The sequence below is a fragment of the Acipenser ruthenus genome, chromosome 48 (genome assembly GCF_902713425.1).
Source record: "Acipenser ruthenus chromosome 48, fAciRut3.2 maternal haplotype, whole genome shotgun sequence".
NCBI lineage: Eukaryota > Metazoa > Chordata > Actinopteri > Acipenseriformes > Acipenseridae > Acipenser > Acipenser ruthenus.
Window position 1 is genome coordinate 2,131,026 of NC_081236.1, and position 126,906 is coordinate 2,257,931.

Below are 126,906 nucleotides of genomic sequence, written 5' to 3' on the forward strand. Positions count from 1 at the left end.
TAAATAACATATTAACATTGCACTTTGTTTTAATTTAATCACAAAAACAAACAATAGGGTACAGCAGTAATTAACACTACTTTTTTTTTTTATTTAACTCGAATAGACAGTCGACCTTTTTAAAATAAAAAATACATCGAATGAGGTGTTACTTTGATTTGATTTTAATTATTTAAACTTGAAAAGACTATTCAAAATAAATTAATCAAACATTACTTTGAACTGCGTAAAATATAATGCAAAATGCTTAACCAGGCAGGATATTTCGACCCATTTTAATATACTTAACAGGCACAGTTCTTTAATTACATGAAGGTATCTGTAAAATGAATCCTTTCTATTCATAGTAAACCACACTGGGTTTCCGATTTCCAATCACAGGCAAGGCTTCAAATACAGCATCAGTGCATTATTGGCAGGCCTGGGGCACTCTAGCCATTGTGCTGAAGCTCTGGGCATCTGTGACAGGGATGTTATCAGCAGGGAAAGAGACTCGCACGCAAAGCTGCAGTTTAAACACACATACACGAAACAAACCCTAAACAAAACACATTAACGAAAACACACAGCACAAGAGCTAAAACAAATGCCTACAAAACTCACGCACACAAACTGGACCGGACCGGACACCAACATAGATTCTAACTTTAACACCCATGATCATCCTTTTTATCTGAGGCTGTGTGGTCCAGAGGTTAAAGAAAAGGGCTTGTAACCAGGAGGTCCCCGGTTCAAATCCCACCTCAACCACTGACTCATTGTGTGACCCTGAGCAAGTCACTTAACCTCCTTGTGCTCCGTCTTTTGGGTGAGACGTAATTGTAAATGACTCTGCAGCTGATGCATAGTTCACACACCCTAGTCTCTGTAAGTCGCCTTGGATAAAGGCATCTGCTAAATAAACAAATGATAATAATAATATACACCTGTGTTTTGACAGGGAACAATTTAACCCCCTCCCTGCCAACCCAATATTCCCCCCACACATTTCCCACTGGCAGGGCTTTCACTCTCCACAGCATCATTAGGAAAATAATCAAATATAAGTTTACCTTTATTTGTGCTTCATTTATATATGAGACATGATAATAATTCATTATTTTGTTAGCTCTAAATGGTCACCTATCAGGCGGTAGGGTTTCTTTAAAACTCAGTACTTACCAGTGTTGTATAATTTGGCCTGTTTTTATGGCAGGTCCCTTAATTCTATCTGGTCTGCTTTTGCACAGGGGTCAAGTTTTGGTTAGATATGATGTTACAGGGCAGAGAATGTCCTGTGAGGGAATATGGGTACAAGAAGAAGTGAATGAGATAAGAGGCCAGGAGTGTCGATATAACCCAAATACACCCACTCACAGTCCTGCTTTGTCGGTAATATAGAAGTTAAAGTTTCATGACCAACCTTGTGATTTTCATTGAAAAGAGGGAACAGTCGATTGGGTTATCAGCATTTTGAATAGACTTTGCAGATGAATTCCAAGAGGTGGCTTAAGTACGTTTCATTTTTTTAAAGCAGGTGACCTGGCCAGCCGTTTCTATACTGAGAATAGTGCACAGTATAAACACAGTATGGTGGACTGGATGCCATGAATGGGGTTTATTTGTCATGTGTCAGGGTGGTGAAAGTTCATCAGCAGTCTAAAATGCAGTAATATAGAAGGGAATTCAAAAAAATAACCTTTACAAAAGCACACATGTTCCCTGGCCAGTGGATAAGCAGATCTGTGGAATATAACTATAACAAGAAACCTTGGAGGTTGAAACATTGGAAGACCCCAGTTCTATAGAGATTATATAAATATATATATATATGTATATATATATATATATATATATATAATTTTAAATTTGAGAGTACTTAATTATATAGGGTTATTGGGCAACCTCCAATCCCCAAGCCAATCTCCTCTTTACAGCTAGAGCTCCACAGCGCATGTGAGCAGCCTGCCCTTGGGAGACAAAAAGTCAGCCCTGGAGGGGTTTCAGCTCACCAGGCACCTGACCAGTAGGGTGCGCTGTAGCACGACGAGAAGAAAGTCCCTGCAGGTTTTGCCTCCCTAACCCTCGGGAACACCAGAGCCAATGAGACACTCTCTGGAATTCCTAGCGAAGACCAGCAACTTTGCACAGCCAGGACGCAAACCTGCACTCCCGACGGCATGACTTCCGCACGCCACACAGCCACGCCTGTACCAATAACCCCCCCGTTTTATAGTTTCTATTATAAAAATTCAGAATGCAGCTTTTTCAGATCAAAAAGGCATTTATTATAGACATTCCTTCAAATTGCATACATATATATCTATTTATTTTAGAGAAATATAAAGATCAATTAACAAAGCTTTGTACATTACAAAACATCCCATTCCAACCAACATGGCAATAAATGTTTTGATAAAAAGATAAGGACATGCAAGTATTCAACTGTAAAAATAAAGAGGAGATCACACTGTGCAAACCGTGGCTGAAGAACTGAAGTTTGGCTACTTTATGCACTGCTTGACAAATATAACAGCCCAAAAAGATGCATTGGAGCTTTTCCCTTTGTTTAAAAGATGCATTTCAAAATGAAGCAGTAGTTTTGTAGTTTGGCTTGGTGATGGCGATGCAGGCCACGGGGTTGCTAGGCAACAGGTGTCAGGTGAACACTCAAAGGGAAAAGGCCATTGTTGTTCAGGATGTCATCCAATTCTTCATCCTCAATCACAACTGAAATGAGAAAAGAAAGATTGCGAGTTACCTACCGTATGCTATTATATGCATTTCACTTTAGACCTTGTCCAAACAAAATAAATTAAAATTAATGGATGATATCCCTCCATCCATCCCATTGCCGACACCATGACAGCTACCAATTGTAATGTGATGCAATTTACATCAGATTAGACATTTCATGGCTATACTACATCAGTATCACTGTCCACTATATATTACAGAGATGTATTGTTCTCCATGTTCAATCCATGGGGAAATAGGATTAGTGTTTCAGAACACCTGGCAAAGCTTACAAGCAGCTCATTCCTTACCTGTGCTGGGTCCCGTGTCATCTAAAATCGCAGAGACTCTTGGGTCATAAATAACTGGGCAATACAGGACTCAACATTTACTCGGTAGCATTCACCAGGAGAAACAATTGACCCCTCCAAGGATCGCAGTGCACCCAGATCACACTCCCTCCTACAACACCGCTGGTCTCCTGTTCCCACAATACAACACAACACTCATTTCGAAATCACCAGCATTGCTGCAGGAGGGAGTGTGATCTGGAGGCACTGCGATATTTAGAAGAAAAAAAAAAATGCCTAAAATAGTTTACACTTCTGATTGAAATGTGCAGTACAAGAACACAGCAGTCTTACTCTCCTGTCCAGGCCCACTCAGTCATTATCCACACCAGGCAGAAATGAGCAATTTAACACAGAGGTCTGTACTGAAGGTGTGGGGGTGATCATCAGATCCTGAACTTTGCTCCCTTTTGCAGAGGTGGGGATGATCCACAGATAGAACCGTACCAGCTACTGTGGTACTCAACTTAGTGCAGTTCTGAGTGGCTAAATTCACTGCGACTGATCATATGCAAGTTTTGTTATCCTATGTAACTTTTTACTTTGGCGTTAAGGTACTTGATCAAGTTTGGGTGGATAACTCAGAACAGCTCCACGTTGGATCTGGTGGGCGGAACAGATTTTTTTTGTTCCTAAATACTACAATAAATCGCTAGCCGTCTTATTGAAGGTTCCAGGTTATTTACAACCTATATTCACTGCTTAAACGTAGATCTTCAACACAGCAGTAGACTAGCCCCATCCCATCCTAGCTGACGCGCTGCTGGCAGGGGAGAACTCTATACTGAACAGAGGGATAGATACAATACAGGCGTTTCTAACGTAGCTATCAATATTATTAACCCACCTTTCTTGGATCTCCCAATGTCTCCGAGTTTGGGGGCGCGCTTGCCGAGTCTGCGCTGCGGAGAGTCAAAGCTGAGTTGGCTCGGGTTATACAGTGCCGCTGCCTGACGCGGTTCATAGAGAGCCTGGCCGGGCCGGAACCCTCCGGCTTGAGGGCTCTCCGGAACCCCAGCTACCCCGTGCATCTCCTCCGCCCTGGGAAGGACGTCTCCTCGCTCTCTCGCTTTCTGCTCGATGTCTTGCTGCTGCCTCGGAGCCTCGCTCTTCACCAGTACGCACTTGTCGTTCAGGCTTTCTTTATGCCCTCCTTTACAGGCGCAGCAATAAATCATAAAGATATATCGGTCTTTAAAGAGAGCTAGAGGCGTCCTGTTCAAAGGAAGAGAAGAAAATGTTACACATTTTTAAATAATAATAATAATAATAATAATAATAATAATAATAATAATAACAATAATAAAGTAATTTACAATTACAGTCGGTACTATGTTAGGCCTTAAAGTTATTACAAACTAAGTTAGTCGATACTGTAATTGATAAAAAAAAATAAAAAATTAAAAAATAAATGATTGAAAGTGACGTTAAATATGAGCTCAAACAAATAATATACAAGAAAACACTGCTCTTTTTTTTTTGTAAACGTCGTATGTTCTTTTTAAACCAATACTGAAATAACTGTAAAGATTTCAACAGCAACTTTCGGACTGTATCTCTTACGTTGTTTTTTCCAGGCTGCTACTTCCTTGTTGTTGTAACGCGACTGCTGGTCTGTGTGCGTCCTCCCCGTGAGGTGAGCTAGCGCCTATATAATTACCGTCATTCTCTTCTGCCCTATCGGGTCTGTTTGAATCCGACTACATAATGACACGTCCTCCCACGCCTTAAAGTCAAACTACACCAAACCACACAGAAAGGGGATTTCCAGTGGCGCTTTAAATCCCCCGTTTGGTATTTTTGGTGTCGTCATAGTCGACAAAAGCCGCCCTAAAATGCAAATTCTAGGGGGGTGTGTGTGTGTGTGTGTGTGTGTGGTAGTGAAGTATGTGGTCTCCTTAAGAACCCCGATTATAACAAATGGGATCGAAGCCCAACAGAAAATGTCCATTCAGAATTCTGCAGAAACCTCCTGCAGGTTCACAGGACAGCAGCCAACAGAGCATGCAGGGCTGAACTGGGCCGGGTCCCTTTCCTCCACTCCATACAGAAACGAGCGCTGAATTACTGGACCATCTACAGCAGGCTGATCCGCAGTCCTACCACCACACAGCACTGCGAAGCTCCACACTGTCCCCAGAAGAGAATCCCCACAGCAAACTGGCCCTGATGCTTAGCCAATTGAGCCACATTAACACCAGAGAGCTTCCAGCAAAAAACTCCCAGCAGCAAAAATGAATTTAAACTTGGAAAGAAAATATAAATCCCATTGTAAAAAATGAAATTAAATCACTAGAATGCTATCTGGCCCTAAAACAAGAGTTCACCCTGACACAATATCTTGCCAGGGTCAAAGATACAAAACAAAGGCAGATCCTGACCAGGTACAGACTCAGTGACCACAGCCTGGCCATTGAAACTGGATGACATAAAAAAAATCCTGCTTAGGTGGAGGTGGGTGTATAGGGGGAGGTAGGGAGGAAAGGGGGGGTGAAAGGGAGGGCGAAAGGAAGGTGGGTGTACAAGGGGAAGGGAGGACAAAAGGAAGGGGGGAACAGGGTTGAGTCTGTTTGTATTGTGTCTCTATTGTTTGTTGTTTAAGTGCTTTGGCAAAACTGAATTTTATTTTGTCACACCAATAAAGCCTTTTTTAAATATGAGTTGTGATATGAGTCTCTGTATGTCCTTTTTTAGTTCCTCATAGAACTAAAGAACCACTTGTCTAATTGTGATGCAGTTTGAGAAGTACATCCTTTAGCTGTCTGTCTGTCATTTCTGAGTTTTGCATATACAGTATGTAGACAGCTGCTTGTCCAATTGTGATGAAATTTGGCACAAATTATTGAATATAATACAGAGGCTGTCTGTCTGTGAATCTCAATGTCTGCATGTCATACTTGCATTTGAAAATAAAGAACCGCTTGTCCAAATTTGATGAAACTTGCTAAGGACATTTCTATTGAAAACACAATTGACTAGGTGTTGCTGGTTTCAGGCTTCTGCAATGGGAACCAGCAAGAAACATCACTAACCACTGCAGAAACAAATATAAACACATAAGGAGGCTGTGTGGTCCAGTGGCTAAAGAAACAGGCTTGTAACCAGGAGGTTCCCGGTTCAAATCCCATCTCAACCACTGACTCATTGTGTGACCCTGAGCAAGGTGACTGCACCTGTGGGACTTAGTCCTAATTTGCATATTAAAAAGGGTCAGATGATCTATTTAAAAATAGCAAGATATTTATTCAACAAAGAGTCTGAGTGGGGTCCAGGACTTTTTGAACGTCAGCATTTTGTAAATAGCTTGTTTAAAATAACTATGCATAGCAATACTCGTTTAGAATAATGTATTTGGGTTGTCGTATGTCACAATGAAAAGATCCCGTCTCTAACATTTCATACCATAATATCTCATGTGGCAATGTAGCCACATGACTGGGAAAATGTACCTTTAATGAATACTCGCTTAGATCCAGTGCCCTTTTAAATCATTTCCATATATTCAAAGAGCGTTTTATACAGAGGGATGTATTCTTTGAAAAATGTCCCATCCTTCAAAAAGAGAACAAGGATGAGCCAGCCCATTTTCCAGGAAGCTGTAAGTACAACACTGGAGGTATTCAGAATAAAAGGTTGATATGTTATTAGATAAAGAATCACACACGTAATAAAACACCGACTAGCTCACCAAGACAATTCTTTAACGTTATTTACTTTCCGTTTACGTTGAATAGAGCAAGATCTTGGTAATATATAACCCTTGAAAAGAAAATGCTTTTTATTTGACCTTTTAAAGCTTCCAATGTTCCGCACTCCTGTCTGGCAGTGAGAGCCATTGGCATTTGTTAGGTTATAGTTCTGTTAACACAATAAACCAAATTAAATGCATTTTTAAATGGAATGAATTAAATTATTCATAAAATAATAAGAAACCATGGAATAGTTCAGATGGACACGGTGATCTGTTATAAAACACTTGTTGACCAATCAGTTTTTTTCACTTTTTTTCTTTTCTTTTGTGCATTTTCAATGTATCAGTTTTTTTTTTGGTTGCTTTTGGTCCCTTTTGTATATATACCCATAATTTCTTTAATTTTTATCCAATTTGTTCAATTTTATTTTTCCATGTTCCCTACATGTTGAAGTTTCATTGTGCACTGTCAGATTTGAGCTGGCCATGCGAAAAAATTTTTTTTTCCAAACAATAAATAATGTTTTTTTTCTTCTAAAAAGCATCTCTCTTTTTCTGTGGTTTTGTTATGTATTGAACATAACAAGAGTATATAGTGTGTGCACATTCATTTCATGTATGACATGTACCTGTAACCTTTATAGTTAAAGAGTTATAACCACAAATATAACAACAGTAAAAAACAGACGAAAATAGCCTAAAATTAAATATCGTACCAAATATAACTTGGATTGAGAGCACCCATACGTACAGGTAGTGGACAAAAAAATGGAAACACCAATGTAAAGTCACTTAATAGGGCGTTGGGCCACTATGGTATCCCGCTCTGTGGAGTTCTCAGCGGACCGTTTTTGATGAAACTGACTGTTCTCGCCCCAGGTTGAAATTTGCAGTCAATTGATCTGCAGTTGCTCGCCTGTTTTGCCTTGCACTTCGAATTAATGCACGCATATCACAATCCTGGAGTATGCGCTTCCGCCCACTGTTACCCTTTGCTGATGATGTCATTCCCTCGGAGTTCCATGCCGACATCACCTTAGACACCGTTGCTCGTGAAACATCAGCAAGTTGAGCTGTCTTGGTCACTGAAGCTCCTGCCAAACGCGCCCCAACAAATCACCCCTCTTTCAAAATCACTGAGGTCTCCTCTTGCAGCCATGCTAGCCATAATTATAGGCAACCAGGCCTGTCCAGCATTTTTATACATGACCCTAAGCATGCTGGGATGTTATTTGCTTCATTAACGCATGAGCCACACCTGTGTGGAAGCCCTTGCTTTCAATATACTTGGTGCCCCTCATTTACCCAGGTGTTTCCATTTTTTTGTCCACTACCTGTACATTATAATTCAGAACCCAGGTATCCAGATAATACAAGTTCATACACCATGTTTAGGGATCGTATTGTATAAGAGATCATGACTTTCAGTTTGGTGAGTTTTGAACATTGGAATTAGGGTTGGTGCTCACCGCTGACACATTGTTTTAGCAATTAAATTACCAGCCAGAAATAACCCCAAACCAGAGCTGCCACTGAAGACCTAAATACCGGATTCTGCTGACTCAACGCCCAGGGGGTGGAAAGCTGTCATTGACTCAGACAGAGGCGAAATTGCAGGCATTTTTAACATTTTTAACAGGGGGATCATTCAAACCAGGACGGCAGAATCCTTTATATATATATTACAAAACCATAAATAAGTGCTGAGTATTTATTTAAAATAAAATGATAACACAGTTAAGTAATGTTATAAACATGTGTATTGATTTATTTATCAATCTCATAATCGAAAGGAATTAAAAAAAAAAAATAATAATAATAATTTATTTCTTAGCAGACGCCCTTGTCCAGGGCGACTTACAAGATATCACATTATTTTTACATACAATTACCCATTTATACAGTTGGGTTTTTACTAGAGCAATCTAGGTAAAGTACCTTGCTCAAGGGTACAGCAGCAGTGTCCCCACCGGGGGATTGAACCCATGACCCTCCGGTCAAGAGTCCAGAGCCCTAACCACTACTCCACACTGCTGCCCAGTGCTGCATATTAAAAATAGCCAAAAACTAGCCAAACTGCAAAAGACCATATTTACCCACTAGATGCTTCCAAAACAAGCCACATTCGGCTGAAAAACCATCTGGCAGTGCTGGCTATATGCACAGGATGACATCTGTACACAGGATTATAAATCACATATCAGAAATCAGCCAATCACAGTGAAGTATTAAAACACCACACCTAAATCCAACGTTAAATTCAAACGAAACAAGAAACACAACACACCTGGTACTTTTTGTGAAATGGATCCTCCTATTTACTTCACTTTCTTTGAATGTTGATGACCTTGGCAATAGTTTCTCGGAAGAAAATATTGCAGAAATTGTAAATAGAAAAATGCTTTTGTTTTTAATAAAATGGTCTCACCCACAACACCACACCAGTAGGCCTTCATGTATTAAATATGGGGCAGTTCTGGACCGAACCATTTCATGACTTGGGAGTGGGGGTGGGAGTTATGTTTTACACAAATAAAAATATTTTAGTTTTAAAGCTATTCCTGAGTACAGCTTTCATTGTGTGATTTATAACAACTTGAATTTGTTGTCTGCAAGGTGTCTATTGTAAGAGATACTTGAACAACAAGAGTCTCCCTACACACAAAGTATGAACTTATATAACACGTAGGCCTGCTGGAATTTTGGCAAATGCTTCACTGTGATTGGTTCTGATATGTGATTTGTAATAGTAGTCTGTTGCTATAGAAGCGTTGTCATAACATTTTGTTGTTATGGTGATGAAATGCAGTGATATTATTGCATATTACGAGACCAAAGGATTAGAAAGTAGGTTTACCACATCAAGGATATGGTGCGTTGAAGTGGTTAATGTACTTTCTAATCACCCTGTATTTAACTGTATTTTTTTTTGTTATTGGGGCCAGAAATCATCAGTCTGTGGTACGCGTACCTGTTTAATGCCAGAAAATGGTACGCTGTCAATGCTGTGAAATCACTACTGCACACAAATCACTACAAACACAACAAACCGTAGTTCATCCACAACATTGTATATGTTTGCAATGTTAGATAACCCAATTTGTTGCTCATCAGTTAAAGTCACATACATTTGCTGAACTGTGAACAAAATTATATTAAAAACAACTTTAAGGGCCAAACTGAGTACATTGTACCCCTTTCAGACAAGCGTTTCCTCGTTTGCTGAGCTAAAATCATTCGCTCATGCCCTGGCAAGCGCAGTACACGGTGTACCACATTTTAACACCTACCACAAAATACCACCAGGAGACGGGAGATCAAGCTCTATATCGGGAGTCTCCCTACGGGAGCTTGGAAGGTATGAATTGGTCTTGCGCAGGACAGGGCTGGAGTTTTTAAATGTTGGAATGTTCGGTATTGATTGGTTAGAATTGCCTTATCCAGGAACCCCATTTGGGGTAGCGGGCTCAGGAGGAATATCCCAGGCCTCCCCACCCTCTCCCCGGGCCTGCGTGCGTGATGTGTGAGTCACGTTCTCACAACAACGCAGAAAGAATCTAGAGTTGCTAAACTGCATTGTCCCGTGATTTGAATGGAATGAAGACGTTCAGCACCTTGCAGTTAGGATTCTCCAGACAAACTTTTCGAAGGGCAGTTTGGCATAGTTGCGGGAAACATGCTCTGAACACACTGTCTGGAATGCTTTGGTTTTAGGAAGATCATCTGAGACCCAGGTCTCTATCAGACTCATATGAGAAACATTCCCAAGTCACCCTCTCAGGATTATGATATTTAAACCTCACTATTCCTTTCTAGTTTAGAGGAAGTTTCCCCGTTTGTAATTTGCACAGTGGGGTTTTTCTTTCTCTTTATTTGCATGACTGATCACACCAGTCAGTCTATCAGTGAGGTATTCTGCTTCCATTCTACAGGTGCGTCCTGTCCCTTGAGCTCCCCCCTTGTGGTTAAGTGACACCATTACATTTGTACTAAATGTGGCTTTCAGAAATCCAAGTTTAACAGTCTTCATTGAATCTAGATGAAACAGTTGATCGATTATTGATCGCCGTGGCTTTTATTTTGAGAGCCTCAATTAACAATGAATTATTAAGTCCCCACTGGAACCTATCAGCAGCAACTACACTTATAATTTTGCTGATCTGGCGTAGTGTAGATCTGGCACTCAGAATGTTAATGACAAAGCATTCTAAAAGTTTAAACTACAAAGGGTTCAATACAAACAGATTCATTACATCAATATCAGCTTAATGGCTACCTTTGATACAAGTTGAGAGTGTACTTTCTCTTGCACTCTTTGTACGACAGCCTTTATTTGTTTGACTGGTCTCAAGTGTCTTTGAAAGAAACACATGTTTTTGTAAAGATAAGAAATGGTCCTCTGTTTGCAAGCCTTACTTGCACTGCCTTGGTCACCTGCAGGAAACTCTGCCCCGCCCCTTCAAAGGTGTCTTTTCTGTCATTAACCAACCAGCTATTGACTGACAAGCTTTCAGCCAGTAACATCCATTGACCCGGAAGGCATTGCTGAGATTAAATGACCCAGGAAAAGAAGCAGTAACCAATTTCCTGAGAGACAGGTGGATACTGGGAAATGCCTGCTATGACGTGTGTTTCTTTCAAAACTGCACATTTGAGACCTGTGCAGCTATTGTACAGACAGGAGGTTTCAAGGTGTTTCAATAGAAGATCTTTCTGAGATCTGAGCAGATCTCAATCCAAGAAGGAAATGTCCTTCTGCTGCTTAGCTCTGTGAGATTGGATGAGTGTCTACGCTGTTCTGGCTGCTGTCCAGTGTGGCAGTAAACCCATGGGTATCATTCAGCAGCACCCGGCTCAAATAGACAGCATGTGCTGCCAGGAACCTTTTACAGCTCCAGACTTCCTCAGTATCCTAGCAACTACAGGCAGCGCTTCCAGCTAGTAATTCAGCCAGCCAGCTCTCCAGACCTGACTCCATTACTAGATCATGTTAGCTTCATTCCCTTTTCTTAGGAATGAGGCTATAAAGGTGGCTGTAGCTAAAAATCATAGAGTTCTCTTCACAGAGCTCTATATTTGTGCATGTGCAGTTTTGAAAAAAACACATGACATCACAGCTGAAAACATGACTAGGTTAAAGAAAGTTGGCTCAGTTTGTTTGCCTTCCCTAAAGCAGGGGTCTCCAACCCTGGTCCTGGAGATCCCCTATCCTGCAGGTTTTATAGGTGAATTACATCATCAGTGGCTAAAGACCTGGAACACATGTTAATCTGGACTGATTAAGCCAATGGTGCAATTCAGTAACAGACAGCTCGGTTGAAACGAAAACCAGCAGACCCAGTAGCTCTCCAGGACCGGGGGTGGAGATCCATGGCCTAAAGGGACAGCGTCCTCTGAAGGGGACAAGAAGTCCATCCACTTTAACATTGGGTCCTGGGTTGTAAAGCAGAGGTAACATGACTACCCATTTATCCCACACTTCCGATAGCAGCTCATTTGTCTCTTTCACGTCGGTTGGCTCTAGTAGCACGATTATCAAAGCGAATCACTCTAGCAATGATGTGAAATGTTTCCAGTGACAGAGTGGCTGGAAATACAGCCCTACTAGTTTCTGTATTCCACAAACTAGTTTGAATTAAATGCATGACTGTGTCCAACATAAATTACATAGTTGATTGAAATTAAAACATCTAATCAGTGTTTTGCATTGCACTGATTTTAATGGCAAGTGAAAAAAAACAGCTTTGTCTGATGTGTGTGGATTCTATATATATATGCAATGTATATATTCTATATATTCTTGCAATGTAAATGTTATGTACAGCAAACAATGTTTTATTTTTCTTTATATTGTGAGCCTGTTTTCTGTTTGTGGAACGTAATGGAGACCCACAAGTTTTTTCCACAGTTATTTTTTTTCCTGAGTTTTAAAAGGTTTAAATTTGACTGTTTTCATTTGCTTTTACAAAAAACCTCAATAATGCTGTTCCATTAGGAAAATGTGTATTTTGCCTACTCAGTCGCATAATTTGCTTTAGTTAGGCTATTCAGTGTGGTAAAGTAAACCCTTCAGAAATCTTTTCTTCTATAATATTTCCAATGCTGATGAAGGCACTAGAGCTGAAACATTTATCTTCTTGACTCAGTCTCTTCTAGTTTCAATAACACTGATGAAGGCACTGAGCCCAAACGCTGGTCTGCTTGACTCGGTCTCTTCTAGTTTCAATAACACTGATGAAGGCACTAGAGCCCAAACGCTGGTCTGCTTGACTCAGTCTCTTCTAGTTTCAATAACACTGATGAAGGCACTAGAGCCCAAACGCTGGTCTGCTTGACTCAGTCTCTTCTAGTTTCAGTAACACTAATGAAGGCACTAGAGCCCAAATGCTGGTCTGCTTGACTCAGTCTCTTCTAGTTTCAATAACACTGTTGAAGGCACTAGTGCCCAAACGCTGGTCTGCTTGACTCAGTCTCTTCTAGTTTCAAAAACACTGATGAAGGCACTAGAGCCCAAACGCTGGTCTGCTTGACTGAGTCTCTTCTAGTTTCAAATACACTGGTGAAGGCACTAGAGCCCAAACGCTGGTCTGCTTGACTCAGTCTCTTCTAGTTTCAGTAACCCTGATGAAGGCACTAGAGCCCAAACGCTGGTCTGCTTGACTACATTTCTTCTAGTTTCAATAACACTGTTCAGCAGTTAGCTGACGTGTAGTTCTGCTAGAAAGTTTCTGGTTGAGTGTTTCTGGGACATGCTGTACCTGCTAGGATGCAGGCAGGTTTTGATCGAGTGTTATGCAGGTTTGGTTTTCTGCACAGTGCATATTGTTCACAAGGTCAAACACATGGTTTGAAGTTCAGCTGCAACAACTGCAGCACTATAGAAATGAAGCACCCTTTGGAAACTCTGTATATTTCATGTACAATGAAAACACACTTAAAGGTTAATACGGTTCCAGGCTGACCTCAACAACACTGAAAATGTTACTAGCTGAAACACTTGTCAAGCCAAGGAGCTCCACAGGGGATGTGAGCTACAGGCCCCTGGGTGTACAGAGGCGCTTGGGGTTCAGAGGACACCCCTGACCTTCAGGTCTCCTCAGGTGCAGCGGAGAGGGAGTGTAAATTAACTAAATTGGAAGGAAGAATTGAAGTAAAATAATTGGGGACTGTTTCTTCTAGTGTCAATAACACTCATGAAGGCACTAGAGCCCAAACGCTGGTCTGCTTGACTCAGTTTCTTCTAGTGTCAATAACACTGATGAAGGCACTGGAGCCCAAACACTTGTCTGCTTGACTCAGTTTCTTCTAGTTTCAATAACACTGATGAAGGCACTAGAGCCCAAACGCTTGCCTGAGTGACTCAGTTTCCTCTAGTTTCAATAACACTGATGAAGGCACTAGAGCCCAAACGCTGGTCTGCTTGACTCAGTCTCTTCTAGTTTCAATAACACTGATGAAGGCACTAGAGCCCAAACACTTGTCTGCTTGACTCAGTTTCTTCTAGTTTCAATAACACTGATGAAGGCACTGAGCCCAAACACTTGTCTGCTTGACTCAGTTTCTTCTAGTTTCAATAACCCTGAATTAGATGTTTAAGAGCTCTCCTGAGGCCGCAGGGTCTGCTTCAAACTTTTTAAAAAGTCTCCAGGATGCGACGACTGAAACAGAAAACGCTACAAAGTGAATGTAATCGAGAAGAATCCTTTGTTAAATGAACTGTGGTGGTTGCAGAGCAGTGCCCGTTTCTGTGCTGTTTTGAAGTTACAGTGGAATTTGTTTTTGTTTATCCTTCTTGTCCTATCCTGTGTGGAAAATACCTGAGATGGTTTCTGGGATAATCCCATTCTGGAACAAAAGCTGCTTGTTACAGATAAGAGATCCCAGGTATCAGGCAGCCATCGATGTGCTGGAACAAGAGATAGGCACAAACAGTTTATCTTCATCTCCACCCCCTCGCCAAAACAATCTCACAAACACAGCCCAGAGCATTCTTTCACTTTAAAAAAATCACCCCCCCCCCCACCCAGCCCCCCAGCACTACACCCCCGGACATATATATATATATATATATATATATATATATATATATATATATATATATATATATATATATATATACACACATACATGAAAGTTATTCAGTTAAAAACTCAGAGTAATCCTAATATGTATTACCATCACTTCCTAGATCTCACACACATTATGTTAAACATGTATTTGATTTGTAATGGTATTTTTTCATAGTATTTGTAATTAATAAAACTGGTGAAGGTCTCTCACTCTCTTTTCCAGGCTACTCTTCCTGTTGAAGGAACGCAGCCGGAAAACGTGAGTGGCTTCCGGGAGTTTGAGTCCTTGTAGGAAAAACCATTCTGAATGTTTTAAGCTGCACACATATTTATCAGAAAGAAAGACTGGTGATGAACAAGCAGTAGCACAACTAATAACTGACAGCTAATTTGGAATTAACAAAATAACAGCACCGTACCAGAACATATTTCCCACTTAAGATCTCAAATCTACAATTCTCTTCTTCACCATCTAAAGAATTTTCCACAACTACTTATCTTGGCTGTGTGACCTCTGCAACCAGTACCATTCACACCTCTTCAAGGTTAACGTCTGATACAAATCCACCCCATTGCTCTTAATGAGACCATTAAGAGACCAGTCATTAAATATGTTTCTTTTACAATTTCTGGACTTAGTAGCAACAACACAGCAGCTAATAGCAGATATCAGGCTTAAAGAGCATGGAAAGCAAGAGAGAACAGGTGGGTCTTGAGAGTTGATTTAAAGAGAGTGATGGTGGGAGCATCACACACCAAAGCTGGGAGAGAGTTCCAAAGAGTCGGAGCCATGAAGCTAAACGAGCGTTCTCCAAGTGTGGTGCGCTTTTGCTTGGGGATAACAAGCAGGCCAGAGTCACGGCGGCATGATTCTAGATGATAAGACAAGAGGAATCTCTATGCCCTGATTTAGTATTGCTTATTAGAGCTGTGCCGATACTCAGACTTTCCAAGTAATTCCCTTTAAGATGTAAGATGTTAAGTATTAAATTAACCCAAACAAGCCTATTAATTAATGTGTTCATTTCACAACAATCTGCCTTTCCTTCCCTTTTATAACTGAGCTTACACGCTTACACAGTCCACTAGCATTCTGTTAGAAAGTCTCGTCACAGCAACTGAACAATCATTCAAATATTCTCCAAATGAACTAATGGATAACCTATTGACCTTGGTTCTTGGCAGCAAGATCATGAGAAGTTAAATCAATAGGTCAGTCTCATCTGGCTATGCATCTGTACGACTGGTCGATAACGTTTTCAGAATCACGCATTTATTGGTTTTGATGCACTGTGATCTGTACCCTCCCCTGATATTGACAACTAAGGACACTTTCACACTCAGTTTGTTTGACCCTTTGATGCGGATTGAACCACAGAATCACACCAGGATCCGCATCAAACCAAGTGAACCGAGATCACTTGAAATGGTCGTCTCGGTTCGTTTGGAAGGGGACTCGGTATGTTTGCCAGTTTGCTCCGTTATTTCACTGGTCGCTGGATTGATTGCGGGTCATCTAATGATGCATCTTCATCAGCACCAGCTTCATCCAGGGGGTTATCCTCAAAATGTTCCCCTGGCACCTCACAAGCTGCCACGATAGTGCTTTTAAATCAGCCAAGCCTTCGCTTTTCATTTACAAGAAGAACATACAAAACAAGATAGACTAATCTTTATTAAAGCTATAATGAAAAAGTAAGTATTTTGTGCTGGACACACTTTATTACAATCATTCTGTGTGGCTGTATTACATTAATAAAGAGGAGTCACTTCTGCTTGTAAATGACAAAGTAAGACTTACGATTTGAAGCCTATTTAGTTGTTTTTACTGAAAAACCCAGTAAATTAAATAGATTTTACTAGTAGAGTGTTTCTCAGTTGTGATTGCGATACACAAATTGCTTAACAGGTAGGGAGAGTAGAAATGTCATGGGAAAACAGAAAATCAGAAGCCCTTATTATATTATGGCTGACTGAAAATGCGAAATACAAGTATTTGCTGTGCTGACTGTATAATCTGTTTTAAAAAAAAAATCTTCTGAAAAGACTTCTTAAAGCAGATTGCCAGAAAGTGTAAGCTGTGATGAGAAATCAGTTGAAGAAGGTGTATGGTATGTGTAACACTGACATCATTCCATCCCATTTCCTCTTGTTCAGCTTTGAGAAGCCTTTTGATTAGCAAATGGTTTTTCTGGAACAGTTCAAGGTAATTAATCTAAACAGAAACATACGATTATATTACAGCAAAGCAGGAAAGGAAAGCACAGCCAGAGACAGAAACAGAAGGCTGCACTTTTAAGTGTGAATGCTCACTTTTATCAACAAACAGAACAGAACACAAATGAACGCAGACACAAGGGCCAAAATAAACAGTTCAAACAAACTCAACTCAACTCAACTCAACTCAACTCAACTCAACCTCTTCCCTCTTCCCTCTTCCCTCTTCCCTCTTCCTTCTTCCCTCTTCCCTCTTCCTTCTTCCCTCTTTCCTCTTTCCTCTTCCTTCTTCCCTCTTCCCTCTTCCCTCTTCCCTCTTCCTTCTTCCCTCTTCCCTCTTCCCTCTTCCTTCTTCCCTCTTCCCTCTTCCCTCTTCCCTCTTCCCTCTTTGCAAACCCATTGCTCAGGCTGGGCATTCACCTTCACTGCCATGAACAAAGGATTCAGCTCCCTTTTACAGCATGTGGCTGAGACTTGATTGATGATCAATTATTCAATAAAGACCCACCCACATTCCACACGTGTATTTGGCAGCCTATTTACACAGGCAGGGCTTTTTTTAAGTTTTAAAAAAAATGAAATAACAGGGGTATACCAATGATGTGAATTACTTCCCATTAAATTCAATAAGAAACCGTAACATCACCCCATTTTTAAGATATCTTGAAACAAACTCCTTCTCTGCAGCAGTCACTGCATCATGCAGGGGTCTCTAATCCTGGTCCTGGTGGGTCAGTGTCCCTCCTGGTTTTTATAGTGAATTGGTTATAGTTGATCAGTTATTAAAGGCATATTTTGAATTAAAAAATGTGTCATGTACTGATATCTATACTGTAGCAGGATAGCATCAGAAACGAAAGGCTGGAAACCTGCAGTGAAAGCGCTGGTTGCTCACGTTTATTAAACCCACAGGGGGACAAAAGAACAATAAACACACAAATAGGGCACGAGGGCCAAAATAAAGTTAAACAAAAAAAACAACACAAGGACTATAGATATAATGCAAACGTACCATTGCCAGGCTGGGCCAGGCCTTCACTTCACTGCATTCTAGTTGCATCTTAAATCCACCTCCAAACAAAGGATATTCCTTCCTTTATATACATGTGGCCATTCCCTAATTATAACTTACTTGTCTAAGCAGGGAATGGCCATAGTCCCATCAACCCCATTCCTGCCAACCATGCATCTAAAATAATCACAGATACAACATGAGTGGTTTAGTTAGTTTGATCACGACTGGATTCAATCACACTGCCAGATTGGTATTGATTGCTACTCAATAACTGTGTAGACGAGAGCAACCGAGGGAAATCTTTCTGTTGAGTAATTAATATGGCTTATTCTATTTAATGAATACCTAACAACTTAAAACTTCTTAAAGGGAATGAGAAAATACACCTGTCAGCACTCTGCTAATAGAGAGCATTTGGTTCCAGTGTGCAGTGTATTGCCTCAGACTCTTCTCCGTGCTAAATTAGCCCGTATGCTTGTAAAATGCTTGGAAACATTCCACCCCTGTGTTTGGTAGCATGCTATGGCTCTGACATAGCAAGGTCAGTGGATGATAAGATAGGGAGAGCATGATGAGATTGGGATGAAATGAACCGCTTTTCAGATTGCGATGAAACTTTGTAAATAGTGTATTTTTGTTTGGGTTATAAACACAGTTTGTTTCACTTGAAAGTCAAGTTTATGTTAAATATAGCAGGGCTGGGATTGTGCTAACTGGGGATGATCCGTGGTTAATAAGGAGGACGGTACTAAACAATTACGCAAATTAATACCAATTGCAACGAACTAAGCAGCTCAAGTTGTTGAAGCTGACACCCTGGGATCATTCAAGGAGCTGCTTGATGAGATTCTGGGATCAATAAGCTACTAACAACCAAACGAGCAAGATGGGCTGAATGGCCTCCTCTCGTTTGTAAACTTTCTTGTGTTCTTATGTAAGTCCCCAGCTGCGTATTAAAATGTGTCTCAATTGCAACGAACCCAAAGTATCTGCTGTTGCCCTGTAGAGCAGTGGTGTGCACACTTTTTATATGCCGTCCCCTTTTCTGTCTTTTCTTATTCTTGTGCGTCAGGAGTAAGTGCAGTTTTGAGAATGTCTATTCTGAGCTTACTGTCAGGGGCATCCGATAAGCAGAGAGAATTCCACAGAATCTCACAGAAACCCAGAACACGGCGAAAACTTATCGTGCAGGATGACAACAACTGGAGCCGTGCCGTCCCGTCTTCCATTCTCACGGTATATTATCTGCTTCTTATCTGCATATTATCGGCTTAGTAATGTAGAAATTAAACTACTTATTAACAGGGCTGGCCTTAGGCTGTCTGGGGCCCTAGGCAGTGATCATTAAGTGCAGGGTGAACGCTACAGTACTAGCTACCTTGTCTTAAATTCAGTATATAAGTGCATCGTGTAATCATGTGCACCTACATATACTAATGTTAAGATACAGTAAATAACATGAATGATATTAAAATGTTAATACACTACTAACGAAAACAATATGAATTCATTGCAATTCAGTGATTTGGTTTTAACATAAACCCGTGATTATATGCATCTGACAACATGTGTTTATAAACTAGCAAAGCTTAAATGTCTCTGTAAATAAAAGGCTTAAGAAGTCTACTTTTGCCGACATACCTTTTTGACTTGCTGAACAAAGATTGAATTGATAACTGTATAAAAGCGCGCTGTTTACTGTCGCTTTCCCACACGACAAGCAAGAAGCTTCTCTCCCGTGATGTGGATGAGTGCGGGCGGGTCATGTGACTAGTCCAGACCCAATGAGAAACTATCCGCCTCTATGGTTAATAAGGAATTAAAAAGAAAAACAGTTGAAAAAAATAAACAATATCTGCCCGGCGCCAGATTTGAATGTTGCTGACGCTATATGAGGTAAACCAAATGTGCACCCCTGAGCGTTTTACGCGTAACGAACACATTAAATTTCACGGCATTACGGTTGAGAGTGGGGTCCCCTAAACGGTGAAGGCCCTAGGCGGCTGCCTCGCTTGCCTTGCCCTAAGGCTGCTTATTAACAACCATATAATGCAATGCTCTAGTTAGACCCATCTAAACTGTGTACAGCTCTAGTCACCTCATGAAAAAAAAGGACATTCAAGATGGTACTAGGCTGATCCCAGGACTCAATGAGCTATGAGGACTAGTTAAAATACTTTTCAGTCTTGGTTGACGTTTCTGAAATCCTAGCTGCTAACCCAAGTCTAACCCTAATCACACAGATGAGTTTGAGAAGGCAGAAATGGAAGTTGAATAACAGCTTAGGACAGATGTTAGGAAGCCCTTTTATGCAGAGAGTTATAAATGCATGGAATAACCCACCAGGTACAGTAACTCAGACACTTTCAGAAAGATCCCATCCAGTGAAATCCCCGAGTCGGGTGAATGGGGAGCTGGGAACGGCTGAGCCTTGATGGGCCAAACTGCCTGTTCTGGTTCCCAAACTTTGTTTTTAAAACCTGGATATCACATTTATCTCAAAACGAAATGTGTGCCCCACAGCTTGTCCCAGCTTATCTCTGGCAGAGACAGGAATGTAAACGATGTGAAGCCAGCGTGGAGAGGAGAGGGGGATCTGACTCCAGACTCTCTCTGGATCAGGAGGCGGGTACGCTGTCATCGGGGGCGGGGATCCTGTGGGCAGCGGGTCTATTAAAGAGGACGGCAGGGTGTGAAGGGGCATCCTGCTGCTCCTTGGGTTCTGCATCATGTCGAGGCTGCTCTCTGTGTTGTTGCTGATTGTCGTTCTCGCAGCGGTTTGCTCTGATCATACAGGTAGGACAGAAGGAGACTGCACTAAATTGTACTTTTGTATAACTCACTATATTGTGCTGTATATTGTACTGTATTATCCTATGCTATATTAACTAATACTGCTAAGGGTGGCATGTTCTGTCTGTGAGTAACTGTTTAAAGACATCTGTAAGTTATCTATTAAGATGTTAAATGGACATCTCATATTATTATTATGATTACTATTATTATTATTGTTTTAGTTATTTGGCAGATGCCTTTATCTAAGGCGACTTACAGGTGTTACAGGGCAGTACAGGGCTACAATGCAAGATTAATATTTATAACAAGTTATTACAAGTTTATTTACAGTAAGTGCAAATTATACTACTAGAATACAATATGAACTAGGATGCAACAAGTTAGGATTACAACAAGTTATATCTGCAGTGACAGATTAGCAGTGCAATAGTGCAAGGATAGCGCATCAGCTGAGGATCCAGTAACGTGGTGCTGAGGTCAGGCGAGTCCAGTGCAGAGCAGGAGGGGCGGATCAGGAGATCTACAAGCGCAGTCTGAACAGGGGGGTCTTGAGAAGGCGGCGAGAGGCAGTGAGAGACGGAGCAGTCCTGAATTTCTCCGGCAACTGGTTCCACCCCAGGGGGGCTAGGGATGAGAAGGAGCGGGCTCGGAGAATGGAGAGTGGAAGGCATGACCAGTCAACCAGTAGAGGAGGAGCGGAGAGGGTGAGAGGGGGTGTAGGGAGAAAAGAGGGATTGGAGGTAGGTGGTGAAGAGAGTGATAGGCAAGAACAATTGTCTTGAATTGAATGAGGAGATAGGGAGCGAGTGGAGGGTGCGAAGCAGAGGGGTAGCATGAGAGTAGCGAGGTTGGGAGAAATCAAGACGAGCAGCAGAATTTTGAATGAGCTAAAGGGGGCGGATTACAGAAGCAGGGAGACCAGCAAGGGGACAGTTACAGTGGTACAATCTGGAGAGTACAAGAGCTTGGACCAGGAATTGGGTGGAGTAAGTAGTGAGGAAAGGACAGATTCCTTTGATGTTGCTAAGAAAGAAGCAGCAAGTGTGTGACAGGGAGGAGAAGTGTTGAGAGAAGGAAAGGGAGGGGTCAAGAGTAACACCCAGGCTTTTAGCAGAAGGAGATCGAGAGAGAGTGATAGAGGCAAGGGAGACTGAGATGGAGGGTCACAGGAGGGAGAGGAAGCAGAAGGAAAGTAGAGAAGGTCAGATTTAGAGAGGTTGAGTTTGAAAGGGTGAGAAGGGTCAAGAGAAGGTTTCTTAAGAATGGGGGTGATGTGAAGGCTGAGGGAAAGGAGCCAGAGAGATAGATGTGAAACATCATGTAGCACCCCCACTGGATCAATATGGGAATAAAAAATAAGTCCACAAACCAGAAAGATGTTTTAGCAAACGTATTCTCTCTCTCTCTCTCTCTCTCTCTCTCTCTCTCTCTCTCTCTCTCTCTCTCTCTCTCTCTCTCTCTAGTTGAGTGTGTGAAGCGAATCCGACCCCAGCAGTGGCCCCCCCGCAATAATGAGTGCAGCTGTGAGGGTGAGTGCCCACTCAGTCTCAAACTGGGTCCACATCAAAACTCCCTTCCCTGTAGGAGTGTGCTGCCAACAGCACCCACTCACACTTCTATAGAGCCTTTCATCACAACAAGTTCAATTGTTAAATTAAATACAGAATTTGATAAAAACAGAAATTAAAAAACAGATTAAAAATGTGGTTTTAATTGTAAGATTAGAACTAAGATAAAATACAAATAATATGGTTTAATTTAATGTTTTTTTTTAGTAAGATAAAAAGCCAGTTTGTAAACACAGAGCAATCAATACAACTGAAAAAAGGACAAAGCGAAAATGCAGTTTTGATTTTAAAATAGGAAAACTAAAAGTTGAAAAGCTATTGTATTGCTTTTTTTCAGTATAAAAAATGCTTCCTTATGAAAAAAAAATGTTAAATTGATTTTTTTGTTTGACCTCCTGTGACGAAGTGCCCGCCCCTGTGTGTATTTTCTGTTATATGTTACATGTTGTGTGTAAATGTTGGTGTATTGTAGTTGGTACACGGGATAAACGGGTCTGTGTTTCACATGTTATTTAAAATGTATAATTGTATTTAGGCACGGGGATTGCACATCACATCACGTGCAGATAAAATGTGTATAATGTGTGTCACGGGATTGCACTTAATTAATTCACGTGCAGTTGTACCGAGATTCCAATTGAATGATTGATTAGCAATCGAGTCTCGGTACAACTGCATAAAAACAGCATTCTTCACTCACTCGGGGTTGGGTGTTCGGTGAGTAGAGAACGGGAGAGAGAGAAGGAGAAAAGAGCTAAAGTTAAAGTAAAGTGATAAGTGTTCTTACACACCGTGTTTGTCTGTTCGTTTACTGTTTAGTCCGTTTTGTTTATATATTTATTTTGGCGTAAGTGCCGTGTCCTGTGTTTTTGTTTGTTACCAGCGTTTATGTTCTGTTCTGTTTATTTATTAAATGCTGATCGAAAGCATTTGCTCAGCTTCACCAAACTCCACATCTCTCTCTGTTTATTTTCCTGTTTCTGGTCTGACGTCGCCCACTCCGGCTGTCTTTGTGACACGTGGTGTCAGAAGCGGGACGCAGGTACCCCAGCACGCACTCGTCGGACTGTAGCCTGGTGAGCAAGTCCGGGGCGGACTTGAGGCTGGCAGGGGAGAGTGTAGCGTGCACGGGGGAAGGCAGCAGTAGGGCTGGTAGGTGACGTAATCACACACAGAGACATAAGCCCGATATACGCTCCTTGCAAAGGAGCCAGCTCTTTTTGTTCAGCGGTATCGGCGCTATGCTTCAGTGCGAGAGGTCCCGGGTTCACGCCCGCCGTCCACCTGTGTGTGGATTTACTCGCCCTGTGTGATGCGCCTGTCTGCGGGGAACCAGGAACGCGCTACATTGGTGTCAGAGTGGGATAACAGCACCTCCAAGCGTCAGACCAGGGATGCGGCGGGTGGAAAATTCATTTAAAAAAAAATGGGATGGGAAGAAAGGCAGCCATGGCGTAATCGCCAGGAGGAGTTGAAGGAAGGAGGGGCTCCATGGTGTGCCTCCTGCATGGAGTATGGGCACCTCCGGGAAGTTTGCCCCTATGAAGACCCTCTCTTTTTGAAGGCCCTCGATCAGGGAAAGGTGGAGGATGCGGAGGAGTGGCTTTGCCTAAAGGCCACGAGACCAGTCCACCCCCAGGAGCTGCCTCTGCCTCTAGTTTAAAAAACAAAAAAAACAAAAACACAGGACACGGCACTTACGCCAAAATAAATATATAAACAAAACGGACTAAACAGTAAACAGACAAACACGGTGTGTAAGAACACTTATCAATTTACTTTAACTTTATCTCTTTTCTCCTTCTCTCTCTCCCGTTCTCTACTCACCGAACACCCAACCCCGAGTGAGTGAAGAATGCTGTTTTTATGCAGTTGTACCGAGACTCGATTGCTAGTCAATCATTCAATTGGAATCTCGGTACAACTGCACGTGAATTAATTAAGTGCAATCCCGTGACACACATTATACACATTTTATCTGCACGTGATGTGATGTGCAATCCCGTGCCTAAATACAATTATACATTTTAAATAACATGTGACACACAGACCCGTTTATCCCGTGTACCAACTACAATATACCAACATTTACACACAACACGTAACATATAACAGAAAATACAGATAGGGGCGGGCACTTCGTCACACCTCCTACCAAATAGACACTTTTATGATATTTTAAAGTTATACATGTGTTGTGAAAATGATTCACATTTTGTACTTGTGATTGTAGCTAAGAATATAAATCCATATATCTTACCTGTTGTTTATTTCCATTAACTATAGCAGTCTCAAATGTGCAGTTTTGAAAGAAACACATGTTATAGGAAATTTTGTATCTTCATTTTCAAACATGATCTCTGGTACTACACTAGGTTAAATAAAGTTCTGTTTGCAAGCCTTGCTTTTAAACTGTCTTGCATTTCCTGGGTCATCTGGAAGGTGAAATTGTTCCCACGACTTCGCTGGTTTCTTTCCTGTCATTAACCAGCCAGCTGCTTCCCCCATTGACTGACGCGATTTCAGCCAATAACATGATCCAGAAAACACTGCTGGGGTGACCAAGGAAATAAAGCGGTAACATACTTCCTGAAGACAATGCAAGCAAACTGAGAACTTTCTTTAACTTATTAAAAGCACTTGCTTGGTAGAACACTTTCAAAACCATATTTGAGACCCATGTAGCAAACAGAAGCACAAAATGAATAAGATTCTCTCTCTCTCTCTCTCTCTCTCTCTCTCTCTCTCTCTCTCTCTCTCTTTCTCTCTCTCTCTCTCTCTCTCTTTCTCTCTCTCTCTCTCTCTCTCTCTCTCTCTCTCTCTCTCTCTCTCTCTCCAGTGTTGCCCAATAAGCAGCTTTCGTGTCGAAAGACGTTCCCACCGCGGTCCAATCAAGAGAAGCTGAAAATGATGGAATGTCTCTGTAAGAAACACAGGCATGGTGAGTGAGCAAAAGTGTCGCATCGTCCCATAGTAAAAGCAGAGCAAAGTGTAATCAAGCACAGTGAAAGCACAAAGAGGTATGGCAAAGCATCCTAAAACAACTAGTATAGCCATGGAAAAAACATGGTAAAACCTGCCATGCTCGTCAGCTTGTCTCTGATTCAATCTCTCCGTCGCACTGGCTACTGAGTCCAGCCTCTCTGGGATTTAATTTGTCTATGCCTGTTTCAGTCTGCAGGCTGTGTCACTAACTCTGGAGCTGGTCAGGATCTGCCTGTGCTTTAGGTTTTTATAACAGTGAGGTAACAGCCAGGGGGGATTTTGTGCTCAGGTAACAATCTAATGTATTTGTTCTTCCTGGTGTGATGTATACTTGTTCACCCAGGCAAATCCCAGTGTTTTGTTTACAAGCTTAAGAATATAATAGAATTCATGAATGAGCGGAGGCTATTCCACACATGTGACCTTATCCAGTTCTGAGCAGCTGATTGATCTCAAGACTTTGTCAAGTCGGGTCTTAAAGGATCCCAGTGATTCAGCCTCAACAGCATGACTAGGTATCCCATTCTTCCTCTCCCCACTCTCTGTGTGAAGAAGTGTCTCTTTCCCTCTGTCCTGAGTCTGTCTCCACTTAATCTCCAACTGTGTGCCCTCTGGTCCTGGTTTCTGTGCTGTGTTGGTTAGAGTTATCTTGGTTTCTGTGCTCTATTGGTTAATAATAATAATTTATTATTATTATTATTATTATTATTATTATTATTATTATTATTATTATTATTATTTATTTCTTAGCAGACACCCTTACCCAGGGCGACTTACAGTTGTATACAAAATAAAATACTTATCAAGAATTACAGTACAATTAAGAGCAAGACTTCAGTCCTAATAAGAGCAAATACAAAACACAGTACGATTTGATATCGGGGCAGCTCAAGAGCAGATAACAGTGTTGATAGTTGATAGACATCTGTAGGAAGGTCGTTCCACCACTGTGGGGCGAGGGTGGAGAAGGAGCGGGCTCTGGAGAAAGGGGAGCGTAGAGGAGGTACAGCCAGTCTTCTATGAGGTCGAGTGGGGGTGTAGGGAGAGATGAGGGTCTGGAGGTAGCTGGGTGCAGTCTGGTCAAGACTGTGCTGTATTGGTTAGTTATCTTGGTTTCTGTGCTGTGTTGGTTAGTTATCTTGGTTTCTGTGCTGTGTTGGTTAGGGTTATCTTGGTTTCTGTGCTGTGTTGGTTAGTTATCTTGGTTTTTGTGCTGTATTGGTTAGTTATCTTGGTTTCTGTGCTGTGTTGGTTAGGGTTATCTTTGTCAGCTACTATTAAGATTAAGACTATGTAACACTCTCTCTCTCTCTCTCTCTCTCTCTCTCTCTCTCTCTCTCTCTGTCTGCAGAGCTGCATAAGAAACTCCGTCAGGACCTACAAAACATGTGCAAAAGAATAATCAACACCAATCCACCAATCCCCATCCCACTAGCCCGGTGAAGGGGCGGGGCTTCCTCCTCTCTATATATATATATATATATATATATATATATATAGGAGGTATACTACAATGTTTGTGTGGCTTTGTAATAACTGTTTAAAGCTTCTTTTAAAATTAAACATGTTAAAACTTGTCTATATATATATATTTTTATTTAGTTCAATGCTTTTCCCCATATTGGTTTGCAGTTTCTGTAGAAATACTTTCTTAAAAAAACTTTCAATGCCAGCGTTTAGAGTAAATGTCTTTGGTTGAAGACATTGTGAAAGGCTGCTCATGAAAACGTTTGTCATTGAATTTATTAAGGGTCTTTAAGTTTCTGAATATGATTTTTTTCAAGGGCTTATAAAATACTGTAATAAATGACTCCCCTTTAAGAATAATGTATTTTGCAGCAGGTTCTTTATTGAAAGATCGTGAAATCTGTAAAGGTGTTGCAGGTTTGCTAATCCGTAGGATCCTTTTCAATGTGTTCTTATATGATGATGAATAAAATATCTAAATTATGTTCATATCGTTTTTTTGTTTTGTTATGTCTCAATCAGAAAATTCTAGCTGATGCAAAATTCTGGTCATATCTGTATATAGACAGCCTGGCCAATCTTAGGGTCTCTTACTATCGGGTACTCACTTTTTCTGTATTTATATTTCAATTCTTTGTGTTTAATATTTAACTGTTAATCATATATCTATGTTAATCTTTTCCTCACAAATGAATATTTTAATATGTACTTTTTTTTTCAATACAATTTTAAAATAAACCTGACTATTGTCTTTTTTTAAGTTGTGGTACCTCTCACTGCCAGTCTGTATTTCCACTGAAGATTTTTTGGGAAGGGTATAGTTAGCACACTGTGGTCCCATTCCACCAATGACAGCAGTGCGCTTCAAAACACACCCCCCAGCACCCCTAGCTGCTGCGCCCCTGGTGGAACTTATTGTAAAAAAAAAAAAAAAATTCAGCCTGTAATTCAAGACAGTATCGAGGATTAACTTGCAAAATATGAGACTTTTAAAAAGGAACAAAAGGTTGCAACACAGTTTCTCAAACTGATCAGGTCATGAAATCTCTGCGTATTTTAAAAGAGATCAAAGTGGTAACCAATACATTTAACTTTAATATTGGAAAACCATGCTGTATATGCTATACGTTTTACCTAAAAAAATATTAACAGAAGAATGAGGAGGAGGAGGAGGAGGAGAAGATGATGATCTGGAATCAGAAACACATAATTTAAAATATCTTCTTGTGGAAAAATAGACGTGTGTTTTACATATAGTTTTACCATGGTACTGCCCCCTGGTGGTGACAAAGCAATGTTACAGAATCTGTTTCTCTGTTTTTAGACTGGCGCCGGTTCTTACTAATATAAAGACACTTGGGTAGATCTATCCTAGATGACGTAGGTCCATGACAGGCAGCTAAAACTGACGAGCTGACATCATGGTCAAAGCAGCACAAACTTATCAAAAAACAGAACACTGCATTTGGATTATTATCACACTCTGGTTAATAGCGCATCAGTCATTCAACTAATTTCCACGCCTCTTAATATCACTTTGGAAAAAGTTCCCGTGTCAGTAAGTTGCTGTACATTATTGAAATATTTAGACATATAAAGAAGCCCAGTCGAGCCCACAGAACAACGTTTACCACGTTCTTATTAATATTACAATGTGTTGTACAGTATAGTAGACGGTAGATTGAAAATACATTTTGTAATCAGTGCAACAGGACTATGTTTCGAGTTACACAGCAAAACATGCTTGTTTGGTCTCTGTACAAAATCAGTTTCAGACTGAGATTACACGACCACACCGCCTGGTGGTCAAACCACCTCACTTCAGAAATTCGAGATTTAAAAGGATTTTGCAGAATTGCAATATGCACAAAGTGTAAGCACAAGACATCCATCAGCAGCAGATCCAGTTCAAATGGGACAGTCTGTGTCTGTCGAGCGTCCAATGAGAAGGACGAGAGGCGGGTTTTAAATCGACGTGTAGGCAGAGCGAGTGCTGTGAATATATTATACTGTCAGGGAAATATTGGAGGTGGTTGAATTCACTAATATATAACAAATATACAGACTTGTGATGCATTCAGGTTTGTGCGTAATGAATGCAGATTGGATTGTAGACTGCAGGGGCAACCGGCCCCAGTGTGATACTGGGAACGAGATGAGTTTTACACACTGGTTTCATGGGGCAGCTGGAAATGTGGCAGTATTGCAGTTGCTTCACCAGATTGCAACCATTAACCTGTCCCCGAGCAACACACTGCACTAGAAATACCATACAGATAAATGTAGTATTCCTTACATCCACTAGAGGGCAGAGTGTTGCAGGGGGGGACAAGTAAGACATGATTTTGAGAGCTCTGTTGAGACACCAAGGTAATAAGATCACGCTGTGTATGCTCTGTATGCTTCCTGAAATTATCTGCAGCCCGCAGAGTGGGGAGTGGGTACTAAAATGATGCTTTCATTTTTCACACTCCATAGCTGACAAACTAAGTTGGTTTTGGAGGTCATTGTGGAAAACCTTTGACTTTTGACCTCCAGGTCAAGGTCATAGAATGCCCAGCTGATACTCTGTTTTTGAGTTTTTCATGACAGAAGTAGAACTTATGATCGGTAGAACTTTTAATTTTAATATATATATATTAGAATTAAACAGCTAGGTAGGAACTTGGTTCTTATTACATTTGAAGTAAATCTGTTAATCATAAATAAGTCAAAATAGTCTCTGTTTCTGCCTCTCTCAAAGTACCATTGACCAAGAACCACAACCACAGACCCAACAATGATCTGCGAAGGATTCACATGTATTGGACAGGTGTTCATTGTGCAACACTTAGTATTATTATTTGGTAGATGTTGGGGTTTATATGTCACTTTTGCCAAAATACAATCACTTTTTTGAATATGGCTAATTACTGAAGATTTGTGAGACAACTTTACCAAAATGAAACTAAGATGAAAAAATTGCAAGAAAAAGCAATTGAAGAGCTTTTGTGGTAAATTGATGTTTATCAGATTTAACTTTTATGTACAAAATCCATTTAATATTTGTTTTTCATTGATTGCATACATGTGTTTATATAATATGCCTAATAATTCTAGGAGGGCTGTAACATTTTGATATCTGTATTATTATTATTATTATTATTATTATTATTATTATTATTATTATTATTGATACAGAGTGTTTTATGGTCAATTCTCAATCTTGGTGCACTGATAATATACAACGTAGTTGACTGTACAGTAAAATACATTGAAATAAGGATATATATATATATATATATATATATATATATATATATATATATATATATAATTATGATTTCCATTACACGAGAGTAGATGTTTAAACTTCATGCTGATTTGAACTCAGCTCTCGCCAAGATAAGCACCAGCTAAGACGTAGCTTTACAGTAAACTAATGTGATCCGTCTGTGTCTCCATCCATTTGCGTTTCCTTCCATCTGATGATGTAGATATCCTTCTGTCTGGTGTTGATGGCTGAAGTGTAATGCTGTAAATGTAGTGCTGGGACTAATATCAATTTCTCTTTTTTTACATGTATTCGAATGGAGAAAAAATGTCTGTCAGTCAGAAATTACATAGTTGACAAAAATGAGAAATACATATCACAACCTGTTTAGCCTTGCACCAATTTACCACTTTGTCAAACACTGGCAACAGTTTCTAAAAAATAGCACTGTGTGGGATTTAGATAGATAGATAGATAGATATTTATATAGATAGATAGATAGATAGATAGATAGATAGATAGATAGATAGATAGATAGATAGATAGATAGATAGATAGATATGATTTAAATGCAGAGCCTGCTTTGACCTTCCCCTCCACTTTCTCAGCTGTGATTGACACCGGCAGGTCTCAGGACCCTAGGAGGTGATCGTCCAGCTGTCCCCTCATCCTATTTATATCACCTGCTCTCCTCACACCAGCTAGGAGCAAGAGTCACAACTGTGAATCCCACAACGCCATGAGGTTATTACAACTGTGCAACACACCCTGTCAAAAAAAAAAAAAACACAGGGGAAGAAAAGAGGAAAGAAAGAAAGAAAGAAAGAAAGAAAGAAAGAAAGAAAGAAAGAAAGAAAGAAAGAAATGTAATGTTTAACCTTTTTATCAAAAATTTAAAAAGGGGACATTTTTCACTGCTGCACCTGACCTGCGTGGCTTACTTTTCAATCACAAATTAGATGAAAATAAAGCATAACCAATACGTAGGCAAATTCTTAGCGTAATATGAAGGTTAAAAGAAGTATGAATTATAAATAAAATAAATGAATGGACTAAAATGGCATTAACGACTCAAGTTTAGGCGGAGACAGCGCAGCAGAAGAAACGTGACTGACAGCAAAATAAACCAAAACATCCTTGCAGTTTTATGACTGTCACCATATGCATCCAATAGAAAAGCATACTAGGCGGGACTAAGAATAAAAATACGGCGGGACTGGCCAATAGTTACTACAGGGGTCCGGGGTTCTGGTTTAGGAGGCGTGTCTCAATCGAGATGACGGACACATCACAGGCGAGCCAATAGGCATTGCTAATTCTTTATTTGGGCGGGGTCGAAGTTATCATACAGGCCAGGTGGGCGTAAGCCTCCAAATTTCGATTCAGGTTGACAGCCAGCGCAGCCAGCCAATCGCGAAAAAGGTCTTGAATGAACGGCGGGGCGATTAGCCAATTGAAGACCGGCATTGCGGTGTTGGGCGGGTTTTTCTGGCGGGGATTCTCTCCTGCTGAAGGGGGGGGGGGGTCCCCGGGTCAGTTAGTGCGAGTCTCTAGCGTGCGGCTCAGCAGGGGCATTAACAGCTACAGGACCGGTGTTACAATTAAAAGAAACCGATTCCAAAAATTAAGGACAACCCGTTTATTATTTACTGCCGCAAACAGAGCTTTGGAGAAGGGTTTCCGGTCCTTTTTTATTTTATTACAGTTTATATAAAAAAAAAATACATGTCCTTTAATAACGACTGCTGGAGCATTAGTCCTAACAACGAGGTGGAAGCGCCGCTTTCCGGTGGTCGTGTAGCTGTGCGTTTCCTTTCATAATAAAGCGGCCGGGCGGAGAAGCGTTTTAAGCGGTGGCTACAGCGGCGCCTTCCCCAGCGACACTGGAAGTCCGCAAGCGACCCAACAGCGGCGGCGGGCCGGCTAAGCTGGGGGTGCCCCCCGACACAGACGGAGCCGGGGCGGTCAGGGAACTGCAGAGGAGCAGAGAGGCGGCGAACATGGACGGACTCACAGTGGAGGTCCGCGGGTCCAACGGGGCCTTTTATAAGGTGAGGAAAGCGGAGGGTCTGTATTTTTTTTTTGTCACTCTTTCCAATATTTGGTGTCCTGGACAAGCGAAAATAGCAATGGAAGGCCCATGCTGTGTTTTTTTATACAGTGCGGGATGGGACTCGTTGCATTTGTATTGCCCTGCAGAAACCTGGGCGTTATAAATAATGCTCCAGTTTGTTGTAAACAATGCGAAATGTGGCACTCGCTAACCGGGCCTCTGTTACTGACAGTTTCAGCGAAATTAAAATATGTCGTTTATGACCACACTGTGTGGTTGTCAGCAGTCTTGATTTTAGTGTGTTGTTTTTGAAACGCAATCGGTAACTCGGCGAAACCTGGAAATGCAGTCGATTTAAAATGAATTGTGATGGGTCAGGTGTCCACCATTTGAAATACGATGTTTTTTTTTTATCACAAAATGCGATACTTTCTGTTACTGCAATACAATAGAAATTACTGGGTCGCCTTTAGTTTATCCATCTTATCTGTTGTATTGCATTACAGTGAAATAACTCCGTGGAAGGTTTAGACAGACCTTTAACGACCACACAAGGACTGTACGGTATAGATGGCTTTATTTAGTGATTTTTAACACGGTAGTGTACTGATAGTAGACCGATCCTATAAATACTCAGTATATTTTTAGTGTAGTGTTTCGGCATGTTTTCCCCAGCCCACCAATAATATAATATTGTATGCTATTGTAAGCTACTGCTCCCCAGCAGTATTTTGATCTGCATCAAACACATTTAGAGAGGTTTCTTAGTAACCCTCCCAGTCCCTCTGCTCTGACCACTAGAGCCTCCCTCCCTCCCAGTCCCTGGGCTCAACACTAGAGCCACACTTCTTCCCTTCCTCCCAGTCCCTGGGCTCAACACTAGAGCCACACTGCTTCCCTCCCTCCCTCCCAGTCCCTGTGCTCAACACTAGAGCCACACTGCTTCCCTCCCTCCCAGTCCCTGGGCTCAACACTGCTTCCCTCCCTCCCTCCCAGTCCCTGAGCTCAACACTGCTTCCCTCCCTCCCTCCCAGTCCCTGAGCTCAACACTGCTTCCCTCCCTCCCTCCCAGTCCCTGAGCTCAACACTGCTTCCCTCCCTCCCTCCCAGTCCCTGAGCTCAACACTGCTTCCCTCCCTCCCAGTCCCTGAGCTCAACACTGCTTCCCTCCCTCCCAGTCCCTGAGCTCAACACTGCTTCCCTCCCTCCCAGTCCCTGAGCTCAACACTGCTTCCCTCGCTCCCTCCCAGTCCCTGGGCTCAACACTGCAGCCACACTGCTTCCCTCCCTCCCTTCCAGTCCCTGGGATCAACACTGCAGCCACACTGCTTCCCTCCCTCCCAGACCCTCACCTCTCAACACTAGAGCCACACTGCCTCCTTCTTCTCAGTCTCTCAGCTCTAACCACTAGAGCCACACTGCTTCCCTCTCTCCCAGTCCCTCCTCAGCTCCACTAGAGCCACACTGCTTCCCTCCCTCCCAGTCCCTCCTCAGCTCTAACCACTAGAGCCACACTGCTTCCCTCTCTCCCAGTCCCTCGGCTCAACACTAGAGCCACACTGCTTCCCTCCCTCCCAGTCCCTCCTCAGCTCTAACCACTAGAGCCACACTGCTTCCCTCCCTCCCAGTCCCTCGGCTCTAAGCACTAGAGCCACACTTACATTTGTACACACTGTTTACATCCAATTGAGCTTATCCAATTGTGAAAGAACTTGGTTAGGTCATTCTTTAGCACAAGAAATTGTGATCTTTGCAGGGTGTTCTGTAACACTTTTGGGCTGCAACTCGACATGAAAAGTATGCCATTAAGTAACACTTGTATTGAGGGGTTTGATCAATGTTTCCATCAGTTAGAAACCCACATTAGCCCTGCTGCTGCTGCATCCAGTCCTGGGGTTCAGAACTCCCTCAATGAAGTATATTAATGAAATGATCAGGAGGGTTTTTTTTTTTTATAAAAATACATTGTTCCTTCCTCATTGCTGTGTGAGCAGCTCCTATTAGTAACCCTGCAGGCTAAGGTGTGAGGTATTAATGCTGTGGAGGCTGATCTGCCATTTGAACAGCGCTGTGCAAGACTGGAGCTATCAGTAACTTTATGAAGTGATCACCATGACCTGCATCTGCTGCACACACATGTCGTTGAGATGATTCCACCACAGATGAGGATTTATAATCGACAGTGAATACGGAAGAGAGTAGTTTCACCACATCAGATTAACAGTGGATGGTTTTGTGGCAAACTTTGCCTTTTATGGTCTTGTTCAACATGAATGCAGCGTTCTCAAAGTGTGCAGTTCAAGTAAAGAATACAAGAATGGGGTGGAGAATGAAACTAATTACTTAAACTTCTAAATTTACTTATTTCCAAATTATATATATATATATATATATATATATATATATATATATATATATATATATATATATATATATATATTAAAAGTGTTTGTTTAAATGCATTGCAGCTAATGGATCATTCCAGGTCAAGTGAACCAAATTGGGAAGTGCGTTGAAGGAAGTAGTGGCGAGAGAGGTGTTGCGTGCATGAAAAAGAACTAAATCCTGCAGCCCCACAAGGGAGGGGGACCTTTTGAGGGAACTAGATCAATCATTTTAATTGGCTTTCCAACATTAAGGTAATTCGTTGAGGCTATGGGTGTTGCTAGTTTAGAGTTGAAGTGTTAAACTCTTAAACGTGCAGGTCCGCTTGTTTGCCTTAATGTTTCCGTGGTAGTAAGTGTTCAGTGTAGGCCAATTTTATTTCAGATTTAATATTCAGTCTCTTGTGGTGCTGCACACAAACTTACACACACATAGTGACTTATGGCTTTGATTGGTTAGAAACATCAACAGTGTGTTCAAGTTTAAATATGTTGTTAATCGTTCAGAAAAGCCCTAGGTGACGTAGGAATGCAACCCCTTTTACTCTCTTCTCTAGAGCTAAACCATTTTCCCTTGAGCTAGTGACTTTTGAGGACTGACTTGGGAGGTTCTGAATGAATGAACAGCCCCATCTGTCTCTCTCTGTGTGCTACCCCTGCCCCTCTCTCTTAGCCCCAAATAAGGAGCTGCCACACTGCCCTGAGGCTTGTGGTATTCACACCCCTTGATAACTAGTCCTGCCTCTGCTCTGTACAGTGATTGACAAGGAACAGATTGAGATAGGGAGAGAGGGGGGGTGAAATCATGTTCTCTATGTCAAACATGCCAGTCATTTTCCATTGCCAATCGCAAGTAAATCAAATTGCACAGTATTCCCTATATATGTTATAGAATAATTTGTATGGGAAATCACATGGCTGTTGCATCATGTCTGATGTCTGGTTGTGGTTTTTCTCAGAAATGTGGGGCTGCATAGTTTTTTGAGGTTATTCCTGTTTAATAATTAAATGACTAGAATACGAAGCCTACACGTTTTCTTCAAAGCCGCAGTCTCTGTTGTATAAATCCAGGTTTCAAAATTCAAACCCACTGTGTTCAAGATCATGTGTTTTACATGTTAAAGGTCTGAGAAAAAGCCCCAGATGAAATGAATTGCATATTCCCATAAGGATTAGTCACCAGCACAGTGACATTACAACTACCTGGAGAACGGAAGGAGAAATCACTCAGAATAAGCCTACACTGAATTTGATACACATGGAGGGGGGCAGGATAATTTGCGTAGTGTTAATAAACCTCCAGTGGTAGTTTCTATTAAAGGTGAAACAATACGACGTGTGTATTTTTTTTTTAGAGTGATTTTTGCTGTTTAGTTTTGTGATGCCTGCAGTTTAAATGACACGCTCTTTCAGCTCTGTGTCCAGCCCATCTAAGGCAGATGACATAAAAAGCAAAGCAACAGCTAAAACACACTGGCCGGTTACAAAACCAAGTATTAGATCAGCATTTGGAAGAACAGCACCTACAGTATTTGCACTTTTAATATTGAGAACTGGAGGAGTCTGTTCCTCCCTTCCAAACGCACCGTCCATTTCTCACACCCTGTCCAGAACCTTCTCTGCTCCATTTGTAGGCTTACGGATCAATTTACCATTCTGGGGACTAGTAAGTCTGATCTGATATCAGTTTATTGATAATTAAACCTGGCAATTGAACATACATATAATGTTGATACTTAAAATAAGTAAAAGCAGTGTGGAGTAGTGGTTAGGGCTCTGGACTCCTGACCGGAGGGTCGTGGGTTCAATCCCAGGTGGGGGACACTGCTGCTGTACCCTTGAGCAAGGTACTTTACCTAGATTGCTCCAGTAAAAACCCAACTGTATAAATGGGGAATTGTATGTAAAAATAATTTGTAAAAAATAATGTAATTGTATGTAAAAATAATGTGGTATCTTGTAACAATTGCAAGTCGCCCTGGATAAGGGCGTCTGCTAAGAAATAAATAATAAAAATAATTATTTTTTTCATTTAAAGCCAAGATTTTCAATCAGACTGTAATAGTAAACACCTGAAGACACTTCAGACGTAATGTTTGTAAGCATCACTTGGCTCACTGCTGGCATTAAAATAAGCAGGAAAACTTATCTTACAACAGTTCAGAAAACAAAATCCAACACTGTTGTGTGGGAATCATTGACAGCCTTCCAGTGACGCTGTAGTTCAGCCCACAAACGAAGGTTATTTTAAAAAGACCTGTTCAGCTTATTGCTGGCATTACAATAACAATATTAAACAGTTTAGTGACAGTCCAGCAGTGTCATGTGAGAGTAATCCTATTTACAGGACTCCACCAATGAAGTTTAGGGTTTTACTGGCATTACAGTAACCAGGATAAAATATGAAACACTTTGATAAAAAAAAAAAGGCATGTTGACGGACTCGTTGCTCTAAACCGGTTCACTGGTGCGTGTCACCGGATTGTAATTTAAATAGCACCCCTTAATTAATCCTCCCAATTGTTTCTTTGCCAAGTCTGCCTTATTTGCAGAGATGTCTCCAGACAGAATGTCTTTATGAAACGGTGTGTAGTGTAGTGACTACATCCTTTACACAGTAAAGCCATCAATTACCTTTAAGGTAGAGCTAGAAAAATAGCTTTGAGCTTGTTTCTTCATCGTCAGATAATATAATTAAAATCAGAAACTGTCATGGTTTAGCACTGATAATTATAGCTTTAAATGCAGGTAGAGTGAAAAGAAACAAACTTGACAATAATTAAATATGCAGTTTAATTTAGCTTACTCTGGGAAAGCCCCTCCTCCTTGGAGCTGAGTTTTTCAGCTTTGAAGAATGTAGTGCTTTTGCATTTTGCTATCTTTTTGCTTTCTTGTTCTCTACGTCAGGGTTTCCCAATCGTGGTCCTGGGGGACCCCCTGTGTCTTCTGATTTTCATTCCAACCGAGTTCTCAATTACTTAATTGAACCCTTAATGGACTATTTAGATCTTTTTAATTGTTTTCAGCTTTTAAGCAGTTGGAGATTAAGTTGACTATACAATTTTATAAGCAACTTGAAATCGGCAACTTTGGAAGAGCTGAGAACAATTAAAAAGGTCTAATTAAGCACATTATTACATTAGTCGTTCAGTTAAGGGTCTAGTTCAGTAATTAAGAGATCAGTTGGAATGAAAACCAGCAGACACAGGGGGGTCCCCAGGACCAGGGTTGGGAAACCCTGCTCTATGTGTTTGACTGGCAATGTGATCTTTATGGTATTGACTCGTTCATGATCAATCGAATGACAGCAACATTTGCAGAATTGCATCCTATCATCCTCCTATTGATTATCAGAAAATGTTTTAGCTCTGTCTTTTGCTGAAACAACCTGGCTGCAGCCGCCAGGTTGAGTTTCAGCAGAGACGCGTGAGAAGTCACATGATGAATTAACTCAACATGGCGGGGTTGTAGTGCAAAAAAAACACCAGAAAACTGGAGTTGCGAGGTGAAAAAGGCAACACTACAAAATTCCATTTCCAAAATGCTTAATTCCGTTCCCAATGCCTAATTCCGCGATTCCAAGATCTCGGAAAATCAGTAGCCCTACATTTCCATTAAACTCCTACTCAATAGTGCTGAATTTAGAAATGCTAAAAGAAACTTACATTTTTTAACTAGAAACGTTTGCCGTTGAATTTAAGTTTCTTCCATTTAGTATTGCAAAGTTGTCATTATACTCCAGAGGTGTAGCTGCTACAAGCCCACACTCTCTGCAATGGGGATGCAAGTCCGTTATGATCGGTTTCGTTGTTTATCAATTCTTTGTGTTTTTGACGTCAAATTGGTTTTCAGTAAAAAAAAAAGATATGAAAGTTTAAAACCGAACTGCCTTTGTGCAGCCAAGGGAATGGAACATGCCATTCTTAAACAAAACAGCCCTAGACATCTGAACACCCAGACTAAGGATGAAGCCACGGTTATCCCTCCTGAGGGCAATCGGGTAAGTCTTGTCATAACATTTGATTTATGTTACCATAAAAAATAAAGGGATGTTAATATGAACCGTCTACACGCAGCGAATTGTGCAATGAACTGATGAATGTCACTGGCTTAGTGATGAGACTGCCAATGCTATTTCATTGTACAAGTTCGGTTTTATCTTTTATCGGTATCGATTGGTTTGGACTTTTATGCAGATGTCGGATTTGGTTCGGTTTTGGTCTAGGAAAATCATCACCGTTGCATCCCAAATCTACATCAAAGCTACCTGGATGCAACAGTCATAGATTTGTACAGAATCTGAAATATTTGCACATCTGTAATGAACATAAAAAGAATCAAAGTTTCTCACAATAAAAAGACCAGTAATGTAAGATAATATCTAAGAAAATTGATTGGTTAGCAACTTCGCACTCAAGTGCTTGGTTTAGCCCGTTTCACTATGCAGTAGTCCATTGGAAAAATGAACAGTCAGATTTTGAAGAAAAAAAAAAAATCACACACATTTATAGTGCTCAGTTTATTTTAAATGTATAAATCATTGTGCTGAAATAACATGACATTATGTAAAAATATAAATCTGTACTGTAAACCTATACAGCATACAAGATGGTAGCAAAATCAAACCAATACCTAGAGCACTTTCTTTTTACTTTATCCTGCAGGCTACCGGTAACACAAAATAAATCATGCTGCTGCATTCCCTGTGCACATTACTGTACAATGCAGAAATAGTAAAATATTATTTTAAATTGAAACTCAATTCATTTAGCTCATTTTCTTGTACCGAAGCCTTGACACAAAATAGAGATCATGGTGCTGCATTAACACATTATGATACTATACACTGCACACACTTTTAACAGAAATAATCAATCATTTTTGAAGTTACATAGACAATTTTAGTGTGTGTGGCTGTAAGTTATTATCTATTTATTAGCAGACGCCCCTTATCCACGGCAACTTACAATTGTTACAAGATATCACGTTATTTTTACATACAATTACCCTTTTATACAGTTGTGATTTTACTGGAGCAATCTAGGTAAAGTACCTTGCTCAAGGGTACAGCAGCAGTGTCCCCCACCTGGGATTGAACCCACAACCCTCCAGTCAAGAGTCCAGAGCCCTAACTGCTACCCACTGTAAAACACATAGCCAACCTGCTACTTTTGTTATCTGTTGGTGTGAGGCAGACTGCGTTTCGAACCAGGAGTCCAGCAGTATTTCTGAATGCTTTGCACCCTTTTCAAAATGTTTGATCGCTGTTAGTTTAATTGTTTAACCGGAGGGTCCGGTAGTTAGATATATTTATAGAATAAGGGAGAGTGTATGAAGTCACGTCACAAAGACACCAGGAACGGCAACTCGGAGCAAACAATTTATTAATATAGTTAATTAAAACAGAGCAGTTAGCAATCTTAAACCTTACCAATAGACCAATTAAACTAGATTAATTATTCTCTGCGAAATAGGAAACGCAAGGGGCCAGACACACCCACTGCAAATCCCGTGGAGTCTGAAAATAACTCATTAGTGAACACAAATCACACTACAATCAAATAGTAATAAAATACAATACATTAACTACAGCAAGGTAGCGCAAAGAACTATAAACAGATAAATCAAATCATTAATAGTAACCCAAAATAGACAATAACCATATAACACAGCAAAATCAAATACACAAAATAGGAGGCTGTGTGGTCCAATGGTTAAAGAAAAGGGCTTGTAACCAGGAGGTCCCCGGTTCAAATCCCACCTCAGCCACTGACTCACTGTGTGACCCTGAGCAAGTCACTTCACCTCCTTGTGCTCCGTCTTTCGGGTGAGATGTAATTGTAAGTGACTCTGCAGCTGATGCATAGTTCACACACCCTAGTCTCTATAAGTCGCCTTGGATAAAGGCGTCTGCTAAATAAACAAATAATAATAATCTCTGAGTGAGATTTTATCCCCTCTTTTACTCGTGTTCTTAAATTTAGCAATTTACTGGACCCCCCCCCCCCCCCCGTGTCTCTTTGGATCACACAGTTCAGCTAGTGTCACACTTAACTCATTATTGTGGAGGGGCATGCATTGTGTCCGGCAGATCTGAACGCATGGTGTCTGTGTTAGTGAGGGACTCGAGTGCAGTACTGCCTTTCCTAGTCACCAGACTAGTGTACAGTATTCTAGGTGGGTTGTTTATATATATATATATATATATATATATATTTTGTTTTACCGTGAAATGTTTTAGTTTGAGGTGTGTCCATACCGTTGGTTAACTACAATGATGCATGTTGTGGTTTTGCATCACAATACAACCGATACGTGCCTGTATTACAATATGTCATGTAAAGAAAGTATCAAGATTCATCCATATACAGTGACCCCTAGGTTTTGTGTCTACTCTTTTACTCCTCAAAGGTCCTCAATTCTTCCTGTGCTATTTCATCTTGACCGGTGCCTGTTTAATGAGCTGACCCTGGTCTGGAGTAAATCGTGGGCTTCAGCAGCTGACTCACCTGCTTGCACAGTGAAGCAGGGCGGTCTTGATTGAGTTGCGAGCAGCTGCAGGGAAGCAGGAACACCACGTCACCTTCATGCAGACACCAGTGCAGGGAGCATGGCCCTCCAGAATCAGTGCAGCCTGTTACCTGTGTTTATTATAAGTCATGTATGAGAAGGAAGAGATTCCAGTATAGCTGTCATCCCATGCTTGGAGCATACACCACAATTAAAAAAAAAAAAAAAAAAAAAAAAATTATAAATACTAATCCACTGAGTTACTGTAATACCCCATGTGCAGCTGTCTCATTATAACAGGATTAATTTCGCACAGTTTGAGCAGACAGAACCCACACTGCACAAGATGATGTACCAACTTCTGGTATTTTGCGTTTTGTAGCTCCATAGTTCGAAAACATTTAAGTGGGTACAAACGCAGAGCAAAACAATTTTTATTTTTATTTTTTTTTTTTCAACATTTGGCCTTCGTATGTGTTCTAGGTAAATGTATGCCTATGAATTTATTATTATTATTTATTTCATAGCAGACACCCTTATCCAGGGCGACTTAGTCGTAAACAAATACATTTCAAAATTTATGTAAGTAAAATATCAAGACACATATTCAGTGTCTTCCAAATACAGTAACGCTTTTTGCTTGCATCTCTTCCTTTCAGATATCATCAAATTATTTCGGTGCACATTTATCTTTTGTATTGATTGTACTATGCACTTTTTTATAGGGCTGAAACAGCTAGTTGATTGGAGGGGTAGTCCAGTTTGCAAAATCAGTAGTTGACTAGTCGACTGTTTTTGTATACCCTTCTAAAGCCATGCCACAGAGCTGTGTTGCAGTGATCTCCTGCGTCGCTGCCCCTTTCCCACTGCTGTCCTGTTACAATTTAGCACAGTGTAGTGCGATTTTTAAACTTGGAGAAGTCACTGTTGGTAAACATTCTTTTTAATCCTCCTGTAATTAAACAGATTCTGAGATGACAGTCCTCTTAAACAGTGTGTCGTCTCTGAGCTGCACTGTCCCTTTCCATGCTCGCTGTTACTTTGACCCAAGACAAAAGCTTAGCTGGTAATAGAAATGTGATTTGTCCTTGTATTTGTTAATTGAGATAAAAATTGGACAGCTAAGCAATGGAGTCTTCTTGCACGATGTATTGGGTATTCTCCTTGGGGAACCCAAGCCTGCACAGTGTGCACATGTTTGACCGTCACGTGGTCAGGAAGCATAACCTCATCATAAAGGAAATAATGTTCAGTGTTATGTTTGAAAAAAATCTAGGTTTTAGTGGGTGAATTAAAATAAACCCAAATCTACTTTTAATTGCTAATGCAGAGAGCACAAAACCAGCATCTGAAGTTATTTCACATATCAAAGTATTTTAACTTCCCTGGCTGTGACAGTTGTACAGTGTCTGTCCAGCTGTCCCAGTTGACACCCTCCCCCCCCACCGTCTCCTACTTTCTATCCCAAATGCAGTGGGATATAAATAGAAGCTTTCCCTTGTTCTCGGAGCTTGTGAAACCGGAGCCCTTGACAGGTCGGAGTCCTGGCAGTGCCTGAGTGACAGCTGTGTGTCGCTCTCAGGACCATCACGTGTGTCGTGACTAGTGTATCGTAACATTAGTGTACCTTTCCTTACAATGTGCTGCCTATATCTATGTATGTTTCTGACAAGCATTGTTTGTCTTTTTTGTTTTCTAGGGATTTATTAAAGACATCAATGAAGATTCAGTCACAATTGTTTTTGAGAACAAGTAAGTCCCTTTCTTTACCTTTGATACAGCATACAGTGAAACCCTGCTATTGTGACTAGTCTAGGAACTAACCAAATGTGACCTTACGACTGGACCCAGATCATAGCTTCCTTTACTCTTATCTAGCATTCTCCCAGTTGAAGATCGATTGAAATTTTATATTCTTCAATTTGGAATATGCAGATATTCCTGAAGAAGTAAATGTTGCTGCTACTTCCTGGTATGAAATGACTTCCTGTGCAACAGGAAGTGATATATAGATAATAAAAGGGGGGCTGTGTCCAGAGATGGCCGCCATATTGATTTTGGTTTCCGAATGATAAGACCTAATGTTTTGTGATGTTGGTTCATGTTTGATCGTTGGTATGAGAATTGGTAGTCTTGTCCTGTAAAACACTACCCTGTTTTAACCACTGCCCATGTAAAAAAAATAATAGTTTATGATTTTTAATAGATATTTCAAAATGAACTGAAATGATTAAAGGGAGATTACAGTATACTGCTGCAAGCTAACGCTACAGCTGCAAGCTCTCCAAACCATCTCTGTAAACCTTTAAGCAAGACTTATCCAGTTTGACTTGAGCACCTTTTAGCCACTTCCCCCAAAGGTGCAGGTCAGGGAGCTTTTATCAGCTGATCAAGCATGGCCAAGCAGCTGTAAGACTTAAAACAAACAGTGTCTGGCATTAGTTTTGATGTGGTGTGGTTTGTTTGTTTTCCTGGTGTCCAGCACTTAAAATCCCCCAGACCCCACCAGAACAGGCACACACCAGAAAGAGGGGGAAGTGCCAGAGGTTTAGTGCTGGCCACCTGCCATTCACAGTGTTTGAGTATTCAGTGTGCACGGTTTAGAGGCACGGTCCATCAGTCGATTTAATACATTGAACTACTTACAAACGGTAAGATTCTGGGGATAGAGTTAAGAGACTAACCGCCGTATTTTGTAAATGTTTACTCTTGTCTTTAACTCCCTTTTTTTTTTTTTTTTTTTTTTAAGAGGTTAAACACCTGTCTAAGTTTACAACACTAGAACCAAACAACCACGTTATAAATGTCCAGGTGTTTTGGTTTTGCAACATTAACGTGATTTAATAGAAGTTACAGAATGGAGGAAATGCTTTGAAAATATTGCTCTAAAGTGCAAGTAGTTCTGAAGTTTATTCCAGGTGTAAGACAGACAGACAGACAGACGGGTGAACAGACAGACAGGCACTCCCCCCTATATCCCCAGAATCTCTCAAACATAAACTAAATATTGTTCATTCCAGATTTAATGGCAATTGGATATGTGGTTTTCCGAATCTATGGAAACATGCAAGTGTGAAGTATGACGCACCTCCGTTATATCCAAAGCATTTCAACCCAAGCAGTTGTGTTCTAGTGTTTCACAATCAACCTCTTCGTTCCTGGTGACTAATGAAACAGAAGTAGGTCATGCCCAACACACAAGACGGAGATGCTATGTCTAAAGCTATGGCTGCAGATACTGGAGTCAAGGGTGTTTATCTGAGGAGTTGTTCTATGGTTAATGAAGGATCCGTCCAATTCCTTGCTATTTCATGCCTTTCACCTCTGGAGGAGAGTTCGGGTTGAAATGAGATTGGTCAGTGGTCTTAACCATGTCCTCAGACAGTGGACATCTCAAAGCAAGCCACGCACAATCACTCAAGTCAAGACTGAGTTAGGGTACAAACAGTACTTGATAAGCGTCATTTTATCTATGACTTTTTATCTATGTTGCATTCATTGTGCTGAAATTGATAATTAGTGCTGTGATTAACATGGCTTTTCAGGTTCGATTTATTCTTTCAAAATTACAATTTTAAATTGTCTGTAAAACAAATGTATACTGTATTACAGTGAATAACATCTCACGCTAGTAAAAACCTGGTGGCTCTCCAGCAGTCATTAAAGAAAGGAGAGTTAAACTCTTTCTTGTGCAGAAGTTCATAAACTGTGTTCTGAACGAAAACAAACATTTCAACGACTGTTTGTTCAACTATTCGAATGTTTATCCCACCATAAAAAAAAAAAATGCAACCTCCTTCTTCTCTCCTCCATCCCCCAGTTAAAAATGTATTCTCCTTATCTGCTTGGCTCAGACTTTCCGAGAGTGCGTCCCTAAAAATAACCCAGAGAGGGGGAAGGGGGTTCTCTTGAATTCCTTGGAAACCTCTGTCTCTCTGCCAGCCCTACTTCACATTACAGAGCACTCCAGCAACATTGTGTACAAACCCCTCAATACTGACCATCAATAATGCAATACCAGTTCTCTTTTATAGGGATTGTACTGCAGCTCAGTAACAGCGCTGGATAGTGTTCAGATATTCCTTCCTTTTGAATTAGCTGAAAAAGTAGAATTCATAACATGTTGCAGTAAAACAAACTGTTCCGTGCAGCAGAATGTGTTGTTTATTTCAGACCTAATAAGTCAGTTCCCTTTTGTGTCTCTTTGATAGTCACGTCTAAATTCTGTTGTATGAACATGGTCATTTTCTGGCCCAGTAAAACTTTGTTCTCCACTTCTATTCATTGTATCGGTCTCAATGTGCAGTTTTTCTTTTTTCTTTTAGTTTTTTTTATAATATTTTAAAACAGATCTGGTACTACAGTAGGTTAAAATCTATGTTTGCAAGCCATGCTTTCAGTTAATGCTGCACTTCCTTGGTCACCTGGAGGCAGGGTTGCCAACTGGCTCCAGAATTTACAGACACTTTAAGCCAGGTCAGGTTTTTTAACTCTCCTCTCCAACCGCAAATTAATTTATTTTATTGAACTTATAACATGAGTGTAAATTGTGTGATCTGTCGCTAAAGGAATGTAATTGTTTTGCTAACTTACTAAAAGCACACAGCTGTTTGGGGGTGAGAATTACTTCCTGTGAGGATCGTTTCCATCAATCAGATCTATACAGCTTGCTGATTTGCTGTATCTGTCTGATTGGGGCGGGACTGTGCGAAGCAGAAATAAGTCTTACATTAATAGAAACTTAACCCTTAACTTGACAGAATTGCACTGTTTTGATATGTGTATTGTTGACCATATAACATTTCAAGTAATAGGATTTTAATACATGTTATGATGCTCTCCGGATAGAATTGCCACCACAATTAAACAATTGAACACGTTTATTGAAGCTGCTCATGCAATTTACACTAACGTTACATGTTCAATAAAATCAATTAATTTGTGGTTAGAGGCAAGTTAAAAAACCAACTAGCTGCTTACTGTAAACGTTTGAGAAAACGTTATTGTTAACTTAAAGGACATTTCTTATTAATAAGGCCCTGTGTAAATTGCGATTTCATAGGCTGCGCGGAAATCCTGAAATTAGCCCAATACTGCGATTTTTACAATATTCTTAAGAAATAAAAATTTCATAATTTTGTATTTCATACAAAATAAATCACATTAACGAAACTGTACAGCTCTGCTGCGTGCTTGTGTGTACTGTTCGCCATGCACATAGTGCTGTGCAGTGATTGTCATGTGACTATATGCAATCTAGGTGGGAAATTAAAATACGTACATTAAATTTTCTCCTGACAGAGGTGTTTGTTTGCTCAAATAACCCTCTGGAAAAATTGGACAACCAAGAGTTACATAGATTCTTCAGGCTGAGTATAGCACATGGTGGAGTGATTCAGCCCAGCTGAGACATGAATACTTGCCTAAAGTTGCCAAGTATCACAAGCAGGAGATTATGGAATTGGTGAAACAGTCTAGTTGCTTGTCAGTGGTCACACTGACGAGTTGACTGATGCCCAAGATCAGTATGGTTTACACGTTGTATTTGTTTTGCAAGACCTAAATGGTGAACATGCATCTGACTTACTAGAACTGTAAGCTGTCCTTGCAGATACACTTTACCTACAGGCTGTTAATTACAACACCGTTTCACAAGCTATTGTAAAGTGCTTGAATAACTTTTACGTTGATTTTGATGATGTCAGTGCATTTATCTCTATTTGATGTTTAAAAAAAGAATAATAATCTGTACACATCATTTATATAATAGTTCTGTGCACATTCCGCAAAATACGATACTTTACCCGTGACACTGCCGTGAATTAAAGAAAATTTACGCGATTTTCGCAGGGCCGTGCTTACTAAGTCTATCAGAATCTGAGGGCATATAGACATCTATGTCCTTCCTTCTGCAAGTTCCTCCTACATTTTTGTATATCTCTACTGAAGAGCTTAATTGTGATGACATGTAATTAGAATTAGCTTAACACAAGATAATGAGAGTTTCAGGATCTGAGGATGTATGGAGGCATGTGTCAAACCTAATGTTTTTTTTTTTATGTGTGCACACAGCGGTGGTAGAAAGAGTATTAATGTGAGTCAGATAGTTCAGGTAAGAATAGTTCGACTAGTTGTCGCTTTAAAAAAAAAAAAAAACCAAAAAAATGCTATATGATAATGTCTCTTACCTGTTTGTGCACTATTTAAAAACTGCTTGGAATTTAAGAAATATTTATCAATGTTCTAAAACGTAGTTTATTTGTTAATGGATTGTAGCTGCAACTGCACTGCACACTCCAATTACTCAATCACATTACGTGCGATTACTCGACTACCAGTCTCTCTGAGGTCGACACGCTTTTCTCTTCCCCTGTTCGGTGCTACCCCTAGTATACAGTGGATGTAGGTCGTGGTGATCTACTTTTCCTGATTTTATAATAATTTTATATTTACAGTGAGTGGTGTTATTACTTCTTGAGATTAACCCTTTGTGTGTTTGACAGCTGGCAGCCCGAGAGACAGCTTCCCTTCAGTGATGTGCGACTACCGCCCCCTGCTGACTATAACAAAGATATCATCGAGGGAGAGGAGGTGGAGGTAGGTTACCTTTACCATGAGTGGCTGACATTCATTTCAGTAATGCACCGCGAAAACAAACCTCTCACCATAAGAGTAGAGATTTACCCAGTAAGATTTTGAAAAAGCTTCCCATGTCTCCATTATTAAAGGCAATGCTGCTTGGCGTGCAGGGTGCTGCACACAAGCGAGATTCCAATCCTGTTCATGCTAAGTTGCCAGTCTTGGCTGGGGACCCAAAGGGGGGAGTTGGCTATTGGTTTAGGGAGTGATACTGGCTGGGGTTAGTTCACCTGATCTTTGTGCTACAGAGACCCCCTACTGGTCAGGCGCCCCATAAGTCCAGACAGAGACTTCCCAGGCTGGGCCTCCAGGGTTCAATAGCTTGTTAACATCCATTGGATTTGGTAAAAAGATTGGTTTGACAGTGTGAACAGAGGTTGCCCGTTGATCTCCATCTATACGGCAGCTTTAGATTCCCCATCAAAGAAACAATAATAATAATTTATTTCTTAGCAGACCACAAGACCACATGTTGACTCTGTTTAAAATGTAACAATTGGTTGGCATTGCATGCTAAAGTAAATCTTGCCTTGCTGTGCTAGTTTAACTGGTGTAAGAAAACGTACCCCACAATTCGGCACAATTTGATTGAGGTTCCCTGCCTGCCTGTCTGTTTGTCTGCAGCCAGTGCCATCGTCCTTACATGGGCTCCATCATTTCAGTTTGTTACTTTTAAAAGATTTTGTTGCAGTTCTAGTTTACTTGTTTCTGATTCCTTGTCCTCTCTTTTTCAGGTGTACTCCAGAGCCAATGAGCACGAGCCCTGTGGCTGGTGGCTGGCCCGGGTTCGAATGATGAAGGGAGAGGTAAGTTAGAACTGTTTGAGCCCCTATAAACCCCTCCATTAGATTTTTTGTGAGGAACTGTGCAAGTCCTATGTAGCACATCATGCTAAGGCTCAGAGGAAGTAAAAATAATAACTGAATCTTTATTAATTGTTTACTGTTTTAAACTCTTCCAGCCCTAGATGTCCTGCAATTAAGGGGTTTATATCTAGGGAATTAGTCCAATTGTGATGAAACTTAAGAACATTCTTTAGCACAAGTTATTAATTTCCTACTGAAACTTTGGTACCTTGATAGTATCAGAACTTGGGGGAATATGAAGGCATCTGTTTATTAGTTACAATTTTAGTTGTGCCTGTAGTGATGGTAATGTCTAAAGGCACTGATGGCTCTAGCTTTGTATTTTCCAGTCATGGCGGCTGGATGTTTGTTCTTGTTTCAGACCCCCTCTCTCCTTCTCTTGTTCCTCCAGTTTTATGTAATCGAATACGCCGCCTGTGACGCCACCTACAATGAGATTGTGACTCTGGAGCGAATCCGACCGCTCAACCCCAACAGCTCTGCGAGCTCCGGCAGCTTCCACAAAGTGACCATCCCGGTGCCAGAGGACCTGCGGGAGACGTGAGTCTGTCCGAGCATCACAAACCAGCCAGCCCCGCCGCTGCTGTCTGGGTGCTTGTCTGCGTCGGCAAATCAATTTCCTAATCGAGTATCGGACATTTAACGATCAACAACGATTGATACATTAAACACTTTTATTATTCAAAATCAGAAAGAAAAAAGGTGTAAACTCATCAGATGCATTCAAAGAGAACTGAAAACACCATCCGTATCTAATTCAGTGATGTGTGTTTCGACCAGATGTCTCTTTCAAGTTCTTCAAGACAAAATTGGAGAAGACTTCTAGTTAAAACGTTTGTCTTTGATTTGTCAATGATTGGTGCTTCTAAAGCTGAAAACATGCATGTGCATATTATACGTAGTATTTTACATATGCATTGAGAGAATGTTTTTATAAAGACTTTTCATAAAATAAAACTGGAAACATGCATGTGAACATATAATATATATACGCTGGGTGTGAGGCTCCAGGTATGCTGTCGGGACGATTTAATTGAACAGTAAATGTTTAATTGAGGCTTGTGATATAAAGTCCATAAAGATCAATAATTGATTAATTGTCTCTAGCATTATGCACAGGGAGTGTGTTTTAAAGGCCCATTCACACTTCAGGTTATTTGAAAGCAATGTGACGAATCCAAACTACCTTGTTCCTCTTACAGGGATCTGGAATCGTATATTAACTGCTGCTGAAGAAAAAGTGAAACTAACATTCGGAAAGTGTGTAATAACTCTACATTTAAAACAGAACACACAAAACACAGTGTAGTAAAATAAACTTCATGGAACAACACATTAACTTAGTAGCTGGTCTCTCAATTTAGTTTCAGGGAATGGCTAAACAGTTGGCACTAAACTGAAGTGTGCGCACATCCAAGCTTGTAACCCCAGGTGTCTGAACCCTCACCCTGTGTCTTCTCTCTTTACAGCTGTGCAAACGACTCCATACACAAAGACTTCAGGAAAGCTATTGGAGCAAACTGTATCTTCTACAGCGCCCCCAGCCATGAGCTCATTGTCCTGGTGAGTGTGGACCTCCACATTGAAAAGCACTGGCTCCCCACCTCGTACAGCAGCAACTTAAAATCTGCCCTACGGCATAACGGTGTCTATATTCAAGAGAAGGGGGGCTCATTTCATGAAATGTGTTGGTTTGGTGTCCACAAAGAGAAATCTCTGCCTGGCTTTCCTATGCAGTTTTTGTCATTTCATTTTAGGTGTGTTAGTTTCCATTCAATTTCCTAAATGTTAGTATTAAACTGGAACATGTTGGGGAATGTTCCTAATCAATCCTAAAAAGCCATCGTAAGAAGCCCTCTAAAGTTTTCTGAATTACTGCAGCATTTCTGTATAAGGCTGTATGTGTACATTAATAGTATATGAAAAAAAACAGTCAAGTAATGTTGACTATGAAATCAATTGGCCAACACTATACACTTACAGCTATAAACACTAAGGCTATCACATTTGGTCTGCATGTTTTTGGTTAATGCGAAATTGTTAGGCAAATGTTTAACAACTCTTGATTTACACACAAAACCTCTAAAATGTGCACATACTGTCTCTGAGTTTGAGTTGTCAGGGAAATGCGGCTGCTATATTTTTTTGTAATGCTGTTCAGAAGGGGAGGGGGGATTATGACAGTGGCTTTATTTTTGTTTTAGGGTTAGTTTTAGTGCCTCTGCATTTCTGACTGGTAAGATCTCTCTGTTCTAATCATTCCCCCCCCAGTCCACGAATGAGTCTACAGTGAAGCGAGCGTCCCTCCTGAGTGACATGCATTTCCGAAGCATTCGAACCAAACTCATGCTCATGTCCCGAAATGAAGAGGCAACCAAACATTTAGAGGTAAAAATCACTAAAACACTCCTCAGCACAGAGAGAACATGGAATTTCCTTTAGAACCCCTTTTGAATTATTAGAAACATGAGATGCTTTTTAATTAGAAATATCCTGGCATGAAGATGGCTGAATCTCTTGGCATAGCTGGCTGTCTTGTGATAGGTTTGCATTGCTGTCTGTGTTTCACTGCTCTCCTCTATCTCGGGCAGGATTGTTATTATTATATTGCAGCTGAGCCAATAACTGAACCTTGTATCAGACTCCTTTGTTTAGTTCATATGCTTTATTAGTTGAACATTTTTTGTTTTTTTTTAATACGTGCTGTTAATTTTAATATAAATAAGTAAAAATGTCGCTGTGAGGTGTACTGCTGTTCGTCTGTTTGGAGATTCCTTCCTCTGTCCTTACACTCCTACGTCACTCTTACACTTATGAACATATGAACATAAAAACATTTTCAAATTCGGCCAGACCTTTCGGCTCATCTGTGCTCATCCGGTTCCTAGTAGCTGTTTGATCTCAGAACTTTGTCAAGCTGGTTCTTAAAGGATCCAAGAGATTCTGGCTCATAAACATGATTAGGTAGACCATTCCATACCCTACCATTCTGTGGCTATAGCTGAAGTAGCTGTATTTCAAGGGCAGTTTTTCCTCTATTTGTAGTTGATTTTATGTAAACCACATGTAATGGATAAAAGGGTTCCAGATAGCTGAGGTGTGCATGTGGAAGAGCTGTTTAACTCCTACCCCATATTATTGTTGTTTATTATTATTATTATTATTATTATTATTATTATTTAGTCATTTAGCAGATGCTTTTATCCAAAGCGACTTGCAGAGACTAGGGTGTGAACCATGCATCAACTGCTGCTGCAGAGTCACTTACAGAACAGAACAGGACAGAACACATGGAGGTTCAGTGACTTGCTCAGGGTCACACACAGTGAGTCAGTGGCTGAGCTGGGACTGAACTGGGAACCTCCTGGTTACAAGCCCCTTTACTCTAACCACTGGACCACCAAACCCTCGCATGGTGCTGAGAACATGCCTGCTAGCAAAAAATGCCCATTTTGATGAGCTTGGAGCTCGTTTCAAGGGCTTTTCCAACAACAGATAACTACTATTATTATTATTATTATTATTATTATTATTATTTATTTCTTAGCAGACGCCCTTATCCAGGGCGACTTACAATTGTTACAAGATATCACATTATTTTTACAAGCAAGTACAGCAGCAGTGTTACCCACCAGGGATTGAACCCACGACCCTCCGGTCAAGAGTCCAGAGCCCTAACCACTACTCCACACTGCTGCCCTGATAACTGATGTAAGGATGTAACAAGACACTGTCACAGAACCATTCATATCACTATATGCAGACTGTGAGAAGATCTGGATCACGATACATCTGATGGGCTGCTTGTATGATACCTGATAAGATCAAATGATGATTTAATGATTAAGAGATACACATGTGAGTTAGGGAGACTATGTACTATAAAACCCATGTGTTCTTCATTCAAGAACCACTTTGTGAACTGTAATGAGCTGTGCTGCGGTTTTATATCACGATACAAATGAAACATACCTCTATTATGATACGATATATCCTGTAAAGGAAGCATCATGGTTTATCAATCCATAGCAAATCCGTTCTATGCCTAAACGGCACTAGCCTGGGTGTTTGTCAGTGACCCCTGTGCTTTCGGTGGCTGTGTGTCGGTGGTCTGTCTTGTTTGTTCTAATACTGATGGCTCTAGTTTTGCAGCCGTGGCTGAGGTGTCCCTGATTCTCTCTGTCTCTGTGTGTCTCAGACGAGTAAGCAGCTGGCCTCGGCATTCCAGGAGGAGTTTCATGTTCGGGAGGACCTGATGGGCCTGGCGATCGGCACGCACGGAGCCAACATCCAGCAGGCCAGGAAAGTGCCAGGGGTGACGGCCATCGAGCTGGAGGAAGAGAGTTGCACCTTCCGCATCTACGGAGAGGTGGGAGCCCGGCCCTGGATGCAGGGACACTCACAGGCTGCTGCTTCCTGTTTTGTTTAGGCACATTTTCCTTGTGTACAGCATCACAACCCCAAAGTCAGCAAGACTGAATTCTCTCCTCCTTTTTCTTGTATTTCAATGCATCTCCAACCAGTTCTATAGAAATTATGATTGAGTTTGTAAGCCTCTTTGGCATACTATAGAAGGGACTGTATTGATCTGACCGTACAACATGGAAAGCTCCATAGGTGATCATAAGAACATAAGAAACGAGAGGAGACCGTTCAGCCCATCTAAGCTCCTCCAGTTCCCAGTAGCCGATAGATCCTAAAACTTTGTCAAGTCGGATCTTAAAGGATCCCAGTGATTAAGCGTCAACTTTATTACTAGGTAACCCAATCCTGGTTTCTGTGCTTCCTTTAAAGTATTGGTTTGGGTTAACTTTTGAAGTCTGTAAAAATATTAAAAGGGAGTTTTCAATCAGCCCCCTCCCCCAATTCTTTTTTCCAGGCTAAATAGATTCAGTTGTTTCAGTCTGTCTTCCTAGCTCATTGCTGTAATCAACTGGGATAAAAACTGCATTCTTATTTAAGAATGACTATTTTATAAGGGAGTTCATCTGTAACTTGACCGGCACATAAGCAGCAGAAAGTGTGAGCCCTGCATCTCCTCAGGGATTAGTTTGTCTGAGCTGCGAGGGTGACCCCTCATTTGAGCAGGGCAGGCAGTGTTAGTCATCTCTAATACAGGCCTGCTGTCTGCACTACCATGGGCAACGCATAGTCAATGCAAATGTATTTCCAATGCAATCTAATTCACGTTGATATTATTTCACTTAATCATCATTGTTTTTATATATAGAACATAGATTCACATTTCCTAACACTTGTTTTCAGTTACACTAAAACTAGAAAACATAACATTCTCAAGAAAAATATGAATATTAAAATAAATGACTCCGTCCTTTGCCTTGATTTTTTTTTTTTAACCCTTTGCGGTCCATTTATTAATCGCGCGTCAGGCACGCCAGGAATAATTAATTTTCACACGCGCAGTTAATTTTATACGCGCTGTTTAAAAGTATTTTTTTTCACAGTCAAACGGGTTTAAATGGCCCTGCATATCAACAAAGCACACACTAGGCATCTCCAGCCCCTCCCCAGCCTTTTGTTTGCTATAGCGTTCAGCTGTGTAAGAAATAAATAATAATAATAATAATAGTCGTACATACCGATCGATCATCTCCAGATCACTCGTTTTATCACCAAACTCCTCAATAATGCGATCAAAGTCATTATTTTATTACTATAACATCTGAAAAAAGCTCTGCAAATGTCCATGATAGTCTCAGTGCGCTGACGCACTTAGCCAGCTTGTTTATTATGGACGCCCATTATCTGATACCTGATACCATGTATGACTATTCATGAAATACGCCTTTTTTTTTTTTTTTTTTTTTTTTTCCCGACTTGTCTCGGCTCCTGTCGCTACCACTCGGCAATTGAATGGTTTTCTCGGCTTTTTCCGGAGAAAAAACGACTAAACACCCGTTTATTGCGTTGCTTTAATGATGTCGGACCCAGTCCGACAAAGGACCTGTGAGGAATAATTGCAATGTCGGACCCAGTCCGACAATGGACCGCAAAGGGTTAAAGCTGTTATATTTAATATAATAAAGGTAATCGTTTTATATTTAGCTTCATTAGTTCAAATTCAGATACACAACAAAGAGAAAAATCTGCAGTACGTAGATATACAATCTCACACTCTGTTGGGACATAAACACCTGCTTTTACAGACCTCGATTAACACTAACCTTGGACTACCTGAACTAAGGTAACATTAGGTAGTCCAGGTGCTAATCAGGGTCTATGAAGGCACATGTATGAGTATCAGACGCCTATGGCAAGGTCACACTACTGTGAAAGTCATTCCTGTTCATTTACCCTCTGTGTGTTTGTCTCAGACTCCCGAAGCAGTGAAGCAGGCTCGAGTTTATCTGGAGTTTGGAGAGGATTTTGTCCAAGTGCCCCGCACCCTTGTCGGTAGGTGAATCCCTCACTTCACTCAATCTCCTGTAAACCTGTTTGCTGCCATGCTGCAAAAAACATCATATTACATTGTTCCATTGACTGCCCTAGGAGAACCAATAAAAGTACTGTAAAATAAAACAAAAATAAGCATAGATATAAGATTAGTGTACTGGTCTGCTGTTTTGAATTGAGTTATCAATTCTACTAAAGCGCTTTGCAGTGTGGCGAGTGGAGTTCTCTTTCCTATACTGCTAGAGCGCTCTGCAGTGTGGAGAGTGGAGTTCTCTTTCCTGTACTGCTAGAGCGCTCTGCAGTGTGGAGAGTGGAGTTCTCTTTCCTATACTGCTAGAGCGCTCTGCAGTGTGGAGAGTGGAGTTCTCTTTCCTATACTGCTAGAGCGCTCTGCAGTGTGGAGAGTGGAGTTCTCTTTCCTGTACTGCTAGAGCGCTCTGCAGTGTGGAGAGTGGAGTTCTCTTTCCTGTACTGCTAGAGCGCTCTGCAGTGTGGAGAGTGGAGTTCTCTTTCCTATACTGCTAGAGCGCTCTGCAGTGTGGAGAGTGGAGTTCTCTTTCCTATACTGCTAAAGCGCTCTGCAGTGTGGAGAGCGGAGTTCTCTTTCCTATACTGCTAGAGCGCTCTGCAGTGTGGAGAGTGGAGTTCTCTTTCCTATACTGCTAGAGCGCTCTGCAGTGTGGAGAGTGGAGTTCTCTTTCCTGTACTGCTAGAGCGCTCTGCAGTGTGGAGAGTGGAGTTCTCTTTCCTGTACTGCTAGAGCGCTCTGCAGTGTGGAGAGTGGAGTTCTCTTTCCTATACTGCTAGAGCGCTCTGCAGTGTGGAGAGTGGAGTTCTCTTTCCTATACTGCTAAAGCGCTCTGCAGTGTGGAGAGCGGAGTTCTCTTTCCTATACTGCTAGAGCGCTCTGCAGTGTGGAGAGTGGAGTTCTCTTTCCTATACTGCTAGAGCGCTCTGCAGTGTGGAGAGTGGAGTTCTCTTTCCTATACTGCTAGAGCGCTCTGCAGTGTGGAGAGTGGAGTTCTCTTTCCTGTACTGCTAGAGCGCTCTGCAGTGTGGAGAGTGGAGTTCTCTTTCCTGTACTGCTAGAGCGCTCTGCAGTGTGGAGAGTGGAGTTCTCTTTCCTATACTGCTAGAGCGCTCTGCAGTGTGGAGAGTGGAGTTCTCTTTCCTGTACTGCTAGAGCGCTCTGCAGTGTGGAGAGTGGAGTTCTCTTTCCTATACTTACTAACTTTTGTCATTGGATTTGTTAGGTTTCTTCTGGTACATACATTAACACACAGTGGAAACGTGAGGGGTGTACCAACAAAGGAAAAGGGTCATAGTTAACCTGGAGAGCAGAATTCAAGATAAATCCAATCTCCTTTTAAAACACTTCCAATTCAACTGATATGCATTCAGAACGCCATTGCAAACTACTGTTGAGATTCCACCTCTTAGCAATTGAAACATGTTGGTATTGACAATATCTGAATTTCAAATATGGAAGAACAATATAATGCAGTGGATTTTACTGTTCAAATTAGAAAGTGATTCAATTAAAAGATTAAAGGAAAGGGTCCCCAAGGGTCTCCCCTGGTAAAGGCATGGCTGCGTGGTGTGGCAAAACCAGAAGGGACTGTTTCTCCTCACTGCACTACAGCAGCCCCTACTGACCCACTGAGCTCAAAGCAGACACCTGCAGGGCTGGCCTTTGTCCTCCAGGGGGCGGAAGCTCACATCCGCTGTGGAGCTCCTGGGCGATTCACTTGGGGATCGGAGGAAGCCCGCTGGCCTTCACTTCTCTTGGGCTGTTGTAGAGTTGCTATGATGAGATCGTCATTTGGACAAAGTTGTGGATTAAATAAAGGGTTAAAAAAAAATTGGCACAGTAAGGAAGGATTGTGTTTTCTAATGCGAACCGATTTATTTTGAACATGCTTCTCCCTTACAGGCAAGGTGATTGGGAAGAACGGGAAAGTGATCCAGGAGATCGTGGATAAGTCTGGGGTGGTGCGCGTCCGAATTGAAGGAGACAATGACAAAAAACTCCCCCGTGAGGAGGTAGGCAGGCTTGCAGCAGGCGGCTGCCCTAAAGAAGAGGTCAGATACAGATACAGAGCAACCCCTTTCATTACCGCATTATCATTCATATACTGGAGGGCTTGTGCACAAATATAGGCACGTTGTGTGTGGGAGAGTTGAAGTAGAAGCCCAATAACCATCCATAACTATTTAACACGCCATAATGAATGCATGTAAAAATACTAAAAGAAATTTAAATGACAAATCTTTCAGCTGGAAGTTCAACTGAATTTTACTGAATGTAATTTTTAGTATTTCTACAGAAGACAGGTCAATCCATAAACGTGTGTATGAGCATGAACTATTAATAACTTATCACTAACTTGCAATGGATTACTTGAGTCAACCTACAAATATACAATGCTTAGTAATAAATGTGAATGTTGCTTGACGTTCTAATCGTAATTTCCAAGCAAATCTAATAGAAGCGCATGTCCTGAGCATTGTGTTTCAATGAGTACACTGCTAACCAAATACATGTTCTTTCCTCTCTTGATTTTGTTAACGTTATTGCTGTTATACATGCACTTCCTAGGTCGTTTCACTTCGGCAATGTGAAATTGTCCCCACCCTTCATCACCCTCTTTTCTGTCCTTAACCAACGAGCTGCTACTGACTGAAATGCTTGGCAGCCAGTGACCCTGAAGACCCTGCTGAGTTGTCATGACCTAGGAAGTGCAAGTAACCTCACTGAGAGTAAGCAGCGGGGTTCCGAAAAATATAGCGTTCCACGTGCAGCTACAACTGTTGAAATAACGTGCCTGTCATTTTTCTTTTCTTTAACATCCTGACTATTTACATTTCTAACTTTCAAGTCTGTTTCAAAGCTCTTTTCATAATGTCAGCTCTAGTGCACTGATAGTGTAAGGATTATTGCCCACATTGTCAAACAGGTAACACAGCAATAACGATCCATGATGTGGAACGAAAACAGAAAAGTGATTTACAGGACAGATCACAAACCTGAGTGCACTAGAGCAGCCATTTTGAAAAGAGCTTTGAAACAGTCTTGTTAACAATGAAAAGTAAAATTACAGGTACGTTATGTAAACAGTTGTGGCAACACGTGTGGGTGCGTGATATATTTTTCAGAACCCCGCTACTCACTCTTTAAAGACTGTGTTGAGGGTGAATAGACGCTTTCAACTCCTGCAATAACAGACCTGCAGGTTGCATGGATTTCCATTGAAGGAACATTGAAGGTTATGTAGCCTGAAATGAAATGAGAATGTTTTTTTTGTGTTTAGTGTAAGTCACTTCCCCATTGGAACCTATTGGCAACAACTACACTTACAATCTAGCTGAGTGTAGCTCTCATTCGTTAACCACTATAGGTTCTATATAAGCAGATTAAGTACGTTAATATCAGGTTTTCATCTTTTTTTTTTTTTTTTTAAGCTAGGTTTATTGACTTTTATAACATGTTATGTGTTCGGTGGCTTCGTCTATTCAAGTTCAGAGAGTGCTTCCTCTTGCACTCTATGTATGACTGACACAGTAAACCGTGCGTGTGAAATACTCAGCTTGATTAGAGGTAGCCACCCAGAATTTAGAAACATACGACATTTGTTACATTACCAGGGCCTGGATTAAATTGACAGGACTGTGGCCATTATAAAGTATAGGTATGGTGCTGCCAGAAACATGAATTTAATTTAAGCTTAAGTTTTTTTTTCCTTTCTGTATTCCTGTCAAATTTCAACTTTTTTATAATTCAGCACCCTTAACTGCAATATTAAATCGTACAGGTGGGATTCTGCGGGACCCGTTTTTTTTCCTGCACTTAAGTTTGAATACTTAATGTATTCAAATTACGGCCCATTCAAAAAGAGAGAACTGCTGGGTTATGATGTCACTTTTTTCTGCTTGGTTTCATCTAGTTTTACCTCTAACACTGATACGTTTCTGGTTAGTGCCTTCATCAGTGTTGCTGAAATTAGAAGAAACTGAATGAAGTAGACAAACCTTCGTCATTGCTATTGAGGTTAAACTAGAAGAAACTGAGTCAAGCAGGCGAGTGTTTTGGCTCGTGCCTTTGTCAGTGCTATTGGAGCTCAAAGAAACCGAGCTGATGTTTCGGGAGTCGCTTTACTGTGATGTTTTGAATGTCTTTTCTGTTCATCCATTTCTTTACAAAGAAACAGTACTCTAAGTGTGCTTCCAAATTCTCTGTGTCTGCCCACAGGGTATGGTACCATTTATCTTCGTGGGCACCAAGGAGAACATCAGCAATGCCCAGGCTCTACTGGAGTACCACCTTGCCTACCTGCAGGTCAGTGCCACCCAGTCACACGCACACTTTATATGCTAGACACATTTGATAGAGCATTCGTAACTTAGCAGGCAAGTGTGATTAACTCACATTGTCATTAAATACCAGCAGAATTACAGCAACTCAATGTAATATGTAAGCTGATCTCCACCATATAATTGAAGTCAGAGTGGCTTTGGGGCTGCTGACCTTGAGTGGGTGTAAATCAGCTTGGATCTTACACAGCGCCCTGTACTATATTTTATAATGTAGAGTTAAATAGGAATAATTAAACGGAATAGCTTATTTTAATGTGATGTAATTTCTATCTGATACAAAGAAATTTCCGATGATTATGAAGTTCAGGGTCTACTATATATATTGTCTTTTGCTGGCGTTACGTGCTGCGTGCGTGGCAGCCTCGCTGTATTGTACACGGGTCAGTGCTTCTGTGACAGCAATATAAAACCTGGTACGATGGCAATCAAGCTTATGGAATTAGAAAAGTCTCTTTAGTTCACTCCACTTTTAAATTGGAGTTGCTGTAAGAGTAAGGCTGTACCTGCCTCCCACCTGTTCCAGAATTTGCTGAGAATATGTGCTCCTTTTTCATTGCTTACTCAGGGTTTTATAAATAGCGCTGGAGCAGAGCATGAATGGTGTAGCCCGAGTCTGGGGTGTAGATTACAGAAACGTGGGCCTCAGACTCCCAAAATACCCGCTCCCTTCACTTGCAGCTGTTGACGGGAGCATGTGTCGCATACCGGAGTGCTGTGCCTGAGAGAGGGAGGGACTGCTGGCTGTGCAGAACTGGGAGCAGGGAGCTGGGTTTATGGAACCTAAATTTTATTTATATAAAAATATATATACAAATAAAAATGCTTTCCCTGGAAAGACTTGATGAGAACTATCAAACAAAAGGACCACCGCTACAAAATAGTTTTGCAATCACCACCGAGTTGTTACAGCCGTTGATTTAGATTTATTTTACCCCTCCCTTATGTTTTTTTTTTTTTTTTTATGATTGCAATCATTAGGAATGACATCTGTTGCTTGGATTTTAAGATGTATGTTAATATGTACCTCTGACCGTGTCACTTATGGTAGAAGTGTTTCTGATGAGCACTTTGGGTGAGCAAGAGGACTACGATGTGAAGCAGAGTGAAATAAAGACACTCTTGTATTTAATTTAAAGAAAAACACACTCTCTAGTTATTCAATGAAGTGCCTTCATGGTTTCTAGTAAAACCTATATAAAACTCAAGCCCGACACGTTTCAGCTTGTCACTGTAGAAGGCACTAGCCTCAGTGTTTGTCTACATGACTTGGTTTCTTTTAAAATATACCTTTTATTTTGATTACGCATTTAAGTTATTTAAGATTTTTTGCAGCATAATGTAATTGTGTGAAAATGTGTCCATACTTTAAACGGTTAGTGTTAAAAATTCACCTACAAAGTTCTGTAACTGCAAGATGTATATCTGTTTCTACCGCTAACTAATGAAGGGCATGGTTTACAATTCCAGTGATGTCTAAAACTGTTTTATTTTACTTTACAAAAGATTGGTGCAAATCAGGCTCTGTAAATGTATTAAACTTTGTTATTCAGTTAAATGTATAGTAAAATGCTGTAGATCACATAGGATATTTATTCTTTGTTTTATCTCCACGGGACGGGAAATAGTTCAGCCTGTCCGTACAGAGTCGTGAAACTTGAAGCGGCTCTTTTTTAAAGGGTCTGGGTGACTGACTCGTGTCCTGTGTCTGTCTCAGGAAGTGGAGCAGCTACGTCTGGAGCGTTTGCAGATTGATGAGCAGCTGCGTCAGATTGGAGTGGGGTTCCGCGCACCCCCGAGCCGGGGGGAGAGAGGGGCAGGAGGGGACAGGGAGAGGGGCTACCTGACTGACGAAAGCAACTCCTCCCTCCACGGGACACGCACCTACGGGGGGCGGGGCAGGGGCCGGCGCACTGCCCCGAACCACAACTCGGGATACGGTACGAGAACTTCTGAATCGGGGGGGGGGGGTCTAGACTCGGAGATTAATGCACTGCTTTCAAATTGGGGAAGGCAATCTAGTGGAATATTAGTGCTAATCTGTAACTGCAGTATAAAACCTGCTGCAACTTTTGTACACCCATTGTAATACCAATACCAGTATATTTTTTTCGTTCTCAATAATACAGTTGTAAACCATCACCTGAAATTGTAATTTGACACTTGAAAAATGATTTAAGCTTTAAACTGAAGACATCACACATTTTACTTCTTGTATGTATTTTGATAGGTTATACATTCTGCCAGAAGTGAATTTAGCAAAATACTGGTAAATCAATAACATGTTTACTGAAGTACAATACATTGGTAATTAGAGTTACTAAACAGTGCTGTTAGAGGTCATGTTGCACTAAAACCTGCATTTTATAAAGGCATACATTTATAAATCTGCGTGTTCAAGCTTAATCTGCTTTTTAGTAATTGCATTTCCGTTTAACACAGTCGTTGGTGGTAATGACGGTGAAACGCAGACTACAGATTTGGGATTTTGTTAATCTGCACCGATTCCAATCCGATCGGTGCGTCCCTGATTGTAACTGTATAACGGGTAAAGTTGGTTCAGTTTCCTGAGGCTTGCTGTCCTGTGTACGGGGCACAGCTCACAGGACAGCACCTTAAACCCAGCAGAACTATAGCATAGTGTTACACTGGCAGAGCCTCTCTGTACTATACACATAATGTTGAAGCTCGACACTACAGGACCTGGTAGATCTACAGCACCTAATGTATGCATAGGTATACAAAGATATCGCTTGGGTTTTAATCTTTTTTTTTTTTTTTTTTTTTTTTGAAATAAAAGCAATCAAAAATTCTCTGATAAGAACAGACTCTGGAGTAGAAGCTTTGTGAATAGGGCCTGTCACCACTGCTATGCTGAGATAGTGTCACTAACAGCGTGTGTGTGTGTGGTTCAGGTACAAACTCTGAGCTGTCCAACGCCTCCGAGTCTGAGGAGGTGAGTGAGAGGGAGCAGCGTCCTCGCGGAGCAGGAGAGGAGAGACCCAGACGAGGAGGGAGGGGTCGAGGAGCCACACCCCCAGGGAGGGGCCGGGGAGGACCAGTTAACCGCCCACACAACAGCACCATCAGCTCCGGTGAGACACCCATATACCTTATATCAGCACTGGAGTCTGCAACACGTCAGTGACACGACAGTGTCAACCTAGAAGCAGCTAGCTGAAATTATTGACTATCTGTATTGAGAGAACACTAGAAATAGCTAAGACAAACGTTTTGGCTATTGCCTTTAGTGTTAAAACCTAATAGTTCTGCAAAATATTGTATAGGTAGAAAATGGAGACCCGTGAGGTGTGTTTTTTTTGTAGGGATAAAACACACAGATACCAGTGTCTTATTTCTAGTGTTGTCCTGGACACAGGTCACGATACAATCAAACAGATATAAAAACATACACAAAACACTCAAGACAGAACTAAATCAAAGGAAACTAGTGTTGGCAGGGGACCTTTCTTCTCCAGTGTTTAGTTTAAATTGAAAACCGTTCTCTAGCCCCTGTGATTGTGACCCCCTGTGTGTCTCTCTCTCAGTGCTGAGGGACCCGGACAGTAACCCCTACTCCCTGCTGGACAGTGCAGTGGAGACTGACCAGACGGCTGACACAGACGCCAGTGAGAGCCAGGCCAGCGCGGAGAGGCGCCGCAAGTCTCGTCGCCGCCGCACCGACCAGGAGCCAAGCGTGATGGACGGAGCGGCCGAGTCGGACTGCCTGTCCGTCAGCGAGAACGGCCTGGGTGAGGGCAGCTCGTCTCGCTGTAGAATGCAAAGCCATGCACACCAGCTCCTGATGAGATCGCTTAGGTTATTCTCACACCCACATAGTCAAGTCAACTGATTCCTACTTTTAATATCGCTTTAAGAAGCAGAGATTTAGGAAGTAATCCTCTGTACAGTATTAATGTTTCAAAAGTACAGATATAAAGTATGTTCTGTATTACTAAATAGCGATCACAGTTTTTAGCAATGTAGAGTTTAGTTACACAAATTTCAGAAGCAATATAGCACGACAGGCTGTGTGTCAGTGTGGTGCGTTGAGGCTTGGGTTTCCACCTGGCCCCGTAATTCAGGAACACTTTGGGACGGGACGGGGTTTTTAAGTTGCCCTTAAACTGAAAGAAATAAACACGTGGACTAAGCGCTAAATTCTTAATTCTCCAAATCATTGTGATAGTACAATCTTACAAAATAAAAAAAAAACGCATCTTGAATAAACGTGTGTAGGTTTATTCACGATATTTATTTTATTTTGTAAAATTGGAGTTTCAGTTCTCAATATTTAAAAATTGCTATTTATATCCTGTTAATTAGTAATATGTGGCCCTAATTTACACTGACTCCCCCAATTAAATAATAATAACACTGATCAGGTGTTCACGCTGTCTGGTGTCAGGAATAGTGAACAGCTGGTCAGTATTAATGATTTGAGCGGGAGAAGGCAATGTACTATTAGAAACTGTAAAGAAACTTTAAAATATATATTTTTAAAACTATTAATTAAATATAATATTGATGATGGTCCTTATTTATTTAATTTGTTAAAAGCTTTTATTGTGTTGTCATGCTTCCTCGAGCTAATTAATCAACAGAATCAATTTAGCAAAGGTTTAGCGCTCAATTCACATGTTGATTTTAAAGGCAACTTCAAAATCCTGTTCCGTCTCCCAGTGTCCTGGAATTATGGGGCCAGGTGGCAACCCTAGTTGAGGCTCTCGAGTGCAATATTGCAATTATACAATGGCTATTGAAATTAAGAATTAAAAAGTAGGTTCACAGCTCTGACATCACAATATCCATTGAAATGAATAGGAGGACTATCCTTGTGATTTTATTTCATATCACTTCTCACACTCGCATTGTCAAACCTGCATAGCCTAGGTTTAGTAAGTTGCTGTACAGTAGTGATGTTCCTAATGCACAGATATAAAGTACGTTCTGTGTTGCTCACTGTGTGATGCTCCTCTCAGAAGAGGACAGCAAACCCCAGCGTCGAAACCGCAGCCGCCGCCGTCGTAACCGTGGCAGCCATGTGGACGGGGGCTCTGCCAGCAGAGACCGCCAATCCGGTGAGTATTATGGGCTGTCGCGGCCTTTCACCAGCTTCTCTTGTTTCTTATTCCTTTTGAGACTTCTTTCTTTTTTTACTGTATAGCTTTTATATTCGTAGTCTATTCACCAATTTTCTTTTTGTTCTGTAGCATTTTGTATTTGCAGCATAGTTCTAAAGTCACCTCGTATGATGAATTCCACACACAGTGAACCTCCAGTCTCCCTGTTGCTTGGTCAGGTCATTGATCCTTTACGGTGCCAAAGCGAGAGTCCCTCCTCCATAAAACCCCATGTCATATCATAATCATTGTCCAAATGTCTCCTGTTTTCATAGGGGTAGTGGACCAACGCTTGTGAGCACAGCGTATAGTGTTCAGTGTTTAAATAAAGAAACCATCTTCAGGGAACATCAAAGCCCACAGGGAAAGGCATGGCTACTGTAGGGGCAAAACTGAAATCTGCCCAATACAGGAAATCTGCCACGCTGCTACCTGGGTCCCCCCCCCCCCCCCCCCCAGAGACCTTTATTAGCAGCATAACTTGAGTGTGTCTTGCTCTCCGCCTACTTTACGCAATGTGTGTTATCTGTGGCTTCCTCTGCTAACATCTAACCTACCACCCTCTTGTCTTAATCCTTTGGGATGGTTCGCTGTGTGTGGAGTTCATCATACAGGTAGGAATATGAAGATTACCTGGAATATGGTTTCTTCTCAGGATGATGAACTCCACACACTTGTATCCCACCCTCCTCCCCCCTCTTTCCTTTACTGTCTTATTTTTGGAAATGTGGACGATGATTAGGATATGACGTGGGGTTTTATGGAGGAGGGACACTGGGGCCGAAAAGGATGATATCAATGATCTCTGGGTAAGATTGGTTTGTTTCAAGCAACATGGAGACTGGGAGCTCACACTGTGTGGAGTTCATCATCCGACAAACCATATTACAGGTAATCTTTAGTCTTTTGAGTTGTAATGAGTTAATGTATCATTCTGTTTATTATAACTGAAATCATTTGGCACAGTTTGAGCAGCCTAAGCTTCACAGTATTAACTTACAGACTGAAGGCTCTGCTAACCACTCCCTGTCTCCCCCCTCTCTCAGTGACGGTCGCAGACTACATCTCTCGTGCAGAGTCTCAGAGCCGACAGACCCTTCCTCAGAAAGGGCCGGTGGAGAGGAGCCTAGGAGAGACCCCGGCCTCGACTGCAGCAGGCAAGCCCCAGGTGAGACACCAGGCAGTGAGCTCAAACACCTGCAGGGCTTGTCCTCCAGGGGGCGGTAGCTCACATCCGCTGTGGAGCTCCTTGGGGGATCGGAGGATGCACGCTGACTTGTAGTTCTCCTGAGCTTTTAATGAGGGAATGTAATTTAACATTATAAATTAGGGAGAAAATCTGAGCCCACACTAAGAACCAAAATTCTAGTCGGCACAATACCATTTTAAAGCATGAGTGAGCACTCCGTTTCATTCTCAATCTCATTTGATTTTGTGTTTTTTTTTTTTTGTTTATTTTTTTCAGGAAAATGGGGACAGCAGAAGCAGTGACAAGATAGCGGAGAGCTCTAAGAAAGGCCGCAGCGATGACGTCCCTAAAACTGAGCAGCCAGCTCTGGTCAACGGGGTCTCCTAAAACAGCACGGGGTCGCGACCCCACAACCCTGTCTCCTTGGCGACCTTACAGTCCTGCTTGCATTAGGGTTAATGGAATAAAACAATTAAACATGAAACGATACGAAACACAACTACTTACACGTACACAACCATGTTCCACTATATCTAAATATCTATCTATAAGAAACAAACCTTTAGCGATCTCTATCTTATCTATCAGTACTAGTGCTTATTTAACTAGCTTGCCAAAAGAGCTGATGGATATGTTTTGGTGTTTAAAATACTTAAACATAATGTGACGTTTTTTACCGGACCGGACTTTTTAGCCACGCTCCCTTAGGAGGTGAGTGTGGAGGGAATGGGGGCTAACCGCTTGACAGCGCTAAATCAAGGGAAGCGGAGGCTATAGAAAATAAAAAATACAACTGATGTCCGAACCTCCTTTTGGTTTTGACGCAAAAAAGAAAAAATAATTCCGAAATTAAAATAAAAAATTTGAAAAAAATATATCTTGAAATGAGACATTGTGCCTTGAATTTGCAAATTACTTTTTCTTTTTTTTTGGGGGGGGGGGGGGGGTGGGGGGGTGGGCAGGGGTTCTGGCAAGAGATTGCACAGGCCAAAAAGAAAGACAGAAAGACAGACAGACGGACGGAGTAGGATTGGGGGTTTGTAAAGTGTATTGCGCGTGGCAGTTTGTTTAAAAAGCTCGTGCCAAAAAAAAGAACAGGATTATTCGAAGCATTACTCCCAACACAATTTTTGAAGTGTCCGACAGAATTTAAAATTGTTTGAGAGAAATCCTTTTTCCATTAAACTCCCAGTACAGACCAGTTTGCAGTAGGGTGACTGGTTTAAGCAGTTTACCTGCTACAGAAAGTCTCTTAAATTGCCTGTTACTACATTATACAACACTACACTCCCTATTAAAGGCACTGAAATAATGTCTTTGATATGATCCACTACACTGGTCTCTCCTAAAAACCACTAATCTATAGAAATCTACATACAAATCTTGCATATGATATTAAAAGGCTTCCTGAAATCATTGATCTAGCTTTAGACACATTTCTTTGCCACTTTTAGAATTTTTTTAACCCCTTCTGTTGCAGATTGAATAAATGTGTGATGACATGTAATAGTCACACTTTACTCATGAAAATGTATTGCATAGATGACTACATTTTGAATTGCATCATTAGTTATTCCAATGCAATCTTATCATATCAGTTTTAGTTGATACGTTTCTTCCAGTTTACTGCCTAAAACCGAAAGAATATTATTGTTCTTATTCTTTTTAGTACGGTGGTTTTTGTCTGCAAGGAAGGTAAAAATTGCAAACCAAATCCATGAAAGCAAGAGATTTCAGCTATCAAAATACATTGGAAATAAATAGCAGCCTGTCCAGGAAAGTTACATTTTCAGTCAGTCTTTTTTCCCCCCCTCAATACAAGGGTACCTCCGATGTTTCATGAGGAAGCAATACAAAGTTTATACTACTTGATTAATTTATTTTCTTTGGGATGGGGGACAATAACTTGTAAAATAAGGTTCACGAAAGCTCAGAAAAAAAAAAAACCAGAGTAATTTCTTATGTCTAGTATTTGCAACTAAATCCCTTTACTAGATATATATGCATTACTTTTTTTTTTCATTTTTGAAGATTGTGAGTAAACACTGAAAATGCATTTGATCAGATTTGATTTAAATAGTATTCCTCCAAAGATTTCTCTTCTAAACAGCTCCGATCAGGTATTGATTATTTGGTTCTGTCTAGAGACATTTGAAACTCGCAATTCTGACATCTTCCCATTTCATGCTGTTACGCCAAAGATATTGCATCGCCACTAATTCTGAAGATGTGACAGTAAAATATTGATAGGTTAAAGATTATTTCTCTCTGTTTTTGCACAGGGTCTTCCTAGATGAAACTGTAAACTCCCTTAGGAAACCAAAATTAAAATGCTTTCTTTTATATTCCTGTTTAAATTACGCCTAGCTTCCAGTTTAAAATGTTCACATGAAAAATAAAATCCGATGCTAACGTTTTCTCTCTTTTGTAAATGCTGCACTTAGCTGATGGATTTCTCTTATTTTTCACAAAGCAGGTTTAAACACAATGATTGGCAACGGACAGGAATTAAGAAAGATTTGTATTTTAATTAGTCCTTTTATTAGTTCATCAGAGGTCGCACAGTTCTGAGAGTCGCTAGTTTGGCCAGAGAGAATGCATAAAAGTATCCAAGGTTACATATTGCTACAATGCCAAGACCGAGGCAGGCAGTAATCAAGACTATACTAAATCAATCAGGGAAATAATTCGGACTATCTTCACTGTTACCACAGATGTGGATGGTGAGAGACAAAGTCCTGCATACTGGAAGTATTCTGCTGCACTGAAGAGCTTATTTGGTTCTTTTTTTTATTATATATTTTTTTTTAGAAACAAGATTATTTTTGAAGCACAGTGACTGATTGCTGGTACCTAGCACCTCCTGTGCTGTAGGTCTGATTTGCTGATTTGGAGTGAGTCTGACCTACAGCATAGGAAGTGAGGAGGTAAATCAATCTATTGTGATTGTGAAGAAAACCAATATACAGAGTTTTAATAGAGGGAAGAAAATGGTTTGAAGACTGCTTGTATTTGAGAAGCGTTTTACAGATCATGTGTCCAGTAGCAGATTGCTGTAAATGGTGCCTGGAATCGCATGGATTAAAAAATGTAAGAGGCGATGCATTATCTTTTGTCTGAGCCATGAAGGGGTTAGTAATGTGCTGTTAACTGGTTGCCAGTTCAAACCAGTCCCTACTGGTTTACTGGGAGTTGTTTGGGAGGAAGCGAAGGAAAAGGATGGTGTTTACGAGGGGCAGAGAGAAATCGGGGTTCCTTCTTTTTGTCTATTTATTCACTGTACAGTATTTAAAAATAAAATAAAATAAAATAAAAAAATGGTTCCAAATAATCATGAGCCTTGCTGCTTACTGCACTCATTAACAGTGAAGGGAGAATGGAGTGTTGACTGGAAGCTACAATTCGCAAGAGACACCCAGGCTGTGGAGCATTATGGGATACCTCCATTTGTGTTACCCCACATTAGGAATAGTAAATGTTTATGATATGATAAGGGTCCCCTTTAACAACTGCATTGCATTACAATATCCTGCCTCCTTTAAGAGTGCTGACTGAGGCTTAAACATTTTCATACCTCTTATTAACACACAATATGCTACTGAGAAGAAAAATGATCTTCAGCATTGTTTTGCCAGTGCTAATAAGACCTAGGAAATTAATTAAAACCGTTTTCCTTTTTGTAGGGGGACCAGTGATGTATGTTTATCATACTAATAACTGATAAGACAATGGATTTTGATTCCCACTCTTTCAAGGGGAACAGTGAAAATGTTGCCAGCGTTAGTAAGAGAAAAGAAAAAAGGATTTTAACGCCTTGGGTAGCATGCTTTGAAAGGGGAGCTGCGGTATTGCCAATGCTAATTGCAGGGAATGAATGTGATTGCAAAACCTTGGTTAGCACTCCTTTGAAGAGGGGACCAGTGATTATGTTTGGGTTTTAAGAGGGAAGAAACTGATTTTAAAGTTTTGGGGGAGTGATAATGTTGCTAGTGTTAATTCAAGGGAATGTGTTTGATGTTAAAGCCTTGTTTGGCACTCTTCTAAAGGGAGCCAGTGTGGAGGTAGACTGGGCAGGGCGAAGGAGCCCATGGCCCGAGTGTGGCGTTCTCAGTTTGGCTGCAGTGCTGCCTGTGTGTTGTACAAGCTGTAATGCTATGGTGGGGAGAATTGTTGTACAGAGTTGTCCCACTGTTATTGGCAATAAGACTCTGATCTCAATGGAAATTCAATAAAATGAAAAAGGCTGTTTCTCAATTGTCTGGTGTGTCACTCTCTGTTTGTTTTCTTCTCTCTGTTTTTAAACTTTGTGTAGTCACATCAATCAATCATACCATAGTAACACTAAACTGAAAGCAAAAGGGTCTATAGAATGGATTTTGCTAACAAGTGACAACCAAAACTGAAATCTATTCACAATGGAAGTAGTTTCCTCTTGGAATGACCATAAGGTTTATCTTCAGAAATGAACTGGTCTGTTGTAGGGATGGGCCAGTATGAAATGTACACAGTATGATACCCGTCAAAAAAATATCACTTGCACAGTACATCGTGCAAGTTATACAATAAAGGCTTATCAAAAAAAATTGAGAAATACTTCTGTAAATTACTGTAATTCACAAAATCATTTGCTCAAAACAACGTGGTGCTCCAGTTAGAAAAATTGTAACGTATAAGTGTGTGTGTGTCACTTAGGTGTGTGAGGGGTGTTTCAGTGTGTGTCCATCTCACTAGACACTGATGCACGCACACACCCACTGAGACGCACACAGTTACTGAGACAGTCGCACACACTGAAAGACACATACTGACACTAATACACACACTAACACCTTGTCACACTTGTGTGTCCGTCTCACTGACACACATGCACACACACACTCACATTTGATACACACCCACCCACAGTGAGACACACACACATCGATGCACACACTGAGACGCAGATTGAAAGACACATACTGAGAGACACAGTCCCAAACTCACACGTGTGTGTGTGTGTGTGTGTGTTTGTTTGTGTCTCAGTAAGTGTGCTAGTGAGTGTGTGTCGGAGAGACTGCGTCACGCAGGTGTGGAGAGTAAACAATGCTCTCTGATAAAGGACTCGCTCGGCCGCTAATCTGAGTTCCGATCTCGCACAGAAACCGGGTTGGCGTGCTATTGTGTGCCTCCACGCTTTCTGACACGCATGGAGGCCAGCACAGCTTTCATCCACCGCAGGCTTTGAAACATAGCGAGCTGTGAGGTCCGGGGCGTGGAGTTTATCATGAGAGAAACAAACACAGCTCACTCCGGTTAATCGAGATATCATAGCTGATGTTAATCTTAGCACATCAGTTTCTTTACTGACCGCCTCCTTATCAAAATAGGTTGAATTTCAGTGCCCAATGTATAATACAAAAATATACAATTTTTTTTTTTTATTTTCTTTTGGCTGTTTGCTTGTATGTTTTAGATCCTTTCTCATAATGCCCCCGCATAGCAGGATTGCAGTTTGAAGAGTCATTACAGAAGACATTTGAATCAAAGTCAAGTGAAGAGGATTGATTTGTCCTCCATGTTGTAACAACTAATGGTTTTAAACCTGACCCTTGAGATCTATAAATACCAGACCCTCCCTAGGTTTGAAAGATCTCTACTGGTTCAGACCATTATCTACTGGAAACCATTACAAAGAAGCTTCCACACAAGGGCTTTTTGCATCATCAATGTAAGACTAATTTGATTATGACTCTCCCCTTCTACTCCTGTGTGGGATTCCCTGCTGACTATTGCATTGTGATGGGCTGGTTGAGTTCAGTGCTGATTATTGGGTTGTGATTGGCTGATTGAGTTCATTGCTGCTGTTAATGAGATGCTATGAGTCTCAGGTTTTCATTACAGGGAAGCTGAGGCAGGTGTAGAAGGTGAGACTTAATACATCGTCTCACTCTGATGATGCAAAACTCCCTTGTGTGGAACTAGCTAGAAGCATCTTGTAATGGTATTTTGTAGATCTTGCTGCGAACCTTACCGAGAAAACTAAACATAAGTTTCATGGATGTGATGAAAAACTAAACAAATCGGAAACCAAACCAATGTGGGCGAGAGAATTCTTTATGTTGGGCGCCCTTGTTTGTGAAGCCTTGCCAAAAGGAAAAGCATTGAAGAAAAAAGAAAAGGAACCGCTGAGCATGGTACAGCTGCCTCGCCTAGCCAACAATTCCCTCCATCGTGCTTGTACCGGCAGGCTTCGTTCATTATCAAACCTGCCATTCACTTACACGCACCAAATAGTACTCACACGTTTGCCCTTAGAAAAGTTTCCCACAGTAAAAGCATAGGGAAGCATTGTAATGCCTAGAGCGGATATTGCAAAATGCAAAACACCTGGACACTTCATCAGGGTTTAATATTGGTTCACCGTTCGCTCTGATCACAGTCTTGACAGCCAGACTCCACAAGGTGCTGGAAGGCGTCTCTATTCAGTGCAGAGAGGCAGGCAGAGGATCGTGATGATGAATCGCTCACACAGTTGAAGTGAGATCAAATGTTTATTTGATTTTAATGCTTTTTTAATGTTTTTCCAGCAATAGAACAGTTCCCCAAGCCCAGCTTTTCCATAATGTCTCATGGAGGAGCACAAGGTGTCTTTTCTGAATAATTCCCTTTAAGATGCTTGTTGTAGGCATGTGTTAAATGAACCAGGCGTGAAATTCTCAAAAAAGTGCAGACCTGTAGTTCAGGTTGTTTTTTAAGTATTTCTAAAATGCATAGGGTAGCAGTGTGGAGTAGTGGTTAGGGCTCTGGACTCTTGACCGGAGGGTTGTGGGTTCAATCCCAGGTGGGGGACACTGCTGCTGTACCCTTGAGCAAGGTACTAGATTGCTCCAGTAAAAACCCAACTGTATAAATGGGTAATTGTATGTAGAAAATAATGTGTAAAAATAATGTGGTATCTTGTAACAATTGTAAGTCGCCCTGAATAAGGGTGTCTGCTAAGAAATACATAATAATAATATAGGTACAACAATACCGTTTTTTTTAAATACAAGCCTTAGAAAAAGAACTGATAAACTATAACCAATTCACCATAAACAAAGAAGCTGCAAATACTGAAAGCTTTGTACCCTCTGCATGTGTCACTCAGTCATGTACTGTAATTCAACACTGAAAGAGTGAGCAGAGTGAGTGAGTAGACCTTAAGAGCTGCCGCTGTGCATACTAGGAAATGTATTTCTTTGTCAAGTTTAATCAGAGGTTACATCTTACCCAGGACTACAATCCCACAATTCACTGCAGAGATGATGCATTTATGAGGAAACAAGCACAGTGAAATCAAAATGATTGTAGATGTGCACAGTAACATTTGTATGTCTCTCTAATCTATCTCTCTCCATCTGTAAGGGACAGTATTGTATGCAATTACTCAGATCCCATCTGTAAGGGGCAGCAGTGTGGAGTAGTTGTTAGGGCTCTGGACTCTTGACCGGAGGATCGTGGGTTCAATCCCAGGTGGGGGACACTGCTGTTGTACCCTTGAGCAGTAAAAAAACCCAACTGTATAATTGGGTAATTGTATGTAAAAAATAATATGTAAGAAATAATGTGATATCTTGTAACAATTGTAAGTCGTCCTGGATAAGGGCGTCTGCTAAGAAATAAATAATAATGTGCAGGTTTGCAGTATGTGCAGTAGAGGGCGCTGTGAGTCCAGTCTGCAGCACCTCACCTGACTTCATTAACACATTCTAGAGCTGCCACAAGCTTCTGTATCTCTGGAGCTGGGCCTGGACGTCTCATACAGTCCATGGAGCTCTGTTACCTTTAGCAAACCAGGACTTTGAAATCCCTTTTCTTACCTCTTATTAAAGAATAAGTGACGGGGTTCTTAAAACTATATCGTTCCACGTCCCCATGTGTTGCTACAACTGTTTAACATACCTGTGATTTTTCTTTTCATTGTTAACATCCTGACAGCTTTTTACACTTATAACTTCAAAGTCTGCTCTAGTGCACTGATAGTGTAAGGATTATTGCCCACATTGTCAAACAGGGTAACACAGCCAGAGAACTTGTTTTTTTTTTTTAATCGCTCTTCCTGCAGTGATTTTGCAGACAGATCTCAACCCCCCAGTGCACTAGAGCGGTCATTTTGAAAAGAGCTTTGAAACAGTGTGAAAAGTTGTCAGGATGTTAACAATGAAAAGAAAAATGCCAGATCCGTTATTTAAACAGTAGCAACACGTGGGGACGTGTGACGCTATATTTTTTCGGAAACCTTCTATTTACTCTTTAACACTAGAAACATTATTATTGGTCCACTTTTAAATGGCTGTTACCCAACTTTAAAGAAAGGGCTGGTTCATTATCTTCTCTGTGTTTTACTACACTTTGAGAAGGGGCTGGTTCATTATCTTCTCTGTGCTTTACTACACTTTGAGAAGGGGGCTGGTTCATTATCTTCTCTGTGCTTTACTACACTTTGAGAAGGGGGCTGGTTCATTCTCTTCTCTGTGTTTTACTACACTTTGAGAAGGGGGCTGGTTCATTATCTTCTCTGTGCTTTACTACACTTTGAGAAGGGGCTGGTTCATTATCTTCTCTGTGTTTTACTACACTTTGAGAAGGGGACTGGTTCATTATCTTCTCTGCGTTTTACTACACTTTGAGAAGGGGCTGGTTCATTATCTTCTCTGTGTTTTACTACACTTTGAGAAGGGGCTGGTTCATTCTCCTCTCTGTGTTTTACTACACTTTGAGAAGGAGCTGGTTCATTATCTTCTCTGTGCTTTACTACACTTTGAGAAGGGGCTGGTTCATTCTCTTCTCTGTGTTTTACTACACTTTGAGAAGGGGGCTGGTTCATTATCTTCTCTGTGCTTTACTACACTTTGAGAAGGGGGCTGGTTCAGTCTCTTCTCTGTGCTTTACTACACTGTGCTGTGCTTTTACCAGGGGATACAAAGCAGTACACTTTGAGAAGGGCCGGTTCATTACATTCATTTCTGTATTGTGCCCTTTGCTTTTTATGATATTTGCAGAGTGGTTTGTATTGCAATTACTCAGATCCTATTTATTTAGTCTGTGTTACTTTGATTATGAGTTCAGGCACAGCTCTTGAGTTCCAGTTGCCTGGCACAGAAGTGTGTAACACAGGCTAGATCAGCTACAGATGTCTATATGAGTAAGAGCCGCCATCCAGTGCTTGAGCACTTCAAATTGATGTGCACTAGATGGTGCTGTCTCCTCCTGCTAGAAAGACACTTTGGCTAGGTTACATATATCTGGGGCAGGCAAGCAGAACCAAAGAGCAGCTCCTGAACTCGGATGAAAGCAACTTAAAAAAATTAAGTTGTAATAAGAAAATGAAATTGTTATATATATATATATACATATATATATATATATATATATATATATATATATATATATATATATATATATATATATATATATATATATATATATATAATTTAAATGTAAACAAAAGATTGAAAAGATTAAAAAATATTTTATTTTCAGGATGTTTCGGGCAAAAGTCCTTCTTCAGCTGTTTAAAAAGAAAAGTAAACACCGTGCAGTAAACTTGTTATTCAAGAATTGTAATTATACAAAAATTCGGTGGATGATGTCATGATTATTAGAATAGAATGTTCATTCCCAGAGGTTCCAAAGTTCCCAGTTTGAAGATAAACTCTCGTTCCTTTTGTTTCCGAGCAACATTTGTTCCATAGCACTGATTGATCACACCGACTGTGATGTCTTCAGCAGTGTGATCATCACTGCTGAAGTGATGGGCTACTGGAAATGCAGTGGTGTTCATGCGAATGCTTCTGAAGTGTTCTATAAACCAGTCTGCAAAACGCCTTTTAGTTTCCCCCAATATACAATGTGTTGCATTTCTTGCAGATAATGCAGTAGACTATTCCTTTAGAGGCACATGTAAAATGTTCATGAATGTTGAATGCAGATTTAATGCCTCTAATCTCTGTTTCAGAATGAATGTATTTACATGTATTACATCGTGGTCTATTACAGGGATATATGCCTTTCAAAGGTTCCCCAGAAGGACGAATAGCACTGTGTCCCACATATTATCTCATATTCTTGTCTCTTCTGTATGACATCAAGGGGGGAGTCTTGTTGTATATATATGCATTAAAACAAACATCATTTTAATTATTGGGTGCAGAATGAATTTCCAGGTATAAATTGCTTCAAGGTGTCAATTGGAGATCGTTAAGCCAGTGTCCTGGCTGGGCTCCTGCAGCTCTGAGCCATCACAGTAATGGGAGCTCGTTACAGATCTTCAGTGTCCCAGTTTACTCGTCACCATTATTGGGACAATGTTATGATGTGGGAATGCTCACTGTTTTGGACTTGCTAATATCTCATTAAAATCAGTGACCTGCATGAAAACGAATCATCATGAAAAAGTACAAGAGAAAGGTTCTTCCACACAGCCCTGATTCTGATACTATCAATGGCTGGTGCTGAAGTATGCCCAGAGCAATGCTTATACAGGTTCACCACAGTCATGTTGCACTGTAATTTACAGTTCTGTATGCTTTTCCCATGGTTATACATTTATCATAGGTTAACATGGTTATGAATATGATTAACCAGACCTGTGTTTTACAATGCTCCCCTATGCTTTACCATCCTCTCTGTGCTTTACAATGCTTCCCTATGCTTTACCAGACCTCTCTGTGCTTTACAATGCTTCCCTATGCTTTACCAGACCTCTCTGTGCTTTACAATGCTTCCCTATGCTTTACCATACCTCTCTGTGCTTTACAATGCTTCCCTATGCTTTACCATACCTCTCTGTGCTTTACAATGCTTCTCTATGCTTTACCAGACCTCTCTGTGTTTTACAATGCTCCCCTATGCTTTACCATCCTCTCTGTGCTTTACAATGCTTCCCTATGCTTTACCAGACCTCTCTGTGCTTTACAATGCTTCCCTATGCTTTACCACACCTCTCTGTGCTTTACAATGCTCCCCTATGCTTTACCATCCTCTCTGTGCTTTACAATGCTTCCCTATGCTTTACCAGACACCTCTGTGCTTTACAATGCTCCCCTATGCTTTACCATCCTCTCTGTGCTTTACAATGCTTCCCTATGCTTTACCATACCTCTCTGTGCTTTACAATGCTCCCCTATGCTTTACCATCCTCTCTGTGCTTTACAATGCTTCCCTATGCTTTACCAGACCTCTCTGTGCTTTACAATGCTTCCCTATGCTTTACCATACCTCTCTGTGCTTTACAATGCTTCCCTATGCTTTACCAGACCTATCTGTGCTTTACAATGCTCCCCTATGCTTTACCATCCTCTCTGTGCTTTACAATGCTTCCCTATGCTTTACCAGACCTCTCTGTGCTTTACAATGCTTCCCTATGCTTTACCATACCTCTCTGTGCTTTACAATGCTTCCCTATGCTTTACCAGACACCTCTGTGCTTTACAATGCTCCCCTATGCTTTACCATCCTCTCTGTGCTTTACAATGCTTCCCTATGCTTTACCATACCTCTCTGTGCTTTACAATGCTCCCCTATGCTTTACCATCCTCTCTGTGCTTTACAATGCTTCCCTATGCTTTACCAGACCTCTCTGTGCTTTACAATGCTTCCCTATGCTTTACCATACCTCTCTGTGCTTTACAATGCTTCCCTATGCTTTACCAGACCTATCTGTGCTTTACAATGCTTCCCTATGCTTTACTATACCTCTATGTGCTTTACAATGCTTCCCTATGCTTTACCAGACCTCTCTGTGCTTTACAATGCTTCCCTATGCTTTACCAGACCTCTCTGTGCTTTACAATGCTTCCCTATGCTTTACCAGACCTCTCTGTGCTTTACAATGCTTCCCTATGCTTTACCAGACCTCTCTGTGCTTTACAATGCTTCCCTATGCTTTACCATACCTCTCTGTGCTTTACAATGCTTCCCTATGCTTTACCAGACCTCTCTGTGCTTTACAATGTTTCCCTATGCTTTACCAGACCTCTCTGTGCTTTACAATGTTTCCCTATGCTTTACCAGACCTCTTTGTGCTTTACAATGCTTCCCTATGCTTTACCATACCTCTCTGTGCTTTACAATGCTTCCCTATGCTTTACCATACCTCTATGCTTTACAATGCTTCCCTATGCTTTACCACGGTTGTATAAGGGTAATGTAGGTATGTGAATGCAGATACAAGGTTGCAATCATTTTTCTAGTTTCCTTTAGTATTATAATAGCTTTTTATTTTGTATCTTTTGAAATGGAGTAATTTGGAAAATGTTTTAGGCAGGGTTAAAAGTTTGTTCTAAAATGCACATGTGTGTCACATTTGTATCTTTTGCCATGATAGTAACATATCATGTGCCTGCCTAATGACACCTAGGTCCTAAATACCACTTAATAATGCTCAAGGTCTCTCTTTCAGTACAGTTTTGGTGAATTAACTTGGGCATATTATTTTCAAAAAATAGGAGTTAATTAGGAAGCTATTTGCTCTGTTTTCCTGCACCTGTTTTGCTGATGCAGAGATTCTAATCACTGCCCCTCATCTCAGTAATATCGTTTTTCTTATTCCCACCCTCGTTGGGCACCTCTTTGTCCTCTCGACCCCTAGGCTTGACCTCTGACCCCCGACCCCCCTGCGTGTGAATGAAGGGCTGCAGGCATTCCAGTGGGGCTCTGTGTGCGCGGCCCCTCCCTGCCTAACAGGTGGATAACAGCTTGTTATCACAGTGTGTGATATCGGAGACATATATTACATGAAATCACATTTGACAATAAACAGACTAGAAGATAATTCTGTTATGTTATATCTTATCATATTACGTGTTATTTTAACTCATGTTTATCAATACCAATAGCTGCATTATAGTATTAAGTTTTATATTTAACAATAAACATATTATATTACATCTTATTGTTATTTTTTGTGATCATTCTTGTTATTAATTTTTAACAAACAACAACAACTAGCTATATTAGATTTTATTGGATTATAATTGTTTCTGTTATGTTATATTGTATAATACTTCTTTTCAACCACCAGGTATTTCTAGTTATTGGATGGCAAGATATCACATTATTTTTACATACAATTACCCATGTATACAGTTGGGTTTTTACTGGAGCAATCTAGGTAAAGTACCTTGCTCAAGGGTACAGCAGCAGAGTCCCCCCACCTGGGATTGAACCCACGACCCTCCGGTCAAGAGTCCAGAGCCCTAACCACTACTCCACACCGCTGTATTGTACAGAACCCTGTTATATTATATTATATGAGAGACAGTGTTGGAGTAGAGAGCCTGAGGGTGTGGTGGAGGAAACCGCAGTCTTCTAGTGTATCATATTATAGAAGCAACCTCTGAACTTTCTCAAGCAGCAATCTCCACTGCAGGACCGCCACACCACAGAGCTTTCAGACAGAATGTCTGCTTTTAATAAAGTGATTCAGAAGGGAACAACACTGAAGAGGAAACACACCTGTACATCAGATATTTAAAATGTTAAAAAGAGCAAAAAAGCCACAGCATTATAGAACACTGACATGTTATTCTATTTATATATATCTTGGAGGTTTGGTGGTCCAGTGGTTAAAGAAAACAGCTGATAGCTGGAGATTCCTGGTTCAAATCTCGGTCCAGCCACTGACTCCCTGTGTGTGACCCTGAGCAAGTCACTTAACCTCCTTGTGCTCCGTCCTTCAGATGAGACATAAAACCGAGGTCCTATTGAAAGCGACTGCATCAGCAGCAGTTGTTGGTGCATAGTTCACCCCCTAGTCTCTGTAAGTCGCTTTGGATAAAAGCATCTGCTAAATAACAAATTAATAATGCCATATTATATTTTTCTGTTTTATATTTTCTTATATCATGTTAGATTATATAATATTATATTTTATCAGATAGCTAGCTAGTCTGGGAGAGAATGAGAGTGTAGCAGCTTTTATCTTCTATATATACAAGAGCAGAGAGCTCTGAGGGGGGTGGGGGGGCAGTTTAAGTACCCTCCCAAGCCTGTGCTCCCAGATGTCCTTGACAAAGCCTTCTCTGCATATTCTGTCTTACCTATTCAGCTTCTCTCCAAGACTGCCAGGGTATCTTTTGTCTGCAAAGCTACCTAATTTACTAGGGAAAGCGGCAATCTCCAAGCCGCCCTCTCTGTACCAGCACACAAAGGCTCTATTCACATGTGGACGAGCGCCTTTCTCTCTCCCTCTCCCTCTCTCGAACGAGGGGGGGGGGGGAGAAACAGTGTACATTCGGACAGATATCTCAAGCTACAATGCTCCAACTCCTGTGTCTGAGCGATGAGAATGAATTAGACCTCAGTGTTAACCCAACCAGCAATATTTCCTACAGTCCCAATTTATTGTGCATATATATATATATATATATATATATATATATATATATATATATATATATATATACACAGACGTGCTCAAATTTGTTGGTACCCTTACAGCTCATTGAAATAATGCTTCATTCCTCCTGAAAAGTGATGAAATTAAAAGATATTTTATCATGTATACTTGCATGCCTTTGGTATGTCATAGAATAAAGCAAAGAAGCTGTGAAAAGAGATGAATTATTGCTTATTCTACAAAGATATTCTAAAATGGCCTGGACACATTTGTTGGCACCCCTTAGAAAAGATAATAAATAATTGGATTATAGTGATATTTCAAACTAATTAGTTTATTTAATTAGTATCACACATGTCTCCAATCTTGTAATCAGTCATTCAGCCTATTTAAATGGAGAAAAGTAGTCACTGTGCTGTTTGGTATCATTGTGTGCACCACACTGAACATGGACCAGAGAAAGCAAAGGAGAGAGTTGTCTGAGGAGATCAGAAAGAAAATATTAGACAAGCATGGTAATGGTAAAGGCTTCAAGACCATCTCCAAGCAGCTTGATGTTCCTGTGACAACAGTTGCAAATATTATTAAGAAGTTTAAGGTCCATGGAACTGTAGCCAACCTCCCTGGGCGCGGCCGCAAGAGGAAAATCGACCCCAGATTGAACAGAAGGATAGTGCGAATGGTAGAAAAAGAACCAAGGATAGCTGCCAAAGAGATACAAGCTGAACTCCAAGGTGAAGGTACGTCAGTTTGTGATCGCACCATCTGTCACTTTTTGAGCGAAAGTGGGCTCCATGGAAGAAGACCCAGGAGGACTCCACTTTTGAAAGAAAAACATAAAAAAGCCAGACTGGAATTTGCTAAAATGCATATTGACAAGCCACAATCCTTCTGGGAGAATGTCCTTTGGACAGATGAGTCAAAACTGGAACTTTTTGGCAAGTCACATCAGCTCTATGTTCACAGATGAAAAAATGAAGCTTTCAAAGAAAAGAACACCATACCTACAGTGAAACATGGAGGAGGCTCGGTTATGTTTTGGGGCTGCTTTGCTGCGCCTGGCACAGGGTGCCTTGAATCTGTGCAGGGCACAATGAAATCTCAAGACTATCAAGGCATTCTGGAGCGAAACGTACTGCCCAGTGTCAGAAAGCTCTGTCTCAGTCGCAGGTCATGGGTCCTCCAACAGGATAATGACCCAAAACACACAGCTAAAAGCACCCAAGAATGGATAAGAACAAAACATTGGACTATTCTGAAGTGGCCTTCTATGAGTCCTGATCTGAATCCTATCGAACATCTATGGAAAGAGCTGAAACTTGCAGTCTGGAGAAGGCACCCATCAAACCTGAGACAGCTGGAGCAGTTTGCTCAGGAAGAGTGGGCCAAACTACCTGTTAACAGGTGCAGAAGTCTCATTGAGAGCTACAGAAAAAGTTTGATTGAAGTGATTGCCTCTAAAGGTTGTGCAACAAAATATTAGGTTAGCGGTCCCATCATTTTTGTCCATGCCATTTTCATTTGTTTTATTATTTACAATATTATGTTGAATAAAAAATCAAAAGCAAAGTCTGATTTCTATTAAATATGGAATAAACAATGGTGGATGCCAATTACTTTTGTCAGTTTCAAGTTATTTCAGAGAAAATTGTGCATTCTTCGTTTTTGTGGAGGGGTACCAACAAATCTGAGCACGTCTGTTTATATATATATATATATATATATATATATATATATATATATATATATATATATATATATGCTTCATAATCTTATTATTTTAACTGCTTTTTAACATTTGATATATTTAACACATTCTTGTATAGCTACTATTTAAATGGGTGAGAGCCAAGCTTTTAAAATCAATGCTGAAGACATTCTGAACCTTTTGCTTGTTTGTTTTAAAAATTCAGAATTGGAACATTTTTCAAAGACAATTCTACAGCTTGCTATTTCTTCATGGTACTACTTGCTGTACTACCTGGATCAGGTTCACTACCATTGGCTAACCGCATGGAGACCATGTGACATACAGCACAGGAAATGACCAGTTACCAGGAAGCAATGGTATTGTTCTTGTAAAATCTGTATTGTACTTACAAGGTCTGTAACCACTAGAGACACACTGCCTCCCTCCCTCCCAGTCCCTCCTCAGCTCCACTAGAGCCACACTGCCTCCCTCCCTCCCAGTCCCTCCTCAGCTCCACTAGAGCCACACTGCTTCCCTCCCTCCCAGTCCCTCCTCAGCTCCACTAGAGCCACACTGCTTCCCTCCCTCCCAGTCCCTCCTCAGCTCCACTAGAGCCACACTGCTTCCCTCCCTCCCAGTCCCTCCTCAGCTCTAACCACTAGAGCCACACTGCTTCCCTCCCTCCCAGTCCCTCCTCAGCTCTAACCACTACAGCCACACTGCTTCCCTCCCTCCCAGTCCCTCCTCAGCTCTAACCACTAGACCATACTGCTTCCCTTCCAGTCCCTCACCACTAGGCCTCCCTGTTATTTTGGGGTATTTTTCACCATCAGTGTAGGTGGCCCAGCTGGAGTAGTTTCCCCCCTGTTCCCTGCCCCCCTCTCCCCCCTGCTGGCTCTCTGAATATGGGCTGGGGGATTATGCGAATGGCAGGCTTGTAAAAGTGAATGCTGGGCCCATTCTTTCTCATGATGGATGACAGTCAGACTAAAGCAGCATTTACATGAGAAGAGAAGCTATTGAGGGACCAGCGAGCCAACCCAAAGACTTTCACACTCTCCCTCTTTCTCTCCCAACTCTCCCCATCGTTCTCTCCTCTCTGCCCCTCTCTCTTTCCCTCCTCTCCCTATCTCCCCCCTCTTTCCCCTTCATTTGCGGAGAGAGGGGGAGAATGGAAAAAGTGAAGGAGGGAGAACAAGGACAGAAATGAGGGTAGAGAGGGGAATAAACTAAATATTGAAAGAGAGAGATGGACAGGAGAGAGTTGGGGCAGAGAGAGGAGGAAGAGAGGGAAAAAAGAGAGCTTGGGAGAGGGAAGGAGAGATAGAGAGGAGGAAAGGGAATCATAGCGAGAGGGTGCAGTTTTGGAAGAGGGGAGAGTGGAAAGAGAGGAGAGTTCAGTTATGCCACACTTCCTCATTTCAATGCACCTGTTGTCTTTCTTATAAACATTGAGACACATCTTCAAATGCAATTTTTACAGTTTTCCCTTCCTGTTGTATGCTGCTTGCATTCGTTCCAAGTAGTCCCCAGTGCTGTGGAGTATTGCATTTCGTATGAGTGCTTTGAGCTGTTTTAAAAGCCCAGCTCCTTACCCCAGTTCTAATTTCTCTCCCACTTCCTCATTCCAGTATCTCCTTGGTTACCTGCAGCTTCCCTGGACCTCTCAGTGACATCACGCTAAAAGTACAATCAGATTCCATCAGTTACTGTGGACAGCCAATTAGATTGTGTGAACATGGTGTTCTGAGAATTACATTGATCTAAGCATGGGCTCCACTTCTGAAAACTTCAGCGAGGGGTCTAACTAAACACTGCAGGTAGGTAGGAAGTCAATCCCACTGTAAGGGGCAGTGTTATGTGACACATCGCCGTTACGGATTCTGTCCATTCCCCTGTCGGTGAGATGAGGTTAAATGCTCTAAAACCACAGATGCAAACGAGCTTGGTGGATAAGATGCTGGCTTGTGGCATGCCAGTTCACGCTCAGCCTCCACACAGGGGGTATAGTGGAAGTGGTCAAACACTTATGTCACACTTTCAAAATTTCCATATACTGTATATGGAGAACTGCTCATCCAATTGACATGAAACTTGGTATTAACATTATTTCATAAGAGAATATTAGATTCTGGGGATACCGGGGGTGTCTGTCTGTCCGCACATATTTCCACCTGTATGTCGCACTTACATTTTTGCATATATTGAGCTTATCAAATCCAGCACGATAGCTTCCTACCCCCAATCCCTCGTGTCTCCCTCCACCCCCTCTCACCCTCTCCGCTCCTCCTCTACTGGTTGACTGGTCATGCCTTCCCTCCACTCTCCATCCTCCTGAGCCCGCTCCTTCTCTTCCCCAGTACCCTCTGTGGTGGAACCAGCTACCGGAGAACTTCAGGACTGCTCCATCGCTCCCTGCCTTCCGCCCACCTGTTTAAACATAGCCTGACCTAAGCACTAAGTTACTGGATCCTCAGCTGATGCACTATCCTTGCACTATTGTACTGCTGTTATGTATTGTAGATATTATTATTTGTTTATATAGCAGACATCTTTATCCAAGGCTACTTACAAAGACTAGGGTGTGTGAACTACGCATCAGCTGCAGAGTCACTTACAATTATTATTATTATTTGTTTATTTAGCAGACGCCTTTATCCAATGCGACTTACAGAGACTAGGGTGTGTGAACTACGCATCAGCTGCAGAGTCACTTACAATTATTATTATTATTTGTTTATTTAGCAGACGCCTTTATCCAAGGCGACTTACAGAGACTAGGGTGTGTGAACTATGCATCAGCTGCAGAGTCACTTACAATTACGTCTCACCCAAAAGACGGAGCACAAGGAGGTGAAGTGACTTGCTCAGGGTCACACAATGAGTCAGTGGCTGAGGTGGGATTTGAACCGGGGACCTCCTGGTTACAAGCCCTTTTCTTTAACCACTGGACCACACAGACTCCTATAATAACTTGTTGCATCTTAATTCCTATTGTATTTTAGTAGTATAAGTTGCACTCACTGTAAACAACACAATTTAAATATTGATTTTGCATTGTAACATTAATAATAATAATAATAATAATAATAATAATAATAATAATAATAATAATAATAATAATAATAATAATAATAATAATTGATATAAGAGACAGGGTCAGCTGGACATATTAACTGATATAAGAGACAGGTAGACTATAAAGAAGTATAAAGAAGTATATATATAGACCAACATTTTGGTGTGGTTTATTTCTTGTTTGATAACTGTAATGGGTGCATTTCCCTCAACAAAGCGGCCAGCTAACCAGCTACACCAAAATGTCATTTTTTGTGTAAAACGGTATCCACTGAATTCGCATCACGTGTTTTCTAATAACCTGCACAGAACAAGCAGGCATTAGTTCTGTAAGTATTCGATAAATATGAGCCACGACTTTCTTCTTATTGTTTAAAATAGCCTCTTGACCATCACATTAAACGCTTGTCGTCCGAAAAATGGACGCTTAGATTAACAACTGCACTCAAAAACCAACATAAAATCACAATACTAAATTGCTGATACGGTGTCCAAAACGACAGCTCGACTGTGGAGGGTCGTATTAACACTAATGATGTGTTGGCGGAAACGCGGCACTGTCAGTCTCTCCCACGAACTGTCACACGGCTCCCCGCTCTCATTCGGATAAAGGGGGTGCAAATGCGGTGCTAATGTTTGTGAATAGACTGCCACAAACGCCCCTCCCAAAGGCTATTGTTAAAACGTTCAGAAGTCAGCCACCCCACTTTCCCAACCATCCCTCGCAAATAGTGGCCATCTGAATTTCATTGCGGCTTTCGACGACTGCGTATCAGCATTAGCACCTCGAGTCTGCACGAGGGAGGGGCCCATGCATCTTTACTCAGTTGCAGTTATTTCTTAGACACCAGGGTTATACGTACAATTCAGATACACCATAAAATATAATTAACTTACTGTAGTGCATTTGCTATGAAAGCGGAGTTGCAATACATGCGCTAAGTAAACTTGAAAAATACAGGGCCAACTAAAAATATGTTGTAAAAACAAAAAAAAAGTATTAATACAGACATGACGTTTTCTTATGTCATTTGTATTTAAATGGCGACCAAATGCAACAAATGCATTTTTGAAACCGTTTCAAGTCGTTTTTACAACCTTCTACTGCTGCAAAAAACGGCTGTTCTAATCTATTCTGTTTGGCTCACGTGGTAAGCAGACTGGAAGGCAGACAAACAGCGAAACGAGGGATGCAAACACAAAAGGAATGATTCAAAAACGCTTGCTTTCTGAATAACAACGCTGAAGGGTCTCTAGTCAGTAGTTCAACATGTTTTAGTGTTTGGGCTGACTGAACGCTATGTCGGACGCTGCAGTTTGAAGGTAGCGTTGCTGTCATTCTTCATCTTAAATTAAACGTATGTTTGATTTTACCCACTCAGCAATTCTAAATGTTGAAAACATACACGACGTTTCAACCTGAACTCTCTCAGTGTCTTTTCAGAGAGAATTACTTCTAACTTTATTGTTTAATTTATTAAAACTTTATTATAGTTTAGAAATTACAAACACTGTGGAAAGGCATGAACGCGGGGGTCCACCTGTAACAGTCTTCCCCCTCCCGCCATCATTACACGTTGACGAAATATTTGTCAAATTGTTTTTTGATAAACATCCAATACAGGCATAAAAAAACACGATAACCACAGGGGTCAAACTATTTTTATCTTCAACAAAATATAATTTTTTCCGTTAACTGTAATTTTGCTAGTTTACAATATTTTGACCCCTGTGGTTATCCGTGTTTTTTCCTATGCCTGTATTGGATATTTATCCAAAAAAAAAAACATTTGACAAATATTAGATAATAGTTTGCTGTGATTCAGGTAGTTTTTACCATAGTTAACCATGTTTTTTTTTTTTTTTTAAATGCTATACCATACATCTCTGTGCTTTACAATACTTACCTATGCTTTACCCTGCTTTCTAGTGCTTAAATATTTCAAATTCAGACATTAAAACACGAATAGACAGTTTAAACAGCAACTGCACTGTTAATACATGTGTAAGTTAAAGGAATCCATTTTATCTGGGGTCTAGACATGAACAAATCACTGAAGCGTTGCTCTCGTGGTTTATAGTGTCCTGAGAACCCCTCTGTGTAATGCCAGCCTTATTATGTACAACTGAATATTCCTACTTTGATAACTGGTGTGGGAGACTTTTGTAATGATTGCAACTGAACAACCACATAATTCTAGCCAGTGGCTAAAGTAAGTCATTTTTTTTGTCAGGATAACTTTCTATATAGCAAACTATGACAAGGGTCGCTTTTATTAGGATTTCAAAAGCACTAGAGTGGAATATTCATTGTATGGTATGGTCTGACTGCAGTCATTGGAGTGAGTTTGACCTACAGCACAACAGGAAATGAGGCAGTGGTACGTATGTGTGTCACTCTTACATTTCTGCTTCTGGAAAACAGCGGATGCAGTTGTGTTGAAACCTGCTTTTAACATGATTTAACATAAGTTACTGAGAGTGCTGTATTCTGAGGATATGTGAGAGTGTGTGTTTGTCTGGACTTCCATCCGTCTATATGTCACACCTTTGCATCTTGAGAACACAGACAGTTATTCCACAGTCATTTAAATAAACTACCATAATAGTAGCACCTGATCTGCTTTTTACTTATCACCTATCCAGTTTTCATATAGATGTTCATTGCCATTTCTTATTGTGTACTATTCTGTACAGACCATGTTTTCACTGCACTGGTAGCTCTAATTGAATGGCAATGGGAGATCGATGTTACTGACAGGTTTGTGTTGGAGGCAGTCAATGATTCTGGCACTAGTTCTGTGCAGTAAAGTTTAGCTCCTGTCTCTTAAGAGTCTGCAACTTTGCTCTTTGTGTGAAAAGGACCTTGGGTTCCTTTCGAGTGTTTTGTCCGTCGTGCAGGTGTTTTGTACTTCCTCCGTGCTTGAATGACAGCACAACCAAGCGCCACTCAAACTGCCAATTGTGGCCTTCATTCCCTGCTTCTGTTTCCCCGGCAACGCTTTCGGATTCTATTCAGGCGCCTTTTTATACAATCGAACCCCCAAGCTTCTCTTCTTTTCTCTTTTCAACAAAAAACCCAGCCACCCACTCCCTCTGCAGTCCTTACAACCCCCCTTCATCCTAACACTCTCTCTCTCTCTCTGCTGTCAAAATAGTTTTAAAAGCTCAACAAGTTCTATCAAGGTCCCTACACTAAAACCACACAGCTTCCCTCCTTCCCAGTCCATTCTCAGCTCTAACCACTAGAGCCACACTGCTTCCCTCCCTCCCAGTCCCTCCTCAGCTCTAACCACTAGAGCCACACTGCTTCCCTCCCTCCCAGTCCCTCCTCAGCTCTAACCACTAGAGCCACACTGCTTCCCTCCCTCCCAGTCCCTCCTCAGCTCCACTAGAGCCACACTGCTTCCCTCCCTCCCAGTCCCTCCTCAGCTCTAACCACTAGAGCCACACTGCTTCCCTCCCTCCCAGTCCCTCCTCAGCTCCACTAGAGCCACACTGCTTCCCTCCCTCCCAGTCCCTCCTCAGCTCTAACCACTAGAGCCACACTGCCTCCCTCCCTCCCAGTCCCTCCTCAGCTCCACTAGAGCCACACTGCTTCCCTCCCTCCCAGTCCCTCCTCAGCTCCACTAGAGCCACACTGCTTCCCTCCCTCCCAGTCCCTCCTCAGCTCCACTAGAGCCACACTGCTTCCCTCCCTCCCAGTCCCTCCTCAGCTCCACTAGAGCCACACTGCTTCCCTCCCTCCCAGTCCCTCCTCAGCTCCACTAGAGCCACACTGCTTCCCTCCCTCCCAGTCCCTCCTCAGCTCTAACCACTAGAGCCACACTGCATCCCTCCCTCCCAGTCCCTCCTCAGCTCTAACCACTAGAGCCACACTGCTTCCCTCCTTCCCAGTCCCTCCTCAGCTCTAACCACTACAGCCACACTGCATCCCTCCCTCCCAGTCCCTCCTCAGCTCTAACCACTAGAGCCACACTGCTTCCCTCCCTCCCAGTCCCTCCTCAGCTCTAACCACTAGAACCACACTGCTTGCCTCCCTCCCAGTCCCTCAGCTCTAACCAGTAGAACCACAGATTCCCTCCCTCCCAGCCCCTCAGCTTTACACTAGAGCCACACTGCTTCCCTCCCACCCAGTCTCCCAGCTCTACACCAGAGCTGCACTGCCCCCTCCCTCTAATGTCTTTATTGTAGTGAGCTGACCAAAACTGGACACAGTATATGTGGGGTCTAACTGAAGCATTATATAGTCTTAGCATATAGACTTTTGTCAACTTTCACTTAATGTGATTCCTCTAGCTGACGTAGAGTTTTGAATTTAGGTACAGAACAAAACAAGGGAAAACAGTGGCGACTTAATAACAATTACCCATAGGGGACACTGTTGCATCCCTCATCACATTGTTAACTAACTACAAAATAACTAAATTAAACACTAAAAAGACAAATTGAAATTTTCAGATAGTCAGAAATAATGTTCATTATGGCTACTATTTCCACAGCAAATACCCCAACAACATTAACAGCCCCCTCTATTGGTGATATTTTGTATTGCAACAATGTGTTCCCCTTTGATTTGCCTGTGGAGCCCTGCAGATTACCAAAACTAAATTTAAAAGGAGAATTTCACCAGAGATAAAAAGCGGTTTCATTTTATTGGAAAATAAATCATTTATATGAATGTATTTTAAAATACAAATGTGTTGTTTCTTTAGTATTTCTAACTTCAGCACTAATGATTAGTGATGACACATATATAAATGACTAAAAGCTTACTTAAAAAACCTAATTTTACATGCACAGAATTATAACCTGTGTATTACATGTTTAAAAACACATTTCTTCTCTCTTATTAGCACCAGCATGTAACCACTGTCTCCCTTTTAAAGGAGTGCTCAGCGACTTCAACATTGATGTTTGTCCATGTCTAATACATTTTTCCCTTTTAAATTTGTAATTATATAACTTAAGGTCTCATTCTCCATTGCTGTTTCTCCTCAGAACGTCGAAAAGACCGTGTGCAGCTAGAATTTCTGTCCCTCTATACATTTTGTACGAGATTGAAGCTGGTAAAAATTATCCCCTTAACTTTGGATCCTTTCTGAAGGTACATCACTAAATCGTTCCATCATGTTGGTCCGCACGTATTAGTCCTCAAATGACATGCTGCCCAGAAGCCTGAATTAAATAAAACTTTACGGCGGCGCCATAACTCGATAACGGCTAGTTTACCGCCAGAATTTTGATTTATTTGGGACTATCCCTTTAAGAATTGAATTCCGTGTCATTCACCTGTATGTCCCAAATCTCAATTTAAAAAAAAATGTATAGCATCTGCTGTGTGTGTGTATGTGGGGTTTATTAAAGAAATATCACAGACCTGTTCCATTTACTCGTGTGTGTGTGTGTGTGTGTGTGTGTGTGTGTGTGTGTGTGTGTGTGTGTGTGTGTGTGTGTGTGTGTGTGTGTGTGTGTGTGTTTATAAGGGGCTATTACAAAAAGATTGGGGTGAAAGACCCTTTAAAATGCCGTTTGTTTTGAGGATGTTTTTAATCCTCGTGGTCAGGTCCCAGAAGAAAAGTAAGTTGTGTGCACATGTGAAAAAGCTCAATACAATCCGCGATGTTTACAAGGTAGTGCTATTGAACAGTCTGGAAGTAGTTTGTTTTGTAATATACAGTGCAGTAGATTCAATACTGTTTGATTTTGCTTATAGAAAGAAAGAAACAAGAGCACACTGGTCGTTCAGGAACAATAAAGCGCTTTTTATTTACCGCGCCCCTTCTTTAGTTATGGAAATGCGGTCCTCGCCTGTAACGCCCGTTTCTTAATGGTGAGAGCGGATTGGTAGAGCGGGGGAGGAATTATCCTTATAAACTAGCTTTGTCAGCAGGAGTGAAATAACTTTTTAACTGTTTTGGCATTTTAGGAAGCAGTGAAGCAGTGAAGTAAAATTTGGGATTATTTCAGAACTGGTTTTTCAACCTGTTATTGAGAACGCTGATGCAAATTTAGGATTAAAAACAGGATTTGTCGATGCTGTTGGGCACTTACTGTAAGTATAGTAATAATAATAATAATAATAATAATAATAATAATAATAATAATAATAATAATAGTAATTTTCAATCCGGTTCCCACCTCTACCCGCGGGTGAACTGACAGTAACTGAATTTATAATTGCTAGATGAATGCGGTTTGCCTAGATTTTAATACGTGCAGCACCCAAAAAACCGCTCCCGACTTCAGTTGACTCTGTGTTTGGTCTGTTTTGTAATTCGGTCAACTTTCTGCGCTGCTCTTTCGCTTTTTTTTTAAATAAAATGTACAGTATGATGGAACATGAGTTAAAGTCACCGGGGCCTCCGCCGTCCCATCATCCCGGCTCGGGCATGTCACCTGTCGGGAGCGGCGTGGGAGGTAACCATCCCGGGGCGAAGGGTGCTTGCCCTCCCGGCAGCGACCCCATGGACAAAGTTAAGCGACCTATGAACGCCTTCATGGTGTGGTCCCGGGGCCAGCGACGAAAAATGGCTCAGGAAAACCCCAAAATGCACAACTCAGAGATTAGCAAACGACTAGGCGCCGAGTGGAAGCTACTGACAGACGCTGAAAAGCGACCTTTCATCGACGAGGCCAAGCGCCTGAGGGCGCTGCACATGAAGGAGTACCCCGACTACAAGTATAAGCCCAGGCGCAAGAGCAAGCCTCTCTTGAAGAAGGACAACCCGGCTGGCAAGTACCCTCTCTCGGCCGGCAACCTGCTTGCGGTGGCGGCGGCGCAGGGACCCGGAGGGAGTCCCAGAATGGACAGCTACGGCTGGGGCCCTACTGGGGGGTACGCGGGCATGCAGAGCGAGGCCCTTGGGTACCCCCAGCAGCTACATCGCTACGAACTGTCGACCCTGCAGTACCCCCCTGGCATGGCCACAGCACAGAGTTACATGAGCGGCGCAAATTCCTACAGGTGAGTTTTGACAAAACTTTCAATTTTTTTTTTTTTTTTTTTTTTTTTTGCTGTTGTTTCTAACAAAAAGAAAACATTTAAAGTTTGGGTTTTTAGATTTTGTTTACACTGGTCATTTTGTTTAAAGAATTATAATTTAGTTCAAGTCGGTTTTACATTTTTATATGTATTACAGTTTCAAAACCTAAATGCATTCGATGGGCACACATTTGAGTGACTGTTCAAAATATACGTGTGTAATATTGACACTGTGGTAAACACAGCGTTCATAAAACTGCACGCACTTTTTTTTAGTTGAAGCAATCAATTGAAAACGGCATGTATCAAAAAAACAGTCCACTTTCTTATATAAATGTTGTCATAACAAACGCACTCGGTTTATTTAGGCCGCTCGTGTGCGTATGTGTTTAATTGGTATTTATTTTAGAATTATACGGTAGCAACAACGTTGCAGGAGAAACCAAAACAGAATATATGATTAATACTTTAGAACTGCCAAGGTGACAGAATTTAAAATCCAATCAGGCCGCTATTAAAATACTTAATATTTCAGATTTGTTGAAACTTACATTTTCATGAACTGTTTTAAAAGTCTTAAATCCGTATTTTACCTTTCAATGTTACATGTTAGTAGATGTATTTCAAATTCTATATCAAGTTTATTATATAAGTTCATTACTACGTCCGTGTGAAGGTAGAGTAAATTTGCGGTATTATTTTATTGTAATCTGTTCATCACTCATTATAAAGAAGCGGGGATGTCTAATGATAGTTTTCACCTGTTGCAACAGTTCAACTTTTTGCTAAGCAAAGATGCTACCAGTTTTTTAAAATGCTACAAATATAAGTAATATCACGTCTCTAAAGCACTCTATTCACAGCGTGGCATTATACACACACACACACACACACACATATTATTATTATTTATTTCTTAGCAGACGCCCTTATCCAGGGCGACTTACAATTGTTACAAGATATCACATTATACATTATTTCACATTATTTTTACATACAATTACCCATTTATACAGTTGGGTTTTTACTGGAGCAATCTAGGTAAAGTACCTTACTCAAGGGTACAACAGCAGTGTCCCCCACCTGGGATTGAACCTACAACCCTCCGGTCAAGAGTCCAGAGCTCCTAACCACTACTCCACACTATATATATATATATATATATATATATATATATATATATATATATATATATATATATATATATATATATATATATATATGAAATAAGGTGCTTTTCACAAAACATTAAGGGCTGTTTTAAGGTATATTTAAGTGTCTAACATTCTCTGAAAATGAACTAACCTTCTCTAAAATGCTTAAACCCCAAACATGATTCATTATTACAAATGGGTTTTAAGAAAACATTGCTTAAAACTGTTAAAGTTTTGTGAATAATAGCGGGATATTTTGCACAGTTTCAACCACTTTGTCCCACACAAAGTAATAGCTAATCTCAGACTCGTAATGTTAAAAGTCTTCCATCGACTTACATTTTACAGGACATACATCTTTGTATGGGCTGTATATCTGTATGTGATAAACATATCACAAACGAATACTGCAATTAATTTTTAATAATGAATCATTCAGTTATGCAAACCTTTTTAATGTCCGTGTACTTAAGTGACCAAAACAGACGGTATCAATTATATTGCACTCCGTTTTAATTTATTTAATTTTATTTTTTCTTGCCTGAACTTAATTCTAACACCATAATTATTAGTGGTAAAATATTTCGCGCTCTATAAAGTCATCCACACCGGTAAAGTAGCATATTTTACAGAGATCAACAAACTTCAAAGCGCCTGGAGCCCTTAATATATAGAATTTAAGGCTGTGCAATGGTGTCATAGAGGAAAGACTTCACGTTTAAAACACCAATCGTCGTTATGCGGGCAGATGGGTTCGGGAGAGCTCTCAAGAGCCTGGCCTGACTGTGCACAACGGAATCCCTAACTCAGTATGTGCGCTTTCGATTTCCAACGGTAGTCCGTATATACAGTAGCATATTTCTACCTACAGATGTGATCGAAGAAAGTCTAAAACAATTATTAAACTGATACAAAACGACCACAATTAATAATATTGTGTCCTGCGTCCAATATACCGCTTTGAAAAAGGTATATCTAAAAACACAAAACAAATCTGTAAGAGGCGTTCATCGACCCATCAGTGTTCGGTTCCGAGCAGCTGATCGATCTCAGAACTTTGTCCAGTCGGGTTTTAAAGGATCCCAGTGATTCAGCATCAAACCATTCAGTATACACACACTCCCCACTTACTGTGTGAAGATGAAAGAACATTTTGGCTTTTGTGTATTTAAATAAAGTTATTATTATTTCTGAACTTCTTTCATCACGTGTTCATCCCCTCCGATTTCTCATTTTTTTTAGGCGCTAGAACGCCACCAGCACATTAATCTGACCATAAATTAAAACGGACACTTAGTTAAGTATAAAGACTGTTCATATGCAATGTGTTATAAACAAATGTTACTTTTAACAGATTTTTTCTTTTGTACTGCTGTGTCTTCTACGTCTATACAAACATCCCAATGTGTTTTATAATCTATTCCAAAGCATTTGTTTCATTATTTTGATTTTACAGGCAGGTGGTCAGATACTGATTATATATCAGGAGATTTTAAAAATCAAGTTGGAATTTTTTTTCTGATAAATGTACTTTGTTTTAATTCATTTTAAAGTTGCAAATAATCCAGTGAAATGCCCTGATTAATTATTTTTTTAATGGTATTATTATTTTGTAAATGTTCATGTTAATCTATGTAGTTCTAGGTGTGTGATATGTTTCTGTATTGCTGCCTTCTCGGCCAGGTCTCTTAAAAAGAGATTTTTAATCTCAGTGTGACCTCCTGGTTATATAAAGGTTAAATAATAATAAAAATACAAAAATATTTTCGCGCGACATGCTTTGTTTTATGGAGACCCCTGAAATGACGATGTTGCCGTTCGACAGGTTGTTCGGTCTCGACAGTGCCGTGTCAAAACTCGCTCTGTGGGTGCTGCTCCAGACCGGATATTTAACCATTTCTTAAACACCGAAGCAAAGAAACATTTTAGAAAAAAGAAAATGTCTAAGAAGCTGTGCTGAGCAGTATAGTGAAGAACGTGTTTATATAAATATACCCTTTATCATAAACTTGAAAACAGGTGTGTGGGGCGGGGCAGAAACGTCCGTTTGGCATGTATTTACCATCACTTGGGGTATATGTTATATTCAAGTCGTCTGAACACAAAGTTTCAACTAATTGATCAAAATTAAAAGCGCAAACATAACTTTTTGACATATGAAAGTTACAACTTTTAACGTTATCAATTAGTTGAAATGTTTGTAATGTATCAAAGCGTGTAGCAGAGAGAGAGAGTGAGAGAGAGAATATGCAGCTGACCAAATGCGCTTGAAAAAGGTATGATATTAGCTTATCGATGCTGTTGACCAAGATTGGTAAATTCTGTTGAAACTAAATTAAACACACTGAAATGCCCCACTCTCTACAAAAGAGGGGCCAGGGACTTTGGCAGTTTAAAACCAATTTAAATAAAATGGCATTCTGTAGACGGCTGTATTTGCAGTTTGCTGGTAACCTCGTCTTAAGCAAATCTACTCGCCTAACAAAGTTGCTGCACCCTAATATCGTATCATTTTCAAGCTGCGATGTTTGTCAAATACATACAGCGCAGTCACAGTGTTTGCATACCCCAGTGTTTAGAGATCTCAAAAGCAGATTAAGTCAATACCAGGCTGTGATTTGAGTGAGTTTCCTCGTGGCAGGTGGATACCCCAACCCCACCCAGAATTTACACTACATTTTAAAACTAAAGTAATACAGCCAACCGACCTGGCTTAAAGGCCACCTATACGAGGCCACCGCCGCAATTAATGCAACATATTTACAGTACAAATCCCATTGACGTCAGTGCATATTATTCACCATGTTATTTAAAATAAGGCACTTAATGTATACACCATTTTATTTTATCATTTTGAATACTACTATTTAATAATAATAATAATAATAATAATAATAATAATAATAATAATAATAATTCTTTATGTAACGTTATCACAATACTATATTTTCTTCTAAGGAAGTTGAATATCCTAATTTATTTGTAATGTTTTATTAAATATAGTATGTATATCAAGTTAGTTGCCTAAAATCTCAATTTCTGCCTATGGTTTAAACCTTCTTTCTGTATGCCTTGTTAATGTTTTGGTGAGTTAAGCTCATTCGTTTTAAGCAAAGCCTTCCCCTTAAGGTATCTGATGCTCAATTATGTTGTCGGGTCTGTAAGAACTGTTTAATGTAGAACCTGCGTCTATAATTAAGTTTAAGGCCATAGCAATTTATCTGCCACTGACAGAGAAACCCCACCTGAGTGTGCAGTTCACAAACCAAAACAAAACAATATGTGGATGTCCCTGACAACTTTGCGTCAAACATTGAAAGAGAGAGTAGCTAGTATTGCTTCAGAACATCAGTATACAATACATTACTTTTTTTTTTTTTTAATTGTTTGGGGGTATTTAAATATTTACTTGGCCCTCGAGGAGTTAGCCCGGTTCAAAAGGGATGAGAAGGGGAGTTCATTATTGTGTGTTGTTTATCATAACTGTGTTATACCAAATGGTGAAGCTATTCCAAGCAGGGGAAAGGAGTTAACTAAATACCGAGCTATTAAGGTGTGTGTGAGAGAGAGAGAGTGTGTGTGTATTTCTACACTGTACTTGCACGTTTGATTTCACCTGATAACTGCTAAGCAATTGTTGCTAAATAATAGTAATAATCTTTATTTTTATATAGCGCCTTTCATAGTGGCCCACCATCACAAAGCGCTTTACAGAGGCAGGCTGTGAACTGTGCATTATATGCAGAGTCACTTCCAATAGGACGTTGATTTAACATCTCATCCGCAGGACGGAGCACAAGGAGGTGAGGTGACTCTCTCAGAGTCACACACAGCGAGTCAGTCAGTGACAGAGGTGGGATTGGAACAGGTGACCTTGTTCCAAGCCTTGGACTTTAACCACTGGACCGCACTGCCTCCTTGGGTTTAATTGCAAAATTGACTTCACAACTTTACATGAAAGAACTAATAATACAAAAATCGGGTGCTTATGTTTTGTTCTTTCACTACAAATCTGCGGTTTTTCAACTGTTTTAAAACCTGTTTTTCCATGAGGAAGTCCTATTATACTACCAAATTCCCCTCTTTATAAGATTAAGCATAATTACAGTCACAGAGGAAAGACTTTTAAGCTTTGTTTGAAAGACACATTGGACTGGTGCTGTTTAAACATGAACAGTTAGGACATTTTGAATATGGACAACCGTGGGGGAAGAAGTAATCCAGTAAACAGGCTACTAAAATATCACACACTTACTTAATGGAATTGGGGTGTGTGTGTCTATATATATATATATATATATATATATATATATATATATATATATATATATATAAGAAAAAAGAAAAGGATATTTCAGGTACTTAAAAAGGTAGAATAATTGATTACAAATCAATTATCAGGACGTTTCGGACTACACGTGTGTATATATATATATATATGTGTGTGTGTGTGTAGATAGATATCTGTATCCTATTGTAATACACTATTAGGTTAAAAAACAGTTGTGTTTATTCATTTAAAAATATTATTATTATTATTATATATTTCTTAGCAGACGCCCTTATCCAGGGCGACTTACAATTGTTACAACATATCACATTATACATTATTTCACATTATACAGATATCACATTATACATTATTTTTTTTACATACAATTACCCATTTATACAGTTGGGTTTTTACTGGAGCAATCTAGGTAAAGTACCTTGCTCAAGGGTACAACAGCAGTGTACCCCACTGGGGATTGAACCCACAACCCTCCGGTCAAGAGTCCAGAGCCCTAACCACTACTCCACACTGCTGCCCTAATTAAATATATTTAATTCAATCTGTTTAAGTTGTAACAGTGACGTGCATTTCAATGTTTTTAGATTAAAATCCACTAAAATAAATATACCATACTTTCTGAGCGTGGACCACACAAGTTAATTCATGTGGAATAACTAAACGAGGCACGTACGTCTTGACAACACAACATGACGACGACCCAGTTCACCGCTGCCCAATTTAAAAAGTAAAATAATGAAAAGATCGTGCAAACGTTGTAAAACGCCTTTATATACTGTATCTCAATTCTTACACCATGGTCTGCTTGTTTTTCTTACGGTGGTGTGTGGACTTGTTTTTAGTTGAACTGTGTTGTTCAAAAAGAGATTTATTTTTGGACACGCATGGATTAAACATAAAAACATGTTTGAATAGAAGTTTCCTCCCACAGGATAGAATCATTTTATTGGCACAGATTTATTTAAAGATGAAACAAAAGTGCCAGTTGTCTATGCAAAAGTCAAGTATGGAACAAACGCATTAGTTTGCATTTCTATTTCAATTTCATTTAGTTTTCATTTCTATTAATCAAGCATCTAAGTGATCCAGTTTACACAATTTATTTACAGGGACTAAACAAACAACGGACAAGTTGGCCTGTAATAGGCCTACTGAATTTTACATTACTTTTCAACATACCAGCATGGTATTTTATTTGTAGTGACTTTCCATATCCTTTCATTCCAACTTGTTTTTGGCATGGCGTCTATCTGCTGAAGCAAACGGTTAGATAGATGGTTAAATAGCCAATATTATAGTTTTATTTATTTTAAAACAACCCACAACCAACGTTTTCTTGCCAATTATCATATGGAGTTAAAATAACATTTAGTATTGGTTTTGAATGTATAAACGATTAATACACCACTGGTGGCAGGGAACTGGTACACAAACATTGCAGGTCCCTCGCCCAGTCGCCCCTCCTTCCTGTCTGAGGTAATAACACATTGTGTCTGGTCTATATAAAAACACAAGACGGTTGTCATCCAGTTTAGGCTAAACATTCAAGAAATTAAGAAAATTGAATTGGTACAATTTTGAGAATATAAATGTTGCCTTAAATAAATTTGGAGACTATATATGAGAGAGATTTGTGTGCGACAAAACCACCACATTTTTTGTGACAGCTAATAAATTTAGAATGTGACCAAATTAATATTTATTCAGTAGAAGTTCAATTTTTCTTATCAGTAATGCCTAACTGCATTTGTATGCTTTATCATTATTATTTATTTCTTAGCTGACGCCCTTATCCAGGGCGACTTACAATTGTTACAAGATATCACATTACTTTTGCATACAATTACCCATTTATACAGTTGGGTTTTTACTGGAGCAATCTAGATAAAGTACCTTGCTCAAGGGTACAGCAGCAGTGTCCCCCCACCTGGGATTGAACCCACGACCCTCCGGTCAAGAGTCCAGAGCCCTAACCACTACTCCACACTGCTGCCCTTTATATTAATGGAGTGAAAAACAGGTGTTTTCAGTTCTGTTTTGGTTGTGGATTTAATTGTGTTTTTTTCCCCCAAATGGTGGGGGGGGGATGGTCGTAAAATATGCGGCCCTCAATTGGAGTATGCAAACTAATAACGTACGACCTCCTTCATTTTGAAAGACTAGGCCTTGTTCTTTACAATGCACTACCATGGCAACGCAGGTCTTAACCGCTTACAATGCAAAACCCATTCAAGTTGTGTGTAGGGCCGCTGCGCCCTTGAGCGCAGTCGTGCCTGGCTTGCTATTGGATAGAGCGCGATACTCATTTAAAAGCGAGGCAGGCGATGCGATGGGACAACAGCGACAGCAGCTAAAGCAAATAGAACACTGACAAAATGGCGTTCTCATTACGACTGGCTGAAAAGAACATGCTCAGCTTTGTTTATAAATATAATGAGGACTGCGTGATGGTGGCCTGTCCAAGTGGGGGAAGCGTAGGCCTATCTTAAAGCAGTCTTGTTCCAGAATAACACTCACATTCATTAAGTCTTATACATATTGTTAGGGCTTATGTTTTTAGACTAGATCCACCTGTCCCTTGTGTAGCTCTTAAAGGTTAGAACTCCTTTACAAGCGGACTCATAATGTGAGCGTTTCAGTGTAACTGAACCCCTCTCTTCTTCTCTCTGCAGCCCCATGTCTTACGGAGGAAACGCTCAGCAGGCCAGCTCTGTGATGTCAATGGTAAAACCCGAGCCGGTGTCTCACTCCCCCACTGGGGCCCCCAGCCACCACCGAGGGGGCCTGCAGGGGGACCTGAGAGACATGATCAGCATGTACATCCCCAGCAACGACACGACGGACCCCGCAGGACAGAGGGGCTACAGCAGCGTACAGCAGCACTACCTGAACGGGACTGTACCCCTGACACACATCTGACAGGAACTCTCTCTCTCTCTCTCTCTCTCTCTCTCTCTCTCTCTCTACACACAACGCATGAAGGAGCTTTGTAAATAGTCTTCAACACTTGTTTTTTGTTTGTTGGGGGGGGGGGAAATTGTTTTTCCTTTTGTGTTAAAGGAAAACCTAATGTGTGTAATAATAATAATAATAATAATAATATTAATAACTAATAATATTAATTACGGAAAGACCCAAATCTGGAACTTTTTTTTTTTTTTTAAAAGGAAATAATGGTAAATATGTCATTTTATTGCCCTGAAGAAACCATTATCAAACCAAGTTCACAATTATACAGATATTACACACTACAGACAGACAGCGTCATGATACACTGGCACACTGGCTGGCTGTCTGGTACTGATGTGGCACCACAGTACCACACTCGTACTAATGTTGCACTACTGATGTCACTAACTGAGTGCTGTTATACACCCTACAAGTTTCAGTATGCAGTAATACACTTTAGTATGTAATGGTGGTGGTTGCGTAATAACAAATCACCCACATAAGTTCTTATCACATACTTTTTTAGACAACAGCTGGCATGTAATTTAATGTCAAAGGAGGCAAGATAATATCACATACATGATGCATTTCCTTATAGCTCAGTTGTAGATAATATGATTTGTCACATAAAATGTCTTCATGGGGATACATCTAGAAATTCTACACAGTGGGAGAAGGGATGGTGGCACAGAAAACTGCACCTACCTTGGATGACCTGTGTCGGTATGCAGTATATTACATGTGCTGCTGAATACACAGTGAGTGCATTGGAAAAGTCACTTTCATTACTCATCTGATTAATGAAAAGAGGACTGAACTGTTACAAATACCGGGACACCAAGCAGAAAGAATACAGCATCCTTGGCAATCCATTTGTTTAAAGTAAATTATAGTGAAAAGTTACTTTTTAAAATGAGTTTTAATTATAATGTGTTAGCGATGGTTAATTAATGCATGTGATACAGCAACTTGGTGACGTGTGTTGTACAGGTCCTGTTCCACACACACCACTCAGTGTTCACTGGAACTGAAACTAAGCTGACTCAAGTGGATATGTTGCTTGTGTGTTTAGATATGTTCTGAAGTTTCGCCCCACTGAATTAATTTTATAACAGAACACAGTACTAACATGCATTTGTGTTCAGCAGATAAGTAATGCTGTAGACACAAGGCATTAGCTGAAGCAAAATGTAACTACATTCAAATTTCAGAATGTAACAGTAAGAGGTTTTTCTTGCAAAAGCAGTATCTTTATTTTCGTATGATTCTTACGGCAACATTAAGCCCCTTTTCTTTGTAAAAAAAAAAAAAGCCAAAATTAACCCTTAAGTTCCCAAACCTCAGAAAACTGTTTTTCAAGTAGGAATTAAAATAAATAAATAAATAAATAAATAAATAAACGGGTCTAAATACTGTAATTTATATTAAAACACAAAAAGATGTTTACACTGCAGAGACGGTCGTGAAATTGTACATTATCTGTGTTTTTTTATTATTATTTTTAGTATGTTAATATTTCTTCTTTGTCTTGTAAATTGTCGGAGCTGAGCTGTACAGATTTTAAAAAGCCCTTATACTAAGGGCTATGCTGTTTTAAACAAAAAAATAATAATAATAAAGAAAACGTTTGTAAATCTGTCTGCGGGAGTTTCTTTATTTTCTTGGTAATTCATTAACACCCAGATTTTATAACAACGTTTAAAATTACTGTACACGGTACGTTTTTGGTCCCTTTTCAGTGATGAGAGATCTTGTCATTAAATATATTCTTATTGTCATTATAGCGAACAACATTGTGTGGTCATTTTACTTGGAGGGTGGCTCTCCAGGGTATTTTTCCTGTCATTACCACCCAGCTGCTTCCCTTATAGACTGACATGCTTTAAGCCAGAAGACGCTGCAGTGAAATAACCTAGGAAGTGCAAGGTTCACAGATTTCTTGAGAGTAAGGCATGGAAACTAAGAACTTTCTGCAAGGAAAAGAAAATGCTCCACGACAAAGTTTCAGTTAAAACTTTTGTTTTTTGACAAATCTACCATTTTCCTTTCAGTTTCATCTGTTTTTGACTAAATTCTCAAAGCATAAAGACAATTCCAATACTACACTACTCTAGATTTGAAACCAGTGCCAGTGAAACATCGTCCGATGGGTTATAAACTGTCAAATTCCAGGACAAATCATCATCTTAATGAGACAAACATAGACTTATTTATCTCCTGTAATCCTGTTGCAAAATTTGTGTTAACAAATGCTTATCGTCCTACATCACAACAAATAACACAGAGCCAATGAAATTTGTTATTCCCAACCAGGGAAAGGGTAATCAGTCATTCCCCACAATTGTGAAAAACACATTCCTGGGAATTTCACTCCAGCCTTTTTAGTTTTATGTTATAAATTACAAATCCTCTATGAAGTCGGAGATCTAGAGGAGTCCAAAGTGTCCCTGATACCACCACTGAAATGTCAGCAGCAAGCCAAGATCACTGCATTTCAATCAATAAAGCCTGAGCTTGCAGTCCATAGCTTCGATCCCACTGTTTTGTTTAATACTTCTCTTGTAATAATTAGAATTTTCTTTAAAAATGAATTGATTTGGAGTTAAGAATTGTGCATCATTTTATTTTGCAGGGAACGAAGTTCATATTACAGTGAAGCTATTCCAATGGTTGCATTGCTAAGAGGGGTAATCATAAAAGAAGGCACATATTAATAGTATGTAGTTAAACAAATTACACTTACAACTTATAGAAATGCTACACAAAGTGGGAGAAGGGATGGCGGCACAGAAAACAGCATCTGCCCCGGATGACCGCTGTCAGAAAAGGTTTAATGAAAAAATACAAAAAAATACAAACCTGAAACAGATTACCAGTATGCATTACAGGTGCTGCTGAATATACCGTATTTACATTTGCAGTACAGTGATTGCATTGGAAAAGTCACTATCATTACTCATCTGAATAATCAGTTATTTTCATAACTGACACCTGAAATATTAGGTAGCCCCTCCTTAATTACCAAAGTGGTTTTTTTCAGTAAAGCATTCCTATAATATATTATGCTACCTCCAGTTCTATTGGGAACAGCGTGGGGTAACATAAGGTAAACAAGACTAATTAACCATAACACAGTTTATTAAAGAAAAAGTTATACAAATGTAATTACGCTAAACCAAAATAACAACTAAATATAAAGAAAAAACACAACAATTAATAATCATAAATACACCAATAATCTGTCAATTTATTCGCTGTGCTGTTGTAATTAATAGCACAGCACCAGCAATGAATGAATCAATTATACACTTTAGTGACAGCTGCATTTTCTAAGAGTTATGTTAGCAGTTAGGTAAGAGATTGTATATTTAGAATGGAGAGTCTATGTTCTATGGGAAAAAAACTTGGTATCCCAAGTCTGTGAATGGTGTTCTGCTGTACAAAGCTAGCCATTCTAACACAGCATGAAAAACGAAATCCCCTCTCTTGACAGAAGAAAGCAGGATGTTGTCTAGTTCCTCTTGTTCTCCTAGCTGAAAGCAAGACCTTAGTATTATCATTATTATTTGTTTATTTAGCAGACACCTTTATCCAAGGCGACTTACAGAGACTAGGGTGTGTGAACTATGCATCAGCTGCAGAGTCACTTACAATTACGTCTCACCCGAAAGACGGAGCACAAGGAGGTTAAGTGACTTGCTCGGGGTCACACAGTGAGTCAGTGGTTGAGGTGGGATTTGAACCAGGGACCTACTGATTACAAGCTCGTTTCTTTAACCACTGGACCACACAGCCTCCTATGTAAATGAAGATAGATTTTCATGAAGCTCAACATGAAGGGATTGAGATGAGCTGGGGAATGCAATTCTGTATCACTTACAGGTAACACGTTACATGCAATTACTGTGCATTTACATAGTAGTTACTTAGTAAATACATGTGCGCTTACACATCATTACAATGTTATTATGCATAGTTATACCTAATGTGTCAATCTTTTTGCACGATAGATGTAAGTACACAATTGGATCATAAAAGGGTTAGAGTTAGGTTTAAAGTTTAAAGTGGCAGGGATCCAAAAAAATACAGCATTTCATGTCCCCACCTGTTGCTACAACTGTTTGAATAACGTACCTGTAATTGATCTTTTCATTGTTAACATCCTGACAACTTTTTACGCTATAATTTTTCAAAGCTCTTTCATATTTATAATTTTTCAGAAACTTTTTAAAATACATTAATACTTTGTGTAAAATATATTTATATAATAAGGCTGTAATTCCTTTTGAAGGTTTTTGGTGACATGCAACCACGAGAGCACGAGCTGTGAATAAAAAATCAAACAATGTCTAAAGAAACTTAATAAGTTCAAGACAAAATGTTTCAACGAGAAGTCTTTCTCAGTGTCTTGAACCCAGCCAGTCATTCTGCATGGAAACCGTTTGGGGTGTCGCTGCCATTCAAATCTGTTGAGGGGCTGGTTATTTATTCATGAGTACTAAGATATTTAAGAGGTGTCAGGGCAATTCTACCGAACCCCCTTGAATATTATTTAAGAACATTAAATTTAAGAACATTAATGAACATTTGGCCCATCTATGATGGCCCATCTTTCTAGTAGCTGAATGATCTCGAAACAAGTCTGATCTTAAATAACCCAGTGATTTAGCATCAACAATATGACTAGGTAACCCATTCCATACCCTCCCACTCTCTGTCTGAAGAAGTGTCTCCTGTCCTAAGTCCACTTAATCTCCAACTGTGTCCTCTGGTCCTGGTTTCTGTGCTGCGCTTGAAGTATTGGTTAGGGTTAAACTTTGTCAAACCCTTTAAGACCTCAGTTATGTCCCACCTTATTTTTCTTTGTCTTAGGAAAATTATAGTGCGCTCTTTTAAGCCCCTGGATATTTTTTAAATCTCTCTCTCTCTCTCTCTCTCTCTCTCTCCTCTCTCTCTCTCCTCTCTCTCTCTCTCTCTCTCTCTCTCTCTCTCTCTCTCTCTCTCTCTCTCTCTCTCTCTCTCTCTCTCTCTCTCTCTCTCTCTCTCTCTCTCTCTCTCCACGCTCCCTGCTCTCGAAGTGGGAGGTCGATAGACAGATTCCAGCAAAGCGAATAAAGGCTGCGTCTGTGATTTTAATCAGACACTCAGAGAATACCTTCCGTGCGCGTCATCTCCACCTTACCCAGAATTTCAAAATATTTTTTTCTTTAAAAAAAATTCAGTGGCGTGGTGTATTGCTGTCAGTTTCTGCTATTTTTAAAGTCACGAATAAATATTGGCATCGTCAACCATACTTCAATTTATTAGCACTAGCAATACAGGCATTGAAAAGCATGTTCTTCCCTCCCATTAGCACCAGCAATATTACCATGCCCCTGTTTAAATGCACGCTACCCCAAGCCTTTACAGTTGATATGTATTACCTGTTATTAGTGCTATCAACATTATCGCAGGTCCCCTTTACAGTGCTAACTTGTCATAATATAGGCTTAAACATCCCAACCATAGCAGAGCTAGGCAATTGTTCATGTTCTGTGCCACTTTTTTATAAAGTTTTTGATTTCAAAGCCTCAGTTAGCACTCCATTAAAAATGGACCAATCGTAATGTTACTGGAGTTATTTAGAGGTAAGAGCACTCCTTTAAAGGGGGGTCAGTGTAGTAATAAGAGCCAAGAAACTATGAACTATGATTTCATGCATGCCTTGCACAAAACTTCTTGATCTGTGCATCCCTTCCATTATTCTAGCATCACGCTGGCAATGTTGAAGAAGACATGCATGAAGCGCTTCCTGGGATCATTCATGCATCGATCATGCTTTGAAATGCTTTTATGGTGTTCCATTTGGTGTCTTATCGGCAGGGTTCTCTATACTAGACTGTATTGAATTAGCTGACTCTCAGATCCCCAGTACAGCACTGAGTTCTCTCTACTAGACTGTATTGAATTAGCTGGCTCTCAGATCCCCAGTACAGCACTGAGTTCTCTACACTAGACTGTATTGAATTAGCTGGCTCTCAGATCCCCAGTACAGCACTGAGTTCTCTATACTAGACTGTATTGAATTAGCTGCGCTCTCAGATCCCCAGTACAGCACTGAGTTCTCTACACTAGACTGTATTGAATTAGCTGGCTCTCAGATCCCAGTACAGCACTGAGTTCTCTATACTAGACTGTATTGAATTAGCTGCTCTCAGATCCCCAGTACAGCACTGAGTTCTCTATACTAGACTGTATTGAATTAGCTGGCTCTCAGATCCCCAGTACAGCACTGAGTTCTCTATACTAGACTGTATTGAATTAGCTGGCTCTCAGATCCCCAGTACAGCACTGAGTTCTCTATACTAGACTGTATTGAATTAGCTGGCTCTCAGATCCCCAGTACAGCACTGAGTTCTCTACACTAGGCTGTATTGAATTAGCTGGCTCTCAGATCCCCAGTACAGCACTGAGTTCTCTATACTAGACTGTATTGAATTAGCTGACTCTCAGATCCCCAGTACAGCACTGAGTTCTCTACACTAGACTGTATTGAATTAGCTGGCTCTCAGATCCCCTGTACAGCACTGAGTTCTCTACACTAGGCTGTATTGAATTAGCTGGCTCTCAGATCCCCAGTACAGCACTGAGTTCTCTATACTAGGCTGTACTGAATTAGCTGGCTCTCAGATCCCCAGTACAGCACTGAGTTCTCTACACTAGACTGTATTGAATTAGCTGGCTCTCAGATCCCCAGTACAGCACTGTGTTATCTACACGAGACTGTATTGAAGCAGAGTAGATTGTAGTTTTGCATATTCTGACAGTTTTGAGTTTGTGAGTTTGACCTGCTTCTCTCGAAAACATTTTTCCTGATTAGCACTGGACTGACTGAGGATGATTTTAGGTAAAGCAATCCAAGACGAGTGCTAATCGAGGCCTGTGTGGAAGTCTCAGTGAAGAAGATCTGTGTCTGGGGGGATTAAAAGTTGCCAGAACTGAAGATTTTACAAATGAGGAGAGCGAGAGAGTGTGTGTTTTCTTGGAAGGCTGCCCTTGTCAGCTAGCTAAGCCTAGACCTCTGCTTCTAATTGGTCGTTTCAGGTTTTTTTTTTGGTCCCTATACAACTTGCAGGTGCACACAGTAAATTCATCCCACGTGCAACGCCTCCCCCGGAGTCTTTTGTCCACTTTCACGGCCCCCCCGCAGAGCGGAAAATTAGCCCTCCATTCTCCAGCAGCAGCCCCCTTGTTCAGCGGATTTAACCCTTCCATTGCCCGCCCATTCAAATGGAAATGTGTCTCAATGTGGCTAATCGCTTGGTTCAAGCAGAGGCAGGGGGAGGGGAGGGGAGGAAAGGGCTTCTCAGTGGAACTTTCATTTGGAAATCCCCTCGAAAGAGTTTCCTAACTATAGTTCCAAGTTTTTATTTTATCTCAGAAATGTCTTTAACTACAAGAACTAGACAATCTGCCTATCTGAGGGGTCTATGCTACAGTTGGGGAAGTTACTTCTAAAAAGTAATTACGAGTTACAGTAACGTATTACTTTGAAAAAAATAGTTACATTTCACTGAGATTTTTGTTGTTGTTGTTAGATTAGTCAGGCTGCAGCTCCAAATATTCTTTGAAGATCCAGCAATCGAACCAATTCGTTCACTCCTCTGATGTCTTGCGAGATATGAAAAGTGCTTTCAGTTTTTGCACTGCTGAAATATTTTCCATATTATGCACTAGCTATGAACTATAACCACGTTACAAATGTAATTCTTTGCCACATGTTGTTACCTGTTTGAAAAAGGAACCACTGCAGTTTATAGGAACACATTACTCCCCGACACGGCTTGTTACTTTTTAAACATTGAAGCTGCTTTCCTTTGTAGCACCTCAACTTATATTTCACAGTGTTGCAGAGCTGCTTTGATAAATCAGATTTTAGTATTCATAAAAATTCCAGAACCTCTAATTCTCTTGTTGCACTGGCTTGTCATCTCAGCCCATTGAATTGAATGGAAAGGCAAATGCTAGACGGGAACCGCAAACCACAAAGTTCAAACACGAACGTCTTGCCATTCAGCTGAGGAGCTCTATAGCTAAGAAGTAAGTGTGCTGATGTCAATGTTTTTAACTCACCAGCCACTAGGGGGAGCACTATTACACCATGTTTAAAACATGTGGTACAATAGTTAAACCAGGGCATGCACATATAGAGTCCTCATAATCAAGCTGAAATGGGAGCCTGAGAAGTAACTATTTGTAACTAGCTAACTTATAGGCTACTATAACTAGTTACAATTTTGTTCAAAACTGAAAACGATTTTTCACCTCTAATATAGCGGCTTTTGACTGAAGTCGTAAGTGAGAATTAATTACACTTTTTAACTTCTGGTTGCTGTTTCCATTTTCCTTTACATCTTTTTTTTTCATCTGGCGACACATTCATTTACACATACAACTATCAAAACGTAGATATTTTTTTTTTTAAATCGTGTGTTGTTGATTTTTTTTCTAAAGTAATGAAACGAGAAACTGACACCTGGGTTAGAAATGTTTCAGGAGCTCCTGTGGTTTTCAGACTCATTTATGGAAATGTTTCAGGATGCTCCTGCGGTTTTCAGTCTCATTTATCGAAATCCCTCCCCTTTTTAGGAAGCTTGAATCTGGGATAGCAGCTCAGGCCTCTTCTCATGCGAACCAGTCCATTCAACTGTCCCACATCGGAATCCCCCCCCCCCCCCCCCCCACTGCTCCCCCCCTTAGTGACAGCCACTCTAGTACCTGCTGACAAAACAAGCCACAGCCAAAACAGGTGCAATCTTCAACCAGCAATACCTAGTGTCTTCATCAGTGTTATTGAAACAAATATTTCAGCTAGTGATAACACAGATGAAGGCACCAGCTGAAACGCTTATCTGCTTGACTCAGTTTCTTTCTAGGTTCAATCACACTGATGAAGGCACTAGCTGTTTGTCGACATGACCTCTTCCAGAATCTCATTGCTGCCCAAATTGAAGCTCCCTCATCACATGACAGGGTCTCTTCTGGGAAATTTTTCATTAACGCCAATTACCTTGTGTTTGGTTTCTTCTATTTTCAGGAACACTGATGAAGGCACTAGCTGAAATGTTTCTCTGAATTTTTTTGATCTAGTCTCTCAGATCCCCAGTAGAGTACTAAGTTCTCTACACTGTATTGTATTGAATAAATTAAAATCACTAAAAAGTTGATAAAAAGATTTAGACACCCGGTAGGGTCCTCTACTTCTGTTCCCTCCAAAGTTTAGGGGCTGGGGGCTGGCAAGTGGGGTGGGAAGAGATTTTCTGGTGTACAAAGGCCAGTCTCCTAGCAACGGGCAGTCAGGCCTGGGTGGTTAGGCCTCTGCTGTAGCCATAGCAACCGGGAGTGGGGTAAACAGGCCATGCGACCGCAAATGTGACTTGGCCACGGAAAGAATGCGCAAGTTAAATTTGTTCAGGAGCTTGTGAAAAAGCAATGGGAGGCAAACAGTGTTTGAGTGGGGACAAAAATGAAAACAAAGCAAGCCCTGAGCTCACCTGGGTCTACAACCATATTTACTCAGCACATTATCTGACCAAATTATTATTTATCAAGGGAGTCCCAAGTCTATAACACTCCACTCTCAGCTCTCCAGCACTGTAGGGAACAATAGTTTATAAGGCTATTGGAGGACGACCATTGACCTTGTTGTGGGGAATTTCTTCTATGAGGAAATGTAATTGGACATTCTAAATTAGGGAAGAAATCAGGAGCAAAATAGTTAGGTACTCTAAATTAAATCAAATAAATAAACACATTATCTTGCAGTATATCTTTAAAGTAATTGTAGTTCACAAAATAGCTCCTTAAATCTTATGCACTCCCATTAGCTACATGAGTCTGAAATCTGCAGTTTTGAAAGAAAGAAGCATTATTTCAACCAGTTTCAATGTATTAATTTATATAGCTCCTGTCGGTTAAATTCGATTTTTTGAGTAGAGGCTTACAAAGCAGTTTTAAAGGAATTATTCCAGGTGAACGAGATCTATTTATCATAGCAAGATCGTCATTACACAAATAAGAACCAAATGCATCTTTAAGGAATCTAGTTGATATTGGATCTAACTAACAGCTGACAGATTTCACCCAAATTTCATTCAAAACATTCAGTGCAATCCAAGAAAAGTATTCAAACAAGAACAATCCCGAGGAATTAGATCCTTGACATTAATACATTCAGAGTTTTTTTTATTCATTAGCATCACTAAGATTCGAGCAATAGCAACGCCTGGCTGTTTTCAGAGCTTGCTTACTTTAATAGATGTTGTTTCCAAATGTCATAGTGAATGCAATTTATTCGTCCTCCACCTACGTTCCAATTTGGGACATTCCCTTTTCACTTTGTATAGGGCACTGTTAAGCCGCGGTGCAGTTTGCTCAAAAGTGACTGTTCAAGTTTTAACTGGAGGCGCAATATCAAACGTGGCTGTTATAAAGTGGTTATATCTGTCAGCTAACTCATCAGGAGACAGAGAGTGGGTAGGGGTGAGTGATGATAATCTCACTGTGTCTGGGACTACACTAGGTTAAAGAAAAGTCCACAGTTTACTCACATGACATCTGTTACACTTGCACTTTGTAGGTCTCAGCAGTCATGTTACTGGCTGAAAGCATGTCAGGCAATAGAGGAACATAGCTGGTTGGTTATAGACAGGAAAGAAGCTGTTAAAGGGGTGGGGACAATTTCCCCCACCATCAGAAAGCTTGCAAACAGAGATTTCTTTAACCAGGTGGAGGACCAGGTGTTTTCTTTCAAGCTGCACAGCGAGAGCGAATGGAAGTTGCAGGGCAGGTAGGATTTCTGCATTGATTTTGTTAGCTGTGTTCAGATCTGGTCCAGTCAAGTGTAAATATCTCTGGGATTGAGCTTCAGAGCAGCTGCCTCGTGTTAGTCTCGCTCTTAATATGCAATCAGCAAATAAAACAAAAAAGACTAGCACAGCGACTGGGGGCAGCTGTGCGTCGCCATGGAAACGGTGTGTTTACTCGCGGAGTCTGAAACAGCCGCTCCCTCGGAGCACGCAGGGGAAGAGGAGCCAGGTGCACACGAGAGGGAGAGAGAGGGAGGGGGAGGCGTCTCATGGGGAAGAGCTACAGTAAAGCATGCTCAAATCATATTAGCAAACTAACCCTTATACAAGTTTCCCACATTAACAGCACAAGTGTAATAAAGCACAGTGAAAGCACTGTTAACCGTAGGGAAGCATTGTAAAGCACAGAGAGGTCTGGTAACGCATGTTAAAAAACATGATAAACCATGGGAAACTAACCCTTATAAAAGTTTTCCCTAGTAAAAGCACAACAAAGTGTAATAAAGCATAGGGAAGCATTGTAAAGCACAGAGAGGTCTGGTAAAGCATAGGGAAGCATTGTAAAGCACAGAGAGGTCTGGTAAAGCATAGGGAAGCATTGTAAAGCACAGAGAGGTGTGGTAAAGCATAGGGAAGCATTGTAAAGCACAGAGAGGTCTGGTAAAGCATAGGGAAGCATTGTAAAGTGCAGAGAGGTGTGGTAAAGCATAGGGAAGCATTGTAAAGTGCAGAGAGGTATGGTAAAGCATAGGGAAGCATTGTAAAGCACAGAGAGGTCTGGTAAAGCATTTTAAAAAGGGAGAGAGGGAGAGGGAGAAGAAGGGGGAGCGGGTGGATTAGGAAGAAAGAGGGTGAGGCAGGGGAGAAGAATCTGGAGGCTGGGGAAGGGGTGGGAGGGGAGTGAGGGAGAGGGAGAGAGGGAGGGAGGAAGGGGGGGGGGGAGGGGGAGGGAGGAAGGGCCAAGCCTTCATTTTTCATTTGCAAGCAGAAAACGAGATCCCAACATGTTAATAAGCGACTAACCTCTATTAAAGCTACAATGAAATCAATGTTACTATTAACACGCTTCTCAGTTGTGATTGAGATACACGAAAGGCTTAACAGTTATCAATTTTAAAGGAGAGTAGAAAGGTTGAGGTAAAACAGCAAAAAACAGAAGCCCTAGTTCTATTAAAATACAGACTCGTGGGTTAAAATACAGGCTCTTGTGCTATATGTTGATTTGAAGCAATTCGTACAATTCAAGGAATTTATCTTGCAACCAGTTCTTAAGCAGATCAAAGAGAGAACTTAACCTGAACAGAGGGATCCTCTCTTTTTATGAAAGAAACCTCAAACTGGCTCCCTTCTCTGATCTCGATGCCTATTTTCTAGAAAATGAACTACAATTCCACGAGCCGTATTAGAGGGACAAGATTTGAAAGACTGAAACAAGGAAGACAGACCCTGTGGTGAAAAAAAAACATTGTCAACAAATCCCGTCTCATTACCACAGGCCCCTCCGCTTAAAGGAGTATACCCAAGGCTTTAAAACCCACCTGTTAGCAGTAGCAACATTATCACTGGTGCCCTTTAAAGGAATGCTAGCCAAAGCTTTACAGCGCATTTTCTCATCTCTTACTATTATTATTATTATTATTATTATTATTATTATTATTATTATTATTATTATTTATTTATTTATTTATTTATTTATTTATTTATTTAGCAGACGACCTTATCCAGGGCGACTTACAATGGTAAGCAAATACATTTCAAGTGTTACAATACAAGCAGCAGTGTGGAGTAGTGGTTAGGGTTCTGGACTCTTGACCGGAGGGTCGTGGGTTCAATCCCCAGTGGGGGACACTGCTGTTGTACCCTTGAGCAAGGTACTTTACCTAGATTGCTCCAGTAAAAACCCAACTGTATAAATGGGTAATTGTATGTAAAAATAATGTGATATCTGTATAATGTGAAATAATGTATAATGTGATATCTTGTAACAATTGTAAGTCGCCCTGGATAAGGGCGTCTGCTAAGAAATAAATAATAATAATAATAAATACAATAAGAGCACTTGAACTTTCAATTTAGCTTGTTGTGGTTCTAATAAGAGAGAAGAGAAATGATCAAAGCCTCGGTTACTTTAATGTGGGGGGGGGGGGGGGTTACTACAGTTGCTAGTGGGAATAATAATAGTGTGCATTTGTAACAGAAAAAAATGTGAAGGTGTTTCTCCACCTCTCAAATATGTTGCCAACACCCAGGTATAATAAGTGGGAGTTTTTGAAAAGGTCAAACTGCTTGATTGCGTAAATTCTGATCCGAATGTATTTGAGGAGTATATTGTGAAATAACTGTCCCCCACTTACACAATGACAAAAACAATCCATAATTATAAAGCACTCAGTAACAGTCAAGAAGACACACATTATGTCACACGTGTATTTGATTTGTAATTTTCAGTGGTATTTCTTTCACAGTATTTATAATTAATACAACTGGTGAAGGTCTCTCGCTCTCTGTTCCAGGCTGCTCTTCCTGTTGAAGGAACACAGACGACGGCTTCTGGGAGTTTGAGTCCTTGTAGGAAAAACCATTCGGAATGTTTCTTTTTTTTTTAGACTTATTTTTTAAAAATATTTATTTTTCCAGAAATTAAAAAAAATAAATGAAGCATTCTAAATATTTATTTTTTTAAAAGAACTGAGCTCAATTAAACTGATGAAGGCACTAGAACCCAAACGCTGGTCTGCTTGACTCAGTCTCTTCTAGTTTCAATAACACTGATGAAGGCACTGGAGCCCAAACGCTGGTCTGCCTGACTCAGTCTCTTCTAGTTTCAATAACACTGATGAAGGCACTGGAGCCCAAACACTGGTCTGCTTGACTCAGTCTCTTCTAGTTTCAATAACACTGATGAAGGCACTGGAGCCCAAACGCTGGTCTGCTTGACTCAGTCTCTTCTAGTTTCAATAACACTGATGAAGGCACTAGAGCCCAAATGCTGGTCTGCTTGACTCAGTCTCTTCTAGTTTCAGTAGCCCTGATGAAGGCACTAGAGCCCAAACACTGGTCTGCTTGACTTAGCCTCTTCTAGTTTCAATAACACTGATGAAGGCACTAGAGCCCAAACACTGGTCTGCTTGACTCAGTCTCTTCTAGTTTCAATAACGCTGATGAAGGCACTAGAGCCCAGTCGTTGGTCTGCTTGACTCAATTTAGTTTCAATAACACTGATGAAGGCACTAGAGCCCACACGCTGGTCTGCTTGACTCGGTCTCTTCAATAACCCTGATGAAGGCACTAGCTGTTTGTTGACACAACTTTCTTCTAGAATCTCATTTCTTCCCAATTTGACGCTCCCTCATGACATTACAGGGCGTCTCCCGGGAAATGTTTCATTAACTCCAATTACCTTGTGCAATTACCTCATAGACACACCTACCCCAGGAGCGGCCAATCACAGCCCACCCTCTGGTAGTAGACAGGTCACATTCCCTGGGGCTTAAATCTAACCCCAGCCAAAATGAATCATTAAAGTAATTAAATGAATCTAACTTGTTTTACACTTCCAGTAGCTACACAGCTCTCAAATGTGTAGTTTTGAAAGACACACATCACAGCAGACATGTATTTCCAATCAAAAACATCTGGTACTAAACAACGTTTGTTGGCCTTGCCTTTTTAGGAAGTCTGTTACTGCTTTACTTCCGGGGTCACCCCAGCAGTGGCTTCTGGGTCATGCTACTGGCTGAAAGCGTGTCAGTCAATAGGGGAAGCAGCTGATTGGTTATTGACAGGAAAGAAGCCAGTGAAGGGGGTGGGGACAATTTCACTCTGCAGCTGACCCAGGACGTGTAAGACTAAAAGTCTAACTTGCAAACAGAGAATTCTTAAACTAGTGTAGTACTAGATATTACGTTTTAAAATGGTCAACAATTGCATAGGACTATCTTGTTAGCTCAAATTACTTTAAGCCCTGATTCACAAAACAGCTTTCTGTGTCTGAAATGCTGACAGGAATGTTAACCCCAGCGCTGTGTTGACAGACAGGGTTTGTAATTAACATGCGTGTGCGTGTGCGGCAGTGTTTTCCTTGCGTGGGGACCTCTTGGGAAGGTGTTTCTGCCAGACTGGTCCATCCAGTTTAGCACACCCTGGTTAGGTGTGGCTCACAGTAGCGCAAGACTGGCTACCTGACGCAGCCAAGCAGAACCCACACATCAGGTGACCAGGCTCCTCAGCACGCCAACATGTGTGTGTGGGTTTGAATCTTAGCACTGCAACAACAACATTGCCTCCAGTGTGCTCGATTACATTACACAGTGCTGACAAAATACCTCAGAGCTTCGCTAATATGCATTGACATCATTTTGTAGATCTCAGGCTTTCCTATATGAAAATGCACACATCATGGTAAAGGTGAATTCGATTTTTTGAATGGTAATTTATTTGAAGCTCTTAGTGAAGAATATTTCTCGATCACTCCTTGCAGATACTTCAAGGCTACACTTCGAGGGATCGCATGAAGGGACTAACATTGAAAACACGTCAATCTCAGGAAGAACAGTGATTGGTGCTCCAATGTGAGCCAATCATCTGGGAGTTCTTTTAAAGATATATATATATATATATATATATATATATATATATATATATATATATACACACACACACACACACACACAGACACGGAGGATGATTAGAAAGTAAGTCATCTTGCTTCTAGGAGTTTTAGTTCTTTAAAAGGATACACATTTTTCTCTGGAGAAATATTTATTAACAAATGCATTGAGGAATGTCTGAAATAAACATTCAGAATTGTTTTTCCTACAAAGACTCAAACTCCCATAAGCCACTCACATTTGTCGGCTGCGTTCCTTCAACAGGAAGAGCAGCCTGGAAAAGAGAGTGAGAGACCTTCACCAGTTTTATAACTTACAAATACTATGAAAAAATACCATTACAAATCAAATACTGAAGTGATAGTAATACATATTAGGTAAGGTATTATTTAGTTGGCTTTGTAAGCAATGTGTCAGCTATATGTACTTTAAAGGCGTGCTAATCCTGCAAAGGAGAAATAGTGGAGGTGATGTTATGTACAGGTGTCACACTTCAAATGTATCCATATATCTGGAGAAGATCTTATCCAGTTGTCATGAAACTTGTTATTAAAATGTATTAGCCTCTCCAGATGACCCAGGAAGTGCAAGATAGCCTGAAAGCAGGGCTTGAAAACAGCTTTCATTAACCTAGTGTAGTACCAGATGTTTTAAAATGAACATGCACGTGTTTGCTAAAAATATGTGTTTCTTTCAGAACTGCACATTCGAAACCTATATAAGGAATGGAAATGCATGCCGATAACATTTATGGGACTATTTTTTTATGCTTTAATAATTATCTAATAATTATGCAGTATCAAGTTTTCAAATCTATTATTACTAAGCATTGCAAAAAAACGACATTTAAATAATGTTACGTTTGCAACACATATTCACAAAACCAGGGAAATAAGTTTCTACACTACAGCAATCTTAAGTGAGACATGTTCTACCTAGACTTTGCAGCACAGACAGGTAGTGGGGAGTCTCTCCAGGTACCCACATGAGTAATAACTGGCCTGCCTCCACTGTTGTGGAGTGAACAATACAATAAATAAAACCAAATATCAACAGAGATCTGATTTGACTTATTTTATGATGTTAACACAGGGAAAGAGAAATGTCTTTCACTCATTTGTGAGAATGTTATTATTATTATTTTCTTAGCAGAGGCCCTTATCCAGGGTGACTTACAATTGTTACAAGATATCACATTATTTTTACATACAATTCCCCATTTATACAGTTGGGTTTTTACTGGAGCAATCTAGGTAAAGTATCTTGCTCAAGGGTACAGCAGCAGTGTCCCCCCACCTGGGATTGAACCCACGACCCTCCGGTCAAGAGTCCAGAGCCCTGACCACTACTCCACTCTGTCAGTGCCTGCCCAGTCAGGTGAGTGGTCAGCGGGGTGGCCTACGTGACAGCAGGTGAGATACATTACCTGAGCAGTCTGAGTCATGGCAGTGATTTCACAGGCGTTTGCACAGCTGAAACAGTGAGTGACAGAGACATTAATGAGCTATGAACGTGCAAGAGCAGTCACGCAAGGTAAACTAGAGAGAGAGAGTGAGGAGACGTGTCCTCATTATATGAAAAACCCACATGTTATGTTAAAGGTAAATTAGATTTTTTTTAAATCGTAATTTATTTGAAGCTGTCAGTGAAGAGAAATACACACAGGAAGAGTCATTGTCAGAACGCTCAGAATTGGTTTTCCTACAAGGACTCAAACTCCCAGAAGCCTTCCCTCTGTCCTAAGTCCACTTCATTTCCACCTGTGTGCCTCTGGTCCTGGTTTTTGTGCTGTGGTTAAAGTATTGGTTTGGGTTTAAAGGCCAATCAAGGACCCCCTAAATTTTCTAAATAAATAAGTTCCCTGAATCTTCGTAGCTCAGTCCTGTAAGCCCTGGGATTAGTCTGGTTGCTCATTGCTGGACTCTCTCCAGGACCACAGTGTCCCTTTGGTACTACGATGACCAGAACTCCACACTTTCTTACAAAAGGTTTGACTTTTCCTTGCCTACGGCCTGCTGTAAGTAGAGTGAGTCCTCCTCACCACAGTGATTAGTGCGTGGAGCTCCCACAGTCGCTCGCTTCAAATCAACTCTCAAGACCCACTTGTTCTCTTTTACTTTCAATGGTCTTTAAGCCTGATATCTGTTAGCAGTTGTCTAAATTGCTATTTCAGGTTTTTCACCCCATCTTATTCATATGATTCAGCATGACACACGCATCCACAATATCTAGAATTCACATCCAGCCTTGTATTTAATGTATTATGCCTGTTTTTAATGTATTTGCATTGTTTTTTACTGTTTGTATTTAATGTATTATACATTGTTCCTCACTATCTTGTAAAGTGCTTTGTGATGGTGGTCCACTATGAAAGGTGCTATATAAAATAAAGATTGATTGCTTGATTGATTGATTGATTGATTGATGGATATAAGAGAATGAACCAAACCTCAACATTGAACACACTGACACTGACGTCTTTTTGTCATTATTGCTCTTCTTTTAGTATTTCTAAAATGTCTCTACTTTGCATTTATTTTTTAGCGTGAGTGAAGCTTTCAATAGATCACATCTCATAATGAGAAACAACATAAAATAATTGATTCAAAAGTAGGAACTTTAAAATGAGGGTCTACATGGGATTAGAAAGCCCTGGAAACAATAAGAATGAGACAATGGACAAGTTCTGCAAATATAGCCCCTATTTTTTTGGTTGAATTCCCCTTTAAAAGTTTACCACAGTTTTGCAGGCTATACTATGTATTTACCATGGTTTGCTGTATTTTGTATTATGCTTTACCATACCTCTCTGTGCTTTACAATGCTTCCCTATGCTTTACCACACCTCTCTGTGCTTTACAATGCTTCCCTATGCTTTACCATATCTCTCTGTGTATTACAGTGCTTCCCTATGCTTTACCATACCTCTCTGTGCTTTACAATGCTTCCCTATGCTTTACCACACCTCTCTGTGCTTTACAATGCTTCCCTATGCTTTACCATATCTCTCTGTGTATTACAGTGCTTCCCTATGCTTTACCAGACCTCTCTGTGTTTTACAATGCTTCCCTATGCTTTACCATGCCTCTCTGTGCTTTACAATGCTTCCATATGCTTTACCATACCTCTCTGTGCTTTACAATGCTTCCCTATGCTTTACCAGACCTCTCTGTGCTTTACAATGCTTCCCTATGCTTTACCACACCTCTCTGTGCTTTACAATGCTTCCCTATGCTTCAGCATACCTCTCAGTGCTTCACAATGCTTCCCTATGCTTCACCATGCTTTCACTGTGTTTTATTACACTGGAAACTTGCTGGTTCTCTTAACCTTACAGCCTCAACTGCAGTTTGCAGAGAAAAACAGGAAGATGGGGATTGCAGCTGCTGACAAGCCTTGACTTGCCTGGCTCTCTGTTTTAAACCAGTTTGGCAAGAGGACCCTGTCCTTGTGTGAATAACAAGAGCAGCACCAGGGACTGCAGTGTGAACCGGGGCTGCAGGGAGAGGATCGCTTGAGGGCCATCTTTTCTAGATAGGTTATATACAGGGTGATTGATATGGTGCCCTGATGTGGTAAACTTACTTTCATATGTGTATATATATATATATATATATATATATATATATATATATATATATATATATATATATACAGCTCTGAAAAAAATTAAGAGACCACTGCAAAATTATCAGTTTCTCTGGTTTTACTATTTCTAGGTATGTGTTTGGGTAAAATGAACATTTTTGTTTTATTCTATAAACTACTGACAACATTTCTCCCAAATTCCAAATAAAAATATTGTCATTTAGAGCATTTATTTGCAGAAAATGACAACTGGTCAAAATAACAAAAAAGATGCAGTGTTGTCAGACCTCGAATAATGCAAAGAAAATAAGTTCATATTAATTTTTAAACAACACAATACTAATGTTTTAACTTAGGAAGAGTTCAGAAATCAATATTTGGTGGAATAACCCTGATGTTCAAGCACAGCTTTCATGCGTCTTGGCATGCTCTCCACCAGTCTTTCACATTGATGTTGGGTGACTTTATGCCACTCCTGGCGCAAAAATTCAAGCAGCTCGGCTTTGTTTGATGGCTTGTGACCATCCGTCTTCCTCTTGATCACATTCCAGAGGTTTTCAATGGGGTTCAGGTCTGGAGATTGGGCTGGCCATGACAGGGTCTTGATCTGGTGGTCCTTCATCCACACCTTGATTGACCTGGCTGTGTGGCATGGAGCATTGTCCTGCTGGAAAAACCAATCCTCAGAGTTGGGGAACATTGTCAGAGTAGAAGGAAGCAAGTTTTCTTCCAGGACAACCTTGTACTTGGCTTGATTCATGCCAAAGCTGCCCGATTCCAGCCTTGCTGAAGCACCCCCAGATCATCACCGATCCTCCACCACATTTCACAGTGGGTGCGAGACACTGTGGCTTGTAGGCCTCTCCAGCTAGATAGGTTATATACAGGGTGATTGATATGGTGCCCTGATGTGGTAAACTTACTTTCATATGTATATATATATATATATATATATATATATATATATATATATATATATATATATATATATATATATATATATATATATATATATATATATATAGCTTTGAAGTATCTGCAAGGAGCGATCGATAAGTATATAACAGCTTCCAAAAAAATTACCAATAAAAAATTGAATTCACCTTTATATAGTGAATGGATGTGCATGGCAACGAAAATGTATGGAACTATTTTATTAGCTGCAATGACTTGGTTCAATGGGAAAAGTTGAAGATGCTCTCTTTATTTTTGGTGGAAGCTTGTCAATTTTCAACTCATTTAAATTCATTTTACACTAAACTTTTTTCAGGTCAAAGAAGTCCTCTGGGTTGACATTGTCTATACCTTTTAGGATTTTGAATGTTTGAATCAGATCGCCGCGTAGTCTTCTTTGTTCAAGACTCAATAGATTCAATTCTTTTATCCTGTCTGCATACGACATGCCTTTTAAACCCGGGATAATTCTGGTCGCTCTTCTTTGCACTCTTTCTAGAGCAGCAATATCCTTTTTGTAACGAGGTGACCAGAACTGAACACAATATTCTAGGTGAGGTCTTACTAATGCATTGTAGAGTTTTAACATTACTTCCCTTGATTTAAATTCAACACTTCTCACAATATATCCAAGCATCTTGTTAGCCTTTTTTATAGCTTCCCCACATTGTCTAGATGAAGACATTTCTGAGTCAACATAAACTCCTAGGTCTTTTTCATAGTTCCCTTCTTCAATTTCACTATCTCCCATATGATATTTATAATGCACATTTTTGTTGCGCGCATGCAATACTTTACACTTTTCTCTATTAAATTTCATTTGCCATGTGTCTGCCCAATACTGAATGCTGTCTAGATCATTTTGAATGACCTTTGCTGCTACTCCTACTATTTTTGTGTCGTCTGCAAATTTAACGAGTTTGCTTACTATACCAGAATCTAAATCATTAATGTAGATTAGGAATAGCAGAGGACCTAATACTGATCCCTGTGGTACACCACTGGTTACCTCGCTCCATTTTGAGGTTTCTCCTCTAATCAGTACTTTCTGTTTTCTCCCTGTTAACCACTCCCTAATCATTACAGTGAACTTACTAATATATTTTTTAAATGCTTAAAATATAGCTAACAAAGTTAGTTAATCTTATCTTAAATGTATACATTTCAGAGGTTTTCCTACATAAAATACCTCTACCTAATAGGTTGTCCCCCGATCACAGCATTGACATGGCCCGGACTCCACAAGGTGCTGGAAGGCGTCTCTCAATCCATTCAGTCATGACTATTCAGAGCAGAGAGGCAGGCAGAGGATCGTGATGATGAATCTCTCACACAGTTGATTTGAGATCTTTGTGGTGTCCGTGGAAGAAGTCTCTGTCGTGCTCCTCAAACTGTCTGCAATTCTGGCAAGGTGGATGCCCTTATAAAAGTTTACTTGGGTGAATTCGTATTTTGTCATTTTTTCAATGGTTATACTTTTACCATAGTTTACAATGGATTGCCATATTTTGTAACTTGCTTTGCCATACATCTCTGTGCTTTATGATGCTTTACAATGCTTTACATCACCATGCGTCATTACACTTTGCTATGCTTTTACTAGGGGAAACTTTTACAAGGTTGGATGCATGATCATCTTGAAATGAAGCATCAGGCTTCAGGATTGCTGGGTGGATCCGCAGTGAATGCTTCCGGAGTAATCAAGGGAACACCAGGGGAACATGCCACACACCAGGACAATACCAAATCATATATTTAACAGTACAATGCAGTCAACAGTTACAGTGCCTTGCAAAAGTATTCGGCCCCCTTGAACTTTGCGACCTTTTGCCACATTTCAGGCTTCAAACATAAAGATATGAAACTGTAATTTTTTGTGAAGAATCAACAACAAGTGGGACACAATCATGAAGTGGAACGAAATTTATTGGATATTTCAAACTTTTTTAACAAATAAAAAACTGAAAAATTGGGCGTGCAAAATTATTCAGCCCCTTTACTTTCAGTGCAGCAAACTCTCTCCAGAAGTTCAGTGAGGATCTCTGAATGATCCAATGTTGACCTAAATGACTAATGATGATAAATAGAATCCACCTGTGTGTAATCAAGTCTTCGTATAAATGCACCTGCACTGTGATAGTCTCAGAGGTCCATTTAAAGCGCAGAGAGCATCATGAAGAACAAGGAACACACCAGGCAGGTCCGAGATACTGTTGTGGAGAAGTTTAAAGCCGGATTTGGATACAAAAAGATTTCCCAAGCTTTAAACATCCCAAGGAGCACTGTGCAAGCGATAATATTCTATATTCACCCATTCTATATAACTATTTCATCTCTCTCCATTCTGCCTGTGTGATTTTCTCTGCAGTTTGTGGTTTGTATTCCGTCACCTTGAATGAAATGAGTTGGAGAAGCAAGGTTCCAAAGGTATCTCAAAAAGGAACAACACGAGTGAAACTTCTGCTTTAACACCAGGAAGGAAATTCAATGAGGGAGTTCAGAAGAGGAACCTAGGGTATACATCAGCTCCCAAAAAGAACCCGAGAAGTTATACATGTAATAGAGTTTTACACTAAACATTGAGTCTCTATGCCTCGAGCCTGCCCTGGACTGGAGGGAGCACCCTTTCTCTTGGGGGGGTGAGAGAGCACTTCACCTTCCTGTTTTACACTTCCTTTAACTCATATGTCTCAAATGTGCAGTTTTAAAAGAAACACATGTTACCAAACAGGTCTTTTCTGTTTGAAACAGGATATCTGATTTCTATGCCTTATTTTGAGGATATCTGTTACACTTACACTACCTAGGTCATTTCAGCGCTGTCTTCTGGGTCACTGGCTCAAAGCATGACAGGCAACAGGGGAAGCAGCTGATTGGTTAATGACAGAAAAGGCAGTAAAGGGATTCGCTCTCTGGGTGACAGGAAGTGCAGCACTAATGTAGCCTGCAAACTGAGATTTCTTTCAGCAAGTGTAGAGCCAGATTTATTTTTTCTTTCAAAACTGCACATTTGAGACCTGTGTAATGAATGCTAGTGCACAACAGGTAAGATTTCTGGAATTATTTACTGAAGATAAAAAGAAGCTCTTTTACCTCAGATGCTTGGTGAGACACACACACACACACACACACACACACACACACACACACACACACACACACACACGCTCAGAGAAACCCAGTTCAGGTAAAGTCCTGGAGCTGAGAGGCTGGAGCTGGGGCATTCCTGGGTCTGAGTCTCTGTTGTGTCGAGCTTCTTGTTTTGTTTTGCCTGTCACTCGCTGGGCACATTCCTGGCAATGGAAGGCTGGTGCAGCGTGGGAGGTCCAGGTGAGATAAATCCGCTCCGCCCCTCAGGATGTCAGAGCCGAGACAGTTAACCCCTCACTGCCCAGTACGTATATCTCTTATAACCACCTAACACTTATCATTGCCCTCTGCAAAAGACTGCCAACTAAAATATATTACCTAGTATTTTAACAATCTTATCAAAATCACTGTGTGACATTTCACTTCCTGTGTTACAGTTAATTGGGCCCCACATCGTTGTAACACTAATAAGAAGATAACTGGACATAATAAGGCTGTAATTCCATTGAGGGCTTCTGGTAAAAAATAAACCACGAGAGCACTAAAAGTTTACTATTTTTGTAGGCGTTGCACCTTCTTATTCCAGTATCTCCATGGCTACCTGGAGTTAGACCCCTCGCTGAAGTTTTCAGAAGTGGAGCCCCTGCTTAGTTCAATGTAATTCTCAGAACACCATGTTCACACAATCTAATTGGTTGTCCAGTCTGCATTGTATCACATAGTAACTGATGGAATCTGATTGTACTTTTAGCGTGATGTCACTGAGAGATCCAGGGAGGCTGCAGGTAACCAAGGAGATACTAGAATGAGGAAGTGGGAGAGAAATTAGAACTTGGGAAGGAAATAACTGAAATCCAGACACCTCTATATTGCATGGATGTGCATGGCAGAGAATGTATGGAACTATATTGTTAACTACAATTACTTTAATATACTGTGTAATAACAATTAACAATCATAAATCACAACATAACATAACATAACATAACAGCAACGAAAACAGCCCTTAGCTCTTTCCATGCAGTCACAACTCAGATCACAGATAACAGATAGGAAATGCAGGTCGCTGAGTAGAACAAATCTAAACATGAAAGTGATACAGAAATTGTTTTTAATTGTGGCCACACGCAAAGTAGCTGAGGAACTGGGAAGGAGGGAAGCTGTGTGGCTCTAGTGGTTAGAGCTGAGGGACTGGGAGGGAGGGAAGCAGGGTGGCTCTAGTGGTTAGAGCTGAGGGACTGGGAGGGAGGGAAGCAGTGTGGCTCTAGTGGTTAGAGCTGAGGGACTGGGAGGGAGGGAAGCAGTGTGTTGTAGTGTTGAGAGATGAGGGACTGGGAAGGAGGGAAGCAGTGTGGCTCTAGTGGTTAGAGCTGAGGGACTGGGAGGGAGGGAAGCAGTGTGGCTCTAGTGGTTAGAGCTGAGGAGGGACTGGGAGGGAGGGAAGCAGTGTGGCTCTAGTGGTTAGAGTTGAGGAGAGACTGGGAGGAAAGGAACCAGTGTGTTGTAGTGTTGAGAGATGAGGGACTGGGAAGGAGGGAAGCAGTGTGGCTCTAGTGGTTAGAGCTGAGGGACTGGGAGGGAGGGAAGCAGTGTGGCTCTAGTGGTTAGAGCTGAGGAGAGACTGGGAGGAAGGGAACCAGTGTGTTGTAGTGTTGAGAGATGAGGGACTGGGAAGGAGGGAAGCAGTGTGGCTCTAGTGGTTAGAGCTGAGGGACTGGGAGGAAGGGAACCAGTGTGTTGTAGTGTTGAGAGATGAGGGACTGGGAAGGAGGGAAGCAGTGTGGCTCTAGTGGTTGGAGCTGAGGGATTTGGGAGCTGTGTGGCCCTAGTGGTTTGAACTCTGGGTCTGGGAGTGTGGGAAGCAGTGTATTTTGGTGGGATAATATTGAATCCATGGCTTTAGGAAGGGCTGAGTTTGGTAATTCCGTTACCACGGCAGTGGAGGACTCAATGGAAAGGGGCAGGGTTAGGGTGTCAGGCAAAGAAAGGAGAGCTGGGAGAGCGTTTCAGGGAAATAAAAGGCCTGTATTCAAAGAATGAAAGAGAGAGAGAGAGAGAGAAAAAAACTAATCAACCACATTTCACCTTTCACCCTTTCCCGGAAAAGTAAAACGAAAAGAGTTTCTGCAAAACTTCGTTTGAAGTGCGATTATATTCTGCTGCATTTTATCCTACATTACATTTAAGTGGAACTAAAAATGATTCAGATACCTGATCAAAATTGAAAAATAGTTTTTTTTAAAAAAACTACATCAATCCTACATATAAAAAATGGCATACGTCTCCAATTGTTAGCACAGGTACCCTCATTTTTAAAGGACAAGGGTCTAAAGATAGGAACTGACATCAAAAAAATGAAATATTTCCTCTGGAAGTTGTTTTGCCTGTAATGGAACGAACACAGGGGGGATATCTGCAGAGCTTGTCTGTTGCTGCATTCGCATTGTTTCCGTGTGTCTTGAATCCCATGTAGACCCGCTTGTGCAACTTTTTAAAATGTGAGCACCATCTTTGAACTAATATCAGCTTATAAAACTACTTAGAAAGTACTATTGGCTTGGAGAAATTAAAAGCAAATGTCACTTAACAACCAGAGACTGAGCTGAAATCAGACTTGTTCATTTCCATCAGCAGCAGATCCAGTTCAATTGGGACAGTCTGTCTGGCCCAGTTAACATTGCGGGCTGGCAGAACTCGATCTCTCCGTCCTGATGGTGGAAGTTACCTAACGAGCGTCCAATAAGAAGGACGAGAGAGGCGGGTTTTAAATCAATATGTAGGCAGAGTGTGAGTGCTATGAAAATATTATACTGTCAGGGAAATATTAGAGGTGGTTGAATTCACTAATATATAACAAATATACAGACTTGTGATGCATTCAGGTTTGACTTGTGTGTAACGACTGCAGATTGGATTGTAGACTGCAGGTGGAACCGGCCCCAGTGTGATACTGGGAACGAGATGAGTTTTACACACTGGTTTCATGGGGCAGGTGGAAATGTGGATCGTCTGAACTAGTAATTATTCGGATAGTTCAGATGTAACAGGTCACAATGAAAGTAAAAAATAATTGATTAGTCTAATAAACCTCAAGCACTGTAACTGAAAATTCAGCATGCTGAACATTACTGTAATCATTTACATTTTTCACATGTAATGGTTCCTTTTCAGACAGGTAACAAAATGTGGTAACAGATTACATTTTATGAGAAAAAAATAAGTTACTTTTAGTTACATTTAAGAAAAGGACTATGGCTAATGTATAAAATCAGAAAGCGCTGCAGCAGTGCAAGTCAAGCCTCCCACAAAAGCTCTTTTCAGATCATCTCGCTAGAAAACAGCGTCAGAGGAGGGGAGTGGGTTCGAGAGCCGGACTTTCAGAGAATATTTCGATGTGTAACCAACAAAAAAAATAAGAACATAAGAAAGTTTACAAACGAGAGGAGGCGATTCAGCCCATCTTGCTCGTTTGGTTGTTAGTAGCTTATTGATCCCAGAATCTCATCAAGCAGCTTCTTGAAGGATCCCAGGGTGTCAGCTTCAACATTACTGGGGAGTTGGTTCCACACCCTCACAATTCTGTGTAAAAAAGTGCCTCCTATTTTCTGATTTGAATGGCATTACTGCCTCGTGTGT

At 40.6% G+C, this 126,906-nt stretch overlaps 3 protein-coding genes across 4 annotated transcripts; 2 read left to right on the forward strand and 1 right to left on the reverse strand.

Annotated features, from left to right (window-relative positions):
- Positions 1 to 2,243: 2,243 nt before the first annotated feature.
- On the reverse strand, positions 2,244 to 4,787 carry LOC117404533 (uncharacterized). Its single transcript, XM_034007398.3, has 3 exons — positions 4,629 to 4,787; positions 3,913 to 4,280; positions 2,244 to 2,709 (listed from the first exon to the last, which is right to left on the reverse strand). The coding sequence occupies exons 2-3, from the start codon at positions 4,241 to 4,243 to the stop codon at positions 2,624 to 2,626; spliced, it is 417 nt and encodes a 138-aa protein (XP_033863289.3). The 5' UTR covers positions 4,244 to 4,280; positions 4,629 to 4,787; the 3' UTR covers positions 2,244 to 2,623.
- A 26,845-nt stretch (positions 4,788 to 31,632) lies between these two features.
- LOC117404601 (FMR1 autosomal homolog 1) lies at positions 31,633 to 66,550 on the forward strand. 2 transcript variants are annotated; one of them, XM_059014723.1, is made up of 17 exons: positions 31,633 to 32,177; positions 42,773 to 42,825; positions 47,577 to 47,670; positions 48,447 to 48,518; positions 48,970 to 49,118; positions 50,048 to 50,141; positions 50,850 to 50,966; positions 52,777 to 52,947; positions 54,914 to 54,992; positions 56,926 to 57,074; positions 59,242 to 59,328; positions 61,081 to 61,303; positions 62,279 to 62,458; positions 62,912 to 63,115; positions 64,346 to 64,444; positions 65,533 to 65,654; positions 65,952 to 66,550. In XM_059014723.1, the coding sequence occupies exons 1-17, from the start codon at positions 32,127 to 32,129 to the stop codon at positions 66,060 to 66,062; spliced, it is 2,055 nt and encodes a 684-aa protein (XP_058870706.1). In that variant the 5' UTR covers positions 31,633 to 32,126; the 3' UTR covers positions 66,063 to 66,550. The 2 variants fall into 2 exon arrangements, with proteins under 2 accessions (XP_058870706.1, XP_058870707.1); XM_059014724.1 differs by having other exon boundaries at positions 56,926 to 57,035.
- Positions 66,551 to 90,694: 24,144 nt separating this feature from the next.
- LOC117404428 (transcription factor Sox-19b-like) lies at positions 90,695 to 101,815 on the forward strand. Its single transcript, XM_034914837.2, has 2 exons — positions 90,695 to 91,769; positions 99,905 to 101,815. Exons 1-2 carry the CDS (start codon positions 91,126 to 91,128, stop codon positions 100,149 to 100,151), a joined length of 891 nt encoding a protein of 296 aa, XP_034770728.1. The 5' UTR covers positions 90,695 to 91,125; the 3' UTR covers positions 100,152 to 101,815.
- Positions 101,816 to 126,906: the final 25,091 nt, after the last annotated feature.

What these genes read in the sequence shown, in the direction of transcription:
- LOC117404533 (XM_034007398.3), bottom strand. Translation starts at nt 4,243, where the DNA reads ATGATTTATTGCTGCGCCTGTAAAGGAGGGCATAAAGAAAGCCTGAAC. An exon ending in CATTGGGAGATCCAAGAAAG is followed by an intron (nt 2,710 to 3,912) that starts GTGGGTTAATAA and finishes TTCTCATTTCAG; the next exon opens with TTGTGATTGAGGATGAAGAA.
- LOC117404428 (XM_034914837.2), top strand. Translation starts at nt 91,126, where the DNA reads ATGTACAGTATGATGGAACATGAGTTAAAGTCACCGGGGCCTCCGCCG. An exon ending in AGCGGCGCAAATTCCTACAG is followed by an intron (nt 91,770 to 99,904) that starts GTGAGTTTTGAC and finishes TTCTCTCTGCAG; the next exon opens with CCCCATGTCTTACGGAGGAA.
- LOC117404601 (XM_059014723.1), top strand. Translation starts at nt 32,127, where the DNA reads ATGGACGGACTCACAGTGGAGGTCCGCGGGTCCAACGGGGCCTTTTAT. An exon ending in AGGCAACCAAACATTTAGAG is followed by an intron (nt 50,967 to 52,776) that starts GTAAAAATCACT and finishes TGTGTGTCTCAG; the next exon opens with ACGAGTAAGCAGCTGGCCTC. An exon ending in CCTTCCGCATCTACGGAGAG is followed by an intron (nt 52,948 to 54,913) that starts GTGGGAGCCCGG and finishes TGTTTGTCTCAG; the next exon opens with ACTCCCGAAGCAGTGAAGCA.